We start from the raw sequence: 120,302 nt of genomic DNA on the forward strand, positions 1-120,302 counted from the left end.
CGATGCTCAGCAAACACTGAGAGGCATTTTAGAGCCTTTAGAATAGGGGCCGTGAGCCAGTGCTGGGTTCCAGTCCTGGCTTTGCACTCACCGGCCACACAGCCTTGGGCAAGAAACTGTTCCACGCCTCGGTTTCCTCATTTGTAAAAACAGGAAGGAGAGTATGGATGAAAAATACTGCCTACCACATCAGAAAACAAAGGGTATTGCGGCCGTGGAGCAGCAGCCGCTGCAGCTCCTCCCAACTGTGCACCCCAAGGGGAATCATGATGGACAAAAACCAAGATACTGACCCTAGATAGTTAAGGTGCGGATCAAAGGAGCGACTCCGTGAGACCAGACTCTCGCATCTTGCTGTCCATAGAAAAGCTCTAAATTCATTAACTTGAGATGTTTGGTTTTCTCTAATTAACAGTAATCTTTTGATGTCTGACTACCTGTTTTTGGTTACAAAAACTCCTCTATATCCTGGCTTCTCCCTTATCTCTTTGGAGCAGTCCCTCAGAGCTATCTGAAAGGCTGTCTTCCAGGCTTGAGTCCTCAGTTTTTTCTGCCAAATAAAACATAATTCTCAACTTTTAGGCTGTGCTTTTTTTTTTTTTTAGTCGACAAGGTAACAACAGTACCTACTTTAGACAACTGCTGTGGAGATGAAGTGAGTTAATGCACATGTAAAGAGCTCACAAGTGCCCTGAACACCTAGTCAGTGCCATGTTTGCTGTTACCAGTGAGCGACTGAATAAAGCTATAACTGCACACTCACCATACCATGTAATGTTGAAATTCACTGGGCTGGTCCTTCAGATACTATTCATTCCATTCATTCCCTGAATGTCTGTTTTGTGTTTGCCATGAGCCTGGTACCGTGCTAGGTGCGTGGGATAAAACGTTGAGTAAGATAAATTCTGCTCAGAGATGACTCAGAGGGTGGGGAAAACTGATGGGTAAGTGAGTGTAGCTTCTGTGATTTGCTGCAGGCAGTGTGACGATGGGGCGGTGTGTGAGGGGCACAGCGGGGAGGGGATTGTTCTGCCTGGGACAGGGGGGCAGAAGTGACACTGCAGAAATGCGTCTGGGGGAGGAGGTGCTCCAAGGAGCCCCGGTTCTTTGTCTCAGCACAGAAAGAAGTCAGCTAGAGGCAAAGTGATAGGTAAGAAGTGAGTTATTACAACAGGACGCTTGTGAGGTTCACAAGCGGCAGGCAAGGGAGTGCCGCCTTGAGAACTTAGTGGGCTCCAGTTTCATAATCGAAGGAAAAGTGGGGAGGAGAAGACAACCTTCGTCCTCATTTTTTTTGGTTTTTTTTTTTGTTTTTTTTGCGGTACGCCGGCCTCTCACTGTTGCTGCCTCTCCCGTTGCAGAGCACAGGCTCCAGACGCACAGACTCAGCGGCCATGGCTCACGGGCCCAGCCGCTCCACGGCATGTGGGAACCTCCCGGACCGGGGCACGAACCCGTGTCCCCTGCATCGGCAGGCGGACTCTCAACCGCTGCGCCACCAGGGAAGCCCTTCTTCCTCGTTCTTGAGTAGATGTCATGCTTCCATGATCAGTTCCTCCTCCACGTTGGTGGGGCGGGGGGAGTTTTCTGGGCCTCTATATGGTCAGACTGGGACTGTCGTGGCACAATGGAAATGAGCAAAAAGGCGGTAACACATACTAAAATACGGTAAATCATACGGTTTCAGTATAATGTCACCTTTTCCTTATATTTTTGTTCTTAGTGTGCGCAGAGAAGCGTGTCCTAGGGATCATTAACTTACTGACCTCCCCGGGCAGGATGTGGGTCTCCTGCCACCACTGCTTTATTGTTTTGGGGGCAAGTCTCATACTTCTGTTGCATGGTTTTGTTGCTAAGAAAGCCTGCTTGGTTTTGTGGTTTAGCAAACCTGCTTTCTTGAGTGATCATTAACTTACAGGGATCTGTAAGTTTCCTTTAACTTACAGGGATCTGTAAGTAAGTTTCCTTTACTTATGATCCTTTAGTGGGATGAACTATTTAATCACCTGCTTTGTCCCTTTATTCTGTCCCTATCGGAAGGAGCACAAGAATGGAGGGAACGCTGGCACCAAGCCTCACCGAGGTGAGTCAACAGCAACCTTTAGACAAAGCACAGCTTGGAGTCAGACACAAAGGAGTTAACGTTTTCTTTTCTTTTTTTAATTATCATAATAGAACATGACGACAACAGCAACAGTGCCATGAGTCAAAGGGACATGATTCCACACGGCCACATTTTTACATCCATCAAGGTTAGAGATTTTGAATCAAAAGAGCATGTTGAAACCCTACGTTAAGAAGTAGCCTCATGCAGCTCGATAACAAAAAATCAAACAACCCAAACCAGAAATGGGCAGAAGCCCTAAATGGACATTTCTCCAGAGAAGATATACAGATGCCAACACACACACGAAAGGATGCTCAACATCACTAATCATTAGAGAAATGCAAATCAAAACCACAATGAGGTATCACCTCACACCCGTCAGAATGGCCATCATCAAAAAATCTACAAACAATAAATGCTGGAGAGGGTGTGGAGAAAAGGGAACACTCTTGCACTGTTGGTGGGGATGTAAATTGATATGGCCACTATGGAGAACAGTATGGAGGTTACTTAAAAAATTACAAATAGAAATACCATACGACCCCGCAATCCCACTCCTGGGCATATATACCCTGAGCAAACCATAATTCAAAAAGAGTCATGTGCCAATATGTTCACTGCAGCTCTATTTACAATAGGCAGGACATGGAAGCAACCTAAGTGTCCATCATCGGATGAATGGATAAAGAAGATGTGGCACATATACACAATGGAATAAAGAGAATAAAAAGAAACGAAATTGAGTTATTTGTAGTGAGGTGGATGGACCTAGAGTGTGTCATACAGAGTGAAGTAAGTCAGAAAGAGAAAAACAAATACTGTATGCTAACACATATATATGGACTCTAAGAAAAAAAAATGTCATGAAGAACCTAGGGGTAAGACAGGAATAAAGACACAGACCTACTAGAGAATGGACTTGAGGATATGGGGAGGGGGAAGGGGAAGCTGTGACAAAGCGAGAGAGTGGCATGGACATATATACACTACCAAAGGTAAAATAGATAGCTAGTGGGAAGCAGCTGCATAGCACAGGGAGATCAGCTCTGGTGCTTTGTGACCACCTGGAGGGGTGGGATAGGGAGGGTGGGAGGGAGGGAGACGTAAGAGGGAAGAGATATGGGGACATATGTATACGTATAACTGATTCACTTTGTTATACAGCAGAATCTAACACACCATTGTAAAGCAATTATACTCCAATAAAGATGTAAAAAAAAAAAAGAAATAGCCTTTTCACTGTAGTAAAAGTTAGTGACCTCATCGCGAAAACTGGGGTCTTCAGTAGCAAAGGACTACATGAATAGTTAAAATACCTTTTTATTAAGAAAACTGCTTGCACTTACAAGTTGAATATGCAAACGTTAGTAAGACACAGAAACATTTCCGATTCTCTGGGCATGAAGAATTGGCATCTGGACTGCAGCTAGTTACAAGAATAAGGTTTAAAACTTTAAGTAGTAGAAAGTTTAAATAGTAGAAAGAGTGCTAGTCTGCTTTCAACTGGGAGAAATAGGGCGGGAAAAGGTCAGAACAGGAGATGTAGATTTGCCCAAAGGCTGTGAACCAGCTCCCCTACCTCCACCCTATCTAAGATTTTCCCCAAGAAGCACCTCTCAGATATATTGTTGAGGAGCCAGGTCCCTCAAGGTCCCAGAGATCCACAGTTACTGCGTGGGAGGACGTGGGACAAGTTCATCCCCACTGTCACATCCACTTTGTACGGTTCTCCATCCAGGGCGACTCCCCATGAAAGCCCAAGACGATGGAAAGGGAGAGGACTTGGATTTCCAAACAACTTGCTAGATTCCAGGTCACTGCCCTTGGCTGGAATTATTTGAACTTGAGGCAGCAACCGTGTTCACTTCTGTAGCTCAGGAGACTTTTGATTTATTAAATGAGTCACAAACGGGGAAAGGTGGGGATTTGGAAGATACCCATAGTTTTGGAGTCAGAGACTGCACAGCCTAAACCTGGGTTTCCCAACCTCGGCATTTGGGGGATGGATGGCATTTGGGGGATGGGTGGCATTTGGGGGATGGGTGGCATTTGGGGGATGGATGATTCTTTGTCCTGGGGGCTCTTCAGCAGCATCCCTGGCTTCTATCTACTAGATGCCAGCAGAACACATCCCTCCAGTTCATGAAAACCAAAACTGTCTTCAGACATTGCCAAAGGTGCCCTGGGGGACAAAGTCACCCCCAGTTGAGAACCACAGTCCTAGTGGTTCAGAAACTTCATTGGTAGATGCCCTGGGCTCAAGACCCCGCTCTCCTGCTCACCCAAACAGGACCTGGCAACTCTCCCAAAACTCTTGGAGACTCAGTTTCCTGGAGGAAAGTGTAAAAGTTTGGAAGCTCCCTTCCTGCCAGCTTACAGAGCCTAGGTCACAACTGTCTGGATTGCTGGGACAATGCTTTGAACTCTAAATGCAGTGATTCTCTGGTTCATTAGACACTGGGGGAGAGACAGCTGCTGAGACTGATGCTGGGGCCACTGGTGCTGCTCAACCGCGTGGAGAGGGCTCGGTGGGGAGGGAAGGCTCTGGTTCCCCCAGTAGCTGTGGCACACAAATTCCTGCAAAGGTGACTCGTACATCTGTCAGGATTTATTCCCAAGGCAGCACGGGTCTCAAACCTCCTCCTGGGAATGCAGGAAGTCAGTTTGCAAAAGGACCCGGGAGCAGACGATGGACCTCGTCAAACAGCTGGTTGGACAGGTCTGGGCAGGTGCAAGTGCACGATGGTCAAAAGGTAGGTGCCCCCCACATCCCGGGAACTGTGCAGCCCAACCAACCCCTCCAAGGGCTTGCTCTGCTTTTATTCTCTATCTTGACAAAAAAAAAAAAGTATGACTTTTTACCAAGACTCAGAACAAGCCATGCAGACTTTTCCAAAATTTACATAGTCCTTTTCAGGTACTTTTGACAATTCCATGGCACTCCTGATAGTTGCTGTTTTCTCACTCTGGAGGGAACTTGCCCACCTTTAATCACCATGGTTTGCACTGTTTTGTCCCCTGTCTACCCCCAGCCTCCCATCCAAAAAAAAAAAAGAAGGAAAGAAAATGCTCAATGTCTGATCGCAGAAGTGACTCGCTGGGGACACCTGGCCACCACTGAATTCTGATTACCTGGGTTTCCTGGAGTGGCTTCTCTTTCCGCTTGGAGATTACAGACTCCACCCCTGTGGGCTCTCAGTGCCCAGCCACCCGGCCTCCCCTCCAGCCCTATCATGACGCTCTCACCACATGATTGAGGTCAGGGCCCTGTGGAGCAGGTGAGGCAGGAGAGGTGGGCAAACACGGGACATTCAGGTTCCAGCTGCTCCTTTGGGCCAGAAGCACAGCTCCTTGGGCGTCTCCAGCACGGCAGCCCAGCCCACCCAGGACTTGCTCTGAAGGGGGTCAGATGACAACTGCCAGAGAACATGATGCCTGTCCCAAGGCTGGGACTGGCATCCGGGGCCCTGCTGTGTTCCCCAGTGAATGCACAGCGCCCTGGGCCAGGCATCCATCCGGGGATCTGTCAGCTCTCCACTAATCTATGATGTGACCCCGGCTGACCTCCCGAAAGTTACGGTCCTGATTAGATGCTCTCTAAAGCCTCTTGTTGCTGTGAGGTTCTACAACTGATAAATACCCGGGCAGTGCTGCCCGCCCCTTTCTAGGACGTCCACTCAAAATCCCTCTCCAGGACCAGAACAGCCGAGCCTCAGAGGCTCATCCTGGGCTGGTCCATCCCAGAGGGCTCATCGTGGAGGGTGCAGATGCAGGGAGACCGAGACGCAAGGTGACCGCCCAGCCTGCAGAGCCAGCAGACCTGGGTCTGAATCACAGCTCCTCGGCGATGGATTCTCACACACACAGCCTGGCCTCGGCTTTCTCAACAGAAAAATGGGACAGTAATTACTGTGCACCTCTCTGTACCCTCACTCCTGTCCCCGAGGGGTGATTTGAGAAGTAAATGAGATACATCAGCACAAGGAAGGTGTGTAACGACAGCACTAATCATTGTTAACAATATCACTACTAATAATGAGGGAAGGTCAAGTTCCTGCAGAAGGAGAGGACCGTTTGTCTGGAAGGAATCGGGCAGCAGTGTTGATGGCAGCCAAGTGTCTCCAGTCTCCAGGGAGGGATTCCGACAGATGCTAGTGGGTTGGCGGGCAGCCAGTCCTTCCGTTCAGAACAAGCTGGAAAATGGCCTGTTGTCTCTCGAGGCCCGTGGTACTAGCCTGTCCTCCCTGCTTTTCTCCCTCAGATTCCGGGGGACCCCTGAAAGGAAGTATGAGCATCTTTCTCCGGGGGGTAGACAGGGTCAAGGGAGTCTCATTTGCCTCTTAATCCCATGGAAAGGGCAGGAAAGACAGAGCAGGGGCCGGCAGAGCGGTTGACTCTCCCAAGGCCTATAGGAGGCGGAATCCCCTTAGGACATGCCCGGCTAAAGCGTCCCCTGGCCTGGCCTCTCCTCCAAAGCTCCAAGGACTGCAACTCATGACCTCATAAAGCAAGTGCTGGTCTGTGCGGTGAAGCGCAAACACACACAGGTGCGCGACACCCACGCTGGCAGAGGGGAAATGCAGAAGCACGCAGAGGCGCATATTCCAGCAGTGGTAGGACCCCTTCTCTGAGGAACAGCTACTGAAGAGGCAACCCCTCCTTCCTCAGCACGGACCCATCAAGCCAGGGTGGGCTCAGGGGCCAGCCTCACATGGGAGAAGCCAGAACGGGAGCCCCAGGCTGGGGTCCGAGAGAGGAGCGGCCATCCCCAGCTGCTCGGGAGAGCCCTGGGGCTCCGCGGAAGACCTGAGTCTGGGCTGGGGCCCAGCCTGCAGCACAGACCATCCCATGACTCTCCTTCTCAATTCTGGCTGTGTGAGCCTCACTCCTCGTGTGGGTCCCTCTGTGGGGCTCCGGGTCTGGGTCAGGGCCTTCTTCATGGGTCCCGAGAAAGCTGGTCTCTGGGAACTTCTCTGGCCATGCAGAGAGACTTGAGTTCAACTTAAAGGGGGGGGTGCAGGCAACAGGGACCACCCCCCCCAGAGCCTGGGCAGAGAAGGGGGGATGAACGTGCCCCATTCCAAGGATGGTCAGAGACTTCAACCTGCAGAGGCCACGTCATGACGTGGGAGCTCGGGAAACGGCCTCTGGAGACTCAGGGCCTGGTTTAAATGTGCCCTGGAGGCGCCGCCCAGCCACTGAAGGCAGCATGGCGTTGTTCCAGAAGGAGTCCGGCTTTAAGCCTCACTTTCCTGCCGTGTGGCCGCGGGCAAGTTATTCCGCTCCTCGGAGCTTCTGGTCCTTTAACTGTGTGTTGGAGCAATGATGCTCTAAGGTAAGCGTAGGGATTAAATCTGTGCCTGTGAATCTGGCACAAGGCTTGGACACAAGACTCAAGCGATGATGTCAGATCTCTTGGCCTTTACTTAACATCAAAGACAGAACCCCAACTGCAGCACGAGGGAAGGGGCAGTGCACTCTGGCTAGAAATCTAACATGTGCATCGATCCCTCCTGCTATCTGAGTGAAGGTGGAAAAAAAATTCACAGGAGATGGAAATGGGGTGACCCTGGGCAAGTCACTGTGATCCGTACGATGCATGGTTTAGACAAGAAGCTCTTTAAAGCTCTTGACCATCTATGGCCCTGACACTGAAAAGAAAGACCTGGAAGTTGAATTTAACTGCCAGCATGTCAGTTTTCATGTCAGGGAAAACAAAACCTTCAGAGGGGAGACCTCTGTGCCCAGAAATGCCCAGCGAACACAGGGCCCACCAGGGCTGCCCTGGGAGGCTGGCGGTCTCCTTAGAGCTAAAAGCCAACATTTCCTCTCTTCCCCACTCCTCCCCCTGTTATCAAACATAGAACCTTCTCTCCCATAGCCATCCCCACAGGCCATCTGAGAACGGGGAGCTGCCACCTGCCTCTTACAGGGCTGCAGGCTCCCTGGGGATGTGGGGTCAGAAGACAAAGAATCAGGGTATTGGGGCTGGATGGCCCCCATGAAGACACCTTGTCTCCCCACCCTGGCTCTGGAGTCCCCCCCTTGGGTTCCCTCATAAAGCCGCATGTCTAAGAAAGACCTTGCTCACGGGGCAGATGCCAGGCCTTGATGGACAGGAGTTTGCTGGAGAAGCAGCTGGAATGATGTGCTCACAACGGCCGCCATCCAGCCCCGCCTCCAGGCTGGTCCTGCCTCCAGACAGCAGGGCGCGCTCAGCGATTCCAGAAGGAGTCCAGGCCAAAGGTACCACAGCCCTTCTCCCGCTCCACAAAGGTCACGCCAGCTCTCTGTGCTCACGACCTCCACTTGAACTGAAGCACTTGTGGATGGACGCCAGGCGGCAGTGACAGATGCGGCCAATAAGGGCTGGCGGCCGGCGCTGTCTGCAGCGTGGGCCGGTAATCCTGTTATCGTGGCAGCTCGGTGCCAACCTCCCACAGACGAGTGGCTGCCTCTGGACAATTAAGATGTCCCTTTGTCTATCAAAAACACTCATTTCTCCTGAGACCACAGTGACAAACTCAGCCTTTTTGCAATTGTCCCCAAGTATGCATGAGGGCTTCTGTACCGGTCTTCTAAGTCTCTCAACCACAGAGGAGGAGTTTATGCCTCTGTTTTCTTCTGTACAGAGCAGGGAGGAAGAAGAAAGCCACTGCTGGCTTGTAGGCAAGCAAGCCCGTGTCTCAGCTCGTCCCACTCGGGGGCACAGGGAGAGCTGTTTCAGGAAGGGGGGCACTGCGCCATGAAGAAAAGTGAGCCCTTTCCTATACTGATCCCCCCAGCACGTGGGTGCACCCAAAGGCCAGCAGCGCTCTGGCCCTGATGAGGGGCTCCCAGGTGTGCCCCCCAGCCGCTGCCATTTAAGCTTGTAAGGGAACTGACTCAGGAGAGCATATTTACACCTGCAAGGGTGCATGGGAGCCAAACCAAGGGTACAGTGTGGGTGTCTAACTCCCTGCCCGCCCTGCACACTGCTTCCAGACCCTCAGGATATTCTGCCCAGGGCAGCTGAGAAGGCAGGAATCTGCTCAAGACAGTGCTTAGATGGGGCAGAGACAGCCCAGAACTGATGGGCAGGAAATGTCTCTCCTGCTCTGACCCCTGCCTTTACGTGCCCTGGGACCACAGGCAAATCACGTCCCTCTCCCTTCCACCCGCCAAGCGATGAGGTACACACACCTCCTCCCTAAAATTCCGTGATTTCTCAGAGAGGAAAGAGCATCTTCAGTGGGTGATCTAAAGAGTTAACTGCCTGGCAGATCTAATTTTTAAAGGCACCTTCTCCTCTTTTCACAAAGAAGAGAAAGTCCACCCAGCAGATAAAAACCACCATCACTGCCACCCCTGAAATCCACGTCACCAGGAATCCCCCAACCTTGGGTTTCATAAGGGGCCAGGTGTCTGGTAACAAAGACGCCATTTGCAAGTCAAATGAGGAACGTTCTATGACCCTTCAAGTGACCACCACCAATATTCCGAGGGGCTGACTGGGAAACCAGATTGGGGTGGCAACACTCAAGTTCTGAGGGCTGCCCTTGCCCTCAGGTAAGCTGGCAGAAAAACGAGACACAGAAGTGATTATTCAGTGCCAGCAAAGGATCATCCAACCATGTCTGTATTTTAAACTGACTGGCTGCTCCGTCTGGTCTCGTGTTCGTGGAATGCAGTTTCAAGAATTCCCCAAACTACTCCTCGAAGGCTCTGCCCCGGCGTGCCTCCGGGGGCTGGAAGCCCAGGCTCCCATATTTTCTGGATCAGCTGGACCACAGCCTGGAGTATTTGAAATCAGGGCCGCTTGGGGAAATCCCAGACGCATGGTGACTCCCCTTGGAGAGACCGCGCACCTGGTCAGCACTCCTGGTTCTAGAACGCGGGCGCAGCCAAAGGCCAACAGCGACAGTGCCCCGCTGTGAGCCCGGCGCAGGGGGGGCCGTCCCGGAGCTCCCGCGGCTCAGAAGGTGAAGGCATACACCACCCCCACCACGACTATGTTCCCCAGCGTCGCTATGATGGCGATCCAGAGCAAGACAGCATCGTTGGACGACCTTGGCGGCTCCTCTGGCTGACCCTGGCCGTTGGAGGCCGCGTGCACGTTGGTGGAGGAGTTAAAGAGGGAGTACTCGGTGCTGAAGTCCTCGTTGGGCGAGTCCATGAAGGCGCCTCCCATCATGGGCAGCTGAGAAGAAGGAGAGAGAGAATTAACCAGAGCCCTCGGGAGCTGGGAGGCTGCCCGCAGAGGGGCAGCTGCCTGGTCAAGCAGGCCCCTCGAAGATACAGCACCGAACTGGGCTTTGCTTTGGGTCTTTTAAATAAATGACAGTGCATATTTTCATCTAGAAAAATTAGCATTCACAGCAACCTTTTGAGGCAGACACTCACGCCCACTTTGCAGATGAAGAGGTTAAGGCCCCGAACAGCTCAGCAGACTATCTCAAGGCTAGCTGGCAACTCACTGGGACTTACAGACCCTCCCTCTCTAAATGCCAGGCCCTCCATGACAGCACACATCGTCAAATGTCTTTATTCTTCTAATTGTAAAAGTAATATCGGCTCAGCACAGAACATTAAGAAAATACAAAAGAGGAGGAAAAGAAAGAGAATCATAATCTCACGACTTTGGGATAATCACTGTTCACATCTTCCTTTCTAATCTTTTTCTGTGTGTGTGTGTGTGTGAGTGAGAGAGAGAGAGAGAGAGAGAGAGAGAGAAGTTTTAAACATGTGGCTTTATATTCCTGTATTTAAAAGCCTATCAAGGGCTTCCCTAGTAGCGCAGTGGTTGGGGGTCCGCCTGCTGATGCAGGGAGCGCGGGTTCGTGCCCCGGTCCAGGAGGATCGTCTGTGAGCCGTGGCCGCTGGGCCTGCGCGTCTGGAGCCTGTGCTCCGCAGCGGGAGAGGCTGCAGCAGTGAGAGGCCCGCGTACCACAAAAAAAAGCCTACCAAGATACAGTTTCACAGTTGTATAATATTCTATCATAACCACAAGCCATAATTTAACCGTTCCTCTAGAATTGGAGATTTAGGAATGTTGATGCTTTCCTATTATAAACAATGTACTGGTAAACATCCTTGTACATACGTTTGGGTACGCATACATGCTTGCACGTGCATTTTTTTTAATATCAGTTGCTTACCTTTATAGTTTTTATTACTTTATTTTATTTTTGGCTGTGTTGGGCCTTCGTTGCTGCACGCGGGCTTTCTCTGGTTGTGGCGAGCGGGGGCTACTCTTCGTTGCGGTGTGCGGGCTTCACATTGCGGTGGCTTCTCTTGTTGTGGAGCATGGGCTCTAGGTGCGCGGGCTTCAGTAGTTGTGGCACATGGGCTCAGCAGTTGTGGCGCACGGGCTTAGTTGCTCCATGGCATGTGGGATCTTCCTGGACCAGGGGTCGAACCCATGTCTCCCGCATTGGCAGGCGGATTCTTAACCACTGCACCACCAGGGAAACCCTGCATGTGCATTCTTATTTATTAGGCAGTCCCAGATACAGAGCTTCCCAGTCAGCGGGTATGATGCTTCAGAGCTTCTAATTCACAAGGACAAACTCCCCAGAAGAGTGACTAATTCCCAAGGCCTTGTTTGCTGTACAAGAAGCGGCTGGTTTGCACTCCAGGGATCAGGGCTTCCTCTTTGCGTTTGTAAAGCCCCTTATTCCTGAGACTCAGGTGTGCGGGTAGGGGTGAGTTGGGCTGCTCAAAGGGAGGGCCTGGACCTGGATGCAGTCCAGAAGACCAATGTCCAGGCCATCCGGGCCCTTCCAGACCCGTCCAGAGGCTGACACGACTTAAGCCCCAGGGTTGGCTCTGTCAAGTGTGAGGCCCACAATAAACGTGTTTTTTTAATGGTACATGAACGAACGAGCACTGAACAGTTAAGCCTTCCTTCGATACACGTTTATTGAGCTACTACTGCTACTACCAGCATGGAGGCCCAGCTACGGTCATGGAATGTGCTAGAGATTTTAAAATAGTCTTATTTAATCATTCAACTATCCTGCTGGAGCATATCACGGTACCCCCATTTCAGATGGGTAAGCAAAGGTCAAGGCCACTGTACTCGTCTGTGCTGGGGTCAGGGCTGAGAGTCGGGTGTGTCCGACTGTGGAGCCAGGGTGCTTCCCGTTCTGCCCACAGCCTCTCCGACTCCCAGGTCAGACTCAGTACTGGGCCCCGGAGATGTACCAGTCACTACCCCCAGGGGCCACGCTCCAGCCGGGCACATGTGCACTGCCCTGGGGGGTGGTGGGAGCAGAGTGGGGTCCACCTCACGCAGCCGCCCGTCTGACTTGTATTAGGGATGATTAATTAGGGGCCTCAGTCCTAGACTCTGCAGACAGTGGTGAGCCAGACAGGTGAGGGCCACGCTCCAGGTGGGGATGAGAGCAAGGAAGGAGAAGGAGGGAGAAAGAGGGGAGGGAGGGAAGGAAGGAGTAAAAAAGAAAGAATATCTGAAAGGAACACGAACCATCAGAGAATTCACAGAGAGAGGCTACTTCCAGGCAGCTCCATGTGTGGCCTGCTCTGAATCGCAATGGCCTCTTTTTAAAGGATGCCCATGACTGTGTCAATGGGTGCTTCCGAGCACCTGCTTGGGCTGAGAAGAGCAGCCTTTGACAGACTCGTGCTGAGAGGAGCTTGGCATTTCCTCAGTAACACAGCTTGGTCCTTTAGTTCGGTGGGGACCCGGCAGTTGTCAATCTGGGGCTGTAGTAACAGGAAGAGGCCAACAGGGGGCGCTGAGGATAGGCCACGTGCAGATCCTCGATGGGGCCGCTGGTTACAGGGATGAGCTCACTTTGTGAGACTTCATCCAGGGCTGCATTTATATATGCGTCCTTCTTATATGTGTATTATAGTAAACAGTGTATTAACATATTTAGTGTATCTTGAGATATGATGACAAACACAGATGAGAATGACAATTAACATATATTCTATTAAAAATACAATTGAAAGTTTAAATAGGAGAACTGTGACCTCCTTTTGTCCCCCAGCTGGTGATGCAGATGAGATGGGTTACAGCTGAATCAGGCACATCCGTCCTAAGGGGGCAGCAGAGGCAGCGATGCTCTGGCCTGCAGGGAGGGGCCCGAGCTTTCCCATTAAACCTACTCATCCTTCGAATCCCAGCCAATGGTCCTGTCCACTATAGCCTTCCCTCCCAAGTAGCCCCAAGACCACATCCTTCCCTTGGGGGCACCCACCCCAAGATGCAGTTCCCATCTGCGTCCCCCAGTGGCCGGGAAGCTCTGAGGGGGGAGCAGATGAGTTGCTTCTCATCGTGGAACTCCTAGAGCCTTGCCCAGGTCAGGAGCACAGTCGTGCCTGAGAAATCCCTGTTGAGTGACGGATGAATGACACCCACCCTCAACTTGGACCAACAACATTGTTGGCTGATTCTGCCTCTCCGGCAGCCCCCCACTGACCCCACCCCTACCTGGCGGGTACCCTTTCCTCCTGCTGCCCTGAAATGGTACCACGCTTCTCTCGGGGAAATCGGCAGAACCTTCATCTGACCCACCCATGGCGAAAGCATCACTCAGGTGAGCTCATGGAGACTATATGCCAGAGAGTGGGGATCAGGCCAGACAGGAAGCTGCCCTTCTCCCTCCCCTGCGGGTTCCACAGCCCCCTCCCTGGCGCCCCTGCTGCACTCCCCCTGCCCGGAATTAATCCCATGCCCGTTGTCCTCTGCCCAGCGACCCGCCTCAGCCTCTCCTCCTTCCCCAAGGGCACTGGGTTTTTGGACAGATGCCCCGCCTCGACTCTGCTCTCCATCCTGTTGAGATCTCTGGACGTAAGCCTGCGCATCTTCCCTCTCCTCTCTTCGGGACATGTGTGGGCTCGATGAGCATTTTCATCCAATTCACTGGGGGGAGAAAAAGGGGGCACTGGACAGAGCCTTTGGTGGGGTGAGGAGAGAGCAGCCCCCAGGCTGACACAGCCCTGCTGCCTACCTGCGCGGGGGCAGCTGCCCTTCCCTTGCGCCCCCCTCCTGCTCTCTGCTTCCCTGTGGGTAGGTAATGCCCTGTGTTAGTTTCCTGTAGCTGCTATAATAAATCGCCACGAACTCAGTGGCTTCAATGACACACATTTGTTATCTTACCGCTCTGGAGCTCAGACGTCTGACTGCGCTCATTATATTGGGCTCCCTTGGACCGTCTCCCATCCCAAGATCCTACACCTTCATCACGTCTGCAAGGTCTCTGGCCACATAAGGTGACAACCGCAGGCTCGGTTAACTGGAGGTAGGTCTCCCACCACACAGGGAACTCTTGAAGGCAAAGCCATGGCCCACTCATCTCATGCTCCCTCAACCCCATTTGTAACACAGAAAGAGTGACAAGTACAACCGTGTGGAATTAATGAACTTGAAACCAGCAGACAGCCCCCCCCCATCGGCTGCACTTCATACACCCGCTCTCAGAGCTCCCCGGCGATGAGACAGCTCATTCTCCACGCTGAGCCCCCCTCTGCCCTGCACCTCATTGACGGACAGCTCAGCACTGCCAGAGGTCGCAGCCGGTGGCATCTGATTCTGTCGCCTCAGAGTGTGAGGGATGGAGTGGGTTCTACTGTCAGAAAGACTCGGGGAGTGAATCCTGCTTCATTACAGAGAGTACAGCCAAGCGAATTTAACCAACCGGCTTCCGTTTCCTTCCCTGTAAGTAATGAAGATGATACAGTGGAACCAGCAGGATTCTCGCAAGGAGGGAATCAGATCATATATGATAAATAAAACGTGGCACCAGTCGCTCAATCATTCCTAATGTTCTTTCTTCTTGTTCGTGTAGTAATTCAAAACCGAGAGACGTGCATCTCTTATCCAATTGCTTAAGCTAAAGTGACGGAATCGGGAACCTGCCATTTCCAGTTGTGTGCTTTTGTGAAATCAATTAATCAGATACTCATCTGCATACAGGCGGCCCTCCACTCCCACCAAGTTCTGCTGAGTTCAGCCAGCACTGTCGCTCAATCCAACTCCTCAGCTGTGTTGGTTTTGATGTTTTTTCCTTTGTAAAACAGATTCTACTTCAAAGTGCCGGGTTACACATGAAAATAACTTTACACAGCAAAATTCCACGAATAGAAAACCAAAAAGGGTCAGCCTCAATTCTGCCATTTGGAAGTTGGGAAGATTTGATCAGAAACTGACTCATGGTAAGAACGAAGGAATGATGGCTGAAGTCACTTCAGAAGCAGGTGATGGCAGAAGCCTCTGGAAGGTCTTTCCGAAAGGCCCTCCGGCCGGTCAGGTCTAATTTTAAGCCATTTTTGGAAATGACCTCCGGGTGTCATGCCCTTACTGAGACGAGCAACTGGGCCTTCTCAACCCCGTGGGCAGGTGTAGTCACTGGCTTAAGGCTCAGAGATTTGAGGGTGATGACTCCTAACTTCAAACACTCAGAGGTCCACCATGCAGAAAAGAGTGTGACCCGAGGAGGCAGAACAAGAGAAGAAGTCTCCTCTGGCTCAGTTAGACATTAACAATCAGAAGGACACAGGGTGGGGGGACTCGTCTCCTCATAAGAGATGATCTTGTCAAGATCAGAAAAACTCTGGTTGGCTTGTTGAAGAGGGGATACCAGGACAGAGTGTCAAGGTCAATGGCCAGTGGTCAAGGTCAATGTTACCTCTACAAGCCTCCTGACTACAGCTGCCAGGAAGGCAGGGACCTTCCCTCTTTCCCACAGTATCCTCGAGCCTAGAAGAGAGCCAACACTCAAAACACACTTGGTGAATGAATGAATTCTTGAAACATCGGCCAAGAATCCTGAGGGTGAGCTGAGATTTGGGCCCGGAGCCAACACTTCCTTTCTGTGGGACCGAGACCCACTTCTTCACCTGAAGCTCAGGTGTTTCATTTAAAAATGGGGAAAATAATACAGACTGCTTCAGAGAAGAAGGGAGATGCTGGGAGACCCTTACAATACGTAAAAAACGCTTTCTGGGGAGAAAGGCGAGTCACAAAATAAACTCAGTTGCCATCCCTGAAATTAAAAACACGCCTAACAGTAACATCATATATTATGCGTGGATCCACATGTATGTAAACGTACAGACATGGACTGTGAATACATCAGCCAGATTTACAGCAGCAGCTGCCTCTGAGAAAGGGGGAGATGGGAAAGAGACTGATTTTGTTTGTAATATTTTCTTATAAGGAAAGATGAAGAAACATGGTAAAATATTCAAAAGTGTTCTCCTCTGGTTAGTGGGCACATGGATGTCTGTCACTTTTTGGTGTTTTACACTTCATAACGTTAAGACCAATCCTTTGAACACTGGAGAGCATCACACGCAAGACGGTAGGACCAGCCACCCTCGGAAGCAAAGATGGTACCCAGAGCTCCAGGTCGCCATCCTTCAGTGCTGGGGTCACCGCGTGGCATGTGTGGCCTCCAGGAGGGCGTGGCTGTCATGGACACTGCGGCACCATCCTCCAGGGTGCCCACCCTGCCCCCCACAGAAGCGCAGCTCCGTGGAGGTGGGCCCTCCAGGTCTCCGTCTGTTCCCACTGAGGAGACGGAGGTTACATAAATCTCCCCTAAGCTGGGCCCCTCCAGGGAAAGGAACAGAAGATGCTTTCAAAAGGAAATCTTCAGAGCACGGTCACCAGAGGTGGCCCAGCCAGACACTTTCCTGAATAACGAGCACCTTTCAGAGGAGGGGAAATGAGAGAGAATGGCCACTTGTTGGTGGCGGCTCTGTGAAGGGGAGCTTTTTGGCTGTACCCTGGGCTCCACCAGACTCTTTTCCCTAGAAGGCCGTCCTCAGGTCCCTGGCACTGCAGGATCCTGGCCGAGCCACAGCTACATTCACTGCTCCTGGGCTGTGGATTTCAAAGTTGTTCCGCAGTAAAAACATTCGTATTGTCCCCTGTCCCTTTGGGGCCAGGAGACTTGGGTTCTGGCCCTGCTGGAGCCCTGCCTCTCTCTCTGAGCCTTACTTACCAGGGAGCAGCTCAGATGAGTGACCGCCAAGGTCAAGCCCAGTGCTCAGAAGTCTTGCCAGATACTAAGAAGGCCGGAGTCAGTTATTAATGGCCCTAAAGTGGGAGCCTGAGTGGTGAGGATTGTCAGATAAGCCCTTAGATAAAATCCTCAGAACTAATAAGGACCTACTGTACAGCACAGGGAACTCTACTATGTACTCTGTAATGGCCTATGCGGAAAAAGAATCTCAAAAAGAGTGGATATATGTATATGTATAACTGATTCACTTTGCTGTACAGCAGAAACTAACACAACATTGTAAATCAACTCTACTCCAATAAAAATTAAAAAGAAAAATCCTCAGATGAAATACAGGACACCCAGTTAAATCTGAATTTCAGATAAACAACAAAATAATTTTTAGTATAATAATAGTAAAGTAATTTTATATAAGTATATCCCAAATATTGCATTGGACATACTTACAGCAAAAATTTATATTTGTATTAAAAAATTATCTGACATTCAAATTTAATTGGGCCTCTGTCTTGTGTTTTTATTTGCTAAATCTGGCACCTCCATGCAATCAGAGAAAGAGCTGCAATTTCAGAATTTTTACAAAGAACCATCCCCTCGGTTTTGTCTCTGCAGAAGCCTGCCATCTGTGGCCCAGGATCCTGTGTGACCTGGTTCATCGGAAAATTCCAGGGACGCCTCCAGCCACACTACAAACATTATCAAGATAATTTCTCTCATCTCTAAATTCCTGAGGGGTCCCTGTGTTCCAAATATAAAGGCTGGATAGATACAGAGTGTCATTCACCCATTCATTATTCATTCAACAAACGCTGAAGGCCCACTCGGCTCCAGGAGGTGTGGGACAGACATGAGGGATGCCAAGGGGTAACCCGTGACCTCGGACCTTGCAGGGCTCACACTTTAGAGGAATACAGACTCAAACACACTGTCATAAAATGGAATTACCTGCACTTTGACAGAGATAAGAACAAGGCAAGTTGAGGTCAATTTCGTGGGCTGAAGAATCAGGCATGAGGTAGAGCCCCAGCGCTGTCCCTTCCTGGCTGTGTGACACACGCAAGTGGCTGACTCTCTCTGGACCTCAGTTTCTTTATCTGTAAAATGAGGCCAATAGTGGGACTCCTTACGCCCACCCCAGGGTGCTCGTGTCTGAAATATGCAATGTCCCAGCTGTCAGTACCAATGCTCACAAGCCATAACTGTTAGTGTCACCCTTGCTGTCCTAGCTGGGTGCACCCCAAGGGCTCAGGGCGGAAAGCCGGGCCTGCTCTCCTCTCAAGGCCTCGCCACAGTGAATCTCTTTTGATTTTCTCCATTTTGTGCCTTTGGATCTGGTTAATTTCCAGTGCATTCCACTGGGAACATGTGAAATGGAATTCAAGGCCCACTGCAGGATAAACCAGGATCCCCTTACAATGCATTCTGAAGGTAAGGCTTGAAGGCCCATCAGGGCAGGAGAGAGAAAGGGGCCAAGTTTCCATTTCCTGCCTGTGGATATTACCAATCATAACGATTCCCAGGAGGTCTGGGTTGAAGGGTGCACCACACTGGCCGCAAGGGCGCTTTACCTCCAGACCCGGGGAGGGGAGTAACCACGCAGCCGTGACTGGGCCGAGATGCCTGGAGATGCCCCAGGAGGACATGCCATCCTGGCTCCAGGCCCAGCTGGGCCACTTCTACTGCTGGGTACATTTCCTGTCTGAACAATGAGGATTCTAGCCCCAGACCCAGGGAACCCTTATAAAAACATTAAACTACAATGAAAGGTTTCTGGTGCCGAGACACAGCGCAGCTAGGAACTCTGGGCCTGACTCTGCGAGGAGCACAGCAGGTGGGCTGGGCGGGGCGGGGGCGGGGGACCCTGAAGCCAGACAGCAGGGGATGCTTTCTGGGGCTCTCCCTCCTTCCCTTCTGGCTTCCACAGAAAAGCCCTGGGAGAAACCCCTCTTTCTAGATGGAGAACTGAAAGGAGGGGGCTCCTGGGAGCGGGGGGTTCTGGTAGAATCTCCAATTTCTTTCTTTTTTTCTCTTTTCTCTCTCCTGGACTTGCCCCAGGGCCGGTCTCAGTCTCTGGACTGTGCTTGGATGGCAGTGATGGTGGCGGCTGTGACACGGGACCTAAAACACAAGAGAAAACCCTTCTTTCTGGCCAGCAGGACAGAGAAAAGGGCCCCCATAGTCTGAACAGTGTGGAGAGATCCCCTTATCTTTTCTTTCTCTTTTCTCACCTGCTTTGCAGAGCAGGCATCCTGGCTGTGCAGAGCTGGGTGACAGCACAGGAGGAGAAAGTTGACAGAAACATTGACTTTCTAGCTAGAGGGTTAGGAAACACCATTCCTGGAGCCAAAGAGCACCCCAGGGAGTAAATTTCGGGGGGGGAGAGTGGAGAAGGGGTCCCCTAATTCCGTGTGTAAACCTCACACATTCTGGGCTCGCTCCAAGCTGTGCATGCACAGAAACGAACCAAGGAATAGTAATAAAGCCTTTGAGAACAGAACTAAGACCCCTGCCCAAGCCCAGACCCACCCCTGAGTCTGAACAACATTGCAAAGGTGTCACAGTCAGAACTGATATCAGGACCACTGCTTACATAAAATGAGGCAAAATTTCCGAAAAAAGAAATCTCCAAATGGTTTCACTGACAAATTCTATCAAACGTGTAAGGAAGAATAACACCAGTTCTATACAATGTCTTCCAGAAAACAGAAGAGAAGACACTTTCCAGTTTATTTTATGGAACTCTTCCCAAATTATGTTTACGATGCTAGCATTATCCTGCTACAAAAATCAAAGATATGACAAGAAGAGAAGATGGAAGATCAATTTCCTAATTGAACACAGACAAAAAGTAGACAACAGATATTAGCAAATTGAATCCAGCAACATATAAGAAAGGATAATGCAAGACTGGGTCAACATTCGAAAATCAAATAATGTAATTCACTATACTAACAGAAGTAAGAAGAAACAAAACATAATCATATCAATAGATGCAGGAAAAGCGTTTGACAAAACTAAACATATACTAGTGGTAAAAACTCTTAGCGAAATAGAAATAGAAGGGATCTCCCTAAATCTGATAAAGAGTACCTCCAAAAAAACAAACAAACAAATAAACTAGAGCTAATATCATACTTAATGGTGAGAAACTGAATGCTTTCCCTCTAAGATCTAAGGAATAGGCAAGGATGTCATACTGGAAGTTCTAGGCAGTGCAATAAAGCAAGGAAAAGAAATAAAAGGTACATAGATGGGAAATGAAGAAATAAAATTGTCTCTAATTGCAGATGACGTGATTGTCTACATAGAAAATCCCAAAGAATTTACAGAACGATCATATAACTCATAAGTGAGTTTAACAAGGTCACAGAATACAAGGTGAATATTAAAAATTAATTATATCTCTATATTCAAGCAATGAACAATTGGAATAGAAAATTTTTAAAGTTTCATTTACAAGAGCACCAGAAAACAGAACACTACTATAAATCTAACAAAATATATACATAATCTGGCACACAGGAAAGAAGGGAGGGAGGGATGGAGGAAGGAAGGAAGGAAGGGAGGAAGGAAGGAAGGAAGGAAGGAAGGAAACATAGGCTTTGATTCGAGGGCTGGCAAGTTTAACACCCAAATCCTGCCACCTTGGTCAGCACATGACATGGGTCAGGAGAACTTTCTGATCAAGGAAAGTGACAATCATGTGAAAAGTCATCAGAATGGGAACTGCTGCCCGTCACCCTCCCCCCAGGGCCCATCTTGGAGTACAGGATCCCAAGGTTGAGTGGTCCCATCCCCTGGGGCTACAGGGCTGGTCAACAGGCTTCCCCCAGACCCCATCAGGAGAGAGCGCTCAGTTGTGGTGATGAGTTGGCCAGAGGCTGGGGGTCCCTGCTGGGTAGTGTGGTGAGTGTTAGTGGCTTAACTGGAGTGATGCACCAGCCCTGATGGCAATCAGAACACCGGAGTTTATGCCACCGGGTCCAGGAGAAGGCTGAAGGGGGCAGGGGTTTAGCCAGGGCATTTCACCATATGAGGAAGTTCCCTTGTGATGGAGGCATGGAAGCCACATGGGGGCTGGCAGGAGAGGCAAAAAGACATCACAAAACAGACTATACACCTAACAGAAAGGTGTACATGTGCTCAGCACCTGTACCCAAATGTCCATAGCGACACCATCTAGAACAGCCCCAAGATGGAAATAATCCAAGTGCCCATCAACAGTAGAAGGATACATACATTGCGACAATATTTACACAACGGAATTCTACACAGCAATGATTATGAACCACAGCTACACACAGCAGCATGGATGAATCTCACAAACTCAATGATGACAAAAACAAAACAAAATACCCAGACACAAATAAGAACACACAGTGTGATTCCATTTCTATCAGTGGTTCTCAACTGGGAGGGATTCTGTCCCTTAGGGGACTTCTGGTGATGTCTACAGACATTTTTGATGGTCACAGCTGGCGGACAGGGGGGTGCTCCTGGCACCTAGTGGGTTGCGGGCAGGGACGCTGCCCCATGCCCTACGGCGCACGGGACAGCCCCTGACAACACAGAATCATCCAGCCCTAAATGTCAATAGTGTCCAGGCTGGGAAAGTGTGGTTTTTATTAAGGTCACAAACAGGCAAAACTAATATCCTGTGTCAGCGTGAGAACTGCTCCTGGGGTGGGGGGGGGAGGGCTGGCTGTGCTCTGACCTGGGTGCTGGTCCATGCGCGCGCTCACTTGGAGGAGATGCAGAAAGCCGTCCGCTTTCCTGCGTGTCTATCTTACTCCAAAAGTTGTCCTTTAAGCAGGTGGGAAGAGTGAAGTTTGTACACGGATCTTGAACTTGATTCAAATGACTTTTGAGATGGAACCTCTATTCAGACAATTCACACTTCATGGGATGTTGTTTCCCTCTCTCAACAGATCAGAGGACGCTCAGAATGAGCTCTCCTGTCCCTGCAAACCGCAGGCAAAGAGCGTCGCAGGATGGCAGTCTTTCACCCACACCCATTCGGCTGCCTGCTAGGGACCCGCGGGCCGATGGAGAGACCAAGATGACACAGGGGCATCCTGAGGGTGGAGGCTAGAGCCGGGTGTGGGGTGTGTGGCCACTTCCCCGCACGCCTTCAGTCTGAATCTTCAAACTGCTAATGGGTCTGGCGCGGGTCACTTTTATTAAGGCCTTCAACAAAAACGGATACTGCCTCCGGAAAGGGTTAAGGAGTTTGCCTGAGGTTGGTCCCTTAGCTAGCAAGAGGCAGGAATCAGAAGTGTGTGTGTGTGTGTGTGTGTGTGTGTGTGTGTGTGTGTGTGTGTGTGTGTGTGTGTGAGACGGGGGCGGGGGGGATGGCTTCCAGGCCTCCAGACCACCAATCCTGAAGGCCTTCTCATGAAGTCACATGATACCTGGGGATGATATCCTGGCAGAGAACTGGCCCCCAAACTTGGCTATTTTGTTGAAAAAGCACAAGGAGAAAAACAGTTCTGCCCTTTTATCAAACTTGACAGCACACAGCCGGCTGCCCACCTTCCCGTGTGTTTCTTCCACGGAGGCTGAAGTTAATGGCAATATTTGCTTCCTAACGTCAATACCTGCCACTCCTGTTGGCCAGTGTTTACACACTGAAGAGTTTTTAATTAAAAACAAAATGGAGGAAAGAAAAATAAAAGCTAATGTTTACTGAGAGCCTGCTCTACGCCAGGTACGCCCTGGGCATCTCTGCGCGCGGTATTTTGCCATGAACCGTCCCTCGGGTCGGGTACCATCATCACAGTTGTTGGACAGGCGGGGAGAGGAAGCGGAGGCACGTGCTGAGAAGGGGAGAGCAGTGTGGTGAGGCATCGCCCCACAACCGTCTCCAGAGCTGCTCTATGCGGCGCACACATGCCTTCGTGTGCCCATGCTGCGCTGGACCAAGAGGAGAGGTGTTTCATTCCCTCAGAGAGAGAGGTGGAGATCACGCCTGCAGCACCCCCAAATGTGACAAGGCACAATGCCATCAGGACCAGTGCTGAGTGCACACGCAGAGCTGTTAGCACAGCTCCTGCGTTTATTTTGGTACCTCCCTCGGTAGCATGGACCCACTGTGATATCAGTCTTGTGCAACGGTGACTCTCAAAAAGCTTCCTGATTGGGGGTGGTGACGGGTCAGGTCCCATCACCTGCACGGGCCACACTGCCCTTCTTACCTCCCCCTGAGCTCCACTCGCCAGGCATTTTCACACAGGCACCTCCTAGCTCAAGCTGCTCACCTGCCCCTCTACTGCCTGTGGGTCCTCCACCTGTGTTCCTCTCCTGAGGCTCTCCTGAGCACCGAGGGGCCCAGCAGGATGAGCAGGAAGTCCCAAGGAAGAGCTGCTCTGGGCTGGGTGAGTGCTATTTCACCCTCACACCAGCCCAACACCAGGGGATGACGGGGGGCTCAGAGAGGGGCAGTCATTTCCCTAAGCTTGCACAGCTATAAGTAACTGATCAGATATCAACATTCATGTCTGCCAGCTCCAACCCTTGTTGTCACGCTAGACTGAACGGATTTCTCCACTAATTTATTCCTACAACTGATGAAATATTTATTATGTTACATTACATTATATTTCTTAGGTTACATCACATTATATTTATATCGCATTACATTATATTGTTACATTACCTCATATTACAGTTCACTATGTACTAACATTACGTCCTGCCATGTTACATTGTATTATAGTTAGCTATGTCCTAGTGTTCCATTAGAGTATATAATGTTATGTTGTTACATTATATCATATTGCATCATGGCTAGCTGTGTACTTGTTTATCTTTTTTAGGGGCTGCGAGCTTTTTAAGGCTAAGAGCTGAGTTTAATTTCTCTTTGTATCCCTGATGCCTAGCACATCAACTCACACAAAGTAGAAGCTAAGTATAGATATATATTTAAAATGTTTTCTCAATTACTTGCTGCACCTTGCACTCTTTGATACAATATCTACATGGTGGATGAGGTGGGCCTACTTGCTGTGGCAGAATATTTCTAGACCCACATAAGGCCCAGAAAAATAAGGATATTTTTGGAAAGCCTGAGAGCATTACAGAATGAAGAGGAAAAATCAAATTCACCATCTTTGAAACCGTTACCATAGGAACTCAGCAGGAGAAAATGCTGTCTCGTCAGAACACATCATCTTCGATTACCAGGAATAAAGGGAACACTGGCCTTGGAGAGAGAAAGGCCAGACATCAGTGTGGTGGTCCCGGGCTCCCAGGACCCTATCCTTCACAGGGCATCCACATGGACCGCAGTGAGAATTCAGGGGCCGTCACTTGTTTTTCGAGGACTGAGGCTGAGAACCTCAAGGAGAGACGGGATGATGCCGCCTCCACGGCTATTTGCAGTTGAGCAAACACAAAACAAAGGGGAATTCTGAAGTTCTTCCTTAGGGAATAGTTGGCAACGGTTGTCATAAATTAGTACCTATTCTGCCCCAATGAATTCAGTAGCGTCTTTGGAGTGATTCAATAGCATCACTGTAACCAAATGAGTGTCCCCTGTGGGGACCCGTGGCCTTAGGGTGATGGTGGGAAATTTGTTCCGCTGTTCACTCATTGGGTAAACAGGCATCTACTCCATTGGTGGTGGGGGGTGGGCGGGGGACAGAGCCCGGGCGGTGTGGAAGCCAGAGATGCAAAGAGAAAAGCCATGTGATCTTTATTTTGGAGGAAGAGAGAAGGAGAAAGGGAAAGAGAGAGAAGGAGGGAGAGAGAGAGAGGAAGGGAGAGGGTGGGGACAGAATTTACCAATGAAATAAAATTAAAACAGTGCGTTTTACCTCTGCAAGTGTGTGCACCCCAGAGAGAAGGCAGGATGGAGTGACGGCACACCCAGCATCTCTACCCCCTACGTGGATCCTTTTGGGTCATTTTTTAAATCTCCCCTCCTCTATAGGACAAAACGACAAAATCATTTTCAGTAGTAACCATGACACGAAACAAATAACAACACTGGAGGGAGACACTGGGATCTCCACGGAACGTTTTTAAGACACCAGTCTCCTCCAACCTACAAAGGTCCCAGTGAATCGCCACACCGCTCCTCCCCAGGGAAACCTGTGTGTGCAGGAAGAAGGGGAAGACACAGCACAAGGCAGGGTATGACTAGGAAGCTTCCAGGTTTCCACGAGGATGAGAAAGGGACTATTTCTTGCCATATCAGTAAACAAAGGATGTCACAGACATCAACGATTGCAGCCCTCCAAAGTAAGCCAGTAAGCCCAGGAAACCCAGGGCTGAAAAGAGAGCCTAGTGTGTTGTGAAGAAAACAGGGCACAGAGGAGACAGAAGGCCAGGTCCATATACGTAATCCCCGCCAGAGAGCATGGTGGCTCCAGAGACAGCCCGAACGGCATCTCAGCGCGCCCGGGAAGCAAATGAAGACCGGGCCGTGGCTTCTGTTCTTCCCCAAAGTCCCCACAGTCCTGTCCTTGGGTCAAGAGGACTTTTTAAGAAGGAACTGCTTACAAGGAGCCTTAATTCCTTTCCAGCTGGCATGGCCACTGAGAGCTACTCCTTCTTCTGTCCCCGAGGGTAACCAGCCACCGTCGGGGGTCTTGCAGGGACCAGGAGGGCTGAGACCTTGTCTGCAGCTGCAAATCAACAGCTGCTTAAGAACCTCTCTGGCCTCAGCTTACCAAACAAACATCTCCCACCTCCTCATCTCTGCCTCATCTACCTCCCAGGGTTTCTTCACGCATCAGATGAAAAGATTTTTCTTTTTATGCGGTAAGAGTCATGGTTTTACTGCGTACTGACACCCTCTTGTTTTGAGATTCAGGGCAGGGGCACTTGTGCTATTTTTGACGCTGAGTGTTTTGAAACACAGCAGGCACTCAATAAATGCTCACTGGCTTGTTTGGGCAAAATCACATCTGTATTATGCACCATAGGAAACCTGCCTGTTGGAGAGAAATCATCTTAGAAACAAGGTTGTAGTCTTCCCAAGAGTATTTAAAAACACTCGAGGACAAACGAGGCCCAGGGCACCCCAAGAGAGGGTGTGTTTGACAGCCAAGAGCAAAGAAAGCACTTCAATCCTCTGTGGAAAAACCCTGGTCCAGTTTAAGCTGAAAAGGAATCTGGGCCTGTTCCCTAAGGGGTCTGACAACATGCCACTCAGAGGACTGGTGTTAAGAGTATCTGATTGTTACCAGCAGCTGGAGGGAACACGGTGGGGATGGGGCAGGAGGAATTTGCTCTAAGAAGAGGCAGAAAACGCCTCCTTTCCAATCGAAAAAGACAGTCCTGTTGTTTCAAATAATTAATATAAAGACACACGTGGGTGGCTGTAAACTCCACGTCAGCTTTTGCAACATGCAGGCAAGAAAGAAGAGGGCTTCCCTGGTGGCGCAGTGGTTGAGAGTCCGCCTGCCGATGCAGGGGACGCGGGTTCGTGCCCCGGTCCGGGAAGATCCCACATGCCGCGGAGCGGCTGGGCCCATGAGCCATGGCCGCTGAGCCTGCGCGTCCGGAGCCTGTGCTCCGCAACGGGAGAGGCCACAACAGTGAGAGGCCCGCGTACCGCAAAAAAAAAAAAAAAGAAAGAAAGAGAAAGAAAGAGCAGATAAATGAAAGGGTAAGACAAAGATCCATTGGTCCTCTCTGTCCTGATGAACTGGGAGCAATCAAAGACCATGATGCTCATCACATAAGTGAAGTGGAAAGAAGGGCTGGGGTTCAGGCCAGGGTGCAAATTCAGGCTCTGTCTCCCACGGATGGTGTGGCCACAGGCAGGTCACTTCACCCCAAGCTCAGCTGCTTCACCTGATCTGTGGGGCAACACCCCGACTTCCAGACCCTGAGGAAGTTAGAGATGATGTGTACACAGCAGGCACTCAATAAGTGACGCTACTTGCTGGAGAAAAGCAGCCAGCAGATAAGAAAGCTGCCTGCGAGGGCTCTTGACTTCAGAACGCGCCGAAGGTCCAGGCCCCTTGGATAGAGGATTTGTCGTCAGGAATTCTGATTACCTCCTCATTAAGGTGGGATGTGGTGACCGAGAGAGAGACTCAGTATTAGAGGAATTCCCTCACTGAGAACTAGTGAGAAAGCTAGGGAATTAGGCTGAGGCGTTTCTTTCTTTAAATGTTGCTCACCCGCAGGCGTCATCTGTTACATACTGGTTCTACTGTGGCTAACAAGTTCTACTTAAAAGAAAACAGTAAAGGAAACAGACACCCACAAACATCATATTCGCTACTGGAGCTTGGATGTTCATCACACCCAGCGCCAGCAACCACTCTGGGCTCTCCTGGTGGCCCTGTTTGCTATTTGTCAAACACTTTTACCCAAAAAACAGGCAGCTCTTTGAGTAAATTTACGGACTGAAATCTGGGGCGACAAATACACATGCCCAACGGCAACAAGTTATACCAAACCCCAGCTACTCCAACAGAGAGAAAGCGCAGGACAAGGAGTTGGGCCATCTGATGTCAACATCTGATTTGGCTACCATGCAGCTGTGTGACCACAGACGAATCCCTCACCCTCTCTGAGCCTTACTTTTCTCACCTGTAAAATGGGACCAATGAGAGCACTTCCCTCCTTGGGGTGCTGTGAGGACTGCATGAGCCCACAGATATAAAGACCTGAGCTCAATGCTTGCAACAGGGTGTTAAGCACAGGGCCTGGCACTGCGTGGATCACCATTTAATAAGCTACCATATTTCTAGTAACTAGTGCTACTACTATTATTATTAGCCGTAGTAGTTGGTGGTTCTTTGCACTTTATTTTTACTACTTTAAGGTGGTGCCTCTCTGAAGAGAACCTTTTCAAACTCTGGAATTAGGAGCTCAGCATTCTCCTTCCAACTCAATAATCTGCAGCAAACAGTGAGCTGGGGAAATGGGCTGGAGGGGTGTGTAGGGGGTCAGGGAATCCTCTGCCCACCCCCTTCCCAGATGGCATCTTGGACCCTCTGATGTTTGGTGGGACGGATGGGATGTAGGGCTTATCCCTCTTTGGACAGATACGTGTTTGTTGACTGGCTGGTGGTGAGCAGAGGGAAGAGGCGCCTGGCCAAGGAGGAAAGCAAGTGAGTGGATGAGGCAAAAGGAGGGTGAGTCCCCAGCTAAGAGCAAGAGAAAGAGAGTGTGGGGAACGCAAACCATCTGCTGGGATAAGCTCAACCTACTGCTTATCCACGGACCCAAGAAACACACACGATGCTGGAAACTTCTACACCCCGCAGAGCACATCTCCACTGGCTCTGCTCTTTCAGCGCTCGCTGTGTACACAGGGCCACTATCCATCCGTACCGGCCAAGAGACTGTGGCTCTGGGGGGTGAGGACTTGCCTGAGGTCCCGCACCGAGTGTGGGGGTCCAGCTCAGACCTGGGCCTGCCACCCAGCCCCACCTGCCTTCATGACAGCCCCATGGTCCACGCTGGGGGAGGCTGGGAAGAATGACCCAGTTTGGGCCACAAGACCTGCACCTGACGTCCGTCTGCACCAATGCCAGCCCAGTGATGGGAGGGGGCAGCGCCGAGATACTGGTACAGAAGAAGAGCTGCCTGGAATGAGGGGTCTAAGATAAGGCACCTGGCTTCCCAGAGCGGGGGTTCTGAACCTGGCCTTGAAGGAGGGGAGAGAGCATTCCAGGGAAAGCATGGAGGATTCAGGCAGCATGAAGCGGGGACCAGGAAGGTGCACGTGGGGCCCCAGGTCTAGAGAGGACGCCTGGGTCTGCTCACGGGGATGGAGGGTCAGCCCAAGAATCGGGATGTTATCCCATGGGCCGGGGGGCAGGGGAGGGTCACTGAGGAACCTTAGCAGGATAAAGCTCCTCCGGCAGGGGTGAGGAAAGGAAAATGGATCAGGAAGGAACCAGACACAACCCATGAGTTGAGAGGCACCTGCAATGGTCCCGGGAGGAGAGGAGGCTTGGCCAAGAGCTGCAGCAGCCTCAAGGGAATTTGGGGATGAATGTTCCCATGTCAGGAAACATCCCACTCTGCTAGCGCCCCCTCAACAGAGGCCGCCCCCAGGCAGACAGTATCCTACAAGTTATGCTGCAGTTGACAGGTGAGGTTGGCACAGGGGTTGAGAGCTAGGAAGTCCAACTGCAGACCTTCAAACCCCCTCTGCCACTCATTCGTTGTAGGACTTGGGCAAGTGATGTAACCTTTGAGTCTCAGTTTCCTCGCCCGCAGAATGGGAGTGATGGTAAAAGCACTTCCTGCTCCAGGGTGTTGTGAAGATTAACACATATAAAGTGTAGTACTGGGCACTTAGTAAGTGCTCAATAAATGCAGGCTGCATCCTTACTGCCACTGTTATATCTGCAAAGCTGTTTGCATACATTAGCGCATCAATGTTCAGAATAAAGTGGGATGGCAGGTAGTCCTGAGCCCATTTTCAGACATATGAATGGACTCAGCTTGCTCAGGTACCCAAGGATCGTGGCTGAGCTGGGACTGTGGACTTGGGGCTCCTTGAGCGATCTGTGGCCACTCTGCATGGAGGACGAATGCTGCTAGCAACTCTGCGGCTGCATTCCAGAGGCGCCCAGAATTCTGGGAAGGCTGGTCCTTCCCGCTCCGTTTTATGTCCATTCTGTCTGATCCATCGTGTGTCTGGATGAGCCAGGTGGTTGCTGGTCCTCACCCCACAAAGCTCTCTGCCTGAGAGAACAGACTCACTTGGCATTTCCCAGGGTCGCACGTAAACCTCTGCAATGTGCTTGAGTGTCTGGCTGTGTGGGAAAACCCACAAAGTTAACTTCAATTAAAAACTGTTCTGATAAATCCTGCTCTGTTTTAAAATGTTCTCAGAGCAGGTGAAGGATTATAGCCTTTTAAGAAACCTCAAGCAAGAAGGCAAACTTTTAAAACCCCTGAGGACATTTTAATAAGGTGCGTCATTTTCAATAAACCAATATTCACAAGGTTTTTGTTTTTTTTTTTTTCTTGCCGTACGCGGGCCTCTCACTGTTGTGGCCTCTCCTGCTGCGGAGCACAGGCTCTGGACGCGCAGGCTCAGCAGCCATGGCTCACGGGCCCAGCCGCTCCGCGGCATGTGGGATCTTCCCGGACCAGGGCACGAACCCGTGTCCCCTGCATCGGCAGGCGGACTCTCAACCACTGTGCCACCAGGGAAGCCCATTCACAAGGTTTTTAAAAGTCAGAAGGGGGAGTTAAGGGCTGGGGGTCAGAGGAGAGGCAGGCAGAAATGGTGTCATTAAGAAACATTCTTCCAGCGGATAATGGGACAGGGCACAGCTATTTCCAGGAGACAAAAGATGCGCCCCAAGAACTACTGGCGGGGATGGGGGGATGGCCAGAGCCGTGGATGACAAGGATCAAGTCCTCGAGGACGCTGGCTGGGGGACGACATAAGGAAACGTACCACTTCTTGATCTGGGTGGTAGTTATCGGGGCATCTACACATGTATGTTGGGGTCCCCAAGACCTTGTAATGGCAGGCTTGAGGGGACACCTCCTCCAGGAAGGTCTCCTACAAAGCTTGCTGCTGCAAGCCGCTTGAGGTTCGGAGATTCTCTGGGAGGACTCATGCTTCCCACAGCACAGGACACAAAGCCGAACCAACAAAGGGAAAAGGCATGTGGGGTGAAGAGGCCACAGGACACCGAGGACAAGCTTGCAAGATCCCTCCCTGTGGAGTCCCACAGGATGCACTTAATTCCCCAGCAACAGGTTGTGATGCAGCGTCTAAGATGGCACCAACTCAGGTTACGCAGCACCCAGGGTTTGTCCTGGGGGCTGGTCAGTAGGTCCCCTCTGCCCAGCACATACCCAATCCCGACTTCCAGAAGGAAAGCAGGTGCTCGACATAAACTGTACTGTGTGCATGAACAGTGTAGGCACAGAGAACCGTCCTTATCAGTCGGGATAGAGGGGACCCCAGCCAAGGGCCGACCTGGTCAGCAGGGCTCTTCCAGGAGAGCAGTCAGGCTTGTTATGTAAATTATCTGCACAATATGCAGATTCGCTGGGCTGGGCGCGTAAGACTTGTGCTCTGTATAGCCTGTTAAGTTATCCTTTGATTAAAATAATAAACCCAGAAACAAACAATAAAATAAAATCCACAGGATGTCTGCGTGAAATCTGAGCCCCACTTGGGCTTTTTATCTTCGTTTAAACAGTTAAAAGATGATTGAACATTTACATAAGTTACCATAACATTTAAGTTAAAGCTGTACCAATTCTGCATCTTGTCCTCAAAAGGTCAAGCTCCCTTCTATTTGCCAAGAGAAGCCGCCAGCTTTGCTGTTATAATAACGACTACTTTGTTTTAACAATTCTAAGGGCTGCTGACTTACAGCCTTGAGTCTATGAGTGTTTGTTATCATCTGTTAGAATATCTGCTGTAGAAAACTCTTTGGCCACCCAAGGTTATGAACTGTTTGCTTCAGAAGGATTTTCTCCATCACCCTGGCTGGAAGCAGCCTGATGATGGCCAATTCTCTAAACTGATGTGAATCAGCTCAATAGTGCTGGCGCTCATTTTCTTCAAAACCAGGATCACAGCTAAAGGCTTTTTGCTTCCTTGCACACAATCGTTTTGCAAGTAAAACAATGTGGCTGACGGATGAGCTTTTAAATGCAATGCGATTCTTCCCCTCTCACCCAGCACCACCTTTGACCTGCAGAAGGAGCTCAAAAAATGGGAACCGATCATCATATTTGAGAAGTCCTGGGAGAAGGGGCTGGCCTGAGTGAGGAGCCTTCACCAGCGGGCGCCAGGCTGGTCAGAGGGAGCACAGGGCAGTCAGCACATCCAAGTATGGGCGACAGGCAACCCCAATGCCATGGGCTTGTGGCCTTGAACCAGTGATGGCACTCAGCCTTTCCCCCCACTGGGCCTCCCTTCCTTGCATCTAGATACGGCTCAGGGCCAGGCCTGCGCCAGGCACTGTACGCCCGGTCTTTCCCATCTTCGCCCAATCTTCCAGACCAAGGTCATTCGCTCGGTTTTGCAGCCAAGGAAACTGTTGTAGCGCGTCAGGTGGCTGGCTCAAGTCACGCACCAGCCTGGATGACGGAATTTGAAGGCAGGTATGTCTTCCTCCAAAGGCACAATCACAGCTGGGGCAGGGGTCACAGGTGAGCGGCTTGTTTCCCCGAAGTAGGAGGCTTTCTAGGGGATTGTGAGGATGGGACAGTTGCTGAAGCTGGTGAAAGGAAGGTGGCAAAGAGCAGGTGGCCTAGCAGGGCACCTCTTCTAGAGGCCAGCTCCAACCCAGGGTGCAGACCCTGCCCCCGGTTCATTCCTGCACCCCCAACGCTGTCGCACGCAGGACTTGCACTGGCTCTGTGCGGACGCAGACCCCAGCACCTCAGGCCAAGGCCCTCCTAAGGGCGGCAGGATGCAAGTGTGTGACTGGCGGTATGAGCCCGACTCGCTTTCCCTTGTAGCATCTCCTGCCTGAATGGAGAACCAACGTTCCCAGGTGGCAAAAGCCCCAGGGCAGACGCCCGGAGACCAGGCATCGACACAGGGCCTCAGGGAGGAGCCAGGCCAATTCCAGAGTGAAGCTGGCAGGCATGGGGCCCCTGGGCTCAAAGCTGGCCTCTGACAGTGGGCCCTGTATATTACAGGGGGTGGGGGGAACGAGGAGTGGGGTACAGGCAGGGGTTCTGAGCCTCACTGGGTGGGAAAAGATGGGAGAGACAACCCAGACTTCACTTCTGCCCCGCCCTGCCTTCCTTCCTGAGGGGCTCTCAGGGCCCCAATGTCAAAATTTGGGTGCCCCAAGCCAGACAGAACCTGGACTGGCTGGAACCCAGAATACAGAACTCAGGGACCTGCCAGTCTGTTCCCTCCAGAGCCCTGGCCACACCAGAGCTGCCGCGACACATGAGGAGGGCTCAAGTGCGCAGAAGCAGAGCAGCGGGAGAGGAAGCCTTGTAATGGCAGGCCTGAGGGGACACCTCCTCCAGGAAGGTCTCCTACAGAGCCTGTCCCTGCAAGCTGCTTGAGGTGCCCCCTCTGTGGCCCAGCCCCACCCTTCTCTCCCAGTATTGTCGGTTCTCTTGGTCCCTCTGCTATCCCTCCGGATGGCTGGCCCCTGGGCGGCAGGGACTGTCTTTGTCATTTCTTCTTCCAATACCCAGCACAGAGCCAGGCCCAGGGGACCACTGTTGAATAAATTAAGTGGCTTAAGGAATGAAAACAAGGCTTGGCAGGAAGCCCTGAGTGGCATGGTCGGCTCATGCTGTGGTCTAGGGGGCTCGTCCCCAGTGAGCCCTGAAGCCAAAGGATCCAGCACGTGTCCTGTGTTCTGTCCATCAGCGCAGCTCTCTCCCACCAGCCCCCGCTGCCCCTTCACCGCAGGGCTCTTCTCTGCAGGCAGAGAGCACCCTTCAGAAGCGGCTCAGGAACCTCCCTGAGCCACTCACCAGCCGTTTCCTCAGCTCCCGTGGAGCAGCTCCCTGCACATCCCACTTGCTTCCGTTTCTATCCCTGTCTGCCCCCTTCGGAATGGCCGGGATCCAGCCTGGCATGGAGGTGGCATCCCGTGTGGCTAGACGGTGCCCATTTCTCCCCTCTGCACCTTGGTCTCTGCTTTGAAAACGAAGGTGGTAACCCCTGCTCCCCTCTCAGACTCGCTGGACTCAAAGCTCTGTGTTGCAAATCACGGTGGGGATGTAAGGGTGGCCAATTATTGCCACTCTCCGATTCCCCACTCAGGCTGAGTTCAGGTCGAAAAACCAAGCAGCCCAACTGCAGAGCCACCGAGTCCAGAGAGGAAGCCATGAGAAAGAGCCCGTGGGTGCCTGGTGGCCGGTTCAAAACCCAACCGTGCTACTACCTCTTCGAGCCTCAGTTTGCTTCATCTGAAAAATGGGCAGAATTGGAATTTCTCCTTCAGAGTGTGGTGGTGAGGCTTGGCTGTGTTGATCCAGGTAAAGCCCTCAGAAGAGAGCCTGGCACGCGGCAAATGGTGGGAGTTACCGTGGTCGGCACTGTCACAGTGACCCGAGGGACTGCCAGATCCTGGAAGGGCCATTCCTCCAGTCCACGTGACGTGAACTGAGAGACAGAAGGAGCCTCCTCTCTGCAATGGATCCGGGAACTGGAGCCTCATGCTCCTCCCCCCAGAGCACCCATGAGTGCCACTTAATTTTCCTGACCAGAAGTATAAAAAATAGACTTCACTCCCTGAGAGCCCAGTAACGTCATTCATCAGGAGAAGGCGGAGCAGATTTTCCTTTTGCAAAAGACGCTGCTCCTATCCGTCTGCCCGTGGGATGGTCCGCCCTGCTTGCCGCTGGGGTGCCACGAGCTGCAGGGGCCATCAGCCTAAGCCACTCCAGTGGCCCCAAAAAACACCCCAAGGACTAATCCCTGGGTAGGGACAGAGCAACGGGCAGCTCCAGCCACTGGCACCTGCCTGTAGCCCACTTTAACAGCCCTGTGTGCTCCTCTGCCCCTCCCCCCCACATTGTCCCGTGTGTGTTTCCTTCCTGCTCGGTACATCCTGAATACACAGGGTGCTCTCTGAAGCTGGCAGCCTTGCAGATTGACAAGCTCAGAGCTGAGAGGGGCCCTGAGCACTGACCAGGGTCCCAGGCCAGACATGGTGACTAGTGTTTTCACCATACATGGTGGAAGGAGACGGGATGAGCTGGACCCATGGATGGTGCGGTGCAGAGACGTAAAGCGACTTGTTCAGGTCACAGACAACCAGGAAGAGGCTAAAGAGACTTTGGACCAGGATTCTTTGACCTTGATTCCAGGAGTCTTCCATTGCTCCAAGCAGTAAGAGATTCTGTGCGCCCACCCTCCCACTCCATTTTGTAGACCAAGAAACAGAAAAGAATGCAGCATCACAGTAGGCACCATCTCCTGGGCAGGCTCTGCACACGCATGGCCTTGTCCGATCCTCCCAACAGCTCTGCGAGGCCGCAAAGGTCATTATCCCACTTTAGAGATGAGGAAACTGAGGCTTAGGAAGCTGTATGACATGCTGGAGCCTTCCAGCTGGTTTCCAACTCAGGATTCAAAGCCAGTTCTGTCTGACTCTGCATCTCAAACATTTAACCATCAAGCTACACTGAGTTCCTAAATGGATCCCGGAGAGGGTATATTAGTCACCCCCCCACAAGGTCAAACAATAAGTAAACAGTCATTGCCAAGGCCAGAGAGAAGATCTGTATTCCTGCAGAAGGCAGAACACAGGGTCCTGCCATCCGAACGCCCATAAACTGCTACTGAGTGCCCCCAGCATGCGGAGCGATCTGCAAGAAGCTTGCAAAACAAGCTCACACCCCACAGCCTTCTTTGTTTTGCTTTTCCTGATCAGCTCCCTCCGGGGAGCAGCTAGAATGGCCACTTTCCTCACCAGGCAGCAAAAGCTCCCGTCTTTAACCCCACACTGCATTCAGGAGTCTTAGGCTACCAAAAGGAAAAGGCATAAAAGGCATCATAACGGCTTTGCTGAGCGCCTGTCACATGCGCTCCAAACAGCCCCTGTTTATCATCTCCTTTCATTCTTCCTTAAACCCTAGGAGGTGGGCTCTGTGTTACAGATGAGGAAGCTGAGGCTCAGAAACTAACTCATCCGGGAGCCCCGATGAACCAGCCTCTGCTCTCTCTGCTCTGGGCTTCCCGACACCAGCTTCCCAGGTCCTTGCCACTGGCTGGTGGGCTCGGGGCCAGGATGGCAACTCTACTCCATTTGACAGGAGCCACGAGGACTAGGTCTGGGAGGGATGCAGATAGACGGGAGAGAATCACGTATCGGAAGGATGACCTCCAGATCACGGTAACTGCGGTTCTGCTGCCTTCTCTCTGTGGTCTGCTCTGTACCAGGCACAGTGAGGATGCTTCAAGGAGACCACTACAAAGAACTCCTTATAGCACTTTGGGCAAGTAGGAATTATGCCTTTTGCAGACTGTAGAAACTGAGGATCAGAGAGGCCAGGAGTTTGCCCAAGGTGGCACAGCTCTGGAATGGCCAAGGGAGATGCAAGCCCAGATCTGTGCAGTTTCGAAGGATAAGTATAAACACATTGTTGGGAGACAATTCTTCATGGGTCTTTGTGTTCTGCACGCCTTCTGAGTAAAGGCATAACAGCTCTTGTTCAGGACTATCTTTTCAATGTTTGTACAACAATGATGTTTGTACAGCAAACTGTGTCTCCTAAGAAAGAGACAGCGTCCCCTCTGGGCACATTTATTTCCCAACCAGGATGATTATCTCCCTCTGAGATAATATCTCCCTCTGAGACAAAGGTTGGGCAGGTTTGCTAGCAGCTCCCTTTGAAAGAGGGGAGTTTCCTAACTGTGGGGTTCCTCGCTGTTACACAAACCCACTGCACTCACAGAATCCACCTGGGCTGCTCTTCCTGGCCCCGGGGGACCTGCAGGGTCAGAGGCACTGATGTGAACATGAAGTTCATGCTGCTGACTGTGCTGTGAGCAATAAAGCCCTCTGTCTATGAGTCTGAGGTCTTTGGCCAGAAACTTTTACGTCACGGCAGGCTAGCTTGCAAGCAGGTAAAATGTCACACCCTTCACCGTTCTTGACGTATCTGTGCTAAGGTTCACAAAAATCAGCTGCACCAGTCCTGGAAGGGAGAACTGGTTGAACAGCTGCACTCAGGAAAGAGGGACCTCTCATTAGCACGAGACAAAGGTACGGCATTACACAGGGCAAGATTCAGCTCCCAGTGGCCATATTAATGGGTATATCAGGGCTACATCCAAGGAGGTGACAGGTTCTTCTGGAGCGTCATGTCTTGTTCTGAGAAAACCCATTTATAAGAAGACTGACAGACCAGAGCCTGACCTGGTTCCAGAGAGAAGAGTCATTTGGAAAAATACTTGAAGGAAATGGCCACGTTTAATCCAAAACAAAAAGGGATGATGCGGGAAGATGCAGAACGGTGGTTCAAACATAATAACTCTTACTGGCGTTTGTGCAGTCCTGGACGGTGTGTACTTTTACAGCCATCATTTCATTTTATTCTCCTGCCCATGCTGTGAGCCAGGTGTCACTATTCCCATTTAACAGACAGAGAAACTGAGGCTCTAAAAAGTTAAGTATCTTGCTCCAAGTCATGAGGGGCAGAGCCAGGCCTGGGACTTGGGCATCCGGCTTCCCCATCTCAGGTGCTCTCTGCAGCCCCAGGCAATCACAGAACAGGCTACCACATGCAAGCAGGGTTAGACTCGCTTCCGAGGACCAACGGGCAGAGTTAAAGGGAAGATGATTTTTGACTCAAGAGAGGAAGCTCCTAATGAGTAATTCCCATTTACTGACCCCTTACAAGGTGCCACGTTACCATATTTAAGCCTCAAAATCCTGACTTATCGTAAGTTACCACACCGACCATCATCCCACTGCACAGGTACGAATGCCGAGGCTTGGAGAGACGGAGTGATTTCCCCGGATGCACAGTGGCAGGGCCATGTCTGAGCCCAAGGCTACCTGCCTCTAGTGGAAGCCGCTGCCTTGCGAGGTGGTGTGAGCACCTGCTGAGGGGCAGGCTCTGCGCTGCACGACCCCCCTGTGAGGGCAGTGCTGTTACACACCCATTTTTCAGAGGAGAAAAGTGAGGCTCAGAGAGCCTGAGCGTCTGGCCCAAAGTTACCCAGGCAGGAAGGGCTAAGATAGGCTGTCTTGTGCTGAATGGAAAGGCCTAGTCCTGGGCCCACATGTGGCAGATACCCTGCAGAGGGCTAGGGAGGGCCCTGGGGCCTGGGAGTTTGAGGGACCGGATGTGGGGTCGCTGGCAGGACTCGGTGTAACTGGTGCCTTCGGGGAAGGTACGATGCCGGCCAAGGAGGAAGGGCCGGCCAGCTGACGTAGCCCGTGGTTTTCTACCCAGCTTTTCCCACGCTTTTATCGATTCCCTGCTCTCTTGTGATTCCTTTATTAATTATTTACCATGTCTGGCCCTGGACTGGGCAGCAGCAACGCTGGCATAAATGAGACATGAACCTTTGCCTTCGGGGAACCTCAGACACAGGGATGCTCTGAGACAGAGCAGGGCAGAGCGTCGGGGGCTCAGAGGAGGAGGGAGGGCCAATCACTTCCAGAGGGAGCAAGCTTCCACTCCCCCAGACCCCTCCCCGGTTCTTTCACCCTCCTGCGGGCTCTGCCTCTGCCGCTGGCGACAGCCTGTCTGAGCTCTGGAACAACCTGCTTCAGCCACAATTCACTCTGCCCATGCCGGCTACCAGAGGGCTGGGCCGCGGACGTTCGTGACACGGAATCACACCTGCTTGGGCTCAGGTCCCCCTCCACTCCCACTTCAGCGCTCTGCAATCTGTCAGCTGTTATTCAGCATTGGTGTCCGGGCCCTGGGCTCAGACCCAGCCTGTCTTAGCCCTTCCTGCCTGGGCGACTTCGGGCCAGACCCTCAGGGTCTCCGAGCCTTGCTATCCTCTTCTCTAAAATGGGCGTGCGAGAGCACTGCCCTGGCAGGGGGCTCGTGCAGCACAGAGCCTGCCCCTCAGCAGGTGCTCAAGTTCATCCACACCATCCGCCCCCTTCTCCTTCCACCCGAGGATGTCTCCTGCCTCACCTGTGTGCTTGAGGTTGATATCCTGTATGTAATTTGTGCTCACATGACGTTGGTGGGGGCGACAAAGATGACGAAGGCTGGTGATAGCTTCTTTCTGGTTCCTTGACATCCCCCAACACAGCACAGGGGCCGTCCCATGGCATGCTGCCCCCATGGCCCTCCCTGCCTGCCTGCCTGATACACAGCGGGGCCTAGGTGGGATCTCCAGTGGGAGTGAAGGAGGGTTGGCAGGATGTCAGCGAGGGGGCAGGAGATGCAGGCAGCACAGCCAAGAGAGGGGAGGGTGCAGGGGGCCCGGGGAGCGCATTAGTCACCCCCCTCAGGTCTCCCTCAAAGCTGCTGGAAGCCACGTCTTTTTTTTTTTTTTTTTTTTTTGCGGTACGCGGGCCTCTCACTGCTGTGGCCTCTCCCCTTGCGGAGCACAGGCTCCGGACGCGCAGGCCCAGCGGCCATGGCTCACGGGCCCAGCCGCTCCGCGGCACGTGGGATCTTCCCGGACCGGGGCACGAACCCGCGTCCCCCGCATCGGCAGGCGGACTCTCAACCACTGCACCACCAGGGAAGCCCAAGCTAAGTCTTAATACATTTCTAATCAGCTCCCAGAGCTCCGTGCTGAGGAGATGGGTGAGGGGCTGTAATGGGGTCTGGAGAGGACAAACAGGGTCCCAGCTGTTGGCTGCCACCCTGGGTGGGCCTGAGGCTGGAGCAACCTGCTCCCCGCCCCCTCACTTTCATCCTCCTGGGGAATGAGGCTCCCCCGAGCCCCGGTGCCTGGGATGGAGGCCCAAGGAAACCAGCCCTGCTCAACAGGCTGCCCAACTTCTGGCTGCCAAACCTGACACCCGGATCACTCCCTGGCTCTCACGATGTCCCGCGGAGCAATCCTGTCACAAGACTCTCTGAAGGAACGCAAGTGACAATGGCAGCGCAGAAAGGAATTTGGGCAGTCCTTGCACCGTCTGGCTTTCTAAGTCTGGTATCAGAGACTCACCTGTGAGCTTCCATACATTACCCACATTTTATGACATTCAGAAGAGACAGAGAAATGCCAGATCAAGGTTCCAGAGGGGAGGGAGAGGCAGTGGGCCAGGTTCAGACTTAACGTCATATTCCTTTTCCCACAACGGGAGGAGAGGAGTAGGGGTGGAAGCATACTTCTTAAAAACACAGGGTTAAGAAAATTCTGCTTCCGGCCAAGATGGAGTAACAAGGACTAGATCTACCCTCCCAACGGAACCAATAAAAAAATGGACAAAACATAGGGAAATGGTTTTCAAGACGCTGGACATCAGGCAGTGAGGGACAGTGACCTTTGAGAGATGGGAAACAAGTAATTGACTCTGTTTACTGCCTGGGAAGAGTTTCCAGGCTGTGGAGCAGGAAAGGGGAACCCAGATAGAGCCCAGTGGACTCTGGGGTTGAGGAGATGGGACAGAGAGTCTGGGGAGACCAAGGCAGCTGGAGACCATGAGGGAGAGGATGCAGAGGAGAGATCTGCAGAAGGACCGCTCAAATATTTAGCAGAGGACGGGTGAGCACATGTGCGTGAGGAAAACACCTGAGGCAGCAAAGAATCACCCTAAAGGATGACAGGGGATAGTACCTGGCATCCATACAGGCCAGAAACAGTACCTGTTTCCACTGGCCATTTTGAAAAATCTCATAATTCACAGGGCATTGGGTAGAATCCTCAGAGCAGCCTTGCCTCGGCAGTGGGAAAATATTACTCTTAGACTAAAGATGGCTCTGGTCCTGCCTAACAGATCTTAAAAGCAAGACCCAAAAGGATCAAACTGTTTCCAAGTAACATAATTGCATCTCAGAACAAAGCTTGAGACTATTTATAAGAACAGAGAAATATCTAACATCCAACAAGGTAAAATTCACAATGTCTGGCATCCAATCAAAAATTATCAGGCATGAAAGCTGAGCCCCTGGGAGCTGTGAAAACAAAGAAGAGAAAGGGAAATCTCTCCCAGCAGCCTCAGGAGCAGGGCATTAAAGCTCCACAATCAACTTGATGTCCCTGCATCTGTGCAAGACATGAATAGACAACGAATCATCCCAAACTGAGGAGGTGGACTTTGAGAGCAAGATTTATGTTTTCCCCTTTTCCTCTTTTTGTGAGTGTGTATGTGTATGCTTCTGTGTGAGACTTTGTCTGTATAGCTTTGCTTCCACCATTTGTCCTAAGGTTCTATCCGTCCGTTTTTTGTTTTATTTTTAATTTTTCTTCTTAATAATTATTTCTTAATTTAATAACTTTATTATATTTTACTCTATTTTATTTTACTTTATCTTCCTGCTTTCTTTTTTCCTTCCTTTCCTTTCTTCCTTCCTTCCTTCCTCCCACCATTCCTCCCTCCCTCCCTCCTTCCTTTCCTTCTTTCCTTCTTTCCTTTCTCCTTCCTTCCTTCCTTCCTTTCTTCCTTCCTTTCTTCCTACGTCTATTAATTCTTTCACTCTACTTTTTCTCCCTTTTATTCTGAGCCGTGTGGAGGGAAGGCTCTTGGTGCTGCAGCCAGGAGTCAGTGCTGTGCCTCTGAGGTGGGAGAGCCAACTTCAGGACACTGGTCCACAAGAGACCTCCCAGCTCCACATAATATCAAATGGCGAAAATCTCCCAGATATCTCCATCTCAACACCAGCACCCAGCTTCACTCAACGACCAGCAAGCTACAGTGCTGGACACCCTATGCCAAAGAACTAGCAAGACAGGAACACAACCCCACCCATTAGCAGACAGACTGCCTAAAATCATAATAAGTCCACAGACACCCCAAACCACACCACCAGACGTAGACCTGCCCACCAGAAAGACAAGATCCAGCCTCTTCCACCAGAACACAGGCACTAGTCCCCTCCACCAGGAAGCCTACACAACCCACTGAACCAACTTTAGCCACTGGGGACAGACACCAAAAACAACGGGAACTACGAACCTGCAGCCTGCAAAAAGGAGACCCCAAACACAGTAAGATAAGCAAAATGAGAAGACAGAAAAACACACCGCAGATGAAGAAGCAAGATAAAAATGCACCAGACCTAACAAATGAAGAGGAAATAGGCAGTCTACCTGAAAAAGAATTCAGAATAATGATAGTAAGGATGATCCAAAATCCTGGAAATAGAATAGAGAAAATGCAAGAAACATTTAACAAGGACCTAGAAGAACTAAAGATGAAAGAAGCAATGGTGAACAACACAATAAATGAAATGAAAAATACTCTAGATGGGATCAATAGCAGAATAACTGAGGCAGAAGAACAGATAAGTAACCTGAAAGATAAAATAGTGGAAATAACTACTGCAGAGCAGAATAAAGAAAAAAGAATGAAAAGAACTGAGGACAGTCTCAGAGACCTCTGGGACAACATTAAATGCACCAACATTCGAATTATAGGGGTTCCAGAAGAAGAGAAAAAGAAGGGACTGAGAAAATATTGGAAGAGATTATAGTTGAAAACTTCCCTAATATGGGAAAGGAAATAGTTAATCAAGTCCAGGAAGCACAGAGAGTCCCATACAGGATAAATACAAGGAGAAATACGCCAAGACACATATTAATCAAACTGTCAAAAATTAAATACAAAGAAAACATATTAAAAGCAGCAAGGGAAAAACAACAAATAACACACAAGGGAATCCCCATAAGGTTAACAGCTGATCTTTCAGCAGAAACTCTGCAAGCCAGAAGGGAGTGGCAGGACATATTTAAAGTGATGAAGGAGAAAAACCTGCAACCAAGATTACTCTACCCAGCAAGGATCTCATTCAGATTTGATAGAGAAATTAAAACCTTTACAGACAAGCAAAAGTTGAGAGAGTTCAGCACCACCAAACTAGCTTTACAACAAATGCTAAAGGAATTCTCTAGGCACAAAACACAAGAGAAGGAAAAGACCTACAATAACAAACCCCAAACAATTTAGAAAATGGGAATAGGAACATAAATATCGATAATTACCTTAAATGTAAATGGACTAAACGCTCCCACCAAAAGACACAGATTGGCTGAATGGATACAAAAACAAGACCCATATATATGCTGTCTACAAGAAACCCACTTCAGACCTAGAGACACATACAGACTGAAAGTAAGGGGATGGAAAAAGATATTCCATGCAAATGGAAACCAAAAGAAAGCTGGAGTAGCAATTCTCATATCAGACAAAATAGACTTTAAAATAAAGACTATTAGAAGAGACAAAGAAGGACACTACATAATGATCAAGGGATCGATCCAAGAAGAAGATATAACAACTGTAAATATTTATGCACCCAACATAGGAGCACCTCAATACATAAGGCAAATACTAACAGCCATAAAAGGGGAAATCGACAGTAACACACTGATAGTAGGGAACTTTAACACCCCACTTTCACCAATGGACAGATCATCCAAAATGAAAATAAATAAGGAAACACAAACTTTAAATGATACATTAAACAAGATGGACTTAATTGATATTTATAGGACACACCATCCAAAAACAACAGAATACACATTTTTCGCAAGTGCTCATGGAACATTTTCCAGGATAGATCATATCTTGGGTCACAAATCAAGTCTTGGTAAATTTAAGAAAATTGGAATTGTATCAAGTATCTTTTCCGACCACAACGCTATGAGACTAGATATCAATTACAGGAAAAGATCTGTAAAAAATACAAACACATGTCGGCTAAACAATACACTACTTAATAACGAAGTGATCACTGAAGAAACCAAAGAAGAAATTAAAAAATACCTAGAAACAAATGACAACGGAGACACGATGACCCAAAAGCTATGGGATGCAGCAAAAGCAGTTCTAAGAGGGAAGTTTATAGCAATACAATCCTACCTTAAGAAACAGGAAACATCTCGAATAAACAACCTAACCTTGCACCTAAAGCAATTAGAGAAAGAAGAACAAAAAACCCCAAAGTTAGCAGAAGGAAAGAAATCATAAAGATCATATCAGAAATAAATGAAAAAGAAATGAAGGATACGATAGCAAAGATCAATAAAACTAAAAGCTGGTTCTTTGAGAAGATAAACAAAATTGATAAACCATTAGCCAGACTCATCAAAAAACAAGGGAGAAGACTCAAATCAATAGAATTAGAAATGAAAAAGGAGAAGTAAGAACTGACACTGCAGAAATACAAAAGATCATGAGAGATTACTACAAGCAACTCTATGCCAATAAAATGGACAACCTGGAAGAAATGGACAAATTCTTACAGAAGCACAACCTTCCTAGACTGAACCAGGAAGAAACAGAAAATATAAACAGACCAATCACAAGCACTGAAATTGAAACTGTGATTAAAAATCTTCCAACAAACAAAATCCCAGGACCAGATGGCTTCACAGGCAAATTCTATCAAACATTTAGAGAAGAGCTAACACCTATCCTTCTCAAACTCTTCCAAAATATAGCAGAGGGAGGAATACTCCCAAATTCATTCTACGAGGCCACCATCACCTTGATACCAAAACCAGACAAGGCTGTCACAAAGAAAGAAAACACAGGCCAATATCACTGATGAACATAGATGCAAAAATCCTCAACAAAATACTAGCAAACAGAATCCAACAGCACATTAAAAGGATCATATACCATGATCAAGTGGGGTTTATTCCAGAAATGCAAGGATTCTTCAGTATAGGCAAATCAATCAATGTGATAAACCATATTAACAAATTGTAGGAGAAAAACCATATGATCATTTCAATAGATGCAGAGAAAGCTTTTGACAAAATTCAACACCCATTTATGATAAAAACCCTGCAGAAAGTAGGCACAGAGGGAACTTTCCTCAACATAATAAAGGCCATATATGACAAACCCACAGCCAACATCATCCTCAATGGTGAAAAGCTGAAAGGATTTCCACTAAGATCAGGAACAAGACAAGGTTGCCCACTCTCACCACTCTTATTCAACATAGTTTTGGAAGTTTTAGCCACAGCAATCAGAGAAGAAAAGGAAATAAAAGGAATCCAAATTGGAAAAGAGGAAGTAAAGCTGTCACTGTTTGCAGATGACATGATACTATACATAGAGAATCCTAAAGATGTTACCAGAAAACTACTAGAGCTAATCAATGAATTTGGTAAAGTTGCAGGATACAAAATTAATGCACAGAAATCTTTGGCATTCCTATACACTAATGATGAAAAATCTGAAAGTGAAATCAAGAAAACACTCGCATTTACCATTGCAACAAAAAGAATAAAATATCTAGGAATAAACCTACCTAAGGAGACAAAACACCTGTACGCAGGAAATTATAAGAAACTGATGAAAGGAATTAAAGATGATACAAATAGATGGAGAGATATACCATGTTCTTGGATTGGAAGAATCAACATTGTGAAAATGACTCTACTACCCAAAGCAATCTACAGATTCAATGCAATCCCTATCAAACTACCACTGGCATTTTTCACAGAACTAGAACAAAAAATTTCACAATTTGTATGGAAACACAAAAGACCCCAAGAGCCAAAGCAATCTTGAGAATGAAAAACAGAGCTGGAGGAATCAGGCTCCCTGACTTCAGACTATACTACAAAGCTACAGTAATCAAGCCAGTATGGTACTGGCACAGAAACAGAAAGATAGATCACTGGAACAGGAAAGAAAGCCCAGAGATAAACCCATGCACATATGGTCACCTTATCTTTGATAAAGGAGGCAGGAATGTACAGTGGAGAAAGGACAGCCTTTCAATAAGTGGTGCTGGGAAAGCTGGACAGGTATATGTAAAAGTATGAGATTAGATCACTCCCTAACACCATACACAAAAATAAGCTCAAAATGGATTAAAGATCTAAATGTAAGGCCAGAAACTATCAAACTCTTAGAGGAAAACATAGGCAGAACATTCTATGACATAAATCACAGCAAGATCCTTTTTGACCCACCTCCTAGAGAAATGGATATAAAAACAAAAATAAACAAATGGGACCTAATGAAACTTCAAAGCTTTTGCACAGCAAAGGAAACCATAAACGAGATGAAAAGACAACCCTCAGAATGGGAGAAAATATTTGCAAATGAAGCAACTGACAAAGGATTAATTTCCAAAATTTACAAACAGCTCATGCAGCTCAATAACAAAAAAACAAACCCAATCCAAAAATGGGCAGAAGACCTAAATAGACATTTCTCCAAATAAGATATACAGACTGCCAACACTCACACGAAAGAATGCTCAAAATCATTAATCATTAGAGAAATGCAAATCAAAACTACAATGAGGGATCACCTCACACCAGTCAGAATGGCCATCATCAAAAAATCTAGAAACAATAAATGCTGGAGAGGGTGTGGAGAAAAGGGAACACTCCTGCACTGCTGGTGGGAATGTGAATTGGTACAGCCACTATGGAGAACAGTATGGAGGTTCCTTAAAAAACTAAAAATAGAACTACCATATGACCCAGCAATCCCACTACTGGGCATATACTCTGAGAAAACCATAATTCAAAAACAGTCATGACCAAAATGTTCATTGCAGCTCTATTTACAATAGTCCGAAGATGGAAACAACCAAAGTGCCCATCTTCAGAAGAGTAGATAAAGAAGATGTGGCACATATATACAATGGAATATTACTCAGCCATAAAAAGAAATGAAATTGAGCTATTTGTAATGAGGTGGATAGACCTAGAGTCTGTCATACAGAGTGAAGTAAGTCAGAAAGAGAAAGACAAATACCGTATGCTAACACATATATATATGGAATTTAAGAAAAAAAAAATGTCATGAAGAACCTAGGAGGGTAAGACAGGAATAAAGACACAGACCTACCACAGAACAGACTTGAGGCTATGGGGAGGGGGAAGGGTGAGCTGTGACAAAGCGAGAGAGAGACATGGGCATATATACACTACCAAACGTAAGGTAGATAGCTAGTGGGAAGCAGCCGCACAGCACAGGGAGATCAGCTGGGTGCTTTGTGACCGCCTGGAGGGGTGGGATAGGGAGGGTGGGAGGGAGGGAGACGCAAGAGGGAAGAGATATGGGAACATATGTATATGTATAACTGATTCACTTTGTTATAAAGCAGAAACTAACACACCATTGTAAAGCGTTTATACTCCAATAAAGATGTTAAAAAAATAAACTTAAATAAAAATAAAAATTATCAGGCATGCAAAGCAGCAGGAAAATATGATTCATAATGAGGAGAAAAAGCAATCAATCAAAACCAGCCCAGAGCTGATGCACATTTAGAATTAGTATATGAGGACTTTTGAACAGTTAACTGTATTCCATATATTAAAAAGCTAGAGGAGGGGTTTCCCTGGTGGCGCAGTGGTTGAGAGTCCGCCTGCCGATGCAGGGGACGCAGGTTCATGCCCCAGTCCGGGAGGATCCCACATGCCGTGGAGCAGCTGGGCCATGAGCCATGGCCGCTGGGCCTGCGCGTCCGGAGCCTGTGCTCCGCAACGGGAGAGGCCACAACAATGAGAGGCCCGCGTACCGCAAAAAAAAAAAAAAGCTAGAGGAAACACTGAACATGTTAAGAAGAAGACTGAAAGTATAAGAAAGACCCAAATTAAACTTCTGATATGAAAACTACAATGTCTGAGGTCGAAAATATACTGGATAGGATTAGCAGAGATTAGACATTCAAAAAAATATTGCTGAGCTTGAAGGTATGTAAATAATAATTATCCAAAATGAAACACAAACAGAAAAAAAAAGCCTCAAAAAAATGAACAAGCATCAGGAAGCAGTGAGACAATGTCAGGCAGCCTGATATACGTGCTAGAATCTCCAAAGGAGCGGAGAGAGACAGGGGAAGAGAGAATCTGTAAAGAAATAATGGAAAACTCATAGAACTCAACAATAAAAAATAATCTAATTAAAAATGGGCAGAGGACCCGAATAGGCATTTTTCCAAAGAAGATATTCAAATGGCCAAGAGGTACATGAAAAGGTGCTCAACATCACAAGTCATCAGGGAAAAATACAAATCAGAACCACAGGGAGATATCACCTCATGCCTGTTAGAATGGCTACTATCAAAAAGAAAGAGATAACAAGTGTTGGAGAAGATGTGGAGAAAAAGGATCCCTTGTGCATTGTTGATGGGAATGTAAATCGGTGCAGCCAATATGGAAAACCGTAGGGGGGTTCAAAAATTAAATTAAATAATTAAAAACAGAACTACCGTATGATCCAGCAATTCCACTTCTGGGTATGTATCTGAAGGAAATGAAATCACTGTCCTGAAGAGACATCCACACACACAGTACAATAACCAGGACACTGAAACAAACTAAGTGTCTATTAACAGATGAATACTTAAGGAAAATGTGGTATATTAATATCTACATACATGTATATGTGTGTATATATGTGTATATATAAAATTCAGTCATGAAAAAGAAGGAAATCTTGTCATATGAGACATACTGGATGGATCTGGAGGGCATAATGCTAGGTAAAATAAGTCAGAGAAAGATACTCTCACTTAAACGTGGAATCTAAAAAAAATAAACTCATAGGGACAGACCAGATTGGTGTTTTCCAGAGGCAGGAGGTGGGGAACTGGGTGAAAGTAGTCAATTTTTTTTTTTTTTTTTTTTTTTTGCTGTACATGGCCCTCTCACTGTTGTGGCCTCTCCCGCTGCGGAGCACAGGCTCCAGACGCACAGGCTCAGCGGCCATGGCTCACGGGCCCAGCCGCTCTGTAGCAAGTGGGATCTTCCCGGACCGGGGCACGAACCCGTGTCCCCTGCATCGGCAGGTAGACTCTCAACCACTGCGCCACCAGGGAAGCCCAGTAGTCAATCTTATAACCTCCAGTTATAAGATAAATGAGTTCTGGGATATAATGTACAGCATGGTGATTATAGCTAAATACCGTATTGTATATATGAAAGTTGCTCAGACAGTACATCTTAAAAGTTCTCATCCCAATAAAAAAAGAATTGTAACTATGTGAGGTGACAGACGTCAACTAAACTTATTGTGGTAATTTTTTTGCAGTATATACATGTATGAAATTACTGTGTTGTACACCTTACACTTATACAATGTTATATGTCAACTATATCTCAATAAAACAGGAGGGGGGAGAAAGAATGGCAGAGAATTTTCCAAATGTGATGAAAAGTATAAACCCACAGATACAGGATGCTCCCAAACCCTAAGGACAAGAAGCAGGAAGAAAACTACACTAAGGTACATTATAATCTAAGTGCTCAAAAATCAATAAGGAAAAAACTGTAAACACAGCCAAAGGAGAAAAAAGACACATTATGTTCGAACGAACAAGATAAGGATGGCAGCAGATTTCTCAGTAGAAACAAGGGAAGCAGGAATATGGCTGAATAATATCTTTAAAGTACTGAAAAACAGTCAATCTAGAATTCTATGCCAAGTAAAAAATAAACATTCAAAAATGAAAGCCAAAAAAAATAAAGACCTTTTTCCTCAGACATACAAAAACTGAAAGAATTCATCACCAGCACTTTTGAACTACTAGAAATGTTAAAGTCCTTTAGACAGAAAGAAAATGATAACACACAGAAATATGGACCTACACAAAGGAATAAAGAGCACTGGAAATAGTGCCCATATGGGAAAATATTTAAGTTCTTCCCTTACTATTTAAATCTCTTTAAAAGTTAGTTAACTTCTAACAAAAATGACAACGATACAATGTGAGGTTTAAAACACACATAGAAGTGAAATGTGCAACAATAATGGCAAAAAAGTTTAGAGGGGAGAAATAGAAGTGTATTGTTATAAGGTTCTTACACTGAATGTGAAGCGGCATAATATCACTTGTAGATAGGCTGTGCTAAGCTAAAGATATACACTCTAAATCTTAAAGCAACCACTAAAATAACAAAACGATTATAGCCAATAAGCCAAGAGAGGAGACAACATGAGATAATAAAAAATTCTCAATGAATCCAAAAGAAGGCAGAAAAAGAAGAAAAGGGGAACAAAGAACAGGTGGGACCAATAGGAAACAAACAGTGAGATAGTAAATTTAAACCCAACTACAGAAAAACACATTAAACGTAAATGGTTTAAACACTCCTGTCAGAAGGCAGAGATTGTAAAATTGGATTTAAAAAATAAGCTGAAGAGGCACAGAGATCTGGGTTTGAATCGAAGCCTGTGTGCCCTGGGGCAAGTGACTTTGCCTCTCTAAGCCTCAGTTTTTTCATCTATAAAATGAATCTTGGGCTTCCCTGGTGGTGCAGTGGTTGAGAGTCCACCTGCCGATGCAGGGGACACGGGTTCGTGCCCCGGTCCAGGAGGATCCCACATGCCGCGGAGCGGCTGTGCCCGTGAGCCATGGCCGCTGAGCCTGTGCTCTGCAATGGGAGAGGCCACAGCAGTGAGAGGCCCACGTGCCGCAAAAAAAAAAAAAAAAAAAAAATTGGATCTTAAAATTGCCTATTCCATGGGGGTGTCATAGGATTTAGAAGTGAGATTCTATGTATTACTCAATCCAGGGCCTGCCTGTTACCTCCTAAACGTTTGATAAAAGGCAGCTATGATGGGAAGGTACAAGGACATCTTGAGGGGACAGAACCGGGAGGGAGTAAACAGAGATGGGCTTCCATCATCTCAGAGTAGAGAAGCTGGGGTTTGGATCCCCAAAGTTGGGCTGAGTTCACAGCAGGTGCTCCACAAACACTCAAGTGTTCAATTGCAGATTTGTAATCCACTTCCAGACGACCTGGTTCTCTTAGCTCTGTGAGATATAATTGTTTCAAGTCAGATGGAATGCCTTGACCCTTAAAACACTATCTAGAAATTTGGTCTACAAAATGGACCACAGATTTTCACTTCTTCTTTAACGTCTCATTACACCCTTGCAAAAATGTAGCACTATATGCTCTCCCGAGGCAGGTCTAATTAGAATGATAAAATATTTACATCTTTAAAATCGGAATTCAAAGTTCAAGACAAGCCCTTTGGTTGAAAACATACGAGATAATAGACAATTTGTATTCTAATAATTCTTGCTTAAAGAAAAAGGAGCAGTAGCTGGCTGGGGAAAACATTCTCTAAGTAGCAGATTGCCAGAGTCCCTAGAATTCTGTTTCTCTGGGAAACGCTGTGTTCCTCTGGGGAGGGAAAACTGCTGCTGGTTTCTTGCAAATCTTTGGGAATGCTCCCACTGGCCCCTGAGAATAGCTACGACCATTTCAAGAGATAACAGAATCGCCTCTTCAACTTAACCAGAAGTCGTTTGTGGTTTTTCCCCCCCTCCATGAAAAATGATTAAAATGCAAATTAACCGTGAAACTGCCAAGGCCCAGGGGGAGGGAGGGTGGGAGAAGGAGGTCTAGCAGTGGATGTTATCAGCATCTCAGCTATGATTAGACCATGCATCTTATCTTCCAGAAAGACCCACTCAGTGGGCCATAATGTTCCAGGTGTGACTGTGTCCTCCCAGCAGCAAGGCCAAGGTTCTAAGAGCTGGGCTGAGGGGGGAAAGTCAGGGGAGGGCCCTGCTCCTCAAACCACGAAGCCTCCTCAGATCTCCCCCCAGCAGGTAGTGATCCCCCTTCCCACGTCTCCTCACTCCATCCCGTGTCCCACAGCTCTTCTTCCCTCCATAACTCAAGGAACCTACTGTCTTTCTAGTTAGTACCTACTAGGCTGAACTATATGAAATTGTCATTTTGTAGATCAAAATGGTCAAGCATCAGCAACTTCATATGGTTCAGTCTAGTAGTTACGGTGTAGCTCCTTAGTAATAATTTACTTCTCTCCTGGGCCTGGAAATTTTTTACAAGGTTTTGTCAAGCTCCACACACATCTGTCTAGTCTAGAGATACTTATCGCAATGGCAGTTCCAGGATGAATCCAGTCCACATACCTATTCTGTTTGGACCAGGCGCAGCCTGTCTCCAAAGATGTTTGCCATTCACCCTTCCCTCCCCCTTGGACATGCATGCTGTTTCCTGCATCAAGAGGTAGAATCTGGTTCCCTTGTCCTTAGATCTGGGCTGGCCTTCAGATTTCCTTGACCAAACAAATGTGGAGTTAGTGACATTCTGGGACTTCCCAGTCTGGTTCATAAGAAGCTTCGCAGTGTCCACCTAGGAACGCTGATTCGAGAGGGGAGGCAGTGCTACACAAGAAGTTCGATGACCCTGATACCACCATGCTGGAAGGAGGCCCCACTTGCCTAAAGAAACACTTGCAGGATGAAAGACCAAGTGGAGAGAAGGGTCAGGCTGCACAGAGGTGTCAGACACGTGTGTGAAGCTGTGAGACTCCAGCCCCGAGGCCCCAGCTGATGCCATCAGGGCAGAAACAAACTGCCTAGCCCACTTCTTCCTAAATTCTCATCCCACAAAAGAAATGATTGCTACCACGGTGTAACTGAAATGGTAAGCAATAAGTAATTATTAAAACAGCCCACATCATGGTTGGTCAGTTAGTTAAAAATTTTTAATTAGTTGTCAACATTTGAAAATCCAGACTGCTTATAAGCATCGGAGATTTCAGTTTTCTTAAAAACCCACAAGCACCCGCAGCCCTGGGCCTGTGAGTTTGTACAGCATGGGCAAGTCGCTGGAGCTCAGTGCCGCTGTCTGTGCCCCCTCCAGGCCACAGCCCTGCTCTCCGGGTCACCGCAGCCCCCCACCCCACCCTGCTCCACTCCATGAGGCCACCTGCCTGGCCCTGGTCCCTCCGGCTTCATCTCTGCTCCCTCCCACATGCCCCTCGGCCCAACCAGATGGTCACTTGCAACCTTCATTCCCAGTAAGAGACACTATTCAAGCCCCTTCCATTTCAAGCCATTTCATGTCATTCCCCCCACCTGGAGTGTCCTCCTTCATCTACATAACAGCTATGCATCCTTCAAACTCAGCTCAATTCAAACCTCCTCTGGAAGCCTTCCCCCGGTCTCCAGAGCTGGGTGAGGTGCCTCTTCTGCTGTACCAGGGCGCCTTTGTTTACCTCCACCCTGTCACATATCACACGGCAGGGCCTGTGACCCTCTGCCCCCCAGCACTCCACGTAGGGAGGGCCTAGCACACAGGAAATGATTGTTGAATGACTAGATGAACAGTTCCACGAGGTAGGCCATTTGTCCCCATTTCACAGATGATGAAACTGAGGCTTAGAGAAGTGATCTCTCCACTGCCTCTCAAAGACCAGTGGCCACCAACACAAGAACCAAGATCCTTATTCTTCAGGGATCTTCAGACCTAATAAAGGTTGAGCTGTTGTCTCCCCAAAAGATATACTGAAGTCCTAATCCCCAGTACCTGTGAATGTGTCCTTATTTGAAAATAAGATCTCTGCAGATGTCATCAAAAGAAGATGAGGTCAGTAGGGTGGGCCCTAATCCGATATGACTGGTGTCCTGATAGGAAGGGAAGAACAGACAAGCTACGGAACACCAGTGATTGCAGCCCACACCCATGAGGCCGAGGGAGTCGCAGGCTTATCCTCCCCAGACCCTTCAGAGAGACCACAGCCCTGTCGACTTTGGACTTGGAGCCTCCAGAACTGGGAGAGATTACATTTCTGCTGTTTTAAGTCACCCAGATTTTGGTAATTTGTTACAGCAGCCGTAGGAAATGAAGAGAGATTTCTTTAAAAACTTGTTTCAAAATGCACATAAACATGCTACTTTGCGTACCTCAGGGGCTCAACGATTCCCTGAAGCTGGTCCATGGAAGGATCCCGGGGCCTCCCACCGTCCCCCAGCACCTGGACTGCTCTGGGAGGTGGTACGATTATGGGAAGGATGCTCCTGTGTCAGCCCCACTCATGGCTCCCAGCCTGTGAGCCGAACCACCTGGGCTCTCCATTCTCTCCCTGTCTGTACCATGACAGTAATATAGGCACCCATTCCAACTCTAGGTTTCCCACCTGTGCCAGGTGTGGTCTGGAGGAAGGGAGAACCTCAATCTTCTTTCTTTTTTTTTAAATTTATTTTATCGATGTGTATAGTTGATTTACGATGTTGCGTAGTTTCTGGTGTACAGCAAAGTGATTCAGTTATACACACACACACACACACACACACACACACACACACACACACACACACATATTTTGTCACATTCTTTTCCATTATGGTTTATCACAATATATTGAATATAGTTCCCTGCGTTATGTAGTAGGACCTCATTGTTTAGCCATTCCATATTATATATTATAGTTTGCATCTGCTAATCCCAGACAAGAACCTCAATTTTGGGGCAAGCTCCCAGGTTACATTATTTTGGGCCTGAATATTTCAATTTGCTGAATTGATAATGGAGTGACTTCCAGGGACGACATGACTTTTTATGACCTAAAAGGGACCAAGGACTTGCTCCATCTAAAGATGGGGGAGGGGAACAGCCCCACAGTGCGGGTTTGGGGTCCGGGCCTCAACCTTGATCGCACACTGGAATCAATTACGGGATGAAAAGAAAACACTGATGCTGGCTCCCAGCTCCAGACTCAGATGGGAGTGTCTGGGGCCAGACCTGGGCAGCAAGACCCTTAAAAGCTCCCAGGTGATTGTAGTGGCAGCAACATTTGGGAACTACTGGGTTTAAACTAGTCACTGTAAGGACAATGCAAGACAAAAATAAGAGCGAGCTCTTATGTCATAGGCATGCTTGTTCTACAGGGAGGTACAACCTAGAAACATGGAAACGGGGCTCCTTGTCCCTCTAGTTCATTCCATGCGCTGGCCCAGCACACAGTAGGTCTCTTAAATGTTCATTCCCTTCCCGAGGTCTCAGGGTCTCTGAATTTCACGCATGATGCTGGGCTTGCCCCAGAGCAAGAGCTCCAAGGGTCCCAGGTGGAAGCTGCAGGCTTCTTACAAACCAATCTCACATTGTTAAGCTAATCTCACAATGTCACTCACACTGCATTGTCTTGGTCAGAAAAATCACTAAGGCCAGCTCACATTAAGGGGAGGGGAATCAGATCTTAAACTCCCTCACGGGGGGCCAACATGTACCTCCAGGAGGTAGGGAAGGAACAGACGGGGCCGTCTTTGGAGACAGGCTACCCCACCGACAACAAAGGGATTTGAGGATCAGTCTTCAACATCTGCGATTCTCCCCTCCCCTCCAGCTCCTAGGGGGTCTGGGTAGCCTTGCCCTCCTGGCCATCTCTGGCCATAGGGAAATGCATGCCCCTGTTTACTATTCAACCCTCCAGAATCTCCAGGGACTCAGGGACTGTGTAGAGTGGGGCTGGGGTGTTTCCAGGGTGGGGGAAAGAGAGGCTGAGTGCCTCCAGGGCTCAGGGTCGAGCTGAGTCTTTACATCCTCAGCGACCACAGCCTCTTCTAAGCCCAAACCCACAGCCCGGTGTACCCGCACCAGGGAGGGCACATCTGCACAAGAGGATTTGTTGGATAACTGATGTCCACTCTGTACATCCAAGAAGTGTCTTTTTTTTTTTTTTTTTTTTTGCGGTACGCAGGCCTCTCACTGTTGTGGCCTCTCCCGTTGCAGAGCACAGGCTCCGGACGTGCAGGCTCAGGGGCCATGGCTCACGGGAGCAGCCGCTCCGCGGCATGTGGGATCTTCCCGGACCGGGGCACGAACCCGTGTCCCCTGCATCGGCAGGCGGACTCTCAACCACTGCGCCACCAGGGAAGCCCAAGAGTGTCTTTCTGAGGCTTAGTTTTTGAGCGGGAAATCTCTCTAAAATGGCATATATCCTCCAGGTCTTTTTAAGCCATGAAGAGGTCATATTTCACAGCTTGGATTTTGGAGCCACAAGAATATGGTTTCTTTTACTCCATCAGTGAATCAAACAGGTGTGCACTTCCGACTCCATCCATCCCTCCAGCTGTGGCCTCTACGGGCGGCTGGGGTTTTCCCAGGGCACTGCTTCAATTATAAGCTATTCCTGCTCAGTCACCTACAGTGGCTCCCACTGTCTACTGATTAAATGTGAACTTCTCATCCTGGGCAGTTAGCACCTTCTACAACCTGGCCCTGGCCTCTGTCTCCCAGTTCTACTGTGCTCCCTACCCTCCAGTTTCCTGAAGGATTCTGTAAATATATTCTGGGCTTTCCTACCTCCATGCCTCTCTGATTACTTTTTATTTTTTTGGCCGCTCTGCGTGGCTTTCGGGATCTTAGCTCGCCAACCGGGAATTGAACCCGGGGCCATGGCAGTGAAAGCGCCAAGTCCCAACCACTGGACCGCCAGGGAAGTTCCATACCTCTCTGCTTAGAATGCCCTTATTCCCAGGTCCGCCAGGGGAAATCTGCCTCTAGTTCCCATCCATCAGAACTCCCAGCCTCGAGTACCGATGAACAGGTGTTTGGCGCAGGGGCATGTGACACCTCAAACTCACTATCTTTTCCGGTTAACGGCTTTTCCTGCACATACATCTTGTCTTACCCTCATCCAATCATCTAACAGATGCTTGTGGAGGGCCTATTTTATACCAGGCATTTTGGTCGCCCTTTCAAGGAATGGCCTGGTCCATCATTTCTCCACTACTCTCCAAGCATCCAGAAAGAAAATCTACATCCCATTCGACTTTGTCCCCCAGCATCCCTGTCCCAGTGCCTGACACAGAGCTTGGCACAAGGCAGGCACTCAACGTTAGCTGAACAAGTGGACGGAGGCCTTCACATGTCTCTATCAAACTGCCCTCTGCTGACGTGTGGGGATATCGACTTGGTCGCGTGCAGCAGTCACTGTACACCCACAGCATATCCTGCGCGCTCACCGTGCCAGCACTGCTAAGTGCTACAGACGAAGTAAGCGTTCCCACCCTCGTGGGGATAAGAGGGACAGAGAAACACCAGAATGAAATCCATTCGATCACAACGCGCCACGAGGAGAGCACTTCCTGGGGGGAGGAGGAGAGATGAGTCATCTTTAAATATGTCCTTCCTGTCCCTTATTTTGTGTCGTTCTCAGGGGGAAGCGATAAGGTGGAAACCCAGCAGCTTTGCAGATCCTCAGACCCAGATTTGAAACCCATTTTCCTCCTTGCTAATGGTGTGTCCTGGGCAAATCGTTTCATTTCGCTGAAGTTTGGTATCCTGATCTGTAATATGGGGATAACAGTGCCAATGTCACAGACGTATAAGGATTTACTGTAATCAGGTGTGTAAGAGCCCGCGTCTGGCACATAGCAGATGCTCAGCAAAACGTCAGCATCTCTCCCCGTTTGGTGATGCTTCACGTTTCTGTCCCTGCAGCTAACCCAGGACTGAGTGTGTAATCAATGCCCAAACATCTGTCCACAGTAATAAACTGACCACATTAAACTTGAATTGTAAAAAAAAAAGAAAAAAAAAAAACCAGAACTCCACCTCTGCGCAGGCTCTGCCTATATAGATATGCTGAAAAGCCCTATGTTTATTTTGTCAAGTTACCATAGCAACTCCTGATGCTCCAGCCAGCCCCAGGATTAGCAGTTATCAATTTATCTTGTAACCATGGAAATGTCAGCTGTTTGGTGGGATCCAGAGCTGGGAGGCAGAGGTAGATATCGTGTGAGCTCTTCTCCCCTCTAGAAATAAATCCGGTGAAGCCTCCTCCGTCCACGCAGTTAACAGTCAGCACTATCTAAAATGATGTCCATATGACAATATTTATAAACATGGGTTTAGGAACAGGAGACAGAAAATTAGGCAAAAAAGAAGACCAGCATGGCTCATGGGAGCAATTAGCATGATGGAAAACCTGTTAAGAGACTGCCAAGAGCTGGAATCTGGGTTCCCTTGAGCCAACCTGGGGATTCTGCACCCATTCGTGCTTGCGTTGGGAGCTCGCTGTCCCTACTGCCTAGATTTTGCTGTTACTTTTTAAACAGATTTCCACCATGGTGAAGTTTGGGGGAAAAGGAAAGTGTGCCCTGAAACTCCATTCCCTGGAAAAGTAAACAGCAACCAGTGGAGCCCCTGCCACATGCCCAGGGGACAGAGGGAACCTGGGGGGCCTTCCTACCCCTGGGCTCCCAACATAACCAACTCGATAGAAGGTGCAAGGTCTGAATTTGGTACTTGGGGATTTACTCTCCTAGCCCAAATGCGGTGGCCCTTCCCTGGAGCCAGACTGTAACTCCAAAAGGCCACAGACAGCTCCAGCTCCGGAAAGCAGGCGTTTGCCTTTGTTCTGGCTCCAGAGTTAAGGCACCAAACATAAAGATCGCTCCACGCTCAGAGCTTCCGGGGATTCCCCTGGAGAAAAAAATCCAAGCGATGAGAGGTCATCTGTTTTGTCTGCCACTGGGAAACTGTTTTGTGTCGAGAGAAGAGTTATGGTCGCGCCGGGCACTGATGGCTACAGAGTCAGCACAAAGCAGAAAAAGGAGAAAACGAATGCTGTGCTCTGGCGCTTGGCTGGTCACAGAGCGGGTCTCGCCGCCTTCCTCGGGCTACAGAGTCTGGTCTCCACCAAACGGGAGAAAATTGAGGTGGGAGGCGTCCGAGGTCAGCAGCAAGTGACAGATTACCCGGCGCCTCGGGAAGATACAGAATGGGGAAGAGCGAGGCTGCCTGCCCACCCGGGTACGCACGGATCTGGGCTGCCGCGCCTTGGAGAGCTGCGAGGCAACGGAGGGAGGACAGCAGGTGGGGGATGGGCAGGGACGGGACCCCTGCCGAGGCCCCTCGCACAGGTCGATCCGGGGAACACTGGGCGCACAGCCTGCCCCGCCCCCGGGAGTCATGCTCGCGGCCCCAGACGCGTGCACCCAGTGGGGATGCCAGCTCCGGACAAAGGACCCGCGCTCGGATCGCCGGCGGGCGCCACCGCCCGGCCTGAACCCTCCCGGTGCGCTCAGCCCCGGCGGGGAGGGCGAGACCGTGGCCCCGAACCTGCCCAAACTTGGCGGCCCGGGGCGCGCGTGGAAGGAGCCCCATTACCTGTGCGGCCATAAAAGACAGATCCATGGTGTCGCTGCTGCCGCCGGCGCTCGAGTTCTCCCTGCTGCTGCTGCTGGTCCAGCCGCCCGCACAGCTGGCCGGGAGAAGGCCACGCAGCGCGCAGGCCTCCCCGAAACCCCACGGCGGCGACGCCGACCTCGGCAACCGGGTGGGGGCGGCAGGTCCCGAGCCCGCGCGGAGCCTTCAGCTCCCTCTGCGCTCACTGGGTGGAGGGCTTGGAGCCTGGGGGCGGGGCGGGGCGGGGCGGGGCGGGGCTCGGGGGTAGGGAGGGGGCAAGACGCCCCTTCACGTGACCACTCCCTGCCCCACCCCCGAGGGCGGGGCTCGGTAGAACCCCGGACGGCTCACCGTCGCTTACCTCCTCGTGCTGGAGGGAGGAGCAGAAGCACGAGGTCGCTTATCTGGTCGGTGCAAGAAGCAGCCCAGAACCCAAGTCCAGTGCTGTTGGCGTCCTGCCCCGTGCTGTTGAGCCCAGTTCCCTAGGGGGCCAGCGGTGCTTTCGTGGGGCTGGCTTGCCAGGGTCAGGGTTAACAGGCTTTTTGTACCGACACTGCGCCCAGAGTCCGGTGTCCTCGGGGCTCTCGAACTGGGCAGAAGAAGGTTTAAATCCTAGCTCTGCTCTTGCGGCTTGGGCAAGGTAGTGGCTCTCTGAGCCTGGGTTTTGTCATCTGTAAAATGAAGAAAACAGAACCAGAGAATTTAATGAGATCATGAATCTGGTACACAGTGTCTTCAATAAGTGAGAGCTCTAACGTGGCTAATAACATAACAGACTAAACTGTGAATGGTGCCTTCTAGAATTGCACAGTGCACAACTTGCACAACTGGTACCTTATGGCCCTGTTTTAATCTCTCCCTACCTCCAGCAAGTATCCCAAACGTGCGGCTGCGATAGCTAAAATGCGGACAATGGCAGAGATGCCGGAAGGAGCCTATTCCCATGTGTGCATGTATGTGTGTGACACCCCAGACCTGGTGACTGGCCCACAGGAGAGCAGGTGGGAGCTTTGTCCATCTTGAAGGGCTCACTGGTAGGGACTGGGTTGTGCGTTACCTGTGCAGCCTTAAAGGACAGATCCATATATGTCCCTACTGCTGCCTGTGCTCGAAACCTCGCTGCCGCTGCTCGCCCAGCAGCCTGCACAGCTGACGGGGAGAAGGCCATGCAGCGAGCAGGCGTCCCCGAACCCCACTGTGGTGGCAGCACCGACCTCAGCAAATGGGACCAGTGCCTTACTGACAATGTTTGTGTCCCCTCAAAATTCATATGTTGAAACCAGTCTGATAGTATTTGGAGGTGGGACCTTGGAGAAGTAATTAGGTCACTAGGTCATGAGGGTGGAGCTCTGGTAAGGGGATTAATGCCCTTTTAAGAAGAGACACCAGAGCAGAAGTTCATTTTAATTGAGTCTAAGTTTATTAATATTTAACTATACACTTAGCCCTTGTTGAAGAAATCCTTTCTCAACTTGAGACCATGGAGATAGTCTCCTGTAGTTTTTAATTTTTGTTTTATTTTTTCATATTTCAGCCCTTTTCTTACTGATTATTTTTTTGGTACGGGTTAAGGAAGAAATTTCATCTTTTCCATATTAATAATCCATTATCCCATCCCTTTTATTGACCAGTCCAGCCCTTTTTGTTTGGTGTTGATTAGCAGCACCAAATTTGTCAAGTTTCAATCTAGGTGTGGGCCTGTTGATGGGTTGTCTATTCTAGTCCATTGACTGTTCCTCTGTTTCTGCAGTAATGCTATTCTGACTTAGTTACCATGGTGGTTAACTTTATCTGTCAAGTTGACTGGGCCACAGGATGCCCAGATAGCTGGTTAAACATTATTCTGTATCAAACTGGGGAGAAATTACATCTTTACTATGTTGAGTCTTCCAATCCAGTATATTCAGAGACATACTGAAGACAATACGTTCCTCCATTTATTTAGATCTTTTTCGATTTTTTTTTTTTTTAATCAGTGTTGTGTAGTTTACAGCATACAAGGCCTGGACATGTTTGTTAAATGCTCACCTAAACATTTCTTTCTTTTCTTTTCCTTTATTTTTAGTGACTATAAATTTTTAGGTATTACACTTTAATTTTGATGTCCATGTGTTCATTACTAGTATATAAAAATATCATTGATTTTGTATGTTTGTCTTGCATTCTATGACCTAGAACTTATTAGTTCTTGGAATTTTTTGGTAGATTCCTCGGGATTTTCTATGTGGGAAATCATGTCATCTGCAGAGGGACCATTTTATTTATTCCTTTCTGATCTGGTTTTTCATTACATCCTTGCTTTGCCTTACATCCTCGGTTTGCAGTGACCAGAAGTCTAGGTTCAGTAAGAGCGCTGAGAGCAGCCATGCATGTTTTCATGTTCCCACATGGACCCTGGGAGGCAGGGAGGGCAATGATGAAGGTGGGGAGAGCAGCACGTGGTGGTATCAGCTGAACAGCAGGGCTCACAGTCCTGTACCCTCACTGCTTCCTGATGACGGTGTTCTCGGATCGGGTGGCTCTTCTCTGCAGAAGAGCAGAGAAGAAGAAGATGCTCTGCAGACAAGGTTTGTGCAGTTACCAGCCTGTAGACCTGGCGTTCCGCAGGGGAATCCGGACCTCTCCCAGAACTCGGCTCTGAAGAAAAAGAGAGGCGGGACCAATGCAAACTGTCTGATGGCTTGTTTTGTTTTTATGTTTTAAACCCAAACGTCCCCAAGCGACACCTTGTAGTCAAAACCTATATAACGCTATGTGTCCTTGGATGAGTCTCTTCTGCTCTCTGAGCCCCAGTTCCCTCATCTCTAAATAAAGGGGACCCAGCCAATCTTTTTTTTTTCCTTTGGCTGTGTTGAGTCTTCGTTGCTGCATGCAGGCTTTCTCTAGGTGTGGTGAGTGGGGGCCACTTTTTGTTGTGGTGTGCAGGCTTCACATTACAGTGGCTTTTCTTGTTGTGGAGCACCGGCTGTAGGTGCGAGGGCTTCAGTAGTTGTAGCACACAAGCTCAGTAGTTGTGGCTCACAGGCTCAGTAGTTGTGGCGCACGGGCTTAGTTGCTCCGCAGCATATGGGATCTTCCCGGACCAGAGATCGCACCCACGTCCCCTGCACTGGCAGGCGGATTCTTAACCACTTCACCACCAGGGAAATCCCGACCTGCCAATCTTGAGTCCATTTTTTTTTTATAAGTATGTGACTTTATTTATTTTGACTGTGCTGGGTCTTAGTTGCGGCACACAGGATCTTCATTGCTGCATTGCCGCGTGCGAGATCATTGCAGTGTGTGGAACCTTTAGCTGCGGCACGTGAGCTCTTAGTTTTGGCATTCAGGATCTAGTTCCCTGACCAGGGATCGAACCCGGGCCCCTTCATTGGGAGCGGAGTCTTAACTGCTGGACCACCAGGGAAGTCCCCTGAGTCCACTTTTTAACACCCACCATGTCCTGCAGGTGGACAGAACTATTTAGTCATCACGTCCTGAAGAAAGAAAACATTCTTACATTACCACACTCAGCGTGACAAGGAGACCAGAGGACTGGTTGTCAGCTAAAGCCTGAACTGAGGTATTTTTAAGTCACTCTGTGGATGCATAATTTACATAAATGTACCCATTTTACATATACAGGTTGATGAGTCTTGATACACATGGACACCTGTGTAACCAAAACTATAATCAAGGTATAGAACACTCCACTCACCCATAAAAGTTCTCTTTTATCACTTTGCAGTCAACCCCCAGCCCCCAGCCTCAGGCAAACAATGATCACGTTTCCGCGACTACAGGTTACATTCGTGTTTTCTAGATTTTTCTATAGATGGAATCATACAGATTGTACTTTTTTCTTTGTCCAGCTTCCTTCAGCATGATAGTTTTGAGAATCATCCATATTGTTGCATGTGTCTGTAGTTCCATTTTTATTGCTGAAAAGCATTGATGTCTGGACGTACCCCAGTGTGTGTATCCATTCTCCAGTTGATGGGCACTTGGCTGTTTCTAAGTTTTGGGCTGTTATGGATAAAGCGCCTGTGAACATTTGTGTACAGGTCTCTGTATAGACGTTTTGTTTTCATTTTCTTGGGTAAAAACCTAAGAGTGGAACTGCTTAGTTGTCTGTTTATAATAAACTGCAGACTGTTTTATAAAGTGTTTGCACATTTTACATTTCCAACAGCAGTGTTTGAGAATTCCAGTTGCTTCATATTCTCACCAGTCCTTGGTAGTTTCATCGGTTTTAATTTAAGCCGTTCGAGCGGTTATAAAGTGGTACTTTTTTACGGTTTAAACTTGCACTTCCCCGATGAATGTTGATGCTGAACCTCTCTTTTACTTGCTCATTACTGGCCATTGGTGTATTTTCTTTTGTGAAGGGCCTATTCCAATCTTTCTCCATTTAAAAAGAATTGGATCAATTGTCTTTTTATTACTGAGTTGTAAGAGTTCCTTGTGTGTTTGGGGTACAAGTTCTATGTCAGATATATGTACTGCACCTATTTTCTCTCAATCTGTGATTTGTTAAATTTTCTTAATGATGTTTTTCAAAGCAAAGTTCCTAGTTTTGATAAAATCTACTTGATCTTTCTTTTCTTTTATGGTTCTTGCTTTTTGTGTCCTATTTAAGAGATCTTTGCCCATCTCAAGGTCATGAAGATTTTCTCTGTTTTTCTTTCCCCCAAAGTTTTATAGTTATAGCTTCTGTGTTTAGGTCTGTGATCTATTTTTGTTTTTATATATGATGTGAAATAAAGGTTGAGCTTCTTTTTTTTTCTTTCCCAAATGAATTTTCAATTGTGCCAGCACCACTGACTCTCCCTTCTCCATTGAATTACCCCAGACCAGGACTAGATTTAAGAAGACACAAAATTTAAGATGGCATGTTCTCTCAGGTGCCAGCTTTGCACTTGTGTCACCTTGAGAGTGCCTCCTTAAATTTTAATTCCTAGGCACCTTGCTGGCCTCACCCACTGACTAAGTACTTCACAAGCAGATCTGCATGTTAGAAATATCACTCTATAGCTCTCCCTGGGCGACCGCATCCAGGCATGTAATGATCCAGTGAGGATACCCAGACTTCTGTCCTGAGCTCCAGACAGGCCTGTCCAACTGTCTATTCAGCAACTTCTCCTGGGTGGCTAATGGCATCTCGAATTGAACCTAGCCAGCGCTGAGCTATGATTTCCACCCTGCTGCATCACAAGCAGATAGTGGCTCTACCCAGGTCCTCCATGTACAGTTCTGCATGTTGCACACTGCACAGGGGTGCCTGGCGGGGAGTCAGGTGGGGTTAAAATCCAGCCATGCTCCTCTTGTGGAATCCGGTACGTGAGTTAAAGGTCGTGTATGTCCAGAGGAAGGTGCGCCTTTGCTAATTCTCCCAAAGGCCTCCCAGTAGACCCAGGAGTCGTCCTTCAGTCCTCTCTCCCTTACACCCCACTCTCAGCTCACCAACCCGCTCGTTCACTATGCTCTGGCCACACAGGCTTTTTTTTCTGTCTCAGCACCGCAGGGACGTAGACTTTGCTATTCCTTCAGCTTGGAACTCTTTTACTCCAGATCTTTCTTTTGATGGTTCAGGTTTCACTTCAAAAACCACCTCCTCTAGGAAGCTGTTCCGACCTTAAGTAACCCATCCTTAAAATATAAACAGCTTATTTTATTTTTCAGTAGCCTCTTTCCCTTTTTGAATGCATTTACTTGTTAGGAGAGGCAATCTGCCATGCGCTCTGAGTGTCCTTGGCCTCAGGCCACCTGCATGCTCTCGCTCCCGGCAGCTTGGTGTGGGGACAGGGCAAGGGAATGCGTCTTTGCACTGCAAACTTAGAGGATTCGGGTTCCAGGGACAGTCTCCAGACTGCTGTTCTGCTAAGTACTAGATGCATAATTCACGTGCGCAGAGAACTTGGGATCCTGTGAAGAGGAACATTCCATTCCCTAAAAGGCTCTTGGCCTGTAGGCTACAGCAGGGGGACCTGACCCTCTCATTTCACCTCATCCAGGTCCCGGATGGAGAGGGCAAGGGGCCACTGAGACCCTGAAGCTGATGCCCTCTCTTCCTGGGAGTGGTTTAAAAAGGGTTTAAGAATTCATGAGCGGGCTTCCCTGGTGGCACAGTGGTTGAGAGTCCGCCTGCCGATGCAGGGGCCGCGGGTTCGTGCCCCGGTCCACAAGGATCCCACGTGCTGCAGAGCGGCTGGGCCCGTGAGCCATGGCCACTGAGCCTGCGCATCCAGAGCCTGTGCTCCGTGACGGGAGAGGCCACAACAGTGAGAGGCCCGCGTACAGCTAAAAAAAAAGAATTCATGAGCTTCTCAGTAAGCCACTTGGTATATTATTTACAGCACATCACAGGGGTGGAGATGGGCCAAGACCCACCTCTCTTTTTAGCAGGCAGAAAAAATGGAAAGCAGCAGTGGGGACAGCAAAATGCCCAGGAAACTCCTTTGAAGTCAGGCCCCAACACTCCCTCCCCTGTCAATTCTCACAGTGAGACATGTTTCTTTTGACCCATCAGCAAATAGGGGCTGATCCAGTATTTGAATCCAGATCCATCTGATTCCAGAATCCACATGTCTTCTGCACTATGGTTCCTGCCCGTAAGGAACCTATATGTTAGACCAATGCAAAACCAAATCACTATAAAGTGAGGAAGAATTCATCCATTCATTAGTTCTTTAATTCAACAAGTATTCCACCCATCCATCCATTCAGTACGTGTTTCCTGAGCATCTCCTGTGTGCTGGGCATTGCATGTCTGGAAAGGGTGGAGAGAGCTGTGTAGAGCTTCAACAGCAATGACAAGGGGTCCAAAGCTCCCTGTGAGGGGAGGCTGAAGAATCGGGTTGGCATCTTGGCTATGCCACTTGCTAGTTGGGTGACATTAGGCAAGCTACTTAACCTCTCTGAGCCAGAGTTTTTTCTTCTCTAAAAGTGGAGGATTGAGTGAGATGATGGAAAGAGTGCCTAGCACTGAACCTGCACATAGTAGGTGTGCTGTCCATGGAAGGAGAGAAGGAAAATTAAAGTCTATGGGGAGAGGGGAGGGTGTTAGTTTGATACAGAGATTGCTCGTTTGCTTATGTTTATTCTAGTCAAACACATGTTCTGCTAGAACAAGTACTCCAGGGGGTTACAGAGCGAGAGTTAGGATGGTTTCTTACTTATCCATGAAACACACCAGCACCTAGCAAATGCCTGTCTTAAATAAAGTGCTTTGGGAATGTTTCCCGAATGAACAAACTAATGAGTTAATAAGCATTTTATGGTTCAATAAATGAATGGATGAAATTAAGTAGGAGGATGCAGGAAGTTAAACGTCTCCCTCTGTCCCCTCACCTGCTTTCTTTTGCCTGTGCACACACATCAGGTCTGATGTTCAAAGTGAGTGATCGCCAGATACTAGAAGCTCAGCTGCCCAGCCCTCTCTGTTTCCTCGTTGGTGTGGAGCTCCTACAGCATGGGAAGGCAAACCTGCAGCAGGATTCCTGGGCCATTGCCACACCCAGAGGGAGCTAGAGACCCACATCTCCTAACATCCCTTGTAGAATTTTTTTTTTTTGGCCATGTTTCGCACCTTGCGGGATTTCGTTCTCAGACCGGGGATTGAACCCGGGGCGTCGAGTCTCGGCCTCGTCGAGTCCTAACCACTGGACTGCCAAGGAATTCCTCTAGCATCCCTTCTTAATACAAAGGGAAAGAGACCCCTCCTACAATCATGCATTCACTCCAAAACAATTACTAAGTTCCTCGCAAGAGCCAGGCCTGTGCAGGGCTCCCTGGAGGGGTGAATACAGCCTCGCTGGACCATAGTTCCACGGGAGGGAAATGTACCGAGTTGTTAAATGGAGACAAGGCCATCACCCAATGTCAACACAATACAGACCCGCACTATCTAATACAGTAACCAGTGACCACATGTGGCTACTGAGCATTTGAAATATGGCCAGTCCGAATTGAGATTTAAGAATAAAATACAGGACCTGGGGGGAACTTAGTATAAAAAGACTAATGATTTTTGACATTGATTACATGTTGAAATGACAATATAGTGGCTATATTGGCTATATTATTTAAATCAATTACATCTGTTTCTTTTGGATTTTTTTCATGTGCTACTAGAAAAATGTAAGTTGCTTGCATTGCGGCTTTTTAAATTTTAAGTTGTATGTGGCTTGCATTCTATTTCTATTGAAGAGCACTGGCAGAGACAAGTCAGAGCAAAAAGCTCATCTGTGGTGCAGGGGGTGGGATACAGGAGCGCCGGAGGGGTCTAGACCAGCTTTGTGGCCTTCAGGGATGGGCTGTTTTAGGGCAGGCGAGCAGAAAGGGGGACAGACAAGGTGCTCCAGCCAGGGGACAATTTTAAATAATTCTCCTGTTTCCCAAGTAGAAAAACAGAGAGGCATTTCATGATTGGAGAAGATAACAGCCTGCTCCACCCTGGCATCACAGGGCCAGACCAGGGACTTTGACAGGGAGCTGGGGTGTGGATGACACAGCCTCAGAAATCCCCTGTGCCCTGCCCCCAGAAATCCACACACATCTGCCTGTGTCTCCCATACAGAGAGAAAAGTGTCTGCCTCTCCCCCAACACCCAGGTGAATTCTTCCACGCCACTCAACACTTGCTTCTCTTTGTAGGAAACTTCCAAAGCTCCAGGCACCATCCCCAGGAGGTAATTGTCGTTTTTGCCTCCTTTGTTGGGTGCGCCTCCAGAGTCTGATGAACTCATTTTAATTAAAGCTCTGATTGCGTTGGGAGGAAAGAGGTGGGAATGTGCGGGTCTGCTGGGGAGGGCAGCAGGGCTGTGTGCAGGAAGAGGCTTCTTCCTGCAGCTCTGCCTGCCCAAGGCAGCCACATCCACGAGTCTGCCAGGAACAACCACAACCAGAATGATGATGATGAGTGTAGTCTTGTGGTTGCCAGGCTGCTCCCGTTTTCCTGCAGGTGGATTTCCCAGGTCCTTTCGGTCACGGCCGATAGCAGCCCTGCCAGGATGAAGTGTCTGCGTGTTAGAGTCACTGTGCAGAGAGAAGCAACTTCCCTAAAGTCTTGAGCTAATGAGCAGAAGGGCAGGACTTGAGCTCAACACTCCGGTGATCTGTCCACTGTCACCACCTCATATCCCAAGTCCCAGGGGTAAGAGGATCCTCAGAGCTTGGCCACATTCTGCCTCCGCCTCTACATAGCCCACTTGATCTCTGGGAGTCTCAATTTCTATGTTGTATAAAATGGGGTTCACGTGACCGACTTCACAAGACAGTGAGGATTCAGTTAAAATTGGCCCGTCCATTGGAACCCCGCGCTTGTCCTCGCACGGCTCCTTGGGGATGCCCGGGACAGGGTGTGGGCTCCGCAGCATGACCCACCCGCCCTCCCAGTTCTGCCCCCACCGGTCTCTTCAGCTTCCTCTTCCAACTTCCCTCCTTGACTTCTCTGCCCTGGCCATGCCGAACTCTTTGGACAGATCCAAGCAAGCCCCATCCCCTCTCTCCCCCAGCCTCTGCCGATGATTTCCTTCTGCCTGGAACACACCCATCCCAGCCCCCCTGCTTGCATTCTGCTCATCCCTCACGGCCCCATGCAGTCATCCCCCCAGCTGGGAACCTGCCTGGGACAGAGTAGTGTCAGTTTCCGTGACCACGCTCATCAGCACCTTCATTGCTCGCTACATAGACAGTGTCTCCTTAGAGTGCAAAAGCCCCTGAGAGGTACACACTCGGCTTTCCCGCTGCTGTGACCCCAGGAGCTGTGTCCTAGACTTGAGGCTAGAGGCAAGCAGGGACTCTGGAGCCAGGCCTGGCTTGGATGTTGTTGTGGGTTGAATTGTGTCCCTTCCAAAGATATGCTGAGGTCCTAACCCCCAATACCAGTGATGCGACCTTACTTGAAAGTAGAGTCTTGCAGATGTAATTAAATTAAAATAAAGTCAATGGGCCCTAGTCCAATATGATTGGTGTCCTTATAAGAAGAAGCGAAGAGACAAAAGAAAAACACGTGGGAAGAGAATGGTCATGTGATAATGGCGGCAAAGATTGGAGGGATGCAGCTGGAAGCCAAGGAAAGCCAAGGATTACCGACCACACGAGAAGCCAGGAAGAAACAAGGAAGGATTCTCTCCAGAGTCTCAAGGGAGCAGGGCCCTCCTGACACCTTGATTTCAGACTTCTAGCATCTAGAACTAACAATAAATTTCTGTTGTGTTAAGCCACCCAGTTTGGGGTTCATCGTGACAGTAGCCCTAGGAAACTAATACAGATGCCCAGCTCTACAACTAACTAAATAATTTGCTCTCTGCTTCAGTTTCTTGTAAAATGGGGCTATAATTACAGTACTTACCTTGCAGAGCTGTGAGGTTTAAATGAATTAAGTGTGAACCCTAGTAAACAATAGATGCTATATAAGAATTAGCTGTTACTATTTATCATAATAGGTGTTCAAAAATTTATGTTGAAAAACTAAGCAGTTAAAAGACACACAGTAGGGGGCTTCCCTGGTGGCGCAGTGGTTGGGAGTCCGCCTGCTGATGCAGGAGACACGGGTTCGTGCCCCGGTCTGGGAGGATCCCACATGCCATGAAGTGGCTGGGCCCATGAGCCGTGGCCGCTGAGCCTGTGCGTCCAGAGCCTGTGCTCGGCAACGGGAGAGGCCACAGCAGTGAGAGGCCCGCGTACCGCAAAAAAAAAAAAAAAAAAGACACACAGTAGGTATTCCAGAATTGTTCATTCCCTTTTTCTTTGTACTCTCCAGGAAGCTGCCATTTAATTCTGGAAACTTACAGTGCATGCGTGTTCTTTGTGCCTTGCCAGCATTCCTTCTCTTTCTTCCAGTGACTGTGCCCCAATTTTCCTTGGACAACCCCCAGTCTCAGCTGGGGGTTGGACAACTCCCAGTCCATGTGGCTCAGCTGGGGCTGTTCCTACCTCCCACTACCAAGGAATTTGATTCGGGGGAGGACATGTAATCCCAGGCTGGTTCAGTGAGAGTTAGCCCTGGAATTTTAACTGGAAAGGGCAGCTGTCTATCTGTGAAGTTGCTAAACTGGTAGAACGTAAATCTGGAGTTGCTAGTAGCCATCTTCCTACCAAAGTTAACCCACAGGGAAGCAGAGACAAGAGAACAAAGAAAGAAAGTACCCAATACCATCACATGAGCACCTGGATCCAATGGTGCCTGAAGGCACATCTACCTCTGGACTTTTCAGTCACTGGAGGAAATAAATTGGAGTTCTATCTCCTGAAGGCAAAATATCGGACTCAATATTGAAATTAGCAGCAGAAATGGGATGTTGCGACAGAACCTAAAATGAGGGATCAGTTGAATGGTGAATGGCATGGAGCAATGAGGGAAGCTGGCAGCCCTGTGACACAGGAAAATACCAGCTGGCTGAGAGTCACTTGCTTGTCTTGAGACTGGGTCCATGTTCCCATGGGTACTGGACTTTAGGACACATGGCAGGAAAAAGGATATTAGAGTATGTTGGCTGCTTCTTGTGGATTTCAGTAAGTTCTTACAAGAAAGAGACAAACTTTGATGGGAACTGGCCCGTTCAAATGATAAGTGAGAATAAATTCTGACTTTCCTCAAAGAGGCTTATTCTGCCTGTGGTCAATAATCCAAGTTGACTGAGTCAGATAAGCTTCCCCCTCATAGGATTAGAAAAGCCAGATCTGCCTCCAAAGCAAGTTCATTTGGGGGAAAGAAACAGAGCGAGCCATGTAGGGATCCTAAAAATGGGTGACACTCACCTTCCGATCTCTCCCAAGGACCACCTTCATGTCCTCTGTATGCCACTGACAAGGGTGAGCCTTGCCCTGGGATAAAGAGATATCCCTGGGATGCAGCCTGAGTACAGAGCAGATGAGCACACCTGTCTGCCTAAGCTTTGCTGGCAAGGTTACCTGGCCAAATGGGGTACACAGAGAATGGAGGGAGACTTGCTTCTGATCTGTAGAATTTCCCAAGCCACAGCCCGGCTGCAAGGACCCCGCTTCAAGCAGAATTCCGGCTTTGGATGCTGGTCCAAAAAGTTGTCCTGAAACAAGCAGGATCTTTTTTTAAAAAATTGAGATAGAATTGATATGTAGCACTATATCAGTTTCAAGTATACAATATAACGATTTGATATTTATATATGTTGCCAAATGAGCAACACAATACGTCTAGCTAACATCCATGACTCTACGTAGTTACAGAACTGTTTTTCTTGTGATGAGAACATTTAAGATCTAGTTTCTTAACTTTCAAATACAAAACACAGTATCTTTAACCATAGTCACACGCTGTACATTATATTCTCATGACATTCATTTTGTAACTGGAAGTTCGTACCTCTTGAGTCCCTTCACTCATATTGTCCTACCCCACTCGCTGCCTCTGGCAACCACTACTTTGTTCTTTGTATCTATGAGTTCTGGGGGTTTTTTTAGATCTCACATATAAGTGAGATCATATGGTGTTTGTCTTTCTCTGTCTGACTTATTTCACTTAGCCTTAATGACCTCAAGGTCCATTCGTGTTATTGCAAATGGCAAGATTTCCTTCTTTTCTATGGCTGGAGAGTATTCGTATGTATATACACCACATTTTCCTTATCCATTTATCCACCAATGGACACTTAGGTTGCTTCCATGTCTTGGCTATTATAAAAAATGCTGCAATGAACATAGGGGTGCATATATTTTTTTCAAGTCAGTGTTTTCATTTTCTTCAGATAAATACCCATAGTGGAATTGCAGGATCATATGGTAGTTCTATTTTTAATATCTCATTGTGGTGTTGATTTGCGTTTCCCTGATGATTAGTGAGCACCTTTTCATGTACCTGTTGGCCATTTGTCTTCTTTGGAAAAATGTATATTCAGATCTCCTGTCCATTTTTTAATCAAATTGTTTGGGGTTTTTTGCCATTGAGTTGACTAGAATCTTAATGAGATTGTAATGTCATTGAATTTCTAGAGAAACACCAATCCGGGAAACTAAAAGCCTGAGTTGCTCAACCCTCAAGGGAATCATGAAGCCTTGTACCTACACCAGCAGAAACTGGATTGCCAAAGACATATAGCTTCCAAAGGAGCTTTCTTCACAATCCAGTAGGGAAGATAAGCAGATGGGGGGGGGGGGTCTTCTCAGATAGTAGAAGCAGGGCAGCCCAAAGTGGCTGACCAAGGAACTCGTGCATCAGCAGGAGAGAGTCCTTGCTATTATCCATAAGCTAAACACCATGGACAGTGAGTCTTATATTGTTTCTCCTTATCTTCTTTCCTAAAGGGAGTTTTGTTGTTATTTTTCTTTTCCTTTCTCCACTGTTGTATAAGAGATGTGTTAAGACAGGGGGTTAATTTATCATTCAACCATATGTTGCTGCACCTCTAGAAACTATACTCAGATCTAATTGAGATTAATGAAATTCACCCAGAAACAATGGATTCAGGTCTAGATAAAGACAGGCCTTTAAGTTGTCTCTATTTTGGGGTGAGACAGAGGACAGTGTTTGATTGTACATGATTTTGTTGCATTTTGGTAGGTGGAGGCATTTTTGAAGGGGTGGTATGTGGAAGTGGATAGTCAAAACACAGGATATAATTGACATCTATTATTTTATTTGCCCAACATCCACACTTGCCTTTTTTACTCTCAAAACCCTGTTTTCACCTTGGGGAACAGACTTTCCCAACTGTCACACAGAATGATTAGACCAGGTCTACAACTCCTCCACTTTCCAATTTCTCTGCCTTAAGGATTACTCTATGACCCAAACCTGGACGATCAGTTATCCTAATAGATCCCACAATCTATTAGGGATAGACATGTTATTCCAATAAGAGTCAAGCAAATACATTTTCTGGAAATACCAGGAAAGAAGAGATTCCCTCTCCCCTGAGGCTATGAAGGTGGTAGAAGGCAAGTCTGGATTTGCTGGTAGCATCTCAATCCTATGAAGGGAAATCCTGCCTGGAAACATAAGTATCAGAATTGAAAGACCGAGTGAGACAGACTTATGACAACACCATCTGGACTCCTGGCACTCTGGAGCCCTAGAACTTGCTGTTAAGTGAGCCAGTAAATCTCTCCTGCTAAGCAAGTTTGAACTGAGTTTCTGCTATTTGCAGTTGAAAGAGTCTTGACAAAGAAGAACTCAACTTGATTCTTGGAGTGGGAGTGGTTGGCATATAAGAGCACTGGGAATTTTTGTAAGACTTTGGTTTTCAGCATTTGCCTCCAACTGCATGTAAATGACTTGGGAAACTCCCCATCGCCAACTGTAGTATTTCCACAGCTGTGTGAACCCAACAGAAATGTGGACCTAGTTAGCTTCTGAGGTGTGGAAATCTTTAGTTTGACTGAATTTAGCTTTTTTTCCCTTACATGTTGGAGGTGTATAGGTGAATATAGTTAACTTTGGACTTTATTGGTAGCTCTCTATTCTGATATGTATTTTCAAACACCAAAAATTTGCAATAGTACCAAAAACTCCCTATATATGCTTCACCCAGATTCACCAATTACTAATATTTTGTTGCATTTGCTTTATCATTCTCTTTCTGTATATAAATATACAAATTTTATTTTTTTCTGAGCCATTTGAGACTAAGGTTGCAGATACCATGCATCTTTACTCATAAATAGTTATTGTGTGCTTTTAAGAACAAGAATATTCATCTTACAGTACAATGATCAAAATCAGATAATTTAACATTAATATAATACTATTATTTAATCTCTAGGACTTATTCAAATTTCACCAATTGTCCCATAATAATGCCCGTTATGATCATTTGTATTCTCATCCAGGATTCAGTTTTGGGATTAAGCATTGCATTTAATTTTTGTTGCTTTTTAGTCTCCTTTAGTATGGAATGGTTCATTCATTTATTTTTGTTTTTCTTTTCTTTCTTTTTTTGGGGGGGGAGTTAAGTTTTATTTGGGGTAAAATGAGGACTATAGCCCAGGAGACAGCATTTCAGATAGCTCTGAGAAACTGCTCCAAAGAGGTATGGGGGAAGGTCAGTTATCTTTGTTTTTCTTGACATTGACTTTTTTTTGTTTTTTTGTTTTGTTTTGTTTTGTTTTGTTGTTTTTGCAGTACGCGGGCCTCTCACTGCTGTGGCCTCTCCCGTTGCGGAGCACAGGCTCCGGACGTGCAGGCTCAGTCGCCATGGCCCACGGGCCCAGCCGCTCTGCGGCATGTGGGATCCTCCCGGACCGGGGCACGAACCCGTGTCCCCTGCATCGGCAGGCGGACTCTCAACCACTGCGCCACCAGGGAAGCCTGCCTTTTTTTTTTTTATCGTGTAGAATATTTGTTAGTTGGTGTCTCAGTTCTTTTGAGCTGCTATAACAAAATGCCATGGAATGGGTGACTTATAAATAACAGAAATTTTTTTCTCACAGTTCTGGAGGCTGGAAAGTCCAAGAGTAAGGTGGCAACATATTCTGTGACCAGTGAAGGCCTGCTTTCTGGCTCATAGATGGCTGCCTTATTACAGTGGAAAAGAGAGCAAGCTCTTTCTAGTGTCTCTTCTTATAAGGATACTAATCCCATCATGAAGGCCTCACCCTTATGACCTCATCTAACCCTAATTACTTTCCAAAGGATCCACCTCCAAATACCATTACATTGGGGTTTAGGGCTGCAACATATGGATTTGGGGAGACACAACTTAATCCAAAGCAACTACATTATTTCAATGTTCACCTTGTCTCAGATTTGGTCGTTAGGAGCCCCTCCCCTTCAGGTTAGTTCAAGTTGGTTTCTGTGTCCTTTTTACATGTTCTCATTTTTTTCTTTTTAGCACTCACTTTTAAGATATAATTTGATGTTATGGACCCATCTCATACGTTTTTGGACCAGCTTGGGGACCAGACATTTCTCAAAGAAGCCTTGGTTTCCTTCATTGAGACTGATGTTTAAATCAAGATCTAGCAATTGTTGGGCTTTTGAACCTAAAGTGGGACAACACTGGAAACTCTGATGAACTTCTCTGGAGCTCAGAGATCTTGGGGAAACACTTGGTCTCTTGTATGTAAAATGCAGACAATTTCCAGTTGTTTTAACCATTTTATTTCTAGCATGGTACGTTGCTCAAAAAAAAAACCCAATGGGTAAAACATTTGTAACAGGGTGACTGAGAAATCAGTTGGTGTCTGGCTTCTTTGGTTGCTGAGGACACTTCAGGAAGAGTGAAAAGGGATTTGTCCCCTCCGCTGTCCCAATATTTTTCCTTTATTGCTTATGCTTTTGGTGTCATATCTAAGAAACTATTGTCTAATCCAAGACCACAAAGACTTAGACCTATATCAATTTCATCTAGGTTGTCTAATTCATTAGCATACAGTTGTTCATAGTATTCCCTTATAATTCTTTTTATTTCTCAGAGGTCAGCAGTAATGTTCCCTCTCTTTCCATTTCTGATTTTAATAATTCAGGTCTTCTTTTTTCTTGATAAGTTTAGCTAAAAGTTTGTCAACTTTGTTAATCTCGTCAAAAAAACTTTTTTTTAAAAAAAAACAACTTTTGATTTCATTAATTTTCTCTATTGTTTTTCTATTCTTTATTAACTTCCACTCTAATTTTTATTCCTTTTTCTTTTTGCTTTGGGTTTAGTTTGCTTTACATCTAGGCATTTAGAGCTATAAATTTCCCTCTAGCACCATTTAGCTGCATCCTGCAAATCTTGGTATATTATGTTTCCATTTTCATTCATCTCAAAATAATTGTTAATTTCCCTTGTGATTTATTCTTTACTCCATTAATTATTTAGGAGTATGTTGTTTAATTTCCACATATATGAATTTCCCAAATTTCCATCTTTTATTGACTTTTAATTTCATTCCATTTTAGTCAGAGAAAATACTTTGTATGATTTCGATTCTTTTAAATTTGTCAAGATTTATTTTATGGCCTAAACTTGTGATTTATTCTGAAAAATGTTACATGGAACATTTGTCTTTCTCAGGGACAGACCCAATAGAGCTTATAGTATTATTCAAGTCTTCTATCTCCTTGTTGGTCTTCTGTGTAGTTGTTCTATTATTGAATATTAGATATTGAAGTCTTCAACTATTATTGCTGAATTAGTTATTTCTGTCTTTAATTCTGTCACTTCTTGGTTTATGTATTTTGGGATTCTGTTCTTAGGTGCATATACGTTTATAATTTTTATGTCTCTTTGATGGATTGACCCTCTTACGTAATGTCCTTCTTTGCCTCAAGTTACAATTTCTTGTCTTAAGGTCTATTTTGTCTAGTATAGCCACTTCAGCTCTCTTTTGGTTACTCTTTGCATATTATATCATTTTCCGTCCTTTTATTTTTATCCTGTTTGTGTCTTTGAATCTAAAGTGTATTGTTTGTGGATAGAATGTACTTGGACCATGTTTTTTATTCATTTTCCAATGTCTGCCTTTTGTTTGGAGTGTTTACTCCATTTACAATATAATTACTGATAGGGTAGAATTATGTCTGCCATTTTGGTATTGGTTTTCTATATGTCTTAGGTCTTTTTTATTCCTCCATTATTTTGTAACAAATAGATATTTTCTGTCCTGGAAATTATAACTAAAATCTTAATTTATAATAATCTAGTTCAAATTAATATCAGTTGAATTTTAATAGTGCACCTATTTGGCCTGTTCATCCCCCACTTTTGTGTTATTATTATACAAATTACATCTTTATACATTTTATTACCATAAACACAGATTTATAATTTTGACTCTTCTGCAGTTTCTTTAATCAGATAGAAGGGGAAAAAAGAGTTATTATTAAAAAATTAATTTATACCATCTTTTTACTTACTATGCAGTTACCTATATCAGTGCTCTTTACTTCTTCATGTGGACTTGAATTACTGCTTAAAATGTCCTTTCCTTTCAGCTGGTGGGATTCCCTTTAGTAGTCTCATAAGGAAGTGCTGCTACTGACTGATTGTCTAAGTCTTTGTTTATCTGATAATATCTTAACTTTCATATCCATAGTTTTGGATTTTATAGCAAATTTTATCCATAGTTTTGCTGGATACAGAATTCTTGGTTGACAGTTTTTTTCTTTCATCACTTTGAGTGTATCATCCCATTGCCTTTAGGGCTCCATGATTTCTGATGAGGAATCAGCTGTTAATATTGAGAATTACCTGTACGTGATGTGTCACTTCTTTTTGCTGCTTTCAAGATTCTCTCTTTGTCTTTGGATGTTGAAAGTTGGATTATAATGGGTCCAGGTGTGGAAAGTTTTGAGTTTATCCAATGTGGAGTTTGTTAAGTTTCTTGCATGGGCATATTAATGTTTTTCATCAAATTTTAGCAGCAAGTGTTAGTCCATTATGTCTTCAAATACACTTTCTGTCCTCTTCTTTCTTTTCTCTTCTTCTAATACCCCAGGATGTGCATTTTGGCACACTCGATGATATTTCATAAGTCTCTGAAACTTTGTTCATTTACCTCATTCTTTTTTTAAACTCTTTTTCCTTTCTGTTCCTCAGAATGGATAATGCCTATGAAACTATCTTGAAGTTTACTGTTTCTTCTGCCAGTTACTTGATACTTGACACTTGGTGGCAGGATCAACTACACAATTTGAAGGGCCCAGTGAAAAATAAAAATGTGGAGCACTCTGGTCAAAAATTATCAAAAATTTTAAGATGGCAACAGCAAAGTGTTAAACAAAGTGCAGGACACTCTGAGCATGGGCTCCATGTGACTATACAGGTCACATGCCCATAAAGTCACCCCTGCCTCTGGTGGGGATTCGGGGGGCATTAATTCTTGTTCTGCCAAGAGCTCCGTCCCTTAGGATTGGAGATATGGCCTTCTCAGTCATCCCACCCACCTCCAACTGTAGGTCTGGTCAATGGACAGTCACCATGCAGCTTCCCCAAAAGTAGAGGGCATTTTTTGATCCCCTTCCCTTAACGATGGTGGGTTTTCACCAGTGCCCTGAGGGTGACAGGGTTTATTGCCCTGTGGCACTAAAGGGTCACCCTCTGACCTCAGTTCTCTGAGGGCTCAAGAAAAGTTATGAGTTTACAGATTGTTTTACATTTTTTTTGTTCTTGTTAAGGTGGAAGCAGTGCTCTTTCCATTCTCCCACATCCTAAGTGGAGCCTGAAAGTTTATGAGTATATAAAAAATTTTTAGCATGATAAATTGCAGTACAGTGAACCTCATCACCCAACTACAACAATTATCAACTCAAGACCCCTCTTGTGTCATCTCGTTTCCTTCCACTCCAGTGGATTATTTTTAAAGCAAATCCTATAAATCATCAAATTTCAAATATAATATGTCAGTATAAGACACACTTTAAATCAATAAAAATACCACATCAGTGAAATAACAATTCAGTGTGAACTCATTTGTGTTCAAATAAATATCTCTATATTTTCAAATGCATGGACAGGATTCTGGAAAGGGACACAACAAACTGATATAAGCATTTATCCTTGAGAGAGGAGTGGGATTGGGGGGGAGTCAAGGGTGACATATGTTTTATCTTGAACATCTTTGTTAACAATGAGAATGTCTTTTTGTATTATTTGTGTAATCTACAAAGTGTAAAAAGGAGAAAGGAAAGGAAAGGAATAAAAACAGACTTTGGAATCCAACATGGGTTTGAAGCTCAACTCCCCTGCAGACCATATGTGTGACTTTAGGCAAGTCACAGCACCCCTGAGGCTGAAGGGTATGTAGGGATGGGGAGGGAATTGGGGGTCGAAGGCACAGATAAGAATCCCTTACAGGATTAGTTGCACTAGATGATTAACTGTAAACTTTCTGGCACATAGTAGGCACTCAATAATGTGAGGGACCTAACTTCCTTCCATGTCTTTACCCGATGTAGAAGCATGAACAGCAACAAACTCATTGAGGATTAAATCCTAATTCTAATGAGCTTCTTCTGCCCCTGTGTGGTGTGTTTAAGTTACTGCTAGGATTTTCCTAACTCGGAGGGAAATGAAAGTGAACATTATTTTCCCTTTTACCTCTTGATCTACAAGACCCATTCTGCAGTATCTTATTTAGGCTTCTATAACTATTAAGTGTTATCATATCTCTTTGCCCCACTAGTTTGTAAACCCCTTGAGGGCAGGAACTTCTTTAATTTAACTTCTTTAGTTCTCTCTCTCTCTCTTTCTCTCTCCCCTGTCCCCATCCCTGCACTCTCTTTCTGTCTCTCAAATTCTTTATTTCCAAACAAAAAAATGGGATAACACAGTATCAAGCCTGCATGTCTGTTTTAATGATTAAATCACTTCAACTCTGTGAAAACATTTTGTAAATACTAACTGCTTTCCAAATCTCTTCATGTGCCCATTCACAAACTTGTGTTAACAATGTCTACAGCTTCCCACCGCACAACTTGGAGGGCACAGCTCATTCCCTTGAAGAATCTGTAGGCTCATAGATGGTGGGAAAGAACAACTGTCAAAAACTTCAGAAAGACTGTGGTCAGCGTTGGACAAAGTACCGCAGAAACCTAGAGAAGGAAGAGGAACTTTGCTGGGGACAGAGGGCGAGACAACAGGTTACACAGAAAGAGGATCTGAGCTGCAGTCTGAGGTCTCAGAAGTAGTTCACTGTGTAGAGAAAGAGGATATGAGAGGGAACCTCATCCACAATTATGGAGGGTGGGAGACAGGGAGCCACGTCTGGGACCATATCAGGGTCCTCTGCGGCTGCACTTTAGGGGGCATGGTGGGTGTGGCTGGAGAAAAGTCTAGAATGGTAGGCTGTGCAGGAGCATGGAAGGTCCTTGGTTGCTGCATAGAGGAATGTGGGCATAAAGCACCCAGACTTAGCCAGGTGCCTTCCAGATGGCAGAGACTCAGGCAGTCACTTGTGGAATTGAATTAAATTGCTGTGACAACAGGAAGTGTCATTGTTTCTATCTTGAATTGTCTATTGTTCTTTCTGAGAGAGGTGACTTTCAAAGTTTTAACTTCACCAAGCCTATTTTAACAAGAGCGCTTCTCAAAACACTTTTACTATTCCAACATGTGAAATTTACACTCATTATAAAGAAAAGTCTCATGTCTTGACAATGTGATGATCTTTTTTGCTCAGAAGGTAAGCCTTTTTAAAAAAAACAACTTTTCTTTTTAAGAGGCTAGTACACACATACAATTTTGGGGGATACGAAAGTTTGGTAATCAAATCTAGATTTTGGAATATCCCAAAGGAGCTAAGTGCCTTTTTGCTATAAGATAAGTTTCTCTCAAAAGATCTTGATTATCATTTTAGCAGTTGACAGCCAGGATTCATCAAAGTTGTTGCCTTTGGGCTTTTAACAAAAAGGAAGAGAATAGGATCAAAATGAAATACAGCTGGTTGGAATGGAGGGTAAGAATAAATGTGGACGTAAATTTTTTCTGTTCTTAAGAATACACTTAAAGCTTTACAATAAATGATGACGGAAGATGACATGCCTTCTTCCACTCATAGTTTGCTCTCACGTTACCTCTGTTGATTGGTTATTCCACTTTATAGGGAAGCCACGTTTAGTAGAAAAAGGAGCAAGGCATTTGACTAGGCATGTCACATCAGATGGGGAAAATCAGTAAATATAGGAACAAGAAGATGATGTAAATTAAAACACTCTTCAATTTCTTACCCATGAATGATTTCATGGGTAAGAATGACAATGATTTCAAAATATCCATTGTTAATGTCGCCAAGGGTAGGATGAGAGGGGCAAGTCAAATACTGGTGTATTGGACGCTGTAGTGTGCCACCCAGATTCTCAAGGCAGGATAGAGGCACTCATTTCCCCAGCTGCTAGGGAGGGCTGCTGATGGATGGCTCACAGCTCTGTCCCACCTGGGAACTGACTCCCTAGGGCATCTCACATCCAATGACTGGTCCATATGGGAGCACAAAAGCCTGAGCCCTTTGCCTGGATTCAGGACAGCTGGAGGCTCTCTCCTAGTTCTAGAATTCCCTTTGTGGTCATCTCTGTTGCAATTACACTGCAGTTCAGCCTTTCTTTCTGCCAGTCTTGCTTGTCTCACTCCTTCCCTGACATGTGAGCCCTTCGCGATAAACCAAATCTCTGTCCTATGTCTGTTTCAACCCAAGACAACAGCCACGAGGAAATGAACATAGTCCTCCTTGTCAAATCTATTAATATTTTCCTCTGTGAAATCTTATTTTGGTTCTGTATTTATAAAGCATTTTCCACCATGAATCAAACAATGTGCATATTTTCTCCTAGTTCTTTTAGTAGTCCATATTTTTATATGTCACTCTTTAATTCATCTGGAATTCATGCCAGTGTAGTGTGGAATCTAATGACATCCTCTCCACCACTCCCCTCCATACTGTTCACCCTCAGCACTCATTATGGAATAAACCACCTTCTTCTCCATGGATTTTGAGTGGCGTGTGGTTTGATTTCACAAGTAAAAAGTCTGAACATCTTAAACTGGGAGCTTTCTAACTTAGAATGTTCAAGGACCAGCAAGATTCATATGTAGCCAGCAGGGAGCTCTAGTGCCTAAGAAATGGGCCTCTGCTAACCAGCTAAATTTCCCCAATAAAGAGTTTGCTTTCTGTGAAAAAAATGAACTCTGATGAAGAAAGAGCTAGACTCTTCTAGCTCCTGGCTGGGGCCCAGGGAAAGAGGCCTCTTTCTGCTGTCCGGGGTATAAAGACCAGACCCTAAAGAGTCTGGTGGAGAAGGAGATGGAACTCCACCCCCAGGCATCCTTATACAGAATAGTCTGTGTTAAATAGTGAGTTTCCTGTTATTGGAAGGGCTCAGGCAGAGGTTCCAGAAATGTTTCCATGAGCGTTTCAGAGACCCGAAGTCCAAACATCAGTGTCACTCCAGTGTGCCTTTATATAAGCTACTGTACTTGAGTTTATAAAATGCAAAGCACTCAATGACATTGTTTGATGACATTTTCTCAGCCGTGACCCAGTAATTCGACGCTTGGCAGAAGGACCTTACCCGCCCCCAACTCTCTTATTGTAGCACCTGCCTTGATGTCACCATGGATTTATTCTACTGGCTCCCAAGGGTGCTTTATTCAGTTAAAATGCTCTGCAGGAAGAACAGCTGGGGTTCCACCAGCTGACCAGTCCTGGGCCTTGAAGGTCAGCTTAGAGGTTAGAGCCAGAGATGGCTTTTCTGCCGTCACACTTTTGTAGATAAATGGCCATGGCCGTGGCAGTGTGGGGAGGGAAGGAGTGTGGATTCTAACCCCAGTTCTTCCACTGGCAGACCCAAGCTGCAACTGCAGGCAAGTGGAAATGGGAAGCTGAAATGGGAAGGGCACACTGACCATCTTGGCCTTTATCTCACATTCAACTGAGATCTTCTTTGGCAATTTGGATGGTGCAAATTTCAGGAAGTTCGTCTTCTTGCCCTTTGTCGCTCATGCCTTGGTCGTCCCAGATTTTTGATGGTACACAGTGCCTGGTACACAGGAGGCAGTGGGGTAATGGCTGAGTGAGTAGGGAAATTAGAATATTGTGGAGCTGTCTTTAACAGGGAGGGGACAAAGCAGCAGGTGCAAAGCGCAACTGGAAATAGAAATAGCATAAGCTTTGGAATCCGACAAACCTGGGTTCAAATCCCAGCTCTGCTATTTGCTGTGGATCTCAGGCCAGTCACTTAACCTCTCTGAGCTTCAGATTTGTCCTCCAAAATCAGAGCTGGGGACCTCAACCATTGCTGGAATGATTGGAATATGTTTATGAAGTGCCTGGCACAGAGTAGGTGCTCAGTAAATGGCAGCCATTAGTATGTGAAGAGCCTCCTTTGTCTGTGTGGATGTAAGGGAGAAACACACGAGATGGCCATAGCTCAGTATACGTCCAAGCTCTGTTTTCATATTGGTTTTAGTAAGAGCCTTTTGGGAGAAAGATATCGTCACATGTCAGGAAAGGCATTCCAGATAGAGGAAATAGTGCAGCAAAAGTTTAGAAATAAGACAACCTGGTTGCCTTCACCCTTGAATATTGGAGCTTGCATAAGACCAAGCCCCTGCTCTTGAATTCCTGAGCTGAGACCACAAGAAATTCCAAAGGTTTCATTGAATGTCGAGGGGCAACAACAGGGAACAACTCGAGTATAAATCTAGTTTGCCCACCATATTCAGATGTCTAACCTTGGCAGAATTAGTGTCTTCCAGGGCCTGTCCTATTCCATGAGGATTTCCAAAGAGAGAGCTCATTCAGGAAATCCTCCCTTTTTAGCTCTTAGGTTTCTTTCCCCCAACTTTCTTTCTAGGCTCCCTTACTTGTGAATGTTGAACCAGACTTTCATACCCGGGATAAATCTCACTTGGTTGTGGAGTGTAATTCTTGTTCTATAGTAATAGATTCAACTTGTTAATATTTTGTTGAGGATTTTTGCATCCACATTCATGAGAGATATTAGTCTGTAGTTTTCTTGTAATGTCTCTGTCTGGTTGGGTAATAGGGTAATGCTGGTCTCATAGAATGAGTTAGGAAATAGTTCCTCTGTTTCCATCCTCTGAAAGAGATTGTAGAAAGAGATTGTAATTTCTTCCTTGAATGCTTGGTAGAACTCACCAGTGAACCCATCTGGATCTGATGCTGTCTGTTTTGGAAGATTATTATTATTGATTGAATTCCTATAATATATATATGGCTATTCAGATAGTCTATTTCTTCTTGTGTGAATTCTGTCAGATTGTATATTTGAAGGAATTGGTCCATTTCATCTTGGTTATCAGAGTGGTTAGCATTGAGTTATTCATGGTATTCGTTTATTATCCTTTTAATATGTGTGGGATCTGTAGTGATGTCCCCTCTTCCATTTCAGATATTAGTAACTTGTGTCTTCTCTCTGTCTCTGTTTTTTAGTTAGGCTGACTAGAGGCTTATCAATTTTATTGATCTTTTCAAAGAACCAGCTCTCGGTTTCATTGATTTTCTCAGTTGATTTCCTGTTTTCAAATTCATTGATTTCTGCTCTAATTCTTATCATTTCTTTTCTTCCACTTACTTCGGACTTAGTTTGGTCTTCTTTTTTAAGTTTCCTTAAGTGGAAACATAAATTATTGATTTTAGATATTTCTTCTTTTTTAACATTTGTATGCAATCTATAAATTTCTCTCTCAGTGCTGATTTTCCTGCCTCCCATAAATTTGATAAGTTTAATTCAAAATATTTTAAAATAATATATTAATATTAATATTTAATTCATTTAATCCAAAATATTAAAAAATTTCTTTTGAGATTCATTTTTGACCTATGTTAGAAGTGTGCAGCTTAGGCTTCCTTACTTTTAAGAACAAGACTCCCTGAGAGCAAGGAATTGCAGCAGGGTGTGGTTGGTTGCCCAGACCTGAGGACCAGTGTAGCCCCAGCTGCCCACTTCGCATGGTCTCTCAACATACCAGGAATCTTCAAGTATAAAGGGCTCTTCTTCCTAAATCCAAAGTCACACAAGCCAAGGCTCATGAATAACTCAAAATGATATATATTCTAGTTCAGGGGATACAGAAACAATGAAACACGGATCTTGGGCTCAGAGAGCTCACAGCTGAGAAGGCAAGGCAGTACTTATGAGAAGCTGATGGACAGAAGGCTCCATGGGCTCAGGGTAGAGGTGGTCTATTCTATCTGGAAGCGAAGAGAAAGCCCCATTTGTAAAAATGGACTCATGTGCATCAGGTGAGTTTGGGGGATGGAGAGGCAGGGAAGCAAGCACATGTCAGGAAAGGCATTCCAGATAGAGGAAATAGTGCAGCAAAAGTTTAGAAATGAGACAACCTGGTTTCACAGGAAACTTCAAACCTGACTGTAACCCAGTGTGGGAGTAGAGAGTGCAATGAAAACTAGGTTGGGTTTGTCTTTGAAGATAGTACTATTTATAAATACATTTATAAACGTATTTATATATTAACAAATATTGTTTATAATAAATAAAACAAAGTAGACCTAAAAAATAAGGCTTACTTTATCCTAGAACCCAGTCTGAGCCTCAGTTTCTCCATTAGTAAGTTGAAGGTCATTTAAATGAGATCAGTAATTTAATTGCTGAGCAGCTAAACTATATTTTCACCCCCGCCTCTAGAGAACCTTATGTGGTCCTCCGTAATATAAAAGAGATCAAAATGAATCCGTTGTTTGAAATAATTAGAAGATGAGGCTCCCGGCATACTTAGTACTTTGTTATGGCTTTGAGGTCACTGCAACTCCTTCAGACACTCCCCTGTTTCAGAGATAGTTGATCCCTAAGAGCATCTCTACTGCTGAAACACTACGATTCCAAGTTTAATGGACTGAAGTTGTGTACTTAATAATAAAGAAGGTCCAAATTGGCATCATTAAGAAAGTCTTTGGAGGACCTTTTATATATTTAACAAAAAGACTAAAATATGAGTATTTTTTTTCCTCTCTAGGTAAAACCTTTTAATCCCTAAGAGGCCCATGATAGGGCTTTAGGGAACCTTTGAACATCCTGAAACTAAAGGCAGGTTTACACGCAGGTTAAGAACTACTGCATAAGTTAGATGATTCTGTACTTTCAAAAGCCGAAGTTTATTCAGGGAGGAATGAGAAAGTCTTGTTTAAACCACATGCCAGTTGATGGCTGGCTTCAGGGGGAAACTGTCTTTCGCAGAAATGGATAAGGCTTCTCAATCCAGATATGGCAGGTATCTGCAGAGCCTGGATCCTGACCTGGACACTTTCTGGAGCTGAGCCTGGATCATTCCCCCGTACTTTCCACACTCCTAAATATCAGAGTTGGGAAGAAGAAATACCTTCAGGCTTTCATGTTTAAGGCTCTAAATCCTGAGATTCTTAACTTTAGGTAAAGAGATCCTTAGAATGGGGAACATATCTTCCTCAAAGGGCTCTATGTCCCAGAAAGGTTCAGAGTCTCTTGGTCTAAATGCACTGGAACAAAGCTATAACGGTGTGGAGAGAAATACCCTAAGAAGGCTGGCTCTGGGTGGGGCTGCAGACCCAAAGAGTGGGCTCTTTCCTAGACTGACTGTCTTCAGAAAGGGTAATGATCATTGTCTGGGAACCTGTCACTCTTTTCTGGTGAGACAAACAGTGGGAGAGGGGCCTTCATAGGGGAGTCTGGACCACACAGTTTGTGGAAGGGCTGGAGTCAGAAAGAGGAGGGAGGGTATCAGCTGAAGGGTATCCTCCAGCCCCCCTCTGTCCTCAGAAATAACAACAGAGAAAATGAATCCAACCAAACCTGTGGACTGGTTCAGAAGAGGTTCCAGAAGTCCAGGGACCAGCAGCATCAGATTTTGGAAATTTCTTAACTACTTAAATGCATTACCTTTTTATCTACTGTTACTGCTCAGTGACTTGAGGAAAATAGCACATTGTAGGAATATTAGTCAGGACAGCCTAGGCTCTGCTGCAGAAACAAATAAACCTAGGAATCTCTATGACTTAATGCAATAAAGGTCTATTTATTTCTTGTGTGAAGTTCAATGTGCTCAGGGGGCCCCTCTTGCACCTTGTAGCTATGTCATTTGGTGCATACTCCCCTGCAAGAAAGACACACATCACTTCTTTCACCAACCATTGGCTAGAACTTGTCACATGGCCCCAGTCTAACTGCAAAGAAAGCTGGGGAGTGTAGGAAAGCACACAGAACACTTGGTGAGCACTGGCTCTACTGAGTATTCACTCTGGGCTCCAAATACCCCTTTGATCTCTTCCCCTCCTACAACCCACTTAACCCCTCCTCCAAAATCTCTTCCAGTTGCTACATCCAGTTTTAAGTCCAGGATTTGCTGAAAATATTCAGCCATTTTCCCAACAGGTCTACATATTTCCTCTTGGTCTAGGGATCTCTGAACTGAAAAAATTAGTCACTTGCCAATCCCACACCCAGGATATAATGTTGGAACTGGGACAATATGACCTCAATAAACACTTCCATTGGAAGACAGGGAGGATGGGAGGTACCCAGCAGTCTCTGTCCATCATGGCTCTGAAATCCCACAGGGAAGACCCATCAAAGCCCCTATTTTAACGACTCTGCTCTTTGGGAGATATTCCCTTGTTCATTGTTCTCTATTAGTCCTAGAAGAGCCTTCTAGGAGGCTCTTTTCTTATGAGCCTTCTTGGTAGCATGTGAAGTGGTCATTGAGAAATAAGCCCTCTCTGGGGACTGCTTGGCTCCTTGGCCCATTTGGTGTTTTGGAAGTTTTGGCATAAGGATTGTTTTAAGACTTGAACAGTGAAAGGCTTCCTCAGCCTGGCTGTGTGAGTTCTTTGGTAATATGATCCTCAAAGACAGTACATTACTGATATATTTGCTTCCAGCTGGGTCCATGACTCATTAACTGCACCTAGAGCTTGTTTTGAAACTAGTTCCCAATCTGCATTATTCCTTTGCTCCCTTGCCCCACCCTACACCCAACTTAATAGAGGCCCCATTGAGGTTATCTGGAGCAGCAGGTTGGCAACCCACAGCCTTACTCTGATCTTTGCAGTGGATTGATCTTTCCTGGGACGTTTGGCTGGACTTTGTACCTTAAAGGCTCTTTTGATCCCATCTCTTCCTGTTTTGGATCTAGAAACAGTTGGCTTTTTCATCCCTGAAAGGCCCCAATTTTCTGGACTCTCTATTGCCCTCTTTTTGACTGAGCTCATCTCTTCTTATAATATCTTGTCAAATCCAGTCAATAGCAACCAACATGTATCACTAATGATATTTTTCCAATCCTTGCCCTGGAGTTGCCATTTCAGTAAGCCCATGGTCTGCCTCCCAGGTAACTGCAAGCAACAGTTTGACCCTATGTTGTGCTGTTTTATAATACAATGAATTGATATATTTCCATCCTAAGCCTTAATTTTCCGCAATGCCCGTCACACTACCACTAAGGAAGAGTCACACATTTTAGATTTGTTGCTCCAACAGAAGTCTACTTCCTGTCCCAATTTCTGTTGTAGTTAGGATAATTAGTGTCAGTTGCCACAACAAACCAACCCTGAGGTTGCTCCATTTACATGACCATTATAAAGTCTTGGGCAGCAAAGACAAATGTCTTAGGTTGAGTTCCCTGGAAACAGGCTCTGAGAAGGAGTTGTATGTGAGATTCCACTGGAGAGTGTTTTGGGGAGATACTCCTGTAAGGAAGTGAGGAAGGAAGGGTCAGGTGGAGGGAGAAGTTGACTTGTAATGAGGTTACCTGGAGGCCTCAGCCTGTCCTATGGGGAGCTCTGGAGCTGGGATGGCCCTTCATTGTCCTAAACTGGAGCAAGAGAGTAGGGCCTATGTATCTAGGCACTGACCATCCGTTGGAGAGGACATAAACTTGGGTATGGCTTTACCCAACTTGGAGGGCAGTTCCCAGTGAGGGACACAGCTGTAAGCCATCCAAATCCAGGGGATGTGTTTATCATCCTTGAAGAGGGGACATGCGGGGGACACCATAGTGTCCATCTGAGATAATATGAAGGTTCTGGCATTACAGGGGAGGCACCATCCCTGATTCTAGCTGCTTGTAGCACTGGAGCAGGCTGACCCCAGTGGACACCTGAAATGAGGAATATTTGGTACTGATGATCCCAACTGCATCAAATAATAATGGATTCTTCTCTTTTCCCCTTCATTCTCAAGAGGACCTCTGTTTTGCAGAAACTAAATAGGAATCATCTTAGAAGAGGATTCTGGGAATATTGGTTGTGTGCATTTCCCCTGAGATGCAGTGGAGAAGCCAGAAGAAGATGTTGCCAAGTTGAAATAGACGACCTGATGGTGCAGAGGTGCTCCATAAATGGTCCAAGAAATAAATGATCCAAAAATTGGGAAAACCTCCATGCCCAAAGATATTAATCTTAGAATCATTTACAAAAGGGGAAATCTGAATGAAACCAAGCATCCAATATCAGGGAATATTTGAGTAAGTATGGGCATGAAATTGTAAAATCAGGCTGCACGCTCCCTGGAAGCTGAGATGGACCTGGCATGGTACCCACCTCTGACACTCTGAGTGTGGATACACAGTCCAATCAGCCCTCATGCCAGGGGATTTGTTGGTATTAGAAATAACATGCAGCAAATAAACCCAAGCGATGATGTTAAATGGACATGATGTTAGTGGAAAAGCAGAACTCAAACTCTTAAGCTCACGGTAATTCAATAATTAAAGTATATATGCAGGTGAAAGCATGCAGAAAGGGAAATGTTTTAAAAAGCCATTATAAAAATGTGGGTGCTGTCTTTGGAAGCTGAGGAGCTGGTGGAAGCAGAGAAAGAATTGGGGGGGGGTGACATCTCAGAGGCAAGGAGTCTGAGGGGAAGTCAGGGGAGGCAGGGAGGTGACACCAGACACAAGCTTGTGAGGTGTAGGAGCAGGGCAGACCTCTCAACCCACATCAGCTCAAGGTCAGTCAAGTCAGCTTAGCTCAGGAAAGAAGTTCACTGGGTGTAGGTGACTGTTGGCCTTCTTCATGTAGCTGGTCAGAAAGCCTTCTCTGTCTGCTTCTTCTCTGAGCCAAAATTTTCTTCAAAGGTTTCCTGGGGAGTCGCAGCCAGTCAGGGGCAGAATTTGACTATCCCTTCGGTCTTTGGGGAAATCTTGTCTAAATATCTTGGATGAATGAGGCTCAGGTAGGTTAAACTACTCGCTATAATGTGATAGAACAGGGATGAGAACTCAGACATGATCACATCAAGTTTGTATCCTGTCACGGACCATCTTTTCCTCTGTCCAAACTGGGTATTATTAGAGCAGCATCCATGGGTATGTACACACTTCATCATCCCATCATTATCCCATCAATATAATGTCACCATCATCATCATTATCATCATCATCCCACCACCACCATCATGCCATCATCTTCATTTCATCATCCCATCAATATCATCATCATATCTCGTCATTATTATTATCATCATCATCATCATCATCCCAGCACCACCATCATGCCATCATCTTCATCATACCATTCGATCATTTGAAGGCCTTAAGAGTAAAACTGAAGTTTCCTGGAGAAGAAGAATTCTGCTTTCAGACTGCAGCATCAGCTCCAGCTTGAGTTTCTAGCTTGCTGGCCTGCCCTAAAGATTTCAACTTCCACAACCATCTGAGTCAATTTCTTAAAATAAATCTCCTTATATATCAATATTGATATAGATTATATAATAAAGGTACATATAAAGATATAGATATATGAACATATATGCATATATGTATGGATCAAGACATATATATATACACATATGTAGATAGATATATAAAGATATATGTAAGGATATATATAACGAGATATAAATATATATATATATATTTATACCTACCACATTGGGGTTACTGAATAAAAATCAAAATATGTCTCTAAAATCTTTACCCTTAGAGTAAAAAGAATTTTTCTACAATAAAGTTATTATATTCATAATTCCCATACATATTTTTGAATTGTATTTTATTTTTTATACAGAAGGTTCTTATTAGTTTTCCATTTTATACATATTACTGTATACATGTCAATCCCAATCTCCCAATTCATTACACACACACACACCCTCCACTTTCCCCCCTTTGTGTCCATACATTGGTTCTCTGCATCTGTGTCTCAATTTCTGCCCTGCAAACTAGTTCATCTGTACCATTTTTCTAGGTTCCACATATATGCGTTAATACACGATATTTGTTTTTCTCTTTCTGACTTACTTCACTCTGTATGACAGTCTCTAGATCCATCCACGTCTCTACAAATGACCCAATTTCGTTACTTTTTATGGCTGAGTAATATTCCATTGTATATATGTACCACAACTTCTTTATCCATTCATCTGTTGATGGGCATTTAGGTGGTTTCCATGTCCTGGTTATTGTAAATAGTGCTGCAATGAACACTGGGGGTGCATGTGTCTTTTTGAATTATGGTTTTCTCTGGGTATATGCCCAGGAGTGGGATTGCTGGGTCATATGGTAATTCTATTTTTAATTTTTTAAGGAAACTTCATACTGTTCTCCATAGTGGCTGTAACAATTTACATTCCCACCAACAGTGCAAGAGGGCTCCCTTTTATCCACACCCTCTCCAGCATTTGTTGTTTGTAGATTTTCTGATGATGCCCATTCTAACTCGTGTGAGGTGATACCTCATTGTAGTTTTGATTTGCATTTCTCTAATAATTAGTGATGTTGAGCAGCTTTTCATGTGCTTCTTGGCCATCTGTATTTCTTCTTTGGAGAAATGTCTATTTAAGTCTTCTGGCCATTTTTGGATTGGGTTTTTTTTTTTTTATATTGAGCTGCATGAGCTGTTTATATATTTTGGAGATTAATCCATTGTCCATTGATTCATTTGCAAATATTTTCTCTCATTCTGATGGTTGTCTTTTCATCTTGTTTGTAGCTTCCTTTGCTGTGTAAAAACTTCTAAGTATCATTAGGTCCCATTTGTTTATTTTTGTTTTTATTTCCATTTCTCTAGGAGGTGGATCAAAAAAGATCTTGCTGTGATTTATGTCAAAGAGTGTTCTTCCTATGTTTTCCTCTAAGAGTTTTATAGTGTCTGGTCTTACATTTAGGTCTATAATCCATTTTGAGGTTATTTTTGTGTATAGTGTTAGGGAGTGTTCTGATTTCATTCTTTTACATGTAGCTGTCCACTTCTTCCAGGACCACTTATTGAAGAGACTGTCTTTTCTCCATTGTATATCCTTGCCTCCTTTGCCATAGATTAGTTGACCATAGGTGTGTGGGTTTATCTCTGGGCTTTCTGTCCTGTTCCATTGATCTATATTTCAGTTTTTGTGCAAGTACCATATTGTCTTGATTACTGTAGCTTTGTAGTATAGTCTGAAGTCTGGGAGCCGATTCCTCCAGTTATGTTTTTTTCCCTCAAGACTTCTTTGGCTATTTGGAGTCTTTTGTGTCTCCATACAAATTTTAAGATTTTTTTGTTCTAGTTCTGTAAAAAATGCCACTGGTAATTTGATAGGGATTGCATTGAACCTGTAGATTGCTTTGGGTAGTATAGTCATTTTCACAATATTGATTCTTCCAATCCAAGAACATGGTATATCTCTCCATCTGTTTGTATCAGTTTTAATTTCTTTCATCAGTGTCTTATAGTTTTCTGCATACAGGTCTTTTGTCTCCCTAGGTAGGTTTATTCCTAGGTATTTTATTCTTTTTGTTGCAATGGTAAATGGGAGTGTTTCCTTAATTTCTCTTCCAGATTTTTCATCATAAACTTGTGTGTATAGGAATGCAAGTGATTTCTGTGCATTAATTTTGTATCCTGCAACTTTACCAGATTCATTGATTATCCCTAGTAGTTTTCTGGTGGCATCTTTAAGATTCTCTATGTGTAGTATCATGTCATCTGCAAACAGTAACAGTTTTACTTTTTCTTTTCCAATTTGTATTCCTTTTATTTATTTTTCTTCTCTGATTGCTGTGGCTAGGACTTCCAAAACTATGTTGAATAATAGTGGTGAGAATGGACATCCTTGTTTTGTTCCTGATCTTAGAGGAAATGTTTTCAGTTTTTCACCATTGAGAATGATGTTTGCTGTGGTTTTATTGTATATGGCCTTTATTAGGTTGAGGTAGGTTCCCTCTATACCCACTTTCTGGGGAGTTTTTATCATTAAATCGGTGTTGAATTTTGTCAAAAGCTTCTTCTGCATCTATTGAGATGATCATATGGTTTTTCTTCTTCAATTTGTTAATATGGTTTATCACATTGACTGATTTGCATATATTGAAGAATCCTTGCATCCCTGGGATAAATCCCACTTGATCATGGTGTATGATCCTTTTAATGTGTTGTTGGATTCTGTTTGCTAGTATTTTGTTCAGGATTTTTGCATCTATATTCATGAGTGATATTGGTCTGTAATTTTCTTTTTCTGTAGTGTCTTTGTCTGGTTTTGGTATCAGGGTGATGGTGGCCTCATAGAATGAGTTTGGGAGTGTTCCTTCCTCTGCAATTTTTTGGAAGAGTTTGAGAAGGATGGGTGTTAGCTCTTCTCTAAATGTTGATAGAATTCACCTGTGAAGCCATCTGGTCCTGGACTTTTTTTGTTGGAAGATTCTTAATCACAGTTTCAATTTCATTACTTGTGATTGGTCTGTTCATATTTTCTATTTCTTCCTGATTCAGTCTTGGAAGGTTATACCTTTCTAAGAATTTGTCCATTTCTTCCAGGTTGTCCATTTTATTGGCATAAAGTTGCTTGTGGTAGTCTCTTAGGATGCTTTGTATTTCTGTGGTGTCTGTTGTAATTTCCCCTTTTTCATTTCTAATTTTAATGATTTGAGTCCTCTCCCTCTTTTTCTTGATGAGTCTGGCTAATGGTTTATCAATTTTGTTTATCTTCTCAAAGAACCAGCTTTCAGTTTTATTGATATATTGTTTATTGATTTATTGATCTATTATTGATCTATTGTTTTCTTTGTTTCTACTTCATTTATTTCTGCTCTGATCTTTATGATTTCTTTCCTTCTACTAACTTTGGGTTTTGTTTGCTCTTCTTTCTCTAGTTATTTTAGGTGTAAAATTAGATTGTTTATTTGAGATGTTTGTTGTTTCTTAAGGTAGGATTTATTGCTGTAAACTTCCCTCTTAGAACTGCTTTTGCTGCATCCCATAGGTTTTGGATCGTCGTGTTTTCATTGTCATTTGCCTCTAGGTATTTTTTGATTTCCTCTTTGATTTCTTCAGTGATCTCTTGGTTATTTAGTAATGCATTGTTTAGCCTCCATGTGTTTGTGTTTTTACGGGTTTTTTCCCCCCTGTAATTGATTTCTAATCTCATAGTGTTGTGGTCAGAAAAGATGCTTGTTACGATTTCAATTTTCTTAAATTTACTGTGGCTTGATTTGTGACCCCAGATGTGATCAGTCCTGGAGAATGTTCCATGTGCACTTGAGGAGAAAGTGTAATCTGCTGTTTTTGGATTGAATGTCCTGTAAATATCAATTAAATCTATCTGATCTATTGTGTCATTTAAAGCTTGTGTTTCCTTATTAATTTTCTGTTTGGATGATCTGTCCATTGGTGTAAGTGAGGTGTTAAAGTCTGCCACTATTATTGTGTTACTGTAGATTTCCTCTTTTATAGCTGTTAGCAGTTGCCTTATGTATTGATGTGATCCTATGTTGGGTGCACATATATTTATAATTGTTATATCTTCTTCTTGGATTGATCCCTTGATCTTAAGTAGTGTCCTTACTTGCCTCCTGTAACATTATTCATTTTAAAGTCTATTTTATCTGGTATGAGTATTGCAACTCCAGTTTTCTTTTGATTTCCATTTGCATGGAATATCTTTTTCCATTCCCTCACTTTCAGTCTGTAGGTCTGAAGTGGGTCTCTTGTAGGCAGCATATATATGGGACTTGTTTTTGTATCCATTCAGTGAGCCTGTGTCTTTTGGTGGGAGCATTTAATCCATTCATTTTTAAGGTAATTATCGATATGTATGTTCCTATGACCATTTTCTTAATTGTTTTGGGTTTGTTTTTGTAGGTCCTTTTCTTCTCTTGTGTTTCCCACTTAGAGAAGTTCCTTTAGCCTTTGTTGTAGAGCTGATTTGGTGGTGCTGAATTCTCTTAGCTTTTGCTTGTCTGTAAAGCTTTTGATTTCTCCATGGACCCTGAATGAGATCTTTGCCAGGTAGAGTAATCTTGGTTGTAGGTTCTACCCTTTCATCACTTTAAATATGTCATGCCACTCCCTTCTGGCTTGTAGAGTTTCTGCTGAGAAATCAGCTGTTAACCTTATGGGAGTTCCCTTGTATTTATTGGTCATTTTTCCCTTGCTGCTTTCAATAATTTTTCTTTGTCTTTAATTTTTGCCAATTTGATTACTATGTGTCTCAGTGTGTTTTCCTTGGGTTTATCCTGTATGAGACTCTCTGCATTTCCTGGACTTGAGTGGCTATTTCCTTTCCCATGTTAGGGAAGTTTTCGACTATAATCTCTTCAAATATTTTTTTGGGTCCTTTCTCTCTCTCTTCTCCTTCTCGGACCCCTATAATGAGAATGTTGTTGCATTTAATGTTGTCCCAGAGGTGTCTTAGGCTGTCTTCATTTCTTTTCATTCTTTTTCTTTATTCTGTTCTGCAGCAGTGAATTCTACCATTCTGTCTTCCAGGTCACTTATCCTTTCTTCTGCCTCAGTTATTCTGCTATTCATTCCTTCTAGTATATTTTTCATTTCAGTTATTTTATTGTTCATTTCTGCTTGTTTGTTCTTTAATTCTTCTAGGTCTTTGTTAAACATTTCTTGCATCTTCTCAATCTTTGCCTCCATTCTTTTTCCGAGGTCTTGGATCATCTTCACTATCATTATTCTGAATTCTTTTTCTGGAAGGTTGCCTATGTCCACTTCATTTAGTTGTTTTTCTGGGGTTTTATCTTGTTCCTTCATCCAGTACATAGCCCTCTGCCTTTTCATCTTGTCTACCTTTCTGTGAATGTGGTTTTTGTTCCACAGGCTGCAGGACTGTAGTTCTTCTTGCTTCTGCTCTATATAAGGATATATTTATAAACATATATACATATATAAAGATTCATGTATCTTATTGGTTCTGTTTCTCTGGAGAACCCTGACTGATACACCTGGTCCAATGCCTTCATTTGACAAGTGAGGAGAGACTAAGGGCCACTGGGGGGAAGTGACATGCCCAAGGTCACACTTTGAGTTGGCAGCTGGATCTCAGTAATCCAGACCCACAGTCTTGGGCACTGTTGTTCCCCAAATGAAACGTTTTCTGCGACCTGTAGTAGTGATAAAGCTGAGCCCCAGGAGGCCTGCACTGCCTTCTGTCATCCCTTTCAAGTGCACCCTTTCATCCTGTACAGAAGTGATGAGGTGTGTGTTAAAGTAGATTGGTTTTCATGTCTTAGAACTTCAGCCCCAGAGGGAAGGAGGGTGGTGCAAGGTGAGGGACATTTTCCCTGAGATTTTGCATAATTTTTGTCATTAACTTTGGGGAGCATTGTCAGACTGTTCAGTCCCCTGGGGGACAGTAATGATGTCTGCAGTGCATGAAATGCTGTTCCAGGTAGAAAACTCCAGGCAAAGAGGGCATGCAGATTGGGAGCTGACCCAGTTTTTCAAAGAGCCCGAGAGGATTTGCTGTGTAAAATCCTGCATTTCCATTGTCCCTTGCCAGGGAAATTTCCCCTGTTGTCGCTTCTGCTGTCCTTGCCCTGGACAGCACATCACTTCCCAGGAAATCCATGGCTTCTCCCCACCTAAGGACAAAGAGCCGGGGGTCTGTCCTTTGCTTGATGAGGCAGGAGCACTGGACTGGGAGTCAAGGAGCCTGGTGTTCCACCTCAGCTCTCTCCCAACTTAGCTGTGCAACTTCACTGGAGTCACTTACCCTCTCTGGGCCTCCCCAACTTTCCCCTTTTCTCTTGGAGCTCTTATAGCCCATGGTTTATACTGTATAGTAGGTGTCACGTGCTTTGATCAGTCATCTCTCTAAGAGATGCAGGGCTGCATGGTGGTAGAGAGCTCCCACTCTGGTCAGAGAGATTCAATTTGAGTCCCACATGGCACTTATCAGCCATGTGATCTCTGACTTGTCACTAAGCCTCAATCTCCTTATCTATAAGGTGGGATATCACAAGTATTACCCCAGAAGGCATTTGGGAGAATTAAGTAAGCTAATGCTCTGGTAGCTCCTGAGTTTTCCTCGTCATAATCAGTATCCGGTGTCTCTCTCTCTCTCTCCTAGTAAATTGTGGGCCCTATAGCAGGGGCTTCCTAACCATATTTTACCTTTGATGTCTAGCCTGGCACATAAAGGATCTTCAAAACTTGCTGAATGATTAAATAAATGAAAATACCCGCTCATGGATTATCAAATGCGTGAGAATACGCATTAATGAACAAATGAAAGCTGAATAGGAATATTCTTAGGAATAATTTTGACCTCCAATGTTCAAACATGTGTTTAGCAGTGCCACTCTTTACTGAAACAAGATGGACTGCAGGAGTCCAACACATAGAAGAAGAAAGCAAGGCTCCAACTGAAGTGGAGGTGGGGTTGCCTAGACCCTCCCAGCTCAGCCCGTCTTTCGACCTCTCATTTTCTTGTATTCAGCAAGCATAGCATCTCTCGATGTCCCTGAGGGTCCCACAAAGATGAAGTTTATAAAACACAGTTTTAACCCGACCTTTCCCATCGCCCACCCAGTGACCATCCATTCATCCTTAAGACGTATTCCATAAACAGTAGAACCCCACTTCACAAAAGTGTTCTCCGTGCTGTTATATATGGTGGCAAAAATTTGCAAACTAAAAAGATACAGCAGTAAGGGTATTTATACAACAAAGTAAATTAGGAAATCCCACCCTGTGGGACTAAACTCTGGATGATAACAAAAATAACTCTGAAAGTAATCTGCAAAGCAGGAAAAGACTGAGCAAGAAAGGATTGGAGCTTTGCCAAAAGACTCTCCATCTGAGGAAGATATGCAGAGAAACATGGGGGAATTAAGACAAAGTGTGGCTGGACTAGAGGGTTTCTGACCAAATGTTTCCCCTTCTTTCTCATTTCCTTTATTGCTAGCATAAAGCTGCTTGTGCAATATATAGAAATCAGGAATCTTTAAAAAGACAATTTTTTAAACGTTAACTGGGAAGTGCTTATTTTTTTTACTTCCATATTAAATCTGTTTCATAAAAGAGTCTAGCATACTTCACATTGGAGAGGGTATGAAACTGCACAGTGTGTTGTGTGTGTATGGTGTGTGTATGTTCATATGTGTGTATGCATGTGTGCATGAGGATATGTGCATATGTGTGTGAATTCATGTGCATGTGTGTTTGTATGTGCACGCATGTGTGTATATGTGTGTATATGTGAGTGTGTGCCTGGCCAGCACCTCTGAGAGGCAAGCACAGGTGATCTCCTGCCCTGCCTCAGCAAAGTGGCCACAGCCCTCTCTCTGCCTCCCTTGCCAGTCTCATCCCATTAGCCAAGGTGGTGCTTCACCAGGCTGGTGCTCCCAGCTCAGAGTGTTATTAAATACACAGATGGTCCCTGGCCTATTCTTAGTTCTGACAGATTCCAGAGGAGGAAAATGAATTCTGTCTCTGCTAAGGAACAGCAAGTTTATTCCAAGTAGCATCATCCCAGGGAGAAGCAAATGCTATAAAGCCTTACAAAATAACCAGCGGTCCTGGACAGAGCATTTTTGGGGTTTTTTGGTTTGTTTTTTTACGAAAAATTTTAAAAAGAAAGTCTGTGCTCATCATGGTGTAGCACAAAGATCATGACCCTTGGAATAATGGAGACCTCGGTTTCAATTTCGTCACTGCCACTTCTAGCTGCTGAACTTTGAACAAAATATTTAATCTACTTGAATCTTTCATTCATAACTTTTCTCACTATAATGGTGTTATGGAATGAATGTTTGTGTACCCTTCCCCCCACCCCCACCCCCAACTCACATGATGAAACCTTAACCCTAAATATAGTGATATTTGGAGGTAGGGCCTTTGGGAGATAATTTGATTTAGATGAGGTCATGAGAGTGGGGTCCCCATAAAGGGATTAGTGCCTTTATAAGAAGAGGAAGAAACACCAGAGCTTCTTCCTGTCATGTGAGGACACAAGAAGAAGATGACTGTCTGCAAGCCAGGAAAAGAATTCTCACCAGGAACTGAATCAGCTGGCTCCTTGATCTCAGACTGCGCAGGCTCCAGAACTGTGAGAAATAAACATCTGGTGTTTAAACCATTCAGTCTGTAGTATTTCATTATAGCAGCTTGAGCTGACTGAGGCAATTGGGCATGAATGTATTTAATTCTAAGTTTGATGGGAGGATGAAATGAGATAATGTACAAAAGCATTGATGTCTGCCTGTAGGCACATAGTAGGTGCTCAATAAATAGTAGTCCCAAATTCCTTCATATCTTTTTAAAAAATTATTTATTAATTTTTAAATTTTTGGCTGTGTTGGGTCTTCATTGCTGTGCATGGGCTTTCTCTTGCTGCGGCGAGCGGGGGCTACTCTTCATTGCACTGCACAGGTTTCTCATTTCAGTGGCTTCTCTTGTTGCAGAGCACGGGCTCTAGGTGCACGGACTTAGTTGCTCCGTGGCATGTAGGATCTTCCTGGACCAGAGCTCGAACCCCTGTCTCCTGCATTGGCAGGCAGATTCTTAACCACTTCACCACCAGGGAAGTCCTCCTTCACATCTTGATGAATTGCCGAATGCTCCTCCCTTCTGCTAATTTCTTTGTGCCATCTTCCCTCCTAATATTTAATACAAATAATAATAAAGAGGTAGAATCAGGAAATATGTGACCTGACCAGGCCCTTCTCTCCCTTCTCCATTCTAGTTGCCTCACCTGTGGAGTCCAGAGACAGCTGAATTCCAATGGGGCCCCGGGCTTTGTGGCAATTGCAAGTGTTATGCCTTGTGGGATCGAGCAAGGACATAGAGACCACCTTATGGGAATTCCAGGGTGAGAACTGGACATTTTAAGATGCCCAGTGGGAAGAGCTTGGCCCTTTGAGACCTGAGGACTCTGGGGGGATGAAGGAAAGGCCAACATTCACCTACTTGTATGGGCTTGGTCCCCTTGGCAATCAAGTGCTGAAGAATTAATAGAACAATGGACTAACACCCCTTGCCCTTGATGCTGGGACAGCATATGACGGCTTGAGGTCAGGGAGGCTCCTCTATCCAGGAGCCTTACTTAGCAGGGGGCTGCTCATTGGTCTACTGCCAGCTCTACCTTCTCACCTGCAAAACTTCTGCTGCTTAGGACACATTAATAATCAAACTAAACAGAAGTTCTAAAGAGTGACAAAAATTAACCTATCTAGAGAACCCAGAGCCAGAGAGAGGGAGGTAAGTCATGATACATGGAGAAGATGCTTAGTGAAATGGAGGGTTGGCGGAGACAGATGACAACTTGAATTTTAAAACAAAAAGTAACATAATGAGATGTAGGTGATAATGTGACTAAGACTCTCTGGGACTGAAAAATGTGATCTTGAGGTTGAAAAACAAATAGGAGATGTTGATCAAGACTGAGACCCAGGTTATAGGCTCAGAGGAGCAAGTGTTTAAAATATTTGTATTCTCAGAACAAAATTATAAAGACTTGGAAATCATGAGAGAAAAGAGAAAAGACTAGGAGGAGAGATGCAAAAAACTTAACACATGAACAGTAGGAACTTCAGAAAATGACAAAGGGGTAGATGAAGAAATAACAGAAGACAACTTTTATGAGTCAAAAAAACTCTCCTGAGTCTGTGGATTGAAAGGGTTTGCCTAGTTCCAGTTTGGATTAATAAGAAAAGACACAGTCTTAAGCATATCCTGCTAAAGTCCTCCAACTCTAAAGATAAAGAGAACACTTACAAGCTTTGTGGCAGAAATACAAATTACCTACAAGGGAAAAAGAATCCAGCTGACATTGGACTTCTCCTCTGCATCAACTAGAAGATTGAATACAGTGGAGTACCATCTACAGACAGTTAAGCGCAAAGGATGAAGACACAAATCCTAGGTTCCATCAAAGACATCCTTCACCAGAAGTGTATACCCACATGATCCATCTGAAAAATGATGCTCATTAAATAATAAACGAACTCAAAAAGAGACCTCAGGGTGGAGGAGATGAAGAGAAGGGAAGCAATGGTGAGCAGTGGTGTGTAATAAACTATATTATATATACAATTGTGTGTAGTTAAATATAAATAAATAAGTTTAAACTATCTGAGGTATGTAATATGTTTGTTGAATAAAGACTCCTGAAATAGAAAGGACAGGCTATGCCTGTATGTGTGTATGTTATGTATGTTACTCAGCTGAGAGTATATAAATGTATGTTACTCAACTGAAAGTATATAAAACCAACTCAGCAAAACCTAAGAGTTGGGAGTGGTGGGGTGAGGGGGAAGAGTGAAAGCACCCTCACAGTCTTATGTGAAGTGGAAGGAAAAATAGAAGAGGAAATTGAAAACATTTCCAGCACCCATCTCGCTGTGTGAGGAGGAAGTATGGGTGACACAGAGCATCTTGGTGGGGACACTGTGCATCTTTGGTGTGAAGGAGACTAGTTGACATTTTAGTTCCAAATATTTGTAGCAAATATATACGTGGTGAAGAGAGCAGGCAAAGGATAAGTAGACACTGATGGAAGGGAAAAGAATAAGAGAGCTTCCAAATTAACAATGGGAGAAATGAATAATAGCTTTTTATTCATGTGACTTAAAATAAGAAAATGGAAAAATGAAACAGGGTGAAACAAATAATGAGCATAAAATAAACTGTAAGGAATAGAATAAAGTCTATCAGCTATTACACTAAGCTTGAATGGTTGGACTTTCACACTCGAAGACAAAGCCTTTCATATTGGGTTAAAAAAATAAAATCTAACCAGTAATAAATATTTAAAATAAAGTAGATGGCAAAGATGAAATGGTTACAAGATAAAAATACAGGAATCAGTAGGCTTTGTCTCTTCCAATAATCAGCATCCAGAGATGGAAACAAGAAGAAATATTTCATTTGCAATAGTGATAAAAAAAACCTCTAGAATATTTTGAAATAAATATAATAAGAAAGGACAGGATCTATATGAAGAACATTAGAAAATCTCATTGAGGGATATATAATAAACTCAAGATCTGATCAAATGAAAGAATATTGTGAGTTAGAAAGGGATGTTTTATCATAAAAATGTCAGTTTGTCTAAAATAAATATGTAAATGAAATAAAATTTCAATTAGAATGTCAAAGTCTTTTTCCCTCCCTGGGGTACGTTATTGAATAATATAACATATAAATTTTTGTGGAAAAATAAATGCCTAATAGTTGTCCCCACACATACAGTACGTGGGTGTAGGCATGAAAAGAAGACCCACCAGATACATCAAAGGTATAGGTGAAGAATGAATGACTCACCTTACCTGACGTCAGAATATCTACAAAGCCACTGTAACCAAATCAATCTGATACTGGGTTAGGATTACGTCAATAGATCAGGGGAACAGAATCTTGCATGAGCATGCAAAAAATAGGTCCTACTTAGTATGAGACCTTAATAGATAATAAAACCGGTGTCTCACTATGGTGGAAAGAATGATTTTTTGAACAAATGATGTTGACACAACTGGTTTTCCATATAGAAGGAAACAAAATTGAATTGCTATTTTCGAACATACAAAACATTTTAGATCATACAAAACATTTTCACTTATCTTTTGAGACACAGTTACAAACTGTGTCTCAAAAGATAAGTTAAAAATTTGCAAGATAAACTCTAAGTATCATCTAGGGGTGGGAGAAACTTTCCGAACAAAGACCAGAAATCTGGATGCTATAAAAGAAAAGGTAGACGTATTTGGGTACATAAAATTTTTAAACATATATGGTAAGAAAGCTCTTGTGAACAAAGTAAACATACAAATGGTAGATTTGAAAAAAATGTCTAGCGCAGGTGACAGTCAATATATATACAATATATACACAGTGCTTTAAAATTTGAAAAGAACAAACAGCACAGTTGAAAAAAAAAGCCACCTCTATGAAGAAATGATGTCTACAACAGCAACTCCAAATGGCCAAAAATTGTATGGAAATTCACAGGCAGTCAAGAACATGCAGATTAAAGTTACAATGATATAGCACTTTATCCCCCAAAGACTGGTAGAGTGATAATTGTTGCCAGAGGGCATTCAGGAAGAAAGGCTCTCTCATACATTGTGGGTGGAAGTGTGAGTTGTTACAACCTTTCAGGAAAGCAATCTGCCAACATCTGTTAAAATTAAAAATTCATATGAACCTTAACCTTGCAACCCCATTCCGGGGAATCTATTTCATAATGATGAAGCCACTAGCATGGCAGCTCAGATGTCATGCCAGCTCATGCCAGCTCATGAGCATGGCAGCTCAGATGTCATGCCAGCTCGTGAGCATGGCAGCTCAGATGTCTGAGGCAGCTTGATTCACGAGGGGGGATGGGCAAAACCAACCGGAATTAAGCAGACGCCTTCTCTTCTCTCTGTAATTAATCAGCTTCAAGGTCCTAATGCTCATAAAATCTGGTAACGCTCTCCATTTGCATTAGCCTTGGTCCATGCTCCCTTTCTGGGGCATTTGCCCTTTAACAGGGTACCAGAGACCAGTGGAAATGGAGCTGTCTTTGGGGCCAGAGGGCGGCCAGTGATCCTCTCGGGAGAAGCTGCAGGGAGGTGGGTGTTAGCCTGTGGGGTCTCTGAGTCAGCAGGGCCTTGCATGCCAGGCTGTGTGGAACTCTGCTGCAGGCAGCAGGATCCTTACGGCCCTGTGATGAGAACTGTGTTCACAGAAGGAGGGACTGGGCTCAGTGAGACCATCTACCCTGGCGTTCTGTTCTGTGCTTTCTGAGGTCGTCTTAACTAGTCATCATGAATGGACTTCAGAAGGTCACATTCACAGCTTCCAAGTAGACATAGCTTTTGAGGGAGGGGACTACCATTCAACACACTGCACCCCCCGTCCCCTCTTGGGGCCTCAACTTCCACCACCTGTGCCATGGGGGCTGGACAAGGTCCTGATGCTGACAGATGCCGCGGAGCTGGGGTCAGGGCCTGGCTTTGCCTCCTGCGGGAAGAGAGCAGAGTGCATCCTGCAAACAATGTTTTTCATAGTGTTAGGGGTCCCTTGGGTGTGAGCAGCACAGAGCTCCCCAAAGTTTCTTTTTCAACCCATCTCATTTTCCCCTTAGGCTTTTATTCCCACCAGACCTAACAGAAAATCAAGTGTGAAAAATGAGCTGCTTCCATCCTTTCCTAAGTACCAAGAAGATTTTTAAGTGTTTGGTAAATATTCCAAACATGGGTAGAAGTCCAGAACAAATGTGATGCCGCATCCACGCACAGCAAAGAGATCTGGAGATGCCTCTTTCAGAGAAGGATGGAGGGACGGCAGGCCTTGCATGGCCCCTTACCTTCCAGCTCGGAGGGGACGATCTGGCGTCCACAGCAGTTCTCTGCACCTGCCCAGGGTGATCCTCAGAAGCCCTGAGCAGTTGAGTTTTCAGGATGATTCCTAGTTTTTACATTTTTATTTCATCCCATTTCAAGTTTTCTTCCTCCGTTATCCTCTCTTCCCGATCCACGTTTTTCACTCTACTTTCTGGTTTAGAAATCGAGCCAACTCCTACATAAATGTGTACAAGGCATGTTCATTTCCATCCTCCAGTGATGGAAGCCTGGGCTACTTTCAGTCCTTTGCCACTGTAAGCAACAGTGCAATGAACATCTTTGAATTTGCCTTCTTGAGTCTCTGTGGACAGTTCCTCTGGGATATGAACATGCAGGTGGACTTGCGGGGTCGCTGAATAGAAACTCACGAAGATGAACATCTCCAGGCTTCGGCTCCACAGAAGGACTATGACACATGCCACTCATATCAGCACCTCATGAGGGCATCACTTTGCTCACATCCAGGCTGCACTGATATCACCCAACGCTCTTGTTTTGCGAGTCTGAGGAGTGGAAGTGGTACTTCATTTAGATTTGCACTTCTCTGAGTACTGGACACTAGTTGTCTGGTCCAGAGCTGGTTACTTAAGCTCTTGTGCCCCAGTTTCCTCATCTTAGGAGGTGGTGAATATTCACTGAGTTAACTCATGTAAAGTGCTTATACTATGCTTGGCATGTAGTAAACGCTCGATAAGCACAGTCAGTGATGGTTTTCAGCTTGATTATGTCTACTGACAGGGAGCCCATTACCGAGGCACAATTTACCCAAGGTCAGAGAGCAGTGGGTGGCAGAGCCAGGTTCAAATCCGAGGGTCCAGTCTTTGAAGGAAACTGCCCTGCCTTTAGTACTGGTTGAAGAGACAGAAGTTGGTGGCTTGGTTCATAACACATGACTCCCCTCACTACATGTCTGCCCCAGATGAGCACAATCCCCCAGGAATTTCAGCCCAGGGTCAATTGATGATGGGACTGGATCGGAAGGGCTGTGTGGATTGGGGGCCTGGTGGTGATGGAGATGCTCAAGAGACAGAGACAGAGAGACAGAGAGACAGAGAGACAGATTGACAAAGAGAGAGACAGGCGGAGAGAGAAGAGAGGAGACAGAGAGAGGGACAGATAGAAAGAGATAGAGACAGAGAGACAGACTGACAGAGACATACAGGGAGAAGAGAGGAGAGGGAGAGGCAGAGAGAGACACAAAGACAGATAGACACAGAGATATAGACAGAGGGACAGATAAGGAGAGACAGACGGGTAGAGAAAGACAGGAGACAAAGAGAGAGAGAAAAAGGGGCATAGTAAGTGCCGAGGACCAGCCCCAGCTGGACAGGATTCACCCAAAGGGGAAGACGGAGTCGGCGTGGACAGAACTCAAGACACCTCTTCTTGGGTGCAAGGATCTGACAAATTTATTTTCAAGATTCCAAAAGCTTTTATACTATAAAGTGATCTCATTTTCAAATTCAACATCCTCATTCCCACGCCAAAAACTTCCCCACATAGGCCACAAAACAAAGGTAATTTACATCAGCAGATTGATTAAAACAGGTTAGGTAATTTTCCCATCGCCCAGAGTCTCTTTCATCTCCTGTGATTAGGTACATGTTGGTCACATCTACGTCAGGAACACAGTCTGCGGTTTCATCGTCTTCCTTAGAAAATTAGATGTTCTTGTACCTGTATGTTCTTGTTCAATCAGCCAACTATTCAAAGCACAAACTCAAGCACATTATTCTTTTAACAATTATAAATATTTACAGACTATTTTCTTCTACCTTTATGATCAAAACAAAACACTAAATTATACAAAAAACAATTCTACTTATAAAAGGCTACCAAGTAGCCTACTCTATCTAATTTGCTATATACCCACTGTAGCATAAAACCTCCCCGCCACTATACCCAAAAATTTCCTAACCTACCTCTACCTCCCCAGGAAGGCCATAACTCATTCAACTTGTTTTCTAAAGTAGGCTTTTGTCACATAAATGCTTCTATTGTGTTTCCTTAAACCTAACGCCTCAACCTGGGAGAAAAAATTTCAAGCATAATCATTAAGGGAGCCGGAGTAATCATAATCCCTCTTAATTTTACCCTAGGTAGGGGTCTTTCTCTAAATCCTCTATCAAAGCCGGGAATATTTATCACCTTAAACAAAAGCGGGGGGGGGGCAAGGGGAACCATACAGAGGAGAGTTTTGCTTCTCCATATTTGTACCTGGCAGTACCAGCTTTGCTTGGCACTATGGGTCTTGTCCGTGCTGAGACTCAAAGGCTCGTCCGTGCTGAAACTCAAAGGCACTTCCTATACGGCTCCCGGCAGTAAGAACAGAAAAAAAATGTAAAGGTTCCTAGCTGCTCCCTTGAGGCTTGGTTCCCAAGAGTCCTCCTCTATCCCTACACTAAAATTCCCCTCTCTTTACTTCTGCTGACTTGAGCGAGTTTCAGTCCTTGCAAACAAATGCACTGTGATTGAAACCAATGGGTGGCAGGGACGCAGGATCCCTATTTTTCATTCTATGCTCTGGCAGTCACCAAAAAAAAAAAAAAAAGTACTGGCAGATTAACATCTTGAGTAGCTGTTCTATCAGTACTGGACTGTTCCAGTGACAAACCAGGGGCAGTCCACATGCCCAACAGCAGAGGATGCAAAGTCAAGCTATTACAAGACATTAAAAATGATAAATATGATTATCATATTTATATGACAAATCACAGTGATTTCATTCACCTCCCTGTGAATGAAAGAGGTAAGTGAAAAAACTTAAGAAGCAGGAAGAGATATTGATTACAAAGACATGAAGGCATTAAAACAATGTTGACAGTTGATAATAATCAACAGAGGCTCTGGAGAAATAAGCCTGGTTGTTTTGTTAAGATAATGGAGTTTTTTTTTTTTTTTTTTTTTTTTTTTTTGGTAACTCTGATGCACAAGGAATACAAAATAATATTCTTTGGGCAAGTTCTAAAATATACCTTAAAAAAATTTCCTGATAAAGAACCTCGAGTATGGAATACACAGTGTGTCCCAATAATGCCCTCCATGTGCTCTGGGCCCCCAGGTGGGACCAAAGGTAGAAATAAGCCGGGCACGTGGAACCAGGGAGACCCATGGTGAGTACTAGCTCCACTGTTGAACCTGTGTGAGGGGGTTGTTATTATTGCCCTTCATCCACCCCAGCCTGGTGGTTGAGGGACTCACTGCACTCAGCTGATTTATCTCCTCTTTCTCATTCATTCCTTTCCTTAAGCAGCAACAGAACCTGGCCATGCGATGCTGACACTTTTGGTTTTGAGCAGTTACCATGCTTCCTGCAGGGTGCTGGGCACTAGGATACAAAGCTGACTGCACTGGATCACTCAGGGGTGTCAGCTAGGAGTGATGGACAACCCAACCCAGACTGGTTCACATAGTAAGGAAATGCATTGCCGGCAGAATTAGAAACCCATGTTTGGAAGATCAAGAGTTTTCACGGTGTCATAGAGGAGGTGGTTTCTCCCACCTCTGTCTTCTGACATCCATGAAGCTGCATACACACTGAGGCTGGTTTTCCTCATGGTCAAAGAGCCACTGGGCCAATGCTTTTCCTCATTCATGGCCAATCTGAGTTGAGGAGAGAGGGAGAGGTAGGGATGGAGACAGAGATGAAGAAGGAGGGGGAGAGGGAGGGGGAAGGGGAGAGAGAGAGAGAGATTCCCTGCTAACTCTACAGGTAAAGGTCCTGTCTTCCTTCTTACTGGACAAGCTCTTGTGCTTACCTCTGAACCAACAACCTTCTCCAGGGCAATGCCATGGCCATGCACTGATGAGGTTAGCCCTGGGTTTACGACCAATCGTCACTAATGAGGATGAAGTTACCACAACAGCTTGGACTAATAGATGCCCATCCCTGGACATGGAATCACTTTCTCAAATTTCATTCTGTTGTGAAATCGGGGGGATAGGGGATGGTGGAGCTATTCGGCAATCAGCCAGTACACAGACCCTCTGTCCTCAGGATTCGCAACTTAATGGAGGCAGTAAGTAAATTCATCTAATGTAGGAACTTATGGTGGGGGGACACATGAGGCTCACCTCTGGGGTGAGGAGTGATGTGTGACTCAGACTGGGGTCCTGAAAGATGCCTGAGAGTCCCCAGCTGATGAGGGAGTTGAAGGGGGCCAGGGTAGAGTAGAAAGACATTCCTAGGAGGGAAGAGCAGGGGCAAAGGTACAGAGGTTTGAATGGCCATGCTGCACATGCCTGAGAAGTTCATTGAGTACACAGCAAGGGTATGGCTGGTGATGGGTAGAAGGCAAGTCTAAAGCGGCAGGATGACTCGGACCTTGGTGCCTTGCTCTTCGGGTTAAGCAGCCTGGGCTTGACTTGGTGGGCCACGCAGAGCCTTGTGGACTCCAATAGTAACCAAATACAATCAGAACAGTGTTTTTACAAAACCACACTTCCTTGTGGGAGCCTGAAGACCCTTATTTGACCATCCAGGCGGGAGTCTCCTAAAGGTGGAAGAAGGCTCATCTCTCCTGGTTTTGTCATCCTTCGGCTGGTCAACTCTGGCACGTGTCAACCAAATAGCTTATCTGCGGGAGAGGCCCAGGCGCAAGGGCTGTGACTCACACGCGTGCTTCTGCAAACCTGATATAAATCTTTGTGCTGTGAGGCTTTTCTTAGTAGCATGTCCCTCTACTGCAGGCACGTGACAACCAGTGACTAATGTGTGGACGCGATGGTGTTGCCCAGAGCGTACACTGGAGGGAAGATGAATACAATCAATACTTGTCTTGCGTATGGGTTTGGGGGGAGTTGATTTTAAACCAACAGTGAGTCATGATGTTTACTTTCTGCTCTTGATCTGACAGTCTTAATTCTGCCCTGTGAGCCCTACCTGCTCAAAGGGGTCCTCTTTTGTTTTGTGGGCCGTTGAATAATTGTAGTGACTCAGTGATGCACAGTGTTCTGCTTACTTTCTGTTTAGTATCTTTGTCTCTCTAAGTCTCTGCCCTTCCAGCTGTCCCTCTGTCTCTCTCTCTGCAGCATTTCATGTGGATACCCTACAGATATCTGTGTCAGGCATTATTAAAGATTCAGAGGATATGAATTTATAGTCTTTTTGCTGAGAATTTACATAGTTGGGGAGAAGCCACAATAACTCACAGAAGGTTTGTCGTGTGAAATAGTAATGCCAACTCTAAGCACAGACACCTTCTCAACCACAGCTGGGCCATAGCCCCAGGGAGCCTTTCCTTGGCCTGGTCTAGGGTGATGCTCCTGGGAGGATTTGGATCGACAGAGAAGTTAAAACTGTGTCCATTGAGCACCTCCTCCGTGACTGGCCTGTGCTGGATTCTGGAGATACAGATGAGTTAGGGCCAGCCCCTGCCTCCAGGGAACCCAGAGTCCAGGCAGAGGAACAGCTGAATACTGCTTGCCCTCGGCAATTGGATTTAACTTGATGCCGGAAAATCCCCTCTGCTTCTTGGGCCACAGAGTTCTCATGTGTAAGGGACTAGACTTCATGACCTTTCAGGTCATTACAGATCCAGAACCAGAGCTGTCGCTCTCCGTGGTGCTGACTCGTAAAGAAGACAAATCAGAATGGGGGTTTCTGGGAATGTGAGAGTCCCAACGTGTGTCTCAAAGGCTCTCTCTTACTCCCCATACCAATCAACCGACCTATTCCCAGCTCAGCAGTTGCTTGGAGGGGCGAGCTGTGGGAGCTGAATGGCGAGTGCCCGGCTGTGGCTCCCTTGGCCTGTTAGAAGACGACAGCAGCACCAGGACTTTGTTTTCCTCTTCTTGCAAGTAACATGGGGTCCAGCAACCGAGAGACCTGAGGGATGGGTCAGGGCTCAGGAAGATCCGTGATGACTCAGTCAGACTCTCTGTGTCCCAGATTCCTTTCCTACACTCAGGGACAATATGGCAATACCATGTTTATAACCCAGATTTCCTGATGGAACTGAGCTAACTCATTGCCTCACCCACTGTCACATGTCTGCCTCTTAACCACACATGGATATCCTACAGTGAAGTGACCCAGCTCAAAAATTCCATGTGGGCCGCTTTTTCTCGTGTTAGTGTACAAATCAGGGTAGTATAAGAGATGGGAGCCTTGGGTTGGCAGGTCACGTACGTGACGGCTTCTGGAATTTCTCAGCTTGCCTTCAACTCCCACAGAATTTGTACTTTAGGAATTTCAGTTTTGCTTCCATATTATGCAAGTATTACCTGAGGGAGTATGGAGATGTTACATGTAATTATGGTGAATCAGTTAGCAAACAATTAGGGATAGAGAACCTACAAGTCACTGTTTCCAAAACCCCTTCTTTAATCACTTTGCACATCCCCAGAACCTGGAGCAAATATTAAGATAAATAATCACTTCCAGCCGGTCAGTCGTAAGGACAATGTTCTCAATTAATTATGCAGAGTGGATGTTCAGTCCAGGAGCAAACTGGAGTTTTGTTCAAGGTCACACCAAATCCTGGATCCCCTCTTTGTGAAGAGAGATTCAAATCAGTTCCGATGCTTCCTCCAGGATTACGTGTTCTGGGCTTGGCTGTCATCAACAATGAATTCCACACAATCTAGCTACTTCATCAGAGCATCTTCTGTATGACCTTGCATGAACTTCCGTGCTTGGAGGAGGAGGGAGAGACTTTCCAGTAATTTTTCAGAGGTCAGACTGTGGTACTTTGGTTATACAAGGGCCCCTTGGAAAATCAGACGAGTCTGGGAAATCCACTAATATTTGGAGGCAGAGGGAGATGGTGCCAGGTGGTAGAGGTGCCCTTTCAGGGTCTGAGGCTGGCCTCGGAAAGCAGATGACTTCTTGGTGGGGGAGTTCCGGAGAGCCGAGAGCTCAAGGGGAGATCCCCAGGCTGGTGCGATGTGCTGGGTACTCACCAGTACTCACGTGAGGTCTGGCACATGGTGGAAGCTATTAAACATTAGTTTGGGTGGTTGGGTGAATAAATGAATCCAAATTTATGCCTCAGTCCTTGCCACAGAGCAGGTGTAAGAATCAAACTCTTACTCCTGCTTCATGCTTCAGTTTACATTGAAAGCGCTCCTTGAGGAGCTTTCAATGACTCCCTCTGCAGCACTCGGGTCCCTCTGTGAACTTCCATAGCCCCCTTCACCTCCATCCCAGCTCAGACCACACTGCAGAAAGACTGCATGCTTACCTGTCTGTCTCCCTGGGTCTGTGAGCTCCTGTGGGCAGGGGCTCTCTTATTCACCTCTGCATCCCTGCCGTCCACCTAAGACTCAGCACGTAAGAGGTGTCCAGTAAGTTTGTTGAGCAAATAAAGGAAACTGGAAATCAGAAACAAGCAAATACAAAAAGGCAACTGTGTATAGAGCAGAGGTAGATGTATGTGTGTGCAAGCAGGAGACAGTCCCAGTGGAGCCGGAAAGACCCTGGAAACATAGGCCAAATGGGGTCTGTGAGTGGGGGTGGGGGAGCAGGGTAGAGGAGCTGATGCTGAGGAAGCAGTTAATCCTGGTATGCTCAGTGGTGCTGTGTTGAGGGCAGAGCTGAAGGAAGCTGTGGATGTGCTGGGACCCCTGCCTGTTTGGGGTAGGATGGCTCATAGGACTCTCTGTACTGAATGCAGGGAATCAAGTTGTGGATTCCTTCCTTGACCAACCAAGTCATCACGGCCCCAGGCCATGGTTACTGGATTGGCCAGCAGAAGCCAACAGCCTCAGCTCTAAGAGAATGAGCACACAGTGTCACACGATCTTCAGTGCTTATCTCCTTGAACTCCTGGACCCTGGACCTTGCTGGCTATAAGCCCTAGTCTGGCCATTTTGATCCTAGCTGGCCTGTCTTGGTTCACCCTCCATGGCATCTGCATCCTCCTGACCTTCCCTGTACCACTTATTTGCCCCAGACTCAACGTCCAGCTGTGTCATCTGAGAGGCAGTATGGCCTCTGAGGGGAGTGAGCCCTAACTTGGTTTTGAATCCTAGCCTTGCCACTTCCTGTTGTGTGGTCTTGGGCCTCAGTTTCCTCATTTTTAATTTCACCTTTAATAGAAAAATTTATATTAAGTAATACATTTTAAAGCCCAGTAAAGGCTTGAAGTTAAAGAAGACAGATTGAACACATGTGTCTAGCTTTGCTGTCTTCTGAAATCCCATCAAAATTACAGTAAAGGGATTTTTAAGAAGGCTTTGACCATCAAGGCTAAAGGGAGAAGAAGAGGAGGCAGCAGCAAATAGGGGATCTGGAATTGGAAGCTGGGAAACAAAGGGACAAAATGTAAGTGATTTAGCAAATCAGAGGCACTAAATCCTAAGTGCAATGGACCTGAGAAACAATGGATGAACCTTGCAGAAGAGGTGTATGGTACTTTTGGAAGTGGGGGGGATTGGGGGCTAGAAACAGGAGGAATGGTTGAAAGTTCAAGAAGCAATTCGACTTCCAGCTTCTTCCTGCCACTTCTGCCAGTGTCACTTCTGACACTTCATGTCACTGGACTTTCTGCTTTCCTGCTCCAGCAGAAGATGAGAGCCTTATTCTCTGGAGACGGTAAAAAGAGGGGCTCTGGGCTTGGGATGTCGAGGGCGCCATGCTGGAAAACAGGGGGATTTGCTGGAGAACATTACTTGCTGGAGCTCGGCCAAGTACCAAGGGCAGGAGGTAGGAGAGTCAGTCTTGGGTACAGGCAACAAGGGCGTACCTTCCGGGTACAGAACGTCACAAAAATTATAAAATTGATTATAAGTATGCTTCACACACATTAGGATGGCTAGTATTGAAAAAAAAAACCAGAAAATAACATTGGGGAGGATGTAGAGAAGTTGGAACCCTTGTGCATTGTTGGTGGGAATGTGGTTCAGCTGCTGTGGAAAATGGTATGGTGATTCCTCAAACAATGAAACAGGATTACCTTATGATACAGCAATTTCACTTCTTGGTGTATCTCCAAAAGAAGTAGAAGCAGGGACTCAAAGGGATATTTGTACAACCACATTTACAGCAGCATTATTCACAATAGGCAGAGAATGGCAGCAACCCAAGTGTCCATGGATGGATGAATGGATAAACAAAATGTAGTGCATCTGTAGAATGGAATATTATTCAGCCTTGAAAAGGAAGGGAATTCTGACAAATGCAACAACACAGATGAACCTGGAAGACATGCTAAGGGAAACAAGCCAGTCACAAAAGGACAAATACTGTAAGATTCTGCTTATATGAGGTACTGAGAGTAATCAACTTCATAGAGACAAAGTAGAATGACGAACGTCAGGAGAGGACGGGTAATTGTTTTAATGGGTACAAGGTCACTATCTGGGAAGGTACAATTTTTGGAAATGGGTGGTGGTGATGGCGGCACAGCAATGTGATAGATGTAAGCTTCAAAACAGCACATTTTTATTGCTCATCTTTTAATATTTTTTTCTACATAGAAGTTAATTAAAAGAACCCTCAGCACAAGTGGATTCGGCAACGTGCATTGTTTGAGAGCAAGTTGCTAACATTTCAGACCTGTCCCAGATTCTTAGGGTGTGAAGTGGGTCTCCTGTCTGAATAGTGCATCATTTATAAAGGAAACTCAAAATCAACAATAAAAACACAATTGTAAACAAAACAGAACAGAACTTAAGTTATTTCATCCTTGTCATTCTATGCGACCACATGGAATTTTACTAATGCTTAAAATTTAAATCAATAAATGGGAGTGTGAATTGAATGCTGTACATTTGATTGGTAAGTGCAGATTTCAGTTATTACTTGAAATGTTTTACTGAACTTGCATAATATCTTTGAAATTTATTCTTCTGATTTAACCATTAATAGTTTGCTTTAAAACTAAAGAAGACATTAAAAATTTAAAAATTTAAAATGATTAATACTTATCCTTACATGATCATTACTGAAAATAACTTTTTCATATAAAAAAGGAAGTTGTATATATGACCTTTTCTGAAAGGAGGCTGCGTATGTTTCCACTAAAAGTTGAAAAAGTCAATCATCTTCCTCCATTGCAGGACTGCCGGCTTCCTCAATAAAGCTATCTTTCCTTTTACCCAACACTCGTCCCTCAGTATTGGATTCTTGAGTGACGACCAGCAGAACCAGAGTTCTGTAACATGATGGGATTCATCAAGACCCAGGACAACAGAAGAAAGTAGACCCACCCATACTAAGGCACATAGCCATGAAATTTCAGAATGCTGTGGGCAAGGTGGAATCCCGCATGCTTCCAGAGGGGAAAACAAATTTCACAGGAAGCACTGAGAATCAGAATGGCTTGCAACTTCTGAACACCAACACTGTATGTGAGATGACAGTGCAGCACAGCCTTCCAAATTCTGAAGGAAGATGATTTTCACCTACAAGTCCAGCCAGACTATCACTAAAGTTCACAGACAGTTTTAGAATTTACACCCCTCGCACTTCTCCTTGGGAAGCTATTGGAGGACGTGCTACATCGAAATGAGGGGGTGAGTCATGGGAGAGCGAGGCACGTAAACCAGGAGATGGGGTACAACAGAAGACAGGTGTGAGGGGCATCCCCCGGAAGGTGGTAGAGGGAGATCCCTAGAGGTCAGCTGCGTGGCAGATGGAGGGAAGCCAGTCCAGATCGGGGCAAGTCTGAAGGTTCCAGGAGAGGTTTCTTCATGACAAAATTGATAGATCACCTGGTGTGTTTGGACACACTGGAAGGACACTTACATACCAGGAGAGTCCAGGTTTAAATTAGAGATAAGCACATTAAAAAAACTAAGCAGAGAGTATGGAGGAGAAAAAAATGAATGACAGTTTAGGTTGGATGAGAAGGACACCAAGATGGAATTAGTTGTTCAAAAGATTGATGGGGGGAATATCTGTGAACTGCAGAGGAGGGGGAGGGGGCAGCAGAAGGCGGGAGAGCCCTCGGAACGCATGCGGTGTGGATCTGTGTGAAGAAGAGGGGGAAGGGAGGAAAGTCAGGTAGGAAAAATCTGGACTGTGGTGCAGTTTCCAGAAAGAAGTGGTCAGAACGATGGGGAGTTCTCCAGCCAAAGATGCCCATTGGAGGAGTTTTGCGTCTCGTGGAAATGGGCCTGTGCTCAGTCATTGAGCTGCAGGACTGAGGCCTTGGAGTGACTGTGGAGATGGAGTCAGAGGGGGAGCAGCTGAGCTCATTAGTCAGTCATGCCCCCTGAAGCAAGAGAGCTGAGTGGTGTGTTTTCATGGCCCCCCCACCAAGGCAAACGCATACACACCGCGTGGCTCAGCTTGGCTCTGCATTCACGTTGTTCTAATGCAAAACTGGCTGCTGATCTAAATAAAATGGCAAAATCACCAAGTTGGGAGAATGAAGGCAGGAAATGCGTATGTGCTGGGTGTGGGGAGTGGTAAAGAGGACTGAATTCCATGTGGAAAGTGAAGAGATAATGCCCCCAAGTTGAGCAATAGAAATATATTGCCCATAGATATGGAGGGGAATATGAAAGGAATTAGCAAAAGCAATTGAAAGTGGTTGTCCCTGAGGAGCAGGACAAAGAGAGAAGGGAGAAGAGGGCAGAGAAGGGAGAAAGCATGTAGATAAAAACGAGAATTAGGGAGCTCGGTCAAGTACCCGGCACATAGGAAGCGCTCAGAAAGTGGGGTCATGGTGACGATGACGATCGATTTGACGCACCCAGCGCCTGACACATCATGGGTCTTCATTTAGTATTTCCCTCCTTGGAGGGTGAGCAATTATCAACGGGCGCTCATTTTTAAGGATTCTTTATTAGGCGATCAGAGCCTTTTAGTATCTACCTGCCTCTCCAGCTAGCCACCTTATGGGGATACAGAGCTGGTGTTTCATTCCAAGTTAATATTTACAGTGTGTGGCTGCCCTCCCTCCTTCCCTCCCTTTCCTGAGCAGGTTGAGTCTGTGCTGCAGAGCAAACCTTTGAATGGTGCAGGAGAGGAGGACGGCCTGTGCGTTTTAATAAGCAAAAAAAAAAAAAATGCCAGGGGGAATAGCTACTGGCTCAGGTGACATCAGCCAGCATGCACAGATGAGGCTGGCAGGTAAGAGGGGCAGAGCTGTCTTGGCAGCCACAGTCGTTCCAGCTGTGCCCATGGGGGGAGCAGAAGAGGTTCCACGCACACCTGGACATCTCCTGCAGTACACGGGGCTGCAGCAGGGGAAGGCCTGGCTTAGATGGGCCAAAAGGACGTTCCTGAGGAGGTCTGGGTTCTGAGCCTGCCAGCTGCAGCTGGAGCAGGGCAAAATCTCGGGGAGTCCGTCCAGCTCTGCTCACTACCTATGGACCCAAGGTTCCATTGCATTTAAAGACGGAAGGCTTGGGCCAGCATGTGGCTGGTTGCTGGCAAAGGCTCACGAAAACAAAAGCAAGTACCCACCCGGGTTCTGAACGCCAAGTTCTAAAACAGGCTCTGCTGCTGTCTGTAGAACCCGGGCAGTCTCCTCCCATTTCTGGGTCTCAGTTTCCCCATCTGCAAAATGAGGGACCCTCTTCATCTACTCTGACACTTGCAAATTTCTGTTTGCCTCAGTGCCCACACACAGCAGGCCAGCCATAGACACGGACAGAGTCAATGAATGAATGCTATCACCCGCTTTGGGGACGGCTGTTTGGAAGGCATTGTCCTTTCTACCTCTTCATTGTTAGAGACAGAGAAAGCAGGAAGGATGTGAAGGGCTGGCTGGGAAATTTAAGAACGAACAAGGGATTCCTAAACGTGGCTTTCTGGGACCTCCCAGGGCAGGGGAAAGACCAGGCACACACCCGGCATGGAGGGGCGGAGGCACAGCTGAAAGCAGCAGGCAGATACCTGTGGGTTACCATGGCAACAGCAGCTGGTGGGAAAGGCAGCCAGAGGATGCTGAAAACGTTTTTTCTTCTCCCTTCTAGTTTTAAAGGACCAGCTTTCTTTCTGCAAGGGAGAGAGAAGTAGGAGTTAGTAGGGAAGAGAGGCCAAACAAAAGGGAGACTCAGGGTGAGGGCAAAACTCACCCTTGAAACTGTAAGAAGTTCCATCACTTTTTAAAAACATCTTTATTGGAGTATACTTGCTTTACAATGGTGTGTTAGTTTCTGCTGTGTAACAAAGTGAATCAGCTATACGTATACATATATCCTTATAACCCCTTCCTCTTGCGTCTCCCTCCCTCCCTCCCACCCTCCCTATCTCACCCCTCGAGGTGGTCACAAAGCACCGAGCTGATCTCCCTGTGCTATGCGGCTGCTTCCCACTAGCTATCTATTTTATATTTGGTAGTGTATATATGTCCATGCCACTCTGTCACTTTGTCCCAGCTTACCCTTCCCCCTCCCTATGTCCTCAAGTCCATTCTCTACATCTGCGTTTTTATTCCTGTCCTGCCCCTAGTTTCTTCAGAACCATTTTTTTTCTTTAGATTCCATATATATATGTTAGCATATGGTATTTGTCTTTCTCTTTCTGACTTACTTCACTTTGTTTGACAGACTCTAGGTCCATCCACCTCACTACAAATAACTCAACTTCATTTCTTAACCGTCTGAGCATGTTTTATGATTTGAGGGCAGCAGTGAATTTCAACAATTGCAGTAGCAACCCGGCAGCCTCTGTGTGGTGGGCTCCTTGCTCAGCCTTTGACACACATGATTAGTTTCATCCTCGTTGTGGTTGCCATCAAGATAGAGGATCAGGCCCATTTTATAGATGGGGAGACTGAGCTTCAGATAGGATGAGTGCCTGCACCCAGAGGCAACAAAGCAATAGAGTAGGGCTGGCATCTAGGTCCGTCTGGCTCCAGAGCCTGTGATTATTCCTTCTGACAAACTGTTGTGGTGTGACCCGGGGTAGGTAAATGGGAAGCCACAATGATTGTTCTTCACTTTTCTTCTCAAGTGATAATTTCAGTATGGGAGCCCTAGACCCATACCATGTAAAAATATTTGCTTCCTGTGGCTGGAATGCTCTGAATGTTCTCTCCTCTTAGAGTTGGTGTGGTCGCCTGTGGTGGAGAGGGGCAGAATCAATGGGGTGGGTAATGCACGGGCTCTGAAAGTCAAATCCTGTCCCCGCCACTTAGCAGGTGTGTGACCTGGAGCTGTGCCTCAGTTTCTTCTTCCTGTCCATGGAGATGGTCACGGACCTTCTCACAGGGCTGTAGCGATGACTAAATGCATAAATGCATGTAGAACTCAGTGGAGCACCTCACCCATGGCACGTGCTCAACAGACATTAGTCATTTTACCGAACACTCATCTTATAGGCGAAGGAAGCGAAGCCAGGAGGAGGGGTGATTTCCCAAAGTCCCGCAGCCAACCAGTCTCCTGGTTCTCACGGTGGGTGTGATGCCCACCACGCAGTGGGGCTGCTGATTCATACATCTGGTATACACAGACCCTCCCTCAGAGTGAGCCCAGCCTCCAGTCACAGATGTAACAAGGACACAGGGACCACAGTGCCAGGGAGCTCCCAGCTGGGGAAAGAATGTGACTATTTGGAACCATAAGTTCCAAACTTATAACCTACGGCACCACCTCCCTGGAGTTAAGCCTTTGTCAGTGAAAGTTATTGTAATTAATTGTGTACGTCATTCATGCCACTGTAATTCAGTAATTGGCTTGGACTGTCCTCTTAGTTCGCTAAGCAGACAATCCTTCTTAGTGCGTTGCTGTGGTTTCAGGCAGGGAGAGGGTCCAGGGGTTAGAACAAAAGACAGGTGTGAGGGCAGAGCAGGATTCCTGGCTCCAGGAGACAGGACTGAATGGAGGGCTACATTCAAGGGATACGGGCTCACTTGGGAGCCCCCTGCCAAGAGAGGGGGATCCAAGTAGCAAGAGGGCATTGAGAGAAGAAAGGCAAGACGCACTCTTGGGCACCTACTAATTGCCTGGCACCAGCTAGGAGCTCCTCACACATTCACTTGTTAATCCTTTGTGGTGGGTGTTTTGGTCTTCATTTTGCAGGATGGGTAAACTGAGGCTCAGAAAGAGAGCCAGAAGCTTGTTCATGGTCAAACAGGCCTGTCAGTGCTCACTGCCACGCTCCAGCCGCCGGATGGATGTGGTGGGGTCTGGGAAGACTGCATGCTTGTCCTGAAAGTGGGAACGGAGGCATGAGTCTTTGTGACACATATGTGAAAGGTCAGGGTTCTCCGGAAACACCGACTGCTGTGCTTACAGAGCATGGGTTTCCCAGGGTGAAAGAGAAAGAAGTAACCCCTTTCCACTGGGAGCCAGTATGGACAGTATTCACTGGGGCTAGTAGAGTGGAATGTTGTACAAGGGCTGGCAGGGGCCAGAGAGCCTGGCAGAGGTTGGCATTTAAGGCCAAGCCATCCATTTCCAGGGTGGATGAGCCAGCTGGGCAGCTGTCTGTCACAGTTTGCTGGCAGGTCTTTGGGCAAGAGGTTATAGTATTATTAGAAAGTGGGGGCTCATTATTAGAAGGGAGTGCTCAGTTTGCAAAACACTTCTTGGTCACTTTTAATCTGGGAAATATTGGGTGCAAGTTTACTAATGCCCGAGTATCAAATTTTGGTGATGGGCGGGGGGAAGCTGCTTTTTGGTGATTCCTGCAAAAGGGAACAACACTGAACGGGAATTACTGCTACAGAAACCAGAGCTGCTCTGGAGAGTCGTCGGATATAACACTTTTTAGGGATGAGGAATTGAGCAGGAAGGACCCCTGGACACCAGCTGGTCCAAGCCACCATTTACAGAGTGTGGACACCGAGGTCCCGGAAGGTCCTGTGACGTTTCTCAACTGACATCCATCCAGCTAGTGGCCAAGTCAAGGCTGAAACCCAGCTCCCATGTCTCTGGAAAAAAATTGGGGGAAAAGGGTGTTTTTGGAAGGGTTTGAGGGTCTCAGGGAGTCCTGCCAAGTCACCATTAATAGTCCAGGAAGTTACTTGATCCCAGGTCTTCAGATTTCTGGTCAAGGAACTCAATCACTTACTACCCCTAAAGTTGGCACATAAGCCCCCAAACCGTTTGACCAAAAGGTGTTTTCCAGCTAAATCCAAGTTCTGAATAGATGGTATAATGACCTTTTGTTGTATCACTCAATGCTTTATCTGTATTTGAGGAAATTGCTACAGTTTGAGTCTTTCTTCCCCAAAGAGAAGCCAGAAGTCAGTTTCCTAGCCTTTCTTGAAGCTAAGAATGTTGCCTAGACTCAGACCGTCAGAGGCATCCATGCAAGGCTTTTTTTTTTTTTTTTTTTTTTTTTTTTTTTTTTTCAGTACGCGGGCCTCCCGCTGCTGTGGCCTCTCCCGTTGCGGAGCACAGGCTCTGGACGTGCAGGCTCAGCAGCCATGGCTCACAGGCCCAGCCGCTCCGCGGCACATGGGATCTTCCCGGACCGGGGCACGAACCTCTGTCCCCTGCATCGGCAGGCGGACACTCAACCACTGTGCCACCCATGCAAGGCTTTAACTTGGAAGCAAGCATAGGAAGCAGACCCCACATGGAATCCTTTCCTGGTAAGGATGGCAAAGAACGAGGCCAGAGAGAGCATCCAGATCTCAGAGCCAGCAGAGCCTAAGGACTCAGCAGCTGTGCCCTGTGCTCAGCATCTGCAGGGTCTGAACCCAGAGCCCATGAGATCTGGGTGAGCTGGGAGCAGTACTGGCTGGCTGTTTGGATACTGTTTGTGGCGGGCCTCCGGCCTCCAGGCCCCAGTCTTTGGCTTTCTTGGAGATCCTGTGAGCTCCTAATAACCTTTATAAATTCCACTTCTATTTAAACTAGATAGAGTGGGCTCTATTATCCTCAACTAAAAGTCCTAATCGGCACAAATATCATCATGATCATCATCATTATCGTGATCATCATGGCTGTGATTTATATCTTAGATTTAAAATGACTTGAGGGCTTCCCTGGTGGCGCAGTGGTTGAGAGTCCGCCTGCCGATGCAGGGGACACGGGTTCGCGCCCCGGTCC

The 120,302-nt window shown here is 46.2% G+C and overlaps 1 protein-coding gene across 1 annotated transcript; it reads right to left on the reverse strand.

The window, feature by feature from the left end:
- Positions 1-2,145: 2,145 nt before the first annotated feature.
- On the reverse strand, positions 2,146-58,670 carry C2H14orf132 (chromosome 2 C14orf132 homolog). Its single transcript, XM_060003964.1, has 2 exons — positions 58,466-58,670; positions 2,146-10,286 (listed from the first exon to the last, which is right to left on the reverse strand). The coding sequence occupies exons 1-2, from the start codon at positions 58,490-58,492 to the stop codon at positions 10,062-10,064; spliced, it is 252 nt and encodes an 83-aa protein (XP_059859947.1). The 5' UTR covers positions 58,493-58,670; the 3' UTR covers positions 2,146-10,061.
- Between the last annotated feature and the right edge of the window lie 61,632 nt (positions 58,671-120,302).

Source organism: Delphinus delphis, chromosome 2, assembly GCF_949987515.2.
Source record: "Delphinus delphis chromosome 2, mDelDel1.2, whole genome shotgun sequence".
Classification (NCBI taxonomy): Eukaryota; Metazoa; Chordata; class Mammalia; order Artiodactyla; family Delphinidae; genus Delphinus; species Delphinus delphis.

Excerpts from the sequence above, each read along its gene's own strand:
- C2H14orf132 (XM_060003964.1), bottom strand. The coding sequence starts at position 58,492 with ATGGATCTGTCTTTTATGGCCGCACAG. Across the intron at positions 10,287-58,465 it reads TGTCTTTTATGGCCGCACAG|CTGCCCATGATGGGAGGCGC; the intron begins GTAATGGGGCTC and ends CCTTCTTCTCAG.